Source organism: Panthera pardus, unplaced genomic scaffold, assembly GCF_024362965.1.
Source record: "Panthera pardus isolate Hobbes unplaced genomic scaffold, ASM2436296v1 HiC_scaffold_16, whole genome shotgun sequence".
In the NCBI taxonomy this organism is placed as follows: Eukaryota; Metazoa; Chordata; class Mammalia; order Carnivora; family Felidae; genus Panthera; species Panthera pardus.
Genome location: NW_026526721.1, coordinates 10,837,833 through 10,980,499, shown reverse-complemented (window position 1 = coordinate 10,980,499; position 142,667 = coordinate 10,837,833). Strand labels below are relative to the sequence as shown.

The 142,667-nt window shown below is 47.1% G+C and overlaps 4 protein-coding genes, 1 long non-coding RNA gene and 1 other non-coding gene across 10 annotated transcripts; 2 read left to right on the top strand and 4 right to left on the bottom strand.

The window, feature by feature from the left end:
• Window positions 1–50,432: 50,432 nt before the first annotated feature.
• Window positions 50,433–50,537, bottom strand: LOC128777480 (U6 spliceosomal RNA). The gene has a single exon (XR_008422735.1). It is a non-coding gene; the product is annotated as a U6 spliceosomal RNA (small nuclear RNA).
• On the top strand, window positions 50,505–82,578 carry KCNE2 (potassium voltage-gated channel subfamily E regulatory subunit 2). Its single transcript, XM_019420262.2, has 2 exons — window positions 50,505–50,629; window positions 81,882–82,578. Exons 1-2 carry the CDS (start codon window positions 50,519–50,521, stop codon window positions 82,263–82,265), a joined length of 495 nt encoding a protein of 164 aa, XP_019275807.2. The 5' UTR covers window positions 50,505–50,518; the 3' UTR covers window positions 82,266–82,578.
• Window positions 82,579–86,689: 4,111 nt separating this feature from the next.
• SMIM11 (small integral membrane protein 11) lies at window positions 86,690–98,926 on the top strand. 5 transcript variants are annotated; one of them, XM_019420265.2, is made up of 6 exons: window positions 86,690–86,820; window positions 89,809–89,891; window positions 90,065–90,158; window positions 90,514–90,616; window positions 95,874–96,044; window positions 98,744–98,926. In XM_019420265.2, exons 4-5 carry the CDS (start codon window positions 90,605–90,607, stop codon window positions 96,027–96,029), a joined length of 168 nt encoding a protein of 55 aa, XP_019275810.1. In that variant the 5' UTR covers window positions 86,690–86,820; window positions 89,809–89,891; window positions 90,065–90,158; window positions 90,514–90,604; the 3' UTR covers window positions 96,030–96,044; window positions 98,744–98,926. The 5 variants fall into 5 exon arrangements, with proteins under 5 accessions (XP_019275810.1, XP_019275812.1, XP_019275809.1 ...); XM_019420267.2 differs by lacking the exon at window positions 90,065–90,158 and having other exon boundaries at window positions 90,519–90,616; XM_019420264.2 differs by lacking the exon at window positions 90,065–90,158.
• A 7,625-nt stretch (window positions 98,927–106,551) lies between these two features.
• Window positions 106,552–109,093, bottom strand: CUNH21orf140 (chromosome unknown C21orf140 homolog). The gene has a single exon (XM_019420263.2). The coding sequence runs from the start codon at window positions 107,502–107,504 to the stop codon at window positions 106,749–106,751; it is 756 nt and encodes a 251-aa protein (XP_019275808.1). The 5' UTR covers window positions 107,505–109,093; the 3' UTR covers window positions 106,552–106,748.
• A 4,592-nt stretch (window positions 109,094–113,685) lies between these two features.
• LOC109249744 (uncharacterized) lies at window positions 113,686–115,893 on the bottom strand. Its single transcript, XR_002072740.2, has 2 exons — window positions 115,657–115,893; window positions 113,686–114,105 (listed from the first exon to the last, which is right to left on the bottom strand). It is a non-coding gene; the product is annotated as an uncharacterized LOC109249744 (long non-coding RNA).
• Window positions 115,894–130,013: 14,120 nt separating this feature from the next.
• SMIM34 (small integral membrane protein 34) lies at window positions 130,014–131,878 on the bottom strand. The gene is made up of 2 exons (XM_053904148.1): window positions 131,860–131,878; window positions 130,014–131,327 (listed from the first exon to the last, which is right to left on the bottom strand). Exons 1-2 carry the CDS (start codon window positions 131,876–131,878, stop codon window positions 130,915–130,917), a joined length of 432 nt encoding a protein of 143 aa, XP_053760123.1. The 3' UTR covers window positions 130,014–130,914.
• Window positions 131,879–142,667: the final 10,789 nt, after the last annotated feature.

Below are 142,667 nucleotides of genomic sequence, written 5' to 3'. Positions count from 1 at the left end.
CCGGGGCCTGCCAGAAAGTGGAGCGGAGCTTTGGTTTAGATGCCGAAGAGGTGCTGAGTCTGAGAACAGGCTGGCCTCTCCTGCTGTCTGCGGGCCTGTTTCGGCCACAGGCACTGCTGTCAGCTCCCCGTTTTTCTGGAAATTGTACGGTCCACGCAGCATCCTCATATCTGCATTTGGAAAAACTTGCCTCTGCGTCAGTCAGAACGGGGCTCGCCCTGGGCACGGCTGGTTGGCATCTAAATCTGGTCCCCGCGTCAGGCTGTGCCCTCCACCTCCGGGGCCTCCCTCCTGCCTGCGATCAACCTGGTCTTTTCCCCTCCGGGCTCAGCTCAGGTGCCACGTTCTCCCCAGGTCTTCCTCATCCGGGCCCCCGGCCTTCCCCTCCTCCTAACACAGGGCTCCACCTCTCAGTACTTGTTCACAAACAGCAGTGTTTCTCTAGATGTCGGTGTCTTTTTTTCCTTTTGGAGTCGATTTCCTGAAATGTTTCGGCTCATCGGTCGTGAGGATCAAAACAGTTCTCTTCAAACAGCTGTATGAAGCCTCCAGGAGGCTCTGGCTGGTGCCTCGGCCCCTCTCCATGTGGGTCCCCCCCATCGGCCTCCTCTATCCTGTGAGATTACAGGCCCTCAGGGCCGGCCTGTATCTGCTGCTCGGATCCCCAGCAGACACAGGAGCAGCGCTGACACTAACACGATGTCTGTTGCCTGAGGTGTGTGAATTCTTGGGGAAAAGAATCTTCTCTGAAGGCTGGGGGGCCACCATTATAAGCCGGAGTAGCTGATCTGCATTCCCAGTGAAAGGCACCTGGTGACCTCCCATGACCAAGGCGGATGGGTGACCACATAGGTGAGGATAGGGATCTATCAGTTCCTAATTTCAGACACTTCCTTTGAAGGAACTTTCTACCAGAACTGTGACCCAGAAGCAGCTGACTTCTCTTGTCTCCAGCCCTGCAGTTTGCAAGGAATGTAATAGGGGATGGCCTGGCCAATCGGCAAGGAACGGCGGGTGGGGAGGGGGTGCCTCCTGAGCTGTGTGACTGTCACAGACTGAACTGTGTCCCCCCCAAAAGTCCTAACTATCCATACCTCAGAGTGTACTGGAGATGAGCCCTTTAAAGAGGTGATTAAGGTAAGGAGGTCATATGGGTGGGCCCTGATCCCATCTGCCGGGGGTCCTTAAATGAGATTAGGATACAGATGCACAAAGGAAAGGCCATGTGAAGAAACCAGATGACAGCTGCCTACAAGTCATGGAGAGAGGCCTCGGAAGAACCAAACCCTGTCAACACCTTGATCTTGGGCTTCCAGCCTCCGGAACTGTGAGAGAGTATATTTCTGTTGCTGTCTGTAGTACTTTGTCGCCGCAGTCCTAGTGGGCTAAGACAGGGACATACGCATGTGTCAACATGAACAGTCCTGACCTGTCTTCAACAATCACATCCTGAAAGGTCTGTAAACAACACAGGGGCAGTTCGCCTCAAACTTGCGCTCTTCCTGGCCTCTCAGGGGCTGTGATGCTAGGGGGAGAATTCCAGAACGAAAACCTACAACCTGAGTGTTTATGATCTGGTGTGGGGACCAGGGTAAATGCACCCTTGTTCTATGTGCCAGACTCTGCCTGGGGACAAAGATCAGAGACCAGAGGAGGCTTGGACCAGGTGCTGGGGATGTGGAGCCACTTTGTCCTTAAGATGAGCTGGTTGGGGCACCTCGGGGGCTCGGTCGGTTAAGCGTTTGCCTTTGGCTGTCATGATCTCATGGTTTGTGAGTTTGAGCCCCGCATCGTGCTCTGTGCTGACAGCTCAGAGCCTGGAGCCTGCTTCGGATTCTGTATCTCCCTCTGTCTCTGTCCCTCCCCCATTCTCTCTCTCTGTCTCTATCTCTCTCAAATAAGCATTAAAAAGAAGAAGAAGAAGAAGAAGAAGAAGAAGAAGAAGAAGAAGAAGAAAGGATGAGCTGGACTTGGTCGATGGTAAAGAAAGGGTGTCTGGGAGGCCACAAAACCCTGTGGGGCTCCAGGAGTCCCCGGACACAGACAGGAAAACCTTGGGCAGCCCCAAAGTGAAGCAGGCCTGGGGACTGATCGCCGGGGTAGATTTCCCAAGGCTTCTGCTGAGAGCTTCCTGAGGCTAAGAACTGGACATTGTGACTCCATTCATGAGGTCCGGGGGGAGGCACTGAGTCTCACTGATGTTTCTTTCCTCGCCTGTGGCCTCTGTAGGAGCTCAGCCTGGAGCTCACCCCAGAGTGAACAGTTTGTGGCCCTAAGCACATCACTGACAGTTTCAAAGATCGCTGATGCAAAGATTGAGGCAATTTATTTTAATTGGAAACCTCTAGATGCATTTCCGGCGCTGATATTCCCCAGATGACCCCGTTGGTGGACTGGAAGCTAAACAAGAAAATGTGTGTGTTTCAGAAAACCTGATGATTTGAGTTTCAGACAAGCCCCCTCCCCGAGTTCTGCATGTGTTAATGTGCAGATGAAAGGCCCCGGGTGACTTGGATCTACAGAAACTGTCAATTCTAAAAGGCCTTCTTTTGGTCTTAAAAGGTGTCCTTGAAATTACTCCCAGGTTTTGGCCCCAACTGACTTTGCAGTCAAATATAATTGGCGGAGTTTAGAGCACAGCTGTGTGGATTTTGAAGCTGCCTTTGAGAGTTCCCTGCTGGCGAGTGATCTCAATGGCGACACGTATGGAGATACCAGCCAGAGTACAAGAGGAAGGGAAATGGGGTGCCTTTTGGAAGACGGTGTCACAAGGGAGCCCAGGCAGCACAGGAACCTGGAGCTGGTTCCACGCAGCCAGGCCAGATCTGCAGGGCTCAGATAGTTCTCCTCTCCCCCGGCCCCACACCTTCCAGCACCTTCGATGAGCACCTGTCTCTGCAGATGGCTGGAGGGCTAGAGGTGTCTGTGGCCACGAGTGGAGAAAGCTAAGTGCCAGGCGGCCATAGATTTTCAATGCCACGCAGAGACCTGCTGGTGGCACGTTATTCCGCACGCTGGCTTTGATGCCCTGTCAGCACCTCAGCGTCAAAGTCATCAAACTTGGACACATATTCTCTTCCCCCAGGTGGCTTTTTCTCCTGCATTCCTTGTTCCCGTCAATAACGCCACCAGCTTCCTGGCCACGTGCTCAGAAAGGCTGGGCTCCTCTTGCATGTGTCCCGAGTCATTGAACCGCTGTCCTGTTCCAGATCCCACCCACCCACTCCGTCTCCTCCCTTCTAGCTCACTCCCTACTGCCTCTCTGTTGGAGACTCTCCAGGCTTCTAACTGGTTTCCTCACCTCTCATTTCTCCTCCGAGTCTACCAGTTCTCGATTTCCATATGCGTTCAAATCTTGGAGGTTTTTAAGGTACTGATTCCTGGGCCCCTTCCTTAGAGACTCTGATTGTGGTTGTGGGACACGGCCTGAGGATCTGACATGTATTCTGACCTGTTCCTGAGGGATTCTGATCTAGTTGGCAGGGGACCACATTTTGAGAAGTTCTGCTTTTACCTTTTGGGCCCTGGTGGTCAGGGAAGTCTTCCTGTGGCCTGTCATGAGGCCACTCCTCAGCTCAAAACTACCTAAGGCCCCCAGTGGCTCAAGCACAACCTTCTGGGGCAGGCTTTCAGAGCCTCCTGCGTATCCACCCCCAAAAGATGTCTGGCTTCATTTCCCACTCTCCCCATGAACGATGTCATCTAACTCAGTGGATTTCAAACTTTTATTTAAGAGAATCAATTAGGGGCACCTGGGTGGCTCAGTTGGTTGAGGGACCAACTCTTGATTTCAGCTCAGGTGGTGATCCCAGAGTTGTGGGATCAAGCCCCACGTTAAGCCCCATGTCAAGCTCCGTGCTGAAAGCGGAGCCTGCTTGGGATGCTCTCCTTCTCTCCATCTGCCCCTCTTCCCCACTCACGCTCACTCTCTTACTTTCTCTCTCCAAAAAAAAAAAAAAAGAGAGAGAGAGAGAGAATCAATTAAAATAACTATGTAATTAGTGCAGAGTCAGTGTTCAATATGAAATTCTAACTCTAACCTACAAGTGGAAAAAGGACCAAAGATTTTTTTTTTTTAATTATAGAGGGCACATATGTAAAATTAGGAAAATTCAATTTTTTACTGTGTTTGGGGAAGAGAATAGTACTGGAATTCTTCAAATTTATGTGAGTAGTACTTGGGCCTCATTCTTAGGGTAGTGCAAATCTGGGGTGTAGAGTTTGGGGCCTAACTAACCCAGGCTATTTGTTTTTGTGTCTCGTGTCAACCAAGAATGTGGCGGTGAGCCAGGTGGCAGTGCAGGGCTTTGGAAAGACACTTCAAACTATTCCTTCTGCCCCCAACACTCAGGTTATGATGGGCCTCAGGCCTACGGTGGACCATTTAGTAGATGACAGTGGTTAACACAGAAGCAGTTCATGGCTCCAAATTATCCTCTCAGCTTCCATTCTCTCTCAGATTCAATCTGTTCTTCATAAAATCTAGAATTAACTTCTGAATCAAGAATCTTATTGAAACACTTCCCTGCAATAGTCTTCCTTTGACTCTCCACTACCCACTGGTTTTGGGGTAGGGTCCACCCCCTAGGTGAGGCCCTTTATGGCTTCCTCACTGACCATTTCCCTCAAAAATATCCTAAATGCTACAGCCACGCAGAACTGTTTGTTCTCAACTTTGGATGCCTTCATGCCTCAGAACATCCTTTTTTCCTTCTGCGTGGAGGGTTCTTTCTTTTTCTTCTTTGCAACCATCTTCTTTTTCTTTAGTACTCAACTGAAATATAACCACCTATGAGAAGCCTTTTCAATTTCCTTCAGAGAAATTAAAATGCTTTTTCCCCTTGGCTTCTATGGTACTCCCTGTGTACCCCCACCACAGAGTTCTGTAAATAAATATTTGTGTTAATATTGCTTTCTCCCGTAAGTTAATACCTCCTCGGTATTCAGGACTTGGCCCAAATGTCATTTCTTCAAATACCTAGGTCTAAGTAAGGCTCCATTTTTTGCTAAGCTCTTTCATAGACCTGAATATTTCCTTAAGGGTCCATATCTCTGTAACTTTATGTTCATGAGTGAGATTACCTGTTTAGTACCTCTCACCCCTCTAGACTATAAGCATCAAGAGGGCAGATACTGGATTTGTCACTGAATCCTCAGTAGGTATCACAGTATGGTTGGCACATAGTAGGAGCTCAATAAATAGTCTTTAATGAAAGAATGAATGGTTGAAGAGCTCCTCCTCTGGGTACCAAGGGAATTAGCAAATCCCTTCTTCTGGAGCTACCTTCCTCATTAGATGGAGTCCTTTTGGTTATAGTTTTTTAAAATAAGTTTCATCATAAAGGGTTTATTGGAAGGTTCCTTGGCATGTCGTGTGATTCAGGGAGGAGTTGAAAAGTCAACCCAAAGAAGATGGGAACTAGGCTGCCCTACTGATGTCAACCTCAGGAGTTACTAGGCCTTTCCTGCAGAACATTGCTATTAATGTGGTTAGTTCCCATCTCCTGGTGTCTGTTACCCTCATTCAAATTCCAAATTCCCAGAATAAAGAAGTTGATTGGCCCATTTAAGTGAGGGATGGGTCCTCTTCCCCAGTCAGCTCTGCAAGTTCATGCGGTATAAACAGGGCGACCAGTACACCATTTCTGGAGTTCCCAGAGAAAAGAGGGATCCCCATGAGCAAAGAACAGAGTTACTGAAGCAGGTGTTCACTTTGGTCTTCTGATTCATCTCTAATATTGTTTCTTCTCTCCTTCTCCTCACTCCCTTACGTGATGTATATTGGCGGTAGCAGAGTCCCTAGGGTACAGAACTGGAAGAAATGACCATGACGGAATGAAGGGGAGGAATGAACATCAGTTGGAGTTTGGGAACCCTCTGAACAGTGCACCTTGAGCATTACTTTCTGTGTCAGTTAAGATAATGGTAGCTCCTATAAAACCGATACCAAGAATGTACTAGGGCTTAAACACCATAGAAACTTCTTTCTTGCTCTCCTACAATCTCACATACATTCCTGATCTGTTGGTACCTCTTTTCCAAGAAGTGACTCAGGGACCCAAGCTCCTTCCATGTTGTGGTTTGTCCATATTCAGTTTACAGAAGCTTGCCAAGGCCACTGCATATGTCGTGTCAGTGGAGTGAGAAGCGTGAGGAGGATTGGACCTGGAAATGATACCCAACACTCCCGCTCACAGTCAGTCCATGGACTAGAACTTCGTCACGTGCCACATCCAATTCCAAGGGAGGCTGGGGATTGGAGTGAGTCTGTGAGCTCCTGAAGAAAAAGAATTCAGTTTGAGAAGCTCCTAGTCCATCTGCTAACTGTTATCTGGACATGACTTGGTTGTTTCTCCTGGAGAGTGGATGAGTGTGCCTTTGTGCCTCTGTGTTCTGCAGCGTGCTACCCAGGGTCATATCAGGATGCACAGGAAGACTGGTATGTGTTGGTGTTTGGCAGTTAAGGTGTGGAACTTCTGGGGACTTGTCCAGCTACATGGTGATTTCCCTCTTTCTAGAAATTGTCCCCTTAATCTATAAGATTGGCCCCCATTTGTCTTGCTGATACTACATGACCATAATTGGTTGGCATAGGATTAGACACCCGACTGGCCAATCAAAGCCTCTCATTTGGGAATTTGAAATTAGATCAGAGACTCAATCTTGGAGGTTGGCTGTGGAGTCATCTTCATAGCAACCTCTTGGGTGAAGACCCTCAACCCCCTGTAGGGAAGGCCCTGAACGGGCTGGACCCTGGCTTTCCCATGGCAAGCTGCTCATGGCTCCCTTGCCTGGAGGGATCTCTACCATCAAAACTTTTTTTTTTTTGTCTGAGTAATTCAAATTGGTGGCTACTTCTCGCAACCAAAATAATTTTAATCAGTAAAGAAATTTAATTTTTATCTTGGACAAATCACTTTAACAGCCATGGATTTCTCTGGGTGCCTAGGTGGCTCAGTCAGTTGAGTGTCCAACTCTTGGTTTTGGCTCAGGTCATGAGCTCATGGTTCGTAGGTTCAAACCCTATGTGGGGCCCAGTACTGGCAGCATGGAGCCTGCTTGGGATTCTCTCTCTCCCTCTCTTTCTGCCCCTCCCCTGCTCACTCTCTCTGTCTCTCTCTCAAAATAAATTATCTTTAAAAGAAAACAGCCACAGATTTCTCATTTGTAAGTTGAAGATAATTTTTATCTGCCCTGCTTATCCAGACTTTTTTTTTAATTAATTAATTAATTTTGAGAGAGCGAGGGACCACAAGCAGGGGAGGGGCAGAGAGAAGGAGAATCAGAATCCCAAGCAGCTTCTGCATCATCAGCACAGAGCCTGATACGCCACTTGAACTCATGAACCATGAGATTATGACCTGAGCCAAGACCAAGAGTTGGATGCTCAACTGACTGAGCCACCCAGGAGCCCCTCTCAGGACTTTTAAATGGAATAAACTGAAAACCCATACAAATATAAGTGGGGCTATTTGTCTATAGCAGGCAGAGTTTTAAGAGCTTTTTTCCATGTACGAAAGAGAAGGTTTTCTTTCTTTTTTAACCTTACTTTAATTGCTTTATGGTCAATTTCTCTCACATGCAGGAAATCACCATAGTTAGAGGTTTACTTTTCTTTTCTTTTGCTAGATACTTAATACTTTGATTATTTCTGACACTGAAATTACCCATGCTTTGCCTTTGCCAAACCAAAACCAATTTTTGCATTATTATTGCTGTTTGGAGCTGTATTAAAAAATTCTGTTTGAGAGTCTGAATTGGACAGTTATTCTCAACCCATCACACCCAATGTCCTCTTTTTATGCTACCTCTCATACCCCTGTACTTTTCCAGAATGAAATTATATTAGTTTGTATAACAAATGAACTGGGGGGCTGCCATAACAAAGTATCATAGACTTCACAGCTTAAATATCAGAAAGCTTTTTCTCATAGTCCTGCAGACAGGAAGTCAAAGACCAAGATGTCAACAGGGTTGATTCCTTCTAAGGGCCTTGAGGGAAGGGTCTGTTCCAGGCCCTCTTCCTTCACGTATAGCTGGCCATCTTCTCCCTGTGTCTCTTTATATTGTCTTCCTTCTATGCATGCCTGTGTCCAAATTTCCCCTTTCAATAAGGGCACCAGTCATATTGGATTAGAACCCACCCTGATGACCTAATTATAATTTGATTCTTTCCATAAAGACCTTATTTCCAAATAAATTTGTATTCTGAGGTTCTGGAGGTTAGAACTTCAACATAGGAATTTGGATGCTTGTAGGGGGAGGTGACACAATTCAGCCCATAACAGAAATGAATCTAATCTCTGTACATGCATTGTATTATATTTTTTTAAATGTTTATTTTTGAGAGAGAGAGAGAGAGAGAGAGAGAGCACAAGAGAGGGAGGGGCAGAGAGAGAGGGAGACAGAGGATCCAAAGTAGGCTCCATGCTGTCAGCACAGAGCCTGATGCAGGGCTCAAACCCACAAACTATGAGATCATGACCCAACCCAAAGCCAGATGCTTCACCAACGGAGCCACCCAGACACCCTGCATACATGCATTATATTTTCAATGGTCAACATAGGGGTGCCTGGGTGGCTCAGTTGGTAAGCATCCAACTCTTGGTTTTGGCTCAGGTCATGATCTCACGGTCATGGAATTGAGCCCTGTGTCAGGCTCCACACTGAGGATGGAGCCTGCTTGGGATTCTCTCTCTCCTCTCACTCTGCCCCTCCCCTGCTCACACACTCTCTTTCTAAATAAATAAATAAACATGAAAAAAATTAAATGATCAATATAATGCTCTGACTTAAAAAGATATGGGAAGTAATTTATAGCAAGATAGTATGTTTCCACAGATAAATGCTCAGGCAGGAGTAAGGTAGAAAATGTAATGCTCAAGTCAGATTCTTGGGTGTCTGCACAGCCTTTCTATGAAAGCAGCAGATAAGAATGCAGCCTGCCGCAGGTGAGCTGTGCTGGTAACTCAAATACCATGGGGCACTGTCATTGGTGACATGGTGTCCCAAATAGTGACTGACTCTTTACAAAGTACAGTCTTCCCTCAATTTATATGGGAGTCTCATTCCAGGGAATTCAGCATATTTAGAACCTTGCAAGAAATACTTTGTGTTTTTTTTATCTATGGGAAGCTCTGGTGGAACATTTGGAAGTTGGCAGGATGTGGGATAACTCTTTACTGCAGGGGACTGTCCCAGGCATTGCAGAATGTTGAGTATTCTTGGCTTCCACCAAATAAATATCAGTGGGACACCCCTGGCCATTGAGACAAAAGTACCATACAAAGTTTTACAATAGTTGACACACTGAGAACTGTGAGAGGAGAGAGAACTTCAAATAGCCCAAGGAGAGTTATTGCCAAGGTGAGGGATGAGAGGCAATGGGGTGCACCATGTGCCATGCTGAAGGGACCATGTCTGTTTCCAACCAGACACTGGCATCCCTGATCAAGAGGGGTAGGACAGAAAACATCAACCAGTGCCCTCCTATCTGTGATCTTGTATGCCTGATTGCAACTTGGAAGTCCCAACTCTTCTTTATTACAGTAGTATGTTCAGGGCCCAGCCTAGTGCTTGGCACATAGCAGGCACCCAATGTTTGCTGGGTATTGTTGAATGGCATTCTTTTTTTTTTTTTAAGTTTATTTATTTATTTATTTAGTGTGTGTGTGTGTGTGTGTGTGTGTGTGTAAGAGAGAGAGAGAAAGAGGGAGTGAGGGAGGAGCAGAGAGAGAGGGAGAGAGGGAATCCCAAGCAGGCCCCGAGCTGTCAGCACAGAACCTGACATGGGGTTCAATCTCAGGAACTGTGAGATCATGATCTGAGCCGAGATCAAGAGTCGGACGCTTAACCAACTGAGCCACCTGGATGCCCTTGAATGCAATTCTTAAAGTAGAGTTGGATGAGTCGATGTGAGAAAATTCACATATGTATTTTATGTTTGTTCATTTACATATGCATTCGAACAGTTGTTGAACTATGAGTTGACATGGTGTTAATTCCTGGAAAAACCCACCAGCAAGAGACAGTCCCTGATTTTAGTGTGTGCAGTCTAATGAGGGAGAGAGACCCATATGCAGGTCCATTCCAATATGGTGCCAGTCAAGTGTTACATATGGTGGGAACCTGAAAAGAGGGGTGCTCCACCCAGGATGGGGTGAAGGGTGGGATAAGGGAATTCTGGTAATTATCAGGGGTGACTGAGGGTGCCCCAGGGAGTGATGTGCTGCTGGGCTACTACTTTCTTTCTCAGTAGGGACAGAAGATAGTGGGGAAATAGAAAGGGAACCCCAGTTTTGCAGATAGAAGATAGGTCATGGGATAAGGAGCTAGAGATGCCACTTGTGCCCCATTACAGGTCCTGGTCCCCCCCAAACTTCACCCCACACCTGGAATTCTCAGAGCCTCTTCACTCCAGTTACACCCTCTTTCCTCTTCTTTTGTCACTCTTCCTAACTCTGTTTTCTGGTGTAAGCTCTGCCTTGAGCAGAAGATGACAAATATATTCAAGGGTGGTGGATTCTGGGGGCTCAGTCTGGCCTAGACTTTGAAGAAACCAATCCTTTTGGAAGTAGCAACAGGCTCCTGGCCCCCCAGAACAATCCCCCAGGCCCATCTCTCTGGAGCTCCTACCCATAAAGGTGCTGTTACAATGTCCTCTACCTCTGCTGCCCATCCCCCTCCCATCTGTCCTTTCCTAACTTGTCCATGCTCCCAGCTGGGTTCACCATCATGGTGTTTTCATCCATGTCCAACCTTCTGAGAAGCAGCTCTGGATTCCGGCTAAAATATGGGGATGGAGACATGCTTAAATGAACTCCTAATGGCAACAAGAAGAATTGAATTAAACAAAAAAGCTTCTGAGTGGGGTCCAGAGCCTCAATAAAACATCTTTGTGCTGGAATTCGGAAGAAGACTTTGATGAAGGAATGATGAAGGGAACAAATGGGAAAAACGTGGTCCCTGCTCACCCTCTGTGAGTCTGAAGGCAGCGGAAACACTTCCAGGCATCATTTCTAGCCAAGGAAAGAGGCTAAGCAGTTTTCTGGAGCCAAAGACTGCCAGGAGTAATAAGAAAACCCTTTAAGTGAGCTTTCTCCATCTGTTTAGTTTCTCATGCTGAAAAAAGAAGAAAAAATATAAATAAATGATTCAGAGAAATGTCATATGCAATTACCTCCACCAGGGAAAAATAAACAAGACTTCACTTCATTAGGAAGATTCTCACATGGAAGATTCTGGTGGTCTTCCACATGATGAGCTTCCAAAGTTTGGTTGCTCAGACTCAACTTCCGCCCAAACTTGACTCCAGCAGCCAGGGTGATCCAGTGCACTGGACATCTCCCTGTCTGCTCAATCAAATTGTCCAGAGATGAAATCCAGTTGAAGGGAGTATCTGGGTAGACTGGAAGATGAGGGGTCAATAAGGCCCTGGCCTGTCAAATATGGTGGTAGGATGGTGGGAGCTTACTCTGTGAGCACCCACACCAGCCTTCCTTGTTTTTACCACCAGTTGTGCTAACCAACTGCCAATGGTGCTAACCAATGGCTTCCTTGGGATCATTGAGAGCAAATTACAGCATGGCCCTACTTGGCAAACACAGTAATGTGCCATGCCCTTGGGGCTGACTCTGCCCAACAACATCAGAACAGGAGAAAGTCAATTTGGACCTTTAACTTTAAAATTGATTTAACTTTAAAATAGCAAGAGTGTTTGCTCTTAGCCTGCAGCTAGCCTTGTAAGTCTCCAGCAGGGCCAGGAAAGCTGGTCACTCAACAATGCTCATAAAAGCAATGTCCTTCTAAAATTCTCTCTGCAGAGCACTGAGCCCAGGGTCTTATGTGCTCGGATCTTCAGTGAACAAGATCCGTAGAAGGTGAGTGGTAAGTAAGGACTGTTCTGTACAGAGATCTCTGTCCCTACTGACATCTGAGCAGATGACCACACCCCCAGGTTTTCAGAAAAAACCAAGGCCATGTACACCAGCAACCTCAACTTTTCTGTTCCATGCATCTTGGTTTCTTGAAAGCTTTCTTTCCTTCTCCCCCCACCCCAACCCATTCTCTTTTATCTCAGAGAAAGCAAGAAGGGTGTATATCTTCATCTCTCGGCACATGAGACCCTAACCTCCGTCTTGGTCACATCTACTCCTTTCCCATTTGGAATCTTTCTCCAATAACTTATTTTACTTCTTAAATTTCTCCTTCTCTGCTGCCTTCTTCATCTTTGTCTACAAACGTCTTTGGCTTTCCTTCACACCTTAAATTTGGCTTGTCTAAAAATGAGGTTATTCCGTACTTCACAAAACCCACCCATCCTCCCAGTGGGAGACCATTCTCCCAAGCAGCTGAGACCAAACTTTGGAGTGATTTTTGATTCATCTGCCTTCCTTGTGTAACTCTTGCATTCAGTCCTTCTTTTCCATTATCACTGCAACAAACCCAGTTCAGACCCTTACTGTGTCTCATTGGGCATAGAAATAAAGATGGCTGTTTCTTAAGGGTTTGTTATCTGCCGTGCACCAGGCTCCCTGCTTTATATGCATGAGCTCCCTCTTCACACCAATGTTATGAAGCACCTGCTATTATCCACTTTTTTCAAGTGGGCAAACTGAGGCTTAAGTAACTTACCCAGGGTCAGTATAGCTGACAAATGGAAGAGTCGGAATTCACAGGCAGGTCTGGTGGCCCCACAGCTTGAGTTCTGAACTGTGATGCTAGGCTCACAATTGTGGTTGACTCTTCGAAGGTCTCACAAACACACAGGGCTTCCTGTGCTTCCTCTAGTCTACCTTCTTCCTTGTTACCAGAGTGATCTCCCTAATGTGCCACTGGGAATGCGTCTTCCCCTGCTCACAATTTCTCACTGGCTCTTCACTGCCTGCAGGATACAGTCCAAACCCCTTAGCTTGATAGTCAAAGTCCCAGCCCCACCTGGAGGCTTACACCTGCCCTTATTCTCTCCTTGTAGCTCTTTTTACTGCCATCTTCTCTTGGCTCCAAAGTCCAGTGCAAATGTGACCTCCTCCATGGAACGTTTTCTGGCCACACTAACTGGAGCGGTTATTGTCTTTGCTTAAACTCACCTTGTGCTTTATTTGGGCCCCTTTCATGGTGCTCGTGATCTAGACTAATTCACAGTACCATGATTTGCATACTGCTTCATTATATTCTTGAGGTCAGGGATATGTCTGGGTTTTCAAAAAAAAATTTTTTTAAATATATTTATTTATTTTGAGAGGGAGAGAGACAATGCATGCATGTCGGGGAGGAGCAGAGACAGGGAGAGACAGAATTCCAAGCAGGCTCCGGGCTGTCAGTGCAGAGCCAGATGGAGGGCTCAAACCCACGAACCGTGCGTGAGATCATGACCTGAGCCGAGATCAAGAGTCAGAGGCTTAACTGACTGAGCCACTCAGGCACCCCATATGTCTGTTTATTTTGGCAACCCTTACAACATCTGTCAAAATGTCACACAAAGGGAAGGTATTACTTAAAGTAACACTGGCTGCTGTGATAGCTACCCCGCAAATATTGGTGGCTTGACACAATGAACATTTATTTCTGAATCTTGTAAAGTTCAGTTGACGATGAGGGGTGGGAATGGCGCTGTGCTCCACATGGTCATTCTGGGGGAAAGAGACCCCTCCATCTTCAACATGTGGCTTCCAACTTTGCTCTGGGCACTGACAGCCAGATGACAGATGTAGTAACAGAGAATAAAGGGAGAAAGATGGCAAGTGTCGGGGGTGGGGGGCGGGTTGCATGGCCTGGGCCTGGAAGTGACACATTCCATTGGCTGAAACTCAGTCTCGTGGCCATAGAAGCCATAAAGAAGATAGGAGATTAGGCATTGTGTGCTAGGAAGGAGAAGAAACGGGGTGGGACGGTAGCTATCCAGGTTATATTTGTGAAATGAATAATTAATACGTTGCTATGTATTTATCAGGGAAGTGGGTTAAGAATGATGGTCTCTAAAGTACGACACACACACTCCAGCTTGCACAAGGTGATCTGTGGGGACAAGGAGAAGGATATTAGAGCATCTTTTTAAAAATCTAAAATAATAAGAAGGAACTTCAGCATCGCTGACATTCAGCCTGTGAAGTGACGCTGGTACCTCCATTTGGTCCTGGTGTCGGATCTTCCCGTGTCCCATCCAACGTGCGAGAGTCATCTTGAGGGAAGAGTAGACTTCCCCTGTATGCGCAGGCTGACAGCAGGCCCTGCATTCATTCATTCATTTTAGCCCAGGGAGGTCTGACAAATGCAAATCATGTGAGCTAAGTCGAGTGGCTTTATGGCTTATATTATCTTGTTTTTAACGAAACCGGTCCTCACAAAGTGAACAAGTGGCTTTCAATATACTTCCAGATTAATCGCCGGGTGCAGATAATACTGGTGATAAAAGCAGTGGTGAACCATTAGAAAAATGTCAAGGTTGACCCTCCGATGCAAGCCCTTTGGCGGCCACAGTATGAGGCAAAACATTGATAATCTAATCAGTTCTGGCAATGAGTGACCCCCTCCTCCGCAAATTTGAAAGGCCCACAAAAACTGCTTGAAATAGGAATTACGTCACCTACCATTAACAATGAAATCCAAGCTAAATGGATATTGTAACCGGGGTATCAACTGAAGCTCGTACGAAGCCAAAACTATGTGCGAAACATTTAAAAAACTTATTATCTGGAATATCAAGTAAATGTCTACAATTTGTTTTGAATGTTCAGAGCGATTTACTTAATCCATTGCTTTGCAAACATCACAATAAATTTAATGATAAACATTTGGAAGCCCCTAAAGCCTTATTTAAGTTTCTTATCGAATGGTCACTTTCTTATTCAATAGTAAATGGGGAAAAAAAGCTACATACTATGGAGGAAACACTTGTGACTCCCGTTGTGGGGACAACTGCGGAACAATAATGCCCGGAACACAAACCGGCAAGCAAATGAAAATGTGTTCCTTTGTCGGCACACACGCTTGGAAGGTGCCTTGAAAACATCACTGAAGATTTAACGGAATAAGTACCGGGAGAAATTATACAGTGTGGGAGGCTTACTCTGCAGTTGGGTTGAAGTACAGATGCTTCTAACATGTCTCAGCCTCCAGAATTCCCCAATTCTACTCAGTAATGAAATACATCCAGGACGACTTTCTCCGTGAACGTCTAGAGAAAGGTGGCCTGGAGAAGATATTGTTAATGCGAAGTGACTTCTGTAACCAGAACAATGTTGTAGGAGACGACAGCATCAGTGTCACGCTTGATGAGGCAGCTCATTTGACCCGCATATAAAAGGAATCCCAGGGGAGCCCTATGGGGACAGATCCAAAGGTGATTTTCATTTACTACTTCCTTCACAGGCAGGCGAGCCCTAGGAAGGGGTTGTTGCTGCCTTGAAGGAAGAGTTTTAGAGGATGGCACTGATGAAGCTAATTTTCAAAACAAAATATAGCAGTTAAACACACACACACACACACACACACACACACACACACAGGAGTGCCTGGGTGGCTCAGTCAGTTAAGATCATGGTCATGATCTCATGGGTTGTGAGTTCAAGCCCCGCCTCGGGCTCTGCACTGACAGTGTGGAGCCTGTTTGGGATTCTCTCTCTGCCCCTCTGCCACTCACTCTCATTCTCTCTCTGTCAAAACAAATAGATAAAAACTTTAAAAAGCACGCAAAAAGGCTTTAAAATATGAGAGACAAGGGGCGCCTGTGGGTGGCTCAGTGGGTTGAGCATCCGACTTCCACTCAGGTCATGATCTTGAGGTTCGTGAGTTTGAGCCCTGGGTGGGGCTCTGTGCTGACAGCTCAGAGCCTGGATCTTGCTTTGGGTTCTGCGTCTCCCTCTCTCTCTGCCCCTCATCCACTCATGCTGACTCTCGCGTGCTCTCTCTCTCTCTCAAAAAAAAAAACATTAAAAAATTAAAAAATAAAGAAATAAAATATGTGAGGTTCTTTGGACCATTCTGTAATGGAAGGGGGAGTATTATGAACATGTTTTGTATTGCACAGAGGTTACTGGTTATCTTTCATAAAATAACTTAGAAGTATTTGTACAACTTAGAGAGGAGGCATCCGGTTGCTTTGACCATAAGATTAGTGTTGCAAATTCAGGCGGTTTTCTGCAGCCTGTGGCTCTCAGTGGTTTGTTATCTGGCAGAGATTTCTGAAGCAATAAATCAACATAATCTCTAAAGGTAAAGATGATACTTTACCTTCGAGTAAGAAAGTTACCGATTCTCCAGAGTAAATCATGCTATGGAGAAAGCAGTTTGAAAACAGATGTTTGGAAATATTCCAGGACTGTGTAGTATTGTTGTTGAAAATGATGTGTTCACTATAAAAACTCCTATCTGCACATTTTTTAATAATGGAAACTTTTATTTAACCTGTTCCAAAATCTTCCAGAGGTAGTATTTCAGTGAGCTTTTAACCTGTTGGTTTAAAATATTAAAAAGCCAATGCCTTCTGTTTAGATTGCAGGAAAATTCTATTACGTCAGTTAAAAGAAAACTAGTGCCATTTCAAGAAAGACGTCATGGTTGGGGGGAAGGAGGGAACAGTGAGCATCCTGACACAGTAAAGTACGAACAGACACACACACCTTCCATTTGGTTCTCTCAGATTGGAGCAGTAACTTTTTTTAGCCATGCCAGCCAGTAAAACCGTGCCTCTAAAGACGGGCTTTGTTGGCGTGCCTGGGCAGCTCAGCCAGCTGAGCACCAACTCTGGCTCAGGTCATGATCTCATGGTTCGTGAGTTCGAGCCCCACATCGGGCTCTGTGCTGACAGTACAGAGCCTACTTTGGATCCTGTATCCCCCTCTCTTTCAGCCCCTCTCCTGCTTCCTCTATTTCTCTCTCTCAAAAATAAATAAAACTTTTTTAAAAAACAGGCTTTGTTGTTTCACAAAGTATAAAGCTAAGTCTTTCAAAACTAATGAAGTATATTACTCACCTCTCTCTCATTAAAGATATATTTTTAAGTGTCCTTCACTGTTGGTCCATATTCTATGAGAGATGAAGGGCAATGCTTCATTCAGTTTCTAAAAGTCTTCTAAACATGTGACCATGACTCTTCCTGGCATCGCTCATCAGGTGACACAGGGTCACGAGCAATAGCAGTTTCTGAGTGATTGGAGGAATTCGAATGATGATTGGGGTTCAAATCGAGATAAGAAGGTGTCATTTAAAAAAAGCCACCCATTGGGGAAAAAAAACTCACTAAAGGGTAAAAAAAAAAGAAATTGCACATCCATTGGACCTTGAAAATGGTCAATTACATGCTTTGTTGAATGAATGAATTTGTATCTTGGCAAAAATAAAGACCTGGGCCCAGACTAAGGTATACCAATGGAGCAAGGGAATTTCTTTACATGTTTTCCATTTTTTACTTCTTTGTCTCATGCTTAGTCATGGTGTGTGTGTTTTAGTTCTGTATGTCAAGTCTCTCTTGTCCAATGTAGTCATGAAGGGTACTAGAAGGAGGGTAATATGATATTAGGATAACTCAATGAATTGTAGAATTTTAGATCTCAGGCAAAATTAGAAATGACCTAGCCCTGATGAGTGCTTTCCAAGATTAAATCCTTACAAGTTTTCAAAAAAAATGAAAACTAAAGATGATGTTCATGTGTGAGCAAAAAAATAAAATAAAATATAGAATAAAAAAATAAAGCCATCCATTGGAACTAGAGTGTATTGTGCTAAGCGAAATAAGTCCCTCAGAGAAAGACAGATATCATATGATTACATTCATATGTGGAATTTGAGAAACCCAACAGATGAACATAGGCAAAGGGAAGGAAAAATAAGATAAAAACAGAGGCAGGCAAACCATAAGAGACTCTTAAATACAGAGAAGAAACTGAGAGTTGCTAGAGGGGTGGTGGATGGGGGGATGGGCTAGATGAACGATGGGCATTAAAGAGGGTACTTTTTAGGATGTGCACTGGGTGTTACATGTAAGTGATGAATCACTGGGTTCTACTCCTGAAGCCAAGACCACACTGTATGTTATCTAACTTGAGTTAAAAAAAAAAAAAAAAAAAAAGCCATCCACTGTTTTACCTGTGCTGAATTAGCATTTGAATAATGCCTGGATTGGTAGATGAGGTGGTTAAGGGGAAAAACTCAGCAATGCCTCCTTCACCCATTCAACATTGTTTTTAATGCTTATTTATTTTTGAGAGAGAAAGAGAGAGAGAGGAAGGGACAAAGAGAGAGAGACTGAGACAGAATCCAAAGCAGGCTCCAGGCTCTGAGTTGTCAGCGCAGAGCTCCACACGGGGCTCAAACTCACGAACCCTGAGATCAGGACCTGAGCCAAAGTCTGTTGCTTAACTAACTGAGCCACTCAGGGGTCCCCACCCATTCAACATTTATTGGTTCTCCGCCACCTAAGCAGACACCGCAGGTACAAAGACACCTAAGTCAAGGGCCTGCCCTCAAAGAACACAGAGCCCAGGTTCCACGGGTGACTGAACTTGACAGTTATGCCACCATGCTGGCGACTAAGTGTCTTGTCTCCTCCCCATTCCCCGCCCCGGCCCCGCCTGCCTTTTCTCAGTGAAGATTCTTTGAGAAAATGATATAACTCCATCTCTCTTCCAGTTCCTGCTGTTGTATTCTTGGTTTCCTGAGAAGAGCTAGAGAAAGTTCTGTCGTTCTAGATCTGGAAACTTTGCCCTAACTCATTGAGGATCTTCTAATACTTCAGTTAGTCCCATATGCTTTCAACCTGCATCTTTTTATAATCTGGGGATTTGTATTTCCTGGCTCTTTTGTCATTTTGCTCACAGTTCCTTATTAAAATCCCAGCCTGAAGCTGTTGACGGCTCCCTCTTATCTTTCTCTGGTAGGAAAATAGGGTGACACATTCAATTGACATTAAGGGGCATGATAATACACAACTGTGATTTATGAGCAATGACTGTGTTCTTGGTAGCGAGCTGAGCCCTTTTACACACATTATTTAGCTTTTTTTAAGGTTTATTCATTTTCCAGAGACAGAGAGACAGAGTGTGAGCGGGGGAAGGGCAGAGAGAGAGGGAGACACAGAATCCGAAACAGGCTCCAGGCTCGGAGCTGTCAGCACAGAGCCCGACACGGGGCCCGAACTCACGGACGGTGAGATCATGACCTGAGCTCAATCGGAAGCTCAACCGACTGAGCCACCCGGGTGCCCCTATATACATTATTAAATTTAATCTTCACTTTGACCTTTGGACCTCACTGGGAAAACTTCAGCTCAGAGAGTTATCTTCTGGCCCAAAATTACGCAGCTGGAAAGTCATAGCCTATGTCTGTGGGACTCCAAAACCCACAGTCTAACCACAATACTACCCCATCTTTCCTCTTCAATGACACACCAGTCTTAACATGTAGCACTTACATTAGCTAAATCAGCCAACAAATAACTGTCATTGAGAGGTGCTTCCAGAATTCCCTCCCATCCAACTGATGAGTCTCAGTTTTTCAATTCAAATGTTCAGGAAAATAGGCTTCAGTTTTACAAACTCTGCCCTTGACATTACTGTTAGACCCCAAGGGGCTGTGGCCCCCTCTCCATCTACTTGTTCCCATTTCCCTGTATACCCTTTGCTCTGGCCACACCAATCTATTTTCATTGCTGAGTTGGGCCATGCCACTCCTTGATGTCCAGGCTCTACAGTGGCAGAACTTGCTGTCTCTAGCACACTCCATTTTCTTCCTTGCCTGTTTCTTGAACCCTTTTCATCCTCAAGACCTAGCTCAAGGGCCCTGTCCTCTCTGAGAATGTCCCAGAGACTGATTCCATCCAGTTGTCAGTACAGTGGCCCATCCTTCTCTGTGACCCCACATCTCTGTTAGAATACACTGCCCATGGTGCAGCCGCTCTGGAAAGCAGTGTGGAGGTTCCTCAGAAAATTAAAAATAGACCTACCCTATGACCCAGCAATAGCACTGCTAGGAATTTACCCAAGGAATACAGGAGTACTGATGCATAGGGGCACTTGTACCCCAATGTTTATAGCAGCACTCTCAACAATAGCCAAATTATGGAAAGAGACTAAATGTCCATCAACTGATGAATGGATAAAGAAATTGTGGTTTATATACACAATGGAATACTACGTGGCAATGAGAAAGAATGAAATATGGCCTTTTGTAGCAACGTGGATTGAACTGGAGAGTGTGATGCTAAGTGAAATAAGCCATACAGAGAAAGACAGATACCATATGGTTTCACTCTTATGTGGATCCTGAGAAACTTAACAGAAACCCATGGGGGAAGGGAAGGAAAAAAAAAAAAAAAAGGGGTTAGAGTGGGAGAGAGCCAAAGCATAAGAGACTGTTAAAAAGTGAGAACAAACTGAGGGTTGATGGGGGGTGGGAGGGAGGGGAGGGTGGGTGATGGGTATTGAGGAGGGCACCTTTTGGGATGAGCACTGGGTGTTGTATGGAAACCAATTTGACAATAAACTTCATATATTGAAAAAAAAAAAAAAAAAAGAATACACTGCCCATCACCCTGCTATACAGAGACTGGCTGTGCCTGTTCAGCATTTCATTCCCAGTGCCTACCTAGCACGGTATCTGGGCCTGACAGGTAATCAGTGTCATTTGAATGAATGAATGGAAAGTATGAAATGGGGGCAGGGATGGAAGAATCTGGGAAGTCTCCTGGCCACCTCTGTGGCTGGAATGGCTATGTTTCCAGAACTTTGCACAAACACTCAAGTATAATTCAGCCAGCCAGGGTGAGTGGCGTGGCTTGGAAGAAGGAGAAGAAGAGGACAGAGATCTTCCCCAAGCATCCGCCCAGTGTTGAGACCCCCCACAACTTGGCCTGGTCCCCTAAGCTCAACCCAAAGCCAGGAATTCCAGAAAACATCCTAGTCCTCTCTATGTGGCTTCAGCCCAAAACAACAAGACGGTTGGTTGTTTTTAGGATCTGGGACAGTGGGAAAAAATACAGGAGAAAAGTGAGCTGATCACACACCTAAAAGTAACGGTTGCCTGGGGCAGAATGGCAAGCTCATTGCTCGTAAAGCAAAATACTGTGGGCAAGAACCACAACGGTGGGGCGCCTGGGTGGCTCAGCTGGTTAAACGTCCGACTTCGGCTCAGGTCATGATCTCACAGTTCGTGGGTTCGACACCTGTGTTCAGCTCTGTGCTGACAGCTCAGAGCTTGGAGCCTGCTTGGGATTCTGTCTACCTCTCTCTCTGCCCCTCCCCCTCTCACATGCATTCTCTCTCTCTCTCTCTCAAAAATAAACATAAAAAAAAAAAAAAACAAGAAGTGCAGAAAGCAGGGAGTATTAGGTTCCTACTGCTGCTGTAACAAATGATCACAAACTCAGTGGCTTAACACAACATCAATGTATTGCCTTACAGTTCTGGAGTTCAAAACTCCAGAATCAGTTTCACTAGGCTAAATGTAAGATATTGGTAGGGCTGCATTTCTTCTGGAGGCACCAGGGGAGAATCTGTTTCCTTCCCTTTTCCAGCTTGCAAGGGCTGCCCACATTCCTAGGTTCATGGCCTCTTCTCCATCTTCAAATTGTATCAGTCCTTTTCTGCTTCTACCCTTATATATTCTCTCTCTCATTCTGATCCTTCTGCCTTTCTCTTATTAGGACCCCTTTGATTATATTGGGCCCACTGGTATTATCTTGGAGAATCTCCCCATCTTAGGATCATTAATGTAATCCCATCTGCAAATTCTCTTTACCATGTAGGTAACATTTTTGTTCCCATAGTTGCCTGGGATTAGGATGTGGACATCATCAAGGGACCATTATTTAGCTAATCACGGGGGTAGGTTCAGGAGTTTGTGTTCTAGTTCCCCAAATAACTTTTTTAACTTTTTTATTTTTATTTTTATTTTTTTATTTTTAGTAAAAGTAAGAACAGACTAACAAAATGAATACAGCCCTCCATATAAAAGAAAACAAATCAGGAGCGCCTGGGTGGCTCAGTTGGTTAAACCTCTGACTCTTGGTTTCAGCTCAGGTCATGATCTCACAGCTTCACGTGTTCGAGCCCCACTCTGTGCTGACAGTGCGTAGCCTGCTTGGGATTCTCTCTCTCTCTCCCTCTTTCTCTGCCTGTCCCCTACTTGCGCTGTCTCTGTCTCTCTCACGGTAAATAAACTTTTAAAAAAATTTAAAAAACAAAAGGAAATATATCAGTTAAATATTTATTTTGGCTTACTTCTGAACAAAGCAGAGAAAAATTCACTTAATGTATAAATAATAAAACTAACATTGGTTGAACTGCAACTTTTCCATTGACTAGCTGTGACCTTGGGTGAGTTATTTAATTTTTCTAATCCTAGATTTTCTACTGAAACAGAAATACCGATACCTACTTTCCCCGTTAAAAAATGAGAGGTTTTATGACCATACAAAACATAAAGAATAATCCCATTCCTTCAACCCTACTATGTCTTAATTCCACTAATAAAAAAATATAAAAATGCATATCCATTTGACCCAAAAGTCAGAGATGCATACAAAAACGTAGAGGGCCTAGCCAACTTCATGACTTGGCCAGAACTACAGCAGATATACTCAGTGAGATTGAACACAAAATAGGAGCATTCTCAAGAACATTTCCTGATATTTTGGGGCACCTGGGTGGCTCAGTCAGTTAAATGTATGACTTTGGCTCAGGTCATGATCTCACAGTTTGTGAATTCAGGCTGTGCACTGTCATTGCAGAGCCTGAAGCCTGCTTTGGATTCTGTGACCCCCTCTCTCTCTGCCCCTACTCACGCTTATGCTCTCTCGCTCTCTCTCTGTCTCTGTCTCTCTGTCTGTCTCTCAAAAATAAACATTAAAAAAAAAATTTTGATAAAAAATAAAAAATTTATTTCCAGCTTTATTGAGATATAGTAGCATATAGCATCATGTAAATTTGAGGTGCACAGTGAGTCGACTTGATATACTGCAAATAATTACCACCACAGCATTAACACTTCCATCATGGCACATAATCAGCATTGCATTTTTGTGGTGAGGACATTTAAGACCTCCTCTTTTCGCAACTTTCAAGTATGTAATTATTATCTATAATCACCATGCTCTACATTCAAGTTCCAGAACTCAGACATAGTCTAACGATATAGGTTTGTGCACTCTGGCCAACATCTCCCCATTTCCCCCACCTCCAGCCCCAGGTACCAACCATTCCACTCTGTTTCTGCAGGTTTGGCTCTTTTAGATTCTACATATAAGTGAGATCATACAGTATTTGTCTTTCTCTGTCTAACTTATCTCACTTAACATGATTTAGGAGTCGGTGGCTATCCACAGAGAAGACTCACGCGAACCTAGGGAGCTGGGAATGGTGAGCGTAGGTTTGCCGGCTGGAGAGGTCATGGTGGGCACGACCATATTCTGACCAAGGTTGTGAAGCACCTGGTGGAGCACGGAACTCACAGATATTTCCACTGGGGTTTGGTGGTCTCAGAAAAAGCAAATACGTCGAGGGAGGATGCCTGGGAAAGCCCATTGGCTGGCAGCCTACTGAGGTCCTGACATGGTATCTCACGGAGATGCTTAAGCCCAGGACATTCCTTGCATTGTTGTTCCGATTCTTCTCTGGATCCACATTTCACATGGAGCCTATCTTCTGTGGCCTGTTACCGAGCATCCTGGTCCCCAGGGGAGACATCCGCCAACGGCAGAGGGGTGGCATTGTGGAGGAGGGTGGGCCCAGCCGTGGGCAGGCGAGAACACACATCCCCGCGTGGGCTCTGAACATTTGTCCTCCCCCTCCTGTCATCTCCTGTCACTTCGTGCCTCTCCCTTGGAGAACAGTGCTTTGTACATAGTGATTAGTCATTGTTAAATAACTGAAAGGCTTCTGGAAAAATTAGGATTTTAAAGTAATTTAGTGGAAAAATAATAAATAAACCCAATGGTTGTTATTCTTTAAAGAGATAGTATGAATAAAACTCAGACTGTCAAACACTAAACATTCAGAGGAGGCCTTTCCATAGAAAGAGGGGGGTGACAAGGGCAGAGACAGTCGCTTATCTCCCCTGTTCACGTTCCTCTAACTCAGCCTTGACTGAGCCTTATTATCACCCAGAGAATGTTTAAAAAATACCAATGCCAGGGACGCTTCCCAGACCAATTCAGTTGGAATCTCTGGGCATGAGCCAGGGCATTGAGATTTTATTTGAAAGCTCCCTGGAATCATCTAATGCCTGGTCAGTGGTGAGAACACAGATGCTTGTATTCCAGCCTCCCAGGGAATGAGCTTCCAGAATTGGATTCCCAGTCCCCAGGGGGCCACATCTCCATGATGTTTACTGCTTGGTCTAGCCCACCAGGCAGATACCCGGTCTGCCCCTGTTTCTTACCCATCAGGTCTTGTGTATCAATCAGTGCTTGAGGAACAGCCTAGAAGACTCCATATCCATGCCCAGGATGGTCAGGAGAGAGAACGGACTCCTGGTGGAGTTGTCAAAGGAGGTACCTCATTTCCCAGGGACAGGTCACCTGGCAGCTGGCCTTTCCTGGCATCAGTGATCCTTGGGAACCAGTCCCCGCGTCTGCCTGATCAGAAGGAGTTTGTACCAGGAGGCTTCTTACTCACCTAATGCTTTTCTCTTCGTCCTGTTTCCCACACTGACCATTTCCCAACCCTGTCCCAGTGAGCTCTCACCCTGCATGACCCCTATACCTCTTGCAGCTGTCCTGAGCTCTGCCTTAGACAAAAAGACTCAAATTCAGATCAGCTTTCTGGATTCAGGGTTCTTCACTTCCTGGACCCGAGTTTAACTCCTTGTGTGGAGTCCTCTGACCCTGGGGGTCTGCCTGTCTTCCAGTTCTAGCTCTCTACAACCCTCTCATTCTCCCTGCTGCCCAAACCTTGCTCATGACAATTATTTTTCTCAATTGCCTCATGCAAGGTTTCTGCGGGGAACCAAATCTGGTGCCCATAAATGTGCGGTGAGCTTTAAACAAATATTCACAGTGGCATTACAATAACAGCCACCAGATACAGCTCCAAGGGAATGGGTGGAAACTCAGAATGGATGAGAATGTGGTTTCTAGCATCAGTCTTTTAAGTGCATAAGTATCTTGGTGAGTGGTAAAAGAACCCCAGTTATTTATTTTACTTCTCCCTCAGCTCAAGTTGAAGACTTTTTGCCTATAAACCATGAAGATGTAAATTACTGTGGCCATTTTGTGGGCTTCCCTATTATAAAAACCACTTGTTTTCATGGTGGTTCCACATTATGTTATTTTGAAATTTTAGGTGAGAAACTCGATAAACTCCCAGGATTCTTTTTTAGGCAAGTGGTATTTTGCCAAGCTTGGGAACATCAGTCAGTCCCTACATTTGAGCAAACTATAGAGGGCCAATCTTGAGTGCATCTCAACGTCCACCCCTACATGTTCTTGTTGCCAGAAGCTAGAAGCTGCAGGGGGTCTGGACACCGTGTGGGGAAGGGTTTTCAAGGGAACCGGCCCTGGGAGCAAACCTTAGATTCTTGCCACTCAAAATGCGGTCCGAGGACCAGTCGCATGAGATTCACCTGCGAAACTGTTAGAAACGCAGAATCTCAGGCTCCACCCAGATCCATTCAGATCCAATCCGCAGCTTAACAAGATCCCCGGGTGGCTTGTGTGCACATGTAGGGCTTGAGAAGCAGTGTTCTCAGCCTTTTCCTGGCCCCTTCTTCCTCTCCCCCTGAATTTTACTATCCTCTGCCAAAGAAGCATTTGGTCCCAATTGCCCCTTTCACCTAAAAGCTAAGAAGACGGTAGTGATTTGATGTCACCTGGGTTTCAGGTTGTAGCCTTGTCTGCTGGGGGAGGTATCTGTGCTGAGACACCGGAAAGCGGGTGGGTGCAGGTTGGGCAGGCTTTCAGTAGGTATGCCTGGGAAGTATGTCCTTCAGCAGAGGTCATTGTCATCACGGGTGAATAAAGAAGATGTCAGCCTTCCCCTTCTAGCACCCTACATTTGTGATAACTTTGGCATGAATCCTCTGTCCCCTGCTTGCTCCCATCCCATGCACCCGCAATGCAGAGGAACCGGGTCAAAGTTTCTTAACTCATCAAGGCTCAGTTCCTTCTTCCCCTGTTGGTGTAGCGGGCATTACCCAAACCCTTCTTATCCCAGAATTGTTTACAACAAAACTGACTGTTCACAAAATTTGTTTCTCCACCCACTTGAATGGCTTGATATTTCCTTACTTCACTCCTTGGTAGTTCCTCTTCCAGGAGAAAGATGGTGGTGGACAGGGTGGGGAAGGGATAAAGGAAAGGTAAGTAAGACTTAGTTTGGGCTTATTTGAGAGGTTCAGATAAGTCAGCAAAAACAGTCCCCTGCACCCCAAGTGGCCCTTGTTCTTATATAGTTTGCACAATCAAGAATACCATACATGACATGGACAAAGCTTTGGGAGTTCTTCAGATTTTCTCCATGCCCACTTTACCAGTGATCAAATGAGGCAGGCACAATGGCTCTCACCTGAATGAGGGAGGGGATTTTTTTTTTTAATGCCAATGCCCAGGCTCCTTACAGACCTGTTAGGTGGGATCTTTGGGGGTAAGGGCAGGCAATGATATTTCTTTTACAAGCTCCACAGATAATTCTAAGAGATGGCCAGGGCTGAGAACCTCTGGGCTAATACAATAGTCAAGAGCAATGGTTCTCAAACTTCAGTGTGCATCAGAATTGTTCAGAAGACTGTGGGCTCAAGATGTTTGCACTTTTTCTATATGGTTTTGACAACCTCTGCACCCATAACATAGGGTGTAATGTAATCACATTTTATGAGCCCCAAATCAGGACATGTGGTCATACAAGTATGGATGACTGTGGGCAGGTTGTTTGACTTCAGTTTCATCATTAAGATTATCGCCTTTCCATCACCGTAACCACAATACCAGATAACAAAGACTTCTTATTCCTCATTAATCACTTAGGAATGTTCTGTTAACCTTAATCCTTGGAATCATTATTTTTAAGGAACTTCCAATTTTTTATTAAAAAGTAAAATATATTAAGTGTGGAAAATATAGATGTGAAAGAGAAGTAAGCAAAATAAAATCATCCATCCATTAAAAAAAAAAAAAGATGTTTACGCTTTTAACAAATTCCCAGGTGATGCTCAGGCTGCTGGCCCTTGTTCTGAGACCAAGTTTGAGAACTATTGCTCAAGAGATCTAAGAGGAAATCTTAGTCATACTGCCAATTCACCATAAATATGAATAATCATTATGTCTTCTCTTTGCCTTGATGTTCTGCAACAGGGGTAGGCAAACATCTTCAAGTAAGGGCCATTTAATAAATATTTCTAGACTTGTGGGCCATACAGTCTCTGTTGTAACTACTCAACTCTGCTACTATAGCACAAAAGTAGCCATAAATGATATGTAAACAAATGGCGTGGCTGTGTTCCCTTAAAATTGTATGTAGGTGGCAGGCAGGATTTGGTCCATGGGCCAAACTGCTGACCCTTGGTCCACAGTTTTACTGCCAAGATATCGAAGTGAGGATTTTTTTTTAAGTAGTCTTTACACCCAGCACAGAGTCCAGTGTGGGGCTTGAACTCAAGACCCTGAGATCAAGACCTCAGCTGAGATCGAGTGGGGCACTTAACCAACTGAGCCACCCAGTTGCCCCTAAGTGAGGATTTTTTTTTAATTATCTGATTTGGTGTTCTTTAGGCCTTCTGAATCTGAAGGTTGATGTCTTTCATTGGTTCTGTGAAATTCATGGTTATTACCTTTAAAATCCTGCTTTTTCCACATCATTCCTGTTACCTATTCATGCAACTCTCACCTGGTAAAGTTAGATCTTCCTCCTTCATCCTCGTCCTCTTAACCACTTTTATATTTTTTACCTGTTTCTCTGTGCTGTATCCACACTGACTTTCCATTTCTGACAGTACTTTTTGGCTCCTTATGAAACCTGCCTGATGTATTTTGATGCCTATTAATCCTCACCTTACATTCAATCCCCTTATTTATTTCTTTAAGTATTTTTACATAAACTGATGTCACATTCTCTGCTGGTATTTCCAGTAGCTGCAATCTTTGCAGGTCTGATTCTATGGTTTATGATTTCTCTTGATTTTCATTAATGGTGGCTTACTTTTTCATGAGTTTGGTGAATTTTGATCCTGAGCTCATATTTCTTAAAATCTTTCCTGTGATGATTCTTTGAGGTGTTACATTTGCTTCTTTCAGGGGCACGGGGGTAGTCCCAACATGTTATCACGTGAAATAAATTGCTGGCTTTAGAGCTAGCCAAGCAGTATGAATTTTGGCTCGCTATTAGAAATTCTTGGGAGACATTTTTCTTTCCTCCTGCAACCAAAGGGTCCCTCAGAGGGGCAGGTTCTTTTGCCCTGGTTCAGTTCTTCAGCATATTGTTCTTTAGCGGTCCTGGCTTTATGTGAGGGGTCTCCCAGTCCCCTCCTCACCCTGCCTGTCCCTGGTACCTGCATGACGCATTAAAGCCTGGACTAGGTCACCAAGAAATGGCCATGCCCCCACAGGTAATCACTGCCTCCAGCATCAGTTCTCCTCTCTGGATTCATGCTTTCTCAAGATTTCTGATCTCTTAGGAATGCCTTGTTCTGATGCTGGTTCAGCTGTGCTTTAAATATATATATATATTTTAATTAATATCATCTCCAGCATTTTAAGCAGGCTGTTTAGTGGTGGTGTCACTGTATTACCAGAGACATCAGAGACAACTTCCTCATCTCTAAATGGAGAAACGAACAGAACCAGGACTCGATACACTTTTTTATTTTTTTATTTATTTTTTATTTTTTTTACAATTTTTTTTTAATGTTTATTTATTTTTGAGACAGAGAGAGACAGAGCATGAATGGGGGAAGGACAGAGAGAGAGAGAGGGAGACACAGAATCGGAAGCAGGCTCCAGGCTCTGAGCCATCAGCCCAGAGCCCGACTCGGGGCTCGAACTCACGGACCGCGAGATTGTGACCTGAGCTGAAGTCGGAGCTTAACCGACTGAGCCACCCAGGCGCCCCTCGATACAATTTTTTAAATGAATGAATCAGTCATTTTTATATTGTTCTCTGCATTCTTAGAGTTATACTGTCATCAGGCTACTGTGCAAGCTGAGAACAGACTAATGAAATGTTTCTCAGATTAGACCAAGTTAATAATATGAATCTATTTCATAAAAATTTTTTGAAAGGTACCGTATGGAATTTGTGGACTCATCATTTGTGGCTTTGAGTTTCCCTGTGTGATTCAGAAGGCCCACATCAGATTGCAACGTGTCCTTTTGCTGAGGCATCAATATGAACCGACTACGCCATGGGGTTTGTACTGGGGACAAATCTTTCGGCTTCATGAATGTGCCTAGATTACCCTCCCACCCACTGACAGCCTCGTCCTAGGGCAGCGTATTGACCTCCTCTCCTTGACTAACGCTACAGAGTAAGTCTTTTGAATTATAAAGCAACAAGAAGTTATTTTTGTGTATGTGAAAAATGGCCACCAAGTAAAAGCTCGACGTTTTGTAAAAGTTGGGAGGCAGTTAGACTGTGGTGCGCAAGGATGTGCAGGAAGCACTTAACTCCCGATGGAAATGTGATTCGGGAAGACGCCAGGAGCCTGTACAAATTTTCCACATTCTTGAGTTGGGGAATTCTGGAAGAAGCAAGAGTGCCATCCCATGAGGATTTCAAGTGCCTACTGCATATTAATAAATAGTTTTGTGGAAAATAAAGTCAAGCAGAAATGCTAAGTTTAAAAAGAGCCCGTACACTTTGGCATTTTCTTACCCACGATCCAGCAACCAAGCTTCCTGGTGTTTACCCGAATGAGTTGAAAACTTCTGTCCACACACAAACCTGCACACGAGTGTTTATAGCAACTTTATTCAGAAGTGCCAAAACTTGGAAATAACTAAGATGTCCTTCAGTCGGGGATTGGAGAAACTATGGTCCATGGGACAATGGAATATTATTCAGCAATAAAAAGAAATGAGCTATCAAGCCATGAAAAGACAGGGAGGAGAGTTAAATTCAGCAAATTATTATGTGAAAGAAGCCCATCTGAAAAGGCTATGGACTGTACAATTCCAACCATATGACATTCTGGAGAAGCATAACTATGGAGACTGGAAAAAAAGCAGGGGATGCCAGGGCTTGGATCAGGGAGAGAGATGAATGGGTAGAGCACAGAAGATTCTTGGGGCAGCGAAACTACTCTGTGTGATATTCTAATGGTGGATACCTGTGATGTACATTTGTCAAAACTCATAGAATGCGTAACACCAAGAGTGAACCCTAACGTACACTATGGGCCTTGAGTGGTAATGATGTGTCCCTGTTGGTTCATTGATTCTAACAAATGTGCCACTCTGGTGCCAGATTTGATAACGGGAGAGGCTGTGCATATGTAGGGACAAGGGCTACATGAAAATTCTCTGAACTTTCTGCTCAGTTTTGCTGCGAATGTAAAACTTCTCTTAAAAATAAAGCTTATCAATTAAAAAAAAAAAAGAAAAAAAACGAGACCACAAGCCTGGGACATCGCTTCTGTGAAGGATGAGGGGGAACAAGAAGAGAACTCAGGCCATATGGCATTTCCTGCCTCCCCAAGAATGGCCAGGGTGCCTTTCTGGGAAAGCTGATGCGTTGGACAGAGATCTGCACCCCTGGGAGCGTCAGAGTGAGCAGGGAGAGGCTGGCCGGGAAGCTGGAAGATCCCACCTCTGGCCTCTCTTGAGTCTTAGTGAAAAGCAGGACCCACACACAGGCACGCACTGGCACGTGCAACAACAAATGCACAGAAGGAGACAGATCGGCAGGCATACATTGACGCACACGTGCCCGGCGTACACTTGCACGATTATGTGCGTGTGCACAGTCGGAACTCACATCTACTAAGGTGCACACAGACAGACGACCGAGGCAGCTTGCCATTCTGGAATGCAAGCAGTAGCCGCTGATAAACATGTTCTCTTGAGAGCCTGGGGAGTGAATTGTTCTAACACATGTCCCCTGGGAATGGAACAGCCTTCCAGAACAATCAGCCCTCCCTCCTCCATCAGTCAGCTGCAAGCGGTCGCGATCTGTCTGTATCTGAAACTCCCGGGGTGGCTTCTGGCAAGTGCCCACGTGTGTTCGTCTCAGGCTGCCTGCAGGCAGCTTTCCCACCCACGCATCCGCCATGCCCAACGTAGGTCGTAATTCAGCGCTGTCAGCCCATGACACTCACTTCCCCCATGTGACCCTGGGGGGCTTTAGGGGCAAGAACGTGCTGCCTGCAGCTGCCCGGGAGGGTCAGTGACAGGCGCGGTGAAGGAACGGAGTCATGTTGGGCCAGAGGAGTGTTGGTTCCCTTCCGGCCCCAACAGCTTCACCCTTCTAACTTGGAGCCTGACTCCGCGTGTTGCATAAGCTGCCTGAAGAGATCAGTGGTAGTTTGGGACACTTCTGCCTCGAGGCTGCACATGGGAGAAAATCTCCTAAGTGGAAACAGCCCCGTTTGCACATTGGCAGATGGAATCCAACTGAATGTGGAAAAAAGCTCAACACGGGGCTCAAACCAAACAAACAAACAAAAAAAATTAACCAAAACAACACCTTTTAAGTTTAACAAGGACTTAAAAACTATTTTGAAAAACTTCTGGTACTGAGAGACAATTTTCAAAACTTAATTTAACGCCTCTTCCCTTGAGTTAAGAAGCAGGAAGCCTTTCAGGACTTCCATTCTTTTAAAAATTCTCTACTTTTGAACACAACAGAATTAGTTGCTTATAAAATTACTCTCCCGAACTGTTTTGCAACTGTGGTAGACGGGATAATGGCCCCCCGAGGATGCTCCCTCGAACCTGTGAATGAGTTACCATACGCGGCAAAAAAGGGACTGTGCAGATGGGATTACGTTAAGGTTTTTGAGATCGCCCTGGATTATGCAGGCAGGCCCAGTGAGTTAGACAGGTCCTCCCAAGAGGGACGCTGGAGGGTCAGAATCTGAAAAGGAGATGTGAAGGCAGAATCAAAGGCTAGAGTGGTGACTGTAATGACAGAGGAAGAAGCATTAAGCCAAGGGACCCGGGTGGCCTCTAGGCACTTGAAAAGGGCACGAGAGTGAGTTCTCTTCTGTGGCCTCCAGAAGCGTGGAGCACGGCCTCGCCAACACCCCTATTTCTGGATTTCTTACTTCCCACGCGGGAAGACGCTAAATTTGTTTTAAGCTCCCAAGTTTGTTTTAATTTGTTTTTGCAGCAGTAAGAAACTAATACAACGTATTGTGAGCGATCAGATCACGCCTGCTAGCCTGAGAGAGGAATGACTTGGCAAATTGATGGCTCCCCGTGAATCTTCATACGGTTTCCCCGACCGCCATCCCCCCTGTTCGGGTGAGCTCATAGTAGAATTGTTTGCGGATTTTTCACGTACTTATGCTAAGTGAAAAATACATGGTGAGAGGCTTAAATCTATCTAATTACTGACGTCTTCATACATCTTTGTTGGGGATTATCCTACAGTATTAGTGTTCTAGGGTTGCTGATACAAAGTGCCACAGACTGGGAGCTTAAACAACAGAAATCTATTTTCTCACAGGTCTAGAGGCTGGAAGCCCAAGAGAAAGGTATCTTCTGAGACCTTTCTGCTTGTCTTGCAGGTGGCCTCCTGCTTGCCGTGTCCTCGCGTGGCCTTTCCTCTGTACCTGCACATGTCTGTGTCCAAATTTCCTCTTCTTATAAGGACACCAGTAATATTGGATGAGGACCTGTCCTAAAATTACCAAAAAACAATTTGAACTTAATTACCTTTTAAGTTTATTTATTTTGAGAGAGAGAGAGAGAGAGAGAGAGCAGCATGAGCAGGGGAGGAGCAGAGAGAGAGGAGCGCGAGAATCCCAAGCAGGCTCTGCACTGTGAGCGCAAAGCCCGTCACGGGGCTCCATCTCGAGAACTGGGAGATCATGACCTGAGCTGAAATCAAGAGTCTGACACTTAACTCGCTGAGCCACCCAGCAGCCCCTAACTTAATTACCTTTTCACAGGCCCGATTTCTGGTCATTTCCCTAGGTACCGGGGGTTCGGGCTCCAACATATGAATCGTGGGGGAGACACATTCCAACCGGTAACCTCTATACTAGCTACAGGTGGGAGAGAGTCTGTGCCAGCAAAACAGATCAGACTGTGTAGACCACTGAAGTGACATGTCAAGACTATTCACCATAATTCCACGTTCTTTCTGCTTCGGTACACTCAAGTGTACTATGATACGAGTCCATTGGAACTGTCTTGCTTTGTCACCTTCTGGCCCACAAGAATATGTTACAGAGACCATTAAACTAAGATGAGGACAGGCCAGCTCTGGAATGGCAGAAACAATCCTAGGAAAATCTTATGGGATCGGGCAGTTGTGGGGTGGAGGGGAGGGAGGGCTGTATAAATGCAATTAAATCCCTACTTCATATCATACACTTTACACATACATCACCAGATGGATTATAGACCTAAATGTGAAAAAACACACTTCAAAAACTAATAAAGAAAATAAAGGACAACGCCTACATGATCTTAGGGTAGAGGAAACCTAAAAAAAAAAAAAAAATTTACAAAGTCCCAACAATAAAGAAAAAGATAGATTTAACTATGTCAAGTTTTAAAATTCTGTACAGAAAAAGCCTGTAGCCTTCTATTGGCCAAAGATTAAAAACAGACTAGGAGACACATTTAATAGACTAGGAATGAACATACAAAAACACAAAATAAAAAAAGTAGAAAAAATGAACCAGTTCTCTGAAAAGGAGATGTGAATGGCCAACAAATAAGGAAACAAACAAAAAAGATGTTCAAGCCCAGAGAAGGCAAAGAAACAACACAAAAGGAGACCACTTTCCATTCATTGTATTCGTAAAATTTAAGGGGGGGAGCTATCTCAACTGTTGGCGAGGTTGTAGGAGAAATAATAAATTGTTGCTGGAAATGTGAATTGGTAAAAGCCCCGAGGAGAAAAGTTTGGTGGCAGCTAGGAAAACGTGTTTACCCTGTGTGCTAGAAATCGTGTTTTGGGATACACACGAGACAGCCTCCTGCATAGTGTCATAAGCATCTTGCACACAACAGTGTCCAGTGCAGCATGTTTTTGTAACGGCAGGGACAAAAAGCAAGTGACTGAAACATCTCCCAATACAGGAATACAGAAAATGTGGTATTCTCTATGATGAAATACCAGACAGCAATTAAAAATAATAAATAGGGGCGCCTGGGTGGCGCAGTCGGTTAAGCGTCCGACTTCAGCCAGGTCACGATCTCGCGGTCCGTGAGTTCGAGCCCCGCGTCAGGCTCTGGGCTGATGGCTCGGAGCCTGGAGCCTGTTTCCGATTCTGTGTCTCCCTCTCTCTCTGCCCCTCCCCCGTTCATGCTCTGTCTCTCTCTGTCCCAAAAATAAAAAAAAAAAAAAAAAAAAAAGTTGAAAAAAAAAAATAATAATAAATAAAATTGGTCTATATCGTCCCTAGTGGATGTTACAAACAGAAGGTAGAGTGTAACAGCAAGATGTAGATTGATGGGATTTATACTTGTATGCGCTAAAAACCAAACTATACAGTGTGTGTGCACGCGTGTGTGTTTTAACAGAGGCACATCTATCTAACAATAAAAGTTTTTAAAGTGATACAAGAACATTTTTGTCTTTAGAGGGATGTCAAGAAGAATAGGTGGGGAGTTACTGGTTTGGGGACGTTGGTTAATATCGCTCCTGGGCTCGCTCCTCCCCTTTCCTCCCTCCCTCCCTCCCTCCTTCCCTTCCTTCCTTTCTTCCTTCTTTTTCTCTTCCAAAAAATTGATAAGAAGCAAATGAGACAAAAGAGCTAACATCTGTTCATTCTGAATTGTGGAAATATGGAAGTCTAAGTTACTCCTTTATTTTACTGTAACTTTTAAATCTCAGAAAGCGGAAGCCAAACCAAACAAAAAAGCCCTGGTATTTATATAAATACAATCATAAGCTATAAAACTCTACTAAAAGAAGTAAAGGAAGACTTGAACAAAAGAAGACAAGTATTCTCGTGAGTATGCTGTGTTCTACAGAGTGGGCTAACTTCCACTCTCCAACCGACTCCTCAAAGTTGGGAGGTCCCAGGGGTCTTTGAATTGGAAAGACCCGTAGTGATCATTTGGTGCCAAAGCCCCTTTTCACTTCCCTCATGAATGGTGTCCAGTCTCTTGAAATAATGTGTTAAGGGTGTCTTCTTCCAGTGCCAGTGACTAGCCCCTACTGTTCTGAAGCAAGTGGTTCCATTCATTTGTCAGCAGCTCAAACCATTAAGGAAAATGCTTTCTAACTTTGAGAAGAAATCTGTTCCTGTAGACTCCACCCCTTGGTTCCATTTCTTCCTTCTGGAGCAACAGAGCTGAAATCCAGTGCTCCTTTGACAGGAGTGTCCTTCAAAATGTGAAGACAGCTATCCTGCATTTACAAGTTTTTATATGTAAAAATATAAAGAGCTTTTGATGCAAACGCAAACGTGAGCATCACCCGGAGACGTCACCATAAAACTCCAACAGGCTGTGAAACTGAGCTTTGAAAATTCTCTTTCATAATATGGAAGAAACTAACGTGACAACACGGAGAGCTTGGCCTATCTCAGGTAGTGAATTTTTCTCTGGGCTTGGAGGCAGAGGACTCCCCACCTCCACCCCAACCCCGGGAGGGAGAAGTACATAATTGATGAGCAATCCTTATCAGACTTGAAAGGACAAAGATACAAAGGGGAACCGGATGCCTGGCTACAAACTGATACCTCAACAGACATAAGAGGAAGCTACATAATCTCCTTGTTAAGGACATTGTATATTTTATAAGAGAATAGCAATGCCTTGCCAATTTCAGTGCCAACGTGGGCTGACAAAGGGATCCGAATACTGACTTAGGAAAGTTTATCTTAAAGGTAAAGGCCTCTGGAGACACAGACCCTACTGTATTGGTGTTTATTGGTTGGCTTCTTTTTCACCAGCTTGAAAAGCGACCAATGGACAAGAAAGGCTGTTGGCATTCCAGTTTGAGAGGTTATTGGTTGATGCTGTTTGAGTTACCTGAGATGTTATGTATCACTGTGGGTAAGAGGAAAGGGGAAGGAGGGAAAGGAAGGTCAAGTTCCCACTGTTAGTAATGGAACAGGGATTCCAACTCAACCTCCTGGAACTCAAATGTTCTTCATTTTGTTGTGGTCTAAACCTCACCCCTCTCAGATTGTGAAAGCATCCATATCACTAATAAAAATATTTAATGGCTTGTATCAACCAGTCAAAACGGACTATGGGTGCTATGCCTTATGGGTACATCCTGGCTGGATATCCGCAGGCCTACAGCTCTAACCACTCAGGAGCAGAGAAGCCCTTTCCAAGGTGCTACAGCAGATAAAGCAGTATTGCTTTAAGAAAGGTAATTGGGTTGTGCTCGTCTTGTAAAAATAGTTTTATTTCACATTAGATCTCTCTGAAATTATATTTTAGATATTATACCACTTCTTTTTACAACTTCTCTTTAGAAATCACTTCAATTTGTCTTCGAATGCAGAAGAAAATAAAGGAGGAAGGGTAAGGGAAGGGATGGCTTAATTTTTCTAAATTGCAAAGTGACTGACAAAACTTGATCCTTCTCAAAGGTCTGTGCGTGGCCCGAATGGAGAGAGGGGGGGGTCTAAGCCTCCTTTAACGCTCTCTCCATAGCTCTGCCCCCTGCCCCCATAGTTCCCTCTTTGGAGAATGTTGTCTTCTTAAAACCCCACTCCCCAGCCCCACCTGTTGCCATCTTATGTCAGAGCCATTTCCTGCTCACAGTCTTGCTTTCCCCCTTACCAGACTCTGTCTGCCCCTCCTTTCAGTTGTAAGTCTGTTTTCTAATCCTGACATCGAACAAGCAGGTAAATAAATCTTCAGATAGTATTTCCCAGGCAGCGTCCCTAACTTTGGGGGTGTTGTGACCACCTACGATGGAAAACGATTATTTCACAACCTTTCCCTTACCACCCCTCCCCCCGCCCCAAATTGTGGTATGTTTATTTGTTTTTGACTACAGTGAATTAAAATCAGTTTTGTGTGGAAGATTTCACAACACTCGTTGACATTTTTGGAGATACAATGGAGAAAGATTGAAGACCAATGAAAACCTAACGGCCATGCAGCATCTCATGAGTTTGTGGGGCTTTTCCCCTTAGTTGTGCAAATTCAGTCCAGTGGGATATAGAAATGAGTGCTGCAGGAAAGCATTTTTCTGTTTGCCAAAAAGCAGTGGTGTTGAATGGCTTGAGAGACCACAAAATCACATTTCTCTACTCAGCACTGGGAAAAATTGTAATATGAAAGCATATTACCAATTCACATCACCTGGGTCCACTATAGCCAGAGGAAAAGAGATTCCAACCCAGTCGCTAATATGCAATGGATTATCTTGCTGTGAGTGTTTTTCTGGGTCTTTCTGTTGTCTTTTGATTCAACCACATAATTGCCTAAATTAAGCAGTGGAGAGTGCCTGGCTCCTTAGTTCTGGGTTGCTGCCCCTTGACTCGCATCGTTTAGATTAAGGAAGAGATGAAGGCAAGCAGGAAGGTTCTGGGTTGTGATTGCTGTGGACATGAACTTTAGCTTCAGTCCCCACTCTGCCCCCAGCATTTCAGGTGCAGGAGGTCTGGCTGGTTTCTCAAGAATTTCCCTGGTCTGATGCCCACTTGAGAAGCTTGCTCTCCAAAACTCAACCTCAATAATTATAAAAACTTATTGGAAATGTTTTCAATATTTTCAAGCTGAAAATATGCCTATATATTTTAAACAACCCCAAAGGGATCGAGAATGGGAGAATGTCAGGGCTGGGTGAGAGGCAGCCTCACGCCGAAGGCCCAGGTGGGAATGTGCCAATGTTAAGTTACTGGATGAGATTTCTGAACAAGAATCAAATATTTTAGTCCTCCAGCATTTGTGGAAATTATTTTAGCAGGGAACAGCGGTGGCACCAAGACAATGATTTGTTTTCTCAAAGTCCAATTTGAGAAACCGTATGGCTCCATGTTTGACTTCTAATTAAAATTTTAATCCCTAAGATATTCTACCTGAGCTCTCAGGAGCCAAGGGATAGAGCTCCGAATTTTTTGAATGGCAGGGGGTCTTGAAGACCCAGAGAATTGCCTAGTGATAGATCAGTGATCTCCAGCCTCAAATGACTTCCACATATATAAATTGCAAGCCAGAAGGAGACACTAAGGAGAAGAACAGAAGGGTTTGTTTGGAGTGTACCACAAATAATTATAAGTTATGGGAACAGAGAAGAAAATAAGGCATGTTGATTAGAAACACCAGGATGAATTGGCATTGATTTTGCCGTACAATAGAAAATTTGTTTCAAATTTTCTTCCAACAGATGCATAGCATGGTGAGTGGGGAATTAAATTTTATTCCAGGTTCAAATTTAAGTTTGGAAATGAAATTTGGGAAGGTATGCCTTATTTCACAGAGACAAAGCAACTTTCTGAATACTCTTACATAAGGTAGCCAATAGAGAGCTGATGTGCTTTTCTAGATCTATAGGCTCAGAAAAATTGTTCTCTTGCTTTTGAGTATATGTTTAGCCTTTTTTGTTCACCGACCGACGCATTCTAATATTCTTCTCTGTGAATCTTTGCATGTTCTGTTATAGCCTGGTTCTGACAGCAGTCTCCTAAAGAAAAAAAACAACCCAAGAGTTTCAATAAAGCCCTTGCTGGTTATATGGCTATAGAATGTTAAATCATACATTCTGCTCAGTTAAGTTGCAGCTGTTAATTTTCCTTCAGGTCCTTAATAACTGGAATAAATACAGTAGTCACATACTTTATTTCTCTTTTTAAACCAAGAGTTGGTTAGCATCATCAATTCTGTACCGGTTCCTTAAAGTGGGAGTTGACAGTTTGTGGCACTTTTTCCCCCAGAGGTACAGGCGCACGTTGTCTCTTGACCAGGGAGCCCTGTCGCTCAGCTGGCTATGGGTGCTGGCCCGTGGCAGAACTGGCAGGTGGGCATGGCCTCGGGGCTCAATCATAGGTGTTCCCCCAGCTTCTTAAGAGGAGACTGTGCCCTGAGCATGTCCTCACCCCGGGCTCCACTGGCCCTCTCCTGGAGCCACTATTTAGAAGCCACTCATATCTCACTCCATTGGCCTTCCTCTGCCCTAATCTTCAGCCCAGAATCATGTTCAGTGTCCCTGCGTCCCTGCCCCCAAGCCTCAAAAGGTCCCTGTTCGTGGGTGCCTGTTCGCAGGGTTGTGCTCGGAAATTCCTACGTGGCTGATGAGCAACACCAGAGAGCCCCCAGAACACTGCCCACAGTGGCTCCTCCTATCCCTGGGACTCCCCTGGGCCACATTCTCAGCACATGCCTGGGCCCCACCGAGAAGACAGGGGGACCCGCTTAGAAGGTAAGCACCAAAGAGGATCATAGTCGGGCTTCCCGATGGCCATAATCCACACTCAACAAAGGGCTGGGACACCTTGGGAGAACCCCTCTCCTCTTTTCCTCCTTCCTTCCCTTCAGAGAAGAAGACCTCTTCTCCTGATCAAGGATGACCTCAGCCTGCCTTGCCGTTCTCTGCTCTAGAAGCCTGGTCCTCCCTGGTGTCCTGCCCAGGGTCGTCGTCATCATCTTCCCCCTGCCCTCAGCACCATCCGTTTTCTAAGCAGCATCCTCTCTTACTTTCCCCCCCACTCCACGGCAAAGCTGAAAACTTGTGGTTATGGGGTAGATAGAAGCGCCACCACTTAAAGAAGGGGCAAGGGCTCTCGCGAGGAGATAAGGGGAAACATGGAAGAAGTGACATCGGCCAGCCAGCGGCTCTGAAGTGTCCTTAACGTGTTTGGAATTTGCCGCCAAGATGAAAAAAGAAACGATTTCAGATAAAACGCAAGACTTTTGCGGGCTGCTCCCGAAAACTAGAAGGCCTGGAAATGCCAGACCGATAGATCCACACGTCGACAGGCACCAGCTGTTCCTTTCCAGAAGGCCTTGCGCCAGGCAGACGCAACAGACGTCCCCCCCTGCGCTCTTCCGTAACGTGGCCCTGCCACTCTGCCACCAAGAGACAGCGTCTAACTGCTCTCCCCCTGAATCTCACTGGCCTTGGTGATTTGCTCGAAACCAGTCGAATATAGTGGATCCGCTGAAGAGACGGCACAAGGTTTCTGAAGCTGGGGAAGCTGGCGATCCGCACCAGAGGGGAGCCGCTTCCATGCTCGGCAAGTAGACATAATGCTTTGCAATCTCGTCTCCAAAAATATCACCGGCTGCCCAATCCTGATGGACAGACACCCACCCTGGCCCCTGTTTGTAGAGCTGGAGGTTCTTACGCTCAACTTAGCAGTGGTGGAGAGAAGACAGCGCCTGCTGAACTCTTTTCACTCTGTCCTCCGATCTGAGGGAGCCACCCCCAGCCCCTCTCACCTTTCGCTCCGAAAACATCCCAACCATGTGACCATGTGACCAAAACCCACCTGAAGTTCCTCAACATCCGGGAAAGCCACATTCCAGAAGACCGAGAGCCGGGCAGAGACAAAGACCCTTTGTCGATGAAGCACTTACTGACATATTTCTGAGAGATTAATTGGCATCAGAATACAAAGAGGAGCTGGGAGAAAAATGCCCTCTATAAAAGACGTATTTGAAAACGTGATTGCAAACATAGTTCACATTCATTGCAGAAAACTCAGGAAACACAGAGAAGCACAAAGAAGCAAATGAAAACCACCTCTACCCTCACACCATCCTTCTCCTTTATTTTTTATTCTTATAAATGGAACAAATAATGTTGCAAAGATCAGGTCTCATTGTAACCCCCTGTCCTGCGTAATATTATACACATTTCCTCGTGGCAATAAATGTGCACCTACAGTATAATTTTATGGATAATTTTACACATGATATTCTATTGTGTGAATGTATCATAATTTAGATAATCATCTCCTATTGTTTGGCATTTGTTTCCAATTTTCTCCTAGTTATGAACATCCATCGTTGCCTACGTATCTTTTCACATGCCTGGGATTATTTCCCGGCTAAACGTCTAGAAATGGGATCGCTGTGTCACAGCTACAACAATTTTCTCAAGGCTTTTGTTACTTACTGTCACATTGTCCTCTAGAATCATATCCTCACCAACAGGGTATAGGCGTGCTCGTTTCACCAAACCCACACTAACCGGACAACACATCCTCATGGTTTGGTCAATCGACAGCTGTAGCACTTTGCATTGAACAATAATATGCCAGTAGCCAAGGACAAAACACTGACAACGGTGGAGAGAACAGAAGAAATCTCTGAGGATGCAGGGTGGCTCTTTTACAGAGGAGGAAAGTGAGACCCAGAGAAGTAGGTGATTTGCCCAAAGTTATATGGGGAATCAGCGCGTGGGTCATCGACACCGGACTGGAGCGTCGTCACTGGCCTGCAGCACCATGCGTGACCAATTCTGGTCACAGTGTCAGATCGACGAGCTGACAGTTGTCCCAAGCTTACCTGATTCCCTTCGTCCCCTTCCATTTTGAAGCGTTATATTCAGTCAGCTGCTCTATGACCTTCAAACTGGACCAAGTCCGCCTCATGTTTGCTTTTCAATATGTATGCTGAGTCCGGTCAAACTTCCTGACAAGGAGGCTGGTATTGGGATCAAAAAAGGGCTAAATGGTCTGTCCCCCGAAGAACGGGGCAGGCGACGGTGTCTCCAGTTCAAGGTACATGACTAGGTGCACCCAGAGGCGGCTGGTAAGGCCGAGGGAAGCGTTGTGCGGGTGGCCTCTGTGCCCTGAGAGCCCACTGCCTCACTTCTCACAGCCAACTTGGGGGGACCGTGGCTCATGCCTGGCTCTTCAGGCATCAGCTCCTTGGATGCTCCCCTGCTGCGACCCAGTTCATGGATCTCTTCCTTCCCCTGACTTCTGTGACATCACCTATCTCTTTGGGGTTTTGTCCTACTTTTCTGTGTCTATTTCAGTGTCTCTGCTTTTCCTTCTAGTCTTAAACGTGTGGCACAAATCTCAGATCACAAACTCGGAGACGTTCATTATTTTAATTTTCAAAATAACCACCTTTACATTCTATTTCAGGCTCTTAGTTTGCCACGTAGTGGAAACCGAAATGTCTGTGAACTCAGGGTCATCTCAGATCCTTCTGCTGCCCTGTTCTCCCCTTTCCCCCCGGGATTCTTATGCCGGGAGGTGGTGGGGGTGAGGGTCTGGCATCCGGTTACCACTCATCATCCTCCACACACAGTGGCACACCCCGAGGCTTCTGTCATTCCTGTCAGGTCCCTGTCCTCGGCAATGTATGTCACCACAGTGTCCTCCTTGGGCCCCCGAGCTCTGGCTCTCTCTCTCTCTCTCTCTCTCTCTCTCTCTCTCTCTCTCTCTATTACTTCTTACTCTGGGGCACACGGGGATCATCCAGCTACTCTCAACACTGATGTGGATTCAGGGAAACTGACAGGGGACTGGGCCATTTGCCCCATTGACACGCCGCCCAGCTTTTGCTTCTCCAGCCCTCAGGCTTGGCATGGAGGCACCTCCTCCCTCCAGGCTTGCCCCCTTTCTGGAATGCTCACGGGGAGTGATTCTTCCTAAAGTAGAGTAGCCCCTCCCTCACTGACTCCCCATGCCTCTTATCCCATTCCACAGCCCACCTCCACCTTGGCTGGGTCAGGTTTTTAAAATCCTACCTTTGGAATGTTCCAACTGATAGACTAGAAGAAGGACCTAGTGAGCAGGAAGGAATGTCTGATACTAAAAACACCACCTCCGACACATCGTGTTGTCATCGCGCTACCTGTGGATCTACTCTCAACCCCTGACGGGGACTTGACACCCTGTCATCCCTTCCTAGATGGCCCTCAGCGGGCTCTGGTCGGCTCGTATCACTTCCGCAGAGCTCCATTCTCAGCAGTTACCCTGGGGCAATGGGGCCACCGTGCTGCAGTGTGGCCAGAACAGAATCCGCTTCTACCTCCGTTACTACCTTGTTCACCCGCCTCGAATAAGAAGACATCTCCCACCTCCACCCTCCGCCCTTGATTCCCTAAGGTCTGCCTCACCACCCTGCCACCTCTTTCCCGGAACTTTCCCAACGACTCAGTCACACCATGGTGGCTTCCTTCTCAAGTCTAATAAGAACATTTATTGTCACTCACATCTCACGGAACACACGGCGTATGGTTTTGTGCGAGGCTGACTAGATCATGACCTTGTAAGGGGGCAGAGACTCTGCGTCTTTCTCTGTATTCCCAGGACCTAGCGCATGCTGGACACACAGTAGATATTCATAGGACATCTTCTTAATAGATGAATTCTGTTAACAAGGTTTGAGCCTCCTCAGAAGAAGTTGTACCTTATACCTTTAGAGAACCCCAGAGCCTAAAAAGTCCGTGGTGCTGAATGAGTCTCTGCACGATAGTGAGGGTGAAATAGAGAAAAGGCACAAAGGTCATCCCAGAATTGAGGAAGTATTTTTACGGAAGTCCCGTAAGTACCAATAAAACGTTCTCATCACTAAATACTCAAGCTGGCCGCATCTGAATCCTCTATATTAACTCCTTCCTTGACAGAAAATGTTATTTTGTTTATTGGGGTACCAGTAGTGTAATAACAACCATTGCACACATGTCTAAAAACAAACAACCGAATAGCAAACATGTAGTGACTACCTACTATGTGTCTAGCACTGGGCTTGGAGAAATGGAAAATGGAAAAGAAATGAAGATTGTTTCTGGAGAAGTTCTGGTCTCCCTGAGGTTACAGTCTAGTTGGGGAGTCAAGGCATACATACCCCCAAATAATAGTAGGGCAAGAACGAGGCCTCACATCAGAGACCAAAAAGAGGGTCTAGCAGTAAAGAATTAGGATGAGAAATCCCCGTAGGAATCAATTGATGCATCACAGCCATGAAGGGACTTGGTTTGGACCTTACGTGACAACGTCTGTAGTAACATGAGAGTGGCCCTGTGAACGTCCAATGGATTTGACCATAAAAAGCCACACTCAATACTACGTGTGCTTAATCTAATGCATGATTTATTAATCCCATAAGCCTATTAAATATTGTTCCTGTAAAAATCCAAACACCATTTACCCAACCAATAACATAAAACTTAGGAATTTCCAAATTAAAAAAGTCCCTGACATTTAAACATTGATTACGAACTTCTTTAATCAAATTTGCCTTATCATCCAATTAAAATCACAATTCTACCATATCGGGTTCTTTATACACTTCAAAAAACGTATATGTTGTTATCATGGTGATAATGACACTTTGTTACAATTACTCTTAAAACAGTGATAAAAGTGCTAGTATCATGGAGCTGTTTCTTTATTATTTTCCTACTCGTTTTCATTTTTACCCATTCCCGAGATTTCATTGACTATACAAGATAGCAATTTCTATAGCTTCCTAAGGCGATGATAACTTATCGGAACCAAAGTCAAAATATCCTCTCAGACCTGTGAAGCCAGCAGGTTCTAGGTTCTATACCAGCTGACTCTTGTTGGGATCTAGAGTATGGTTACAAGACCCAAGGAAACTCCATTCTGAATTTGCAAGCTGGGTTCCTTTGTACAATTGAGTTTTGACTTCTCTGTTTGCAGGATCTCTCTCTTCGCCATGTTGCTTCCACCCTCCACCCTCTTCCACCCCTGTTTTCTGCCCTGAGGGCCTGACCTGTATGGGCTCATGGATGGGATGGAGGAGATTTCCCCTTCTGGTTGAGTTCAGCTAGGAGGGTGCTCAACTAAGATCAGAGGCTACCAGTGGGATGGCACCTAGTCTGAACTCCCTGGCCCCTTGCTCTAAGGTGGTCTTGGCAGGCTACGTCCCTCGCAGCTCTTCCCAAGGTGGCCTGCTCCATGTTCTGTGTTCTGGGGACCACTGCCTCCCTTGTGTGGTCAGACGGATGGAAAAGCCAAGACAGTGTCAACGCTGCACTCTTGCACCAGCCCTCAGGGTCCCGTTCGGCCAGCCCACCTCTTCGTAATGATCTCCTCCTTGAATGATCATATCTTGCCAAGCCACTTATTTCCTGTTGGGGTCCTGGCTGTGGCCTTGGTGGGGGTGGTGCTTGGATACTCTATCCAATACCCCCCTCAGGGGGGTAACTGCCTAGCTAGCCACAGGCAGGGACAGGAAGCGCGTCTCAGAGGAAATACACTGACTCTGCAAGGTGGCAGCCAGGTTGGTTAATACAGTGCAGACGGCTGATTCGGGAACCGGCCCACCATGGACACCCCCAGCAGTAGGGAAACGGGATCTCCCAGCAGGGAAAGACATCCGAGATGACAAGCTTGTTCAGGGACCAAGATGATCCTCAAGGCGGGAGCTACACCTTCCAGGATTATTGTGGACAACTAGCAATAAAAACATTCGTCAAACTTCTGCCAAAGGAAGTCCTTAAACACAAATTCTTAAACACCAGGCTGTTGCTACAGCTGGATTCTCAGCAGAGCCTAGTCCTTCCTTTATTAAATTGGCATCATTACCCTTGTTGCCTGACTTCGAATGCTCGCTCAGATGAGCCGGAGATTTGCGAGGTCGTATCTGCATGATCACACGGGAGAACTGGGGCAATTATGTGGATAATTCAAGCAAGAGCCTGGCTTTGCTTAAGTTCCATAATCACCTGAAAAGCCTGTTTTTCAGAGTATCTCCAACGGCACATTCAGACAAAAACAATTTTGTTTTCTGGATGACTGCCTCAGTCTTTTGGCCCTGTGACTTTAGCCCCAGTGGAAAAGTGATATTCATCATGCTCTGGTCCTGAGCCTGTGGAATCAATAAACAAGGCGTCGCGATCGGGACCAGTAACTGGTCCAACTGTGCACAGCAGAAAAAAAAAGGGGGGGGGGGACCTCCAGAGCTGTCCACTCTCCCTTAGCACAGCCCCTCTGCCCTGCTCCCCGCTCTGTGGACAGAATTCAGGCAAGGCCTAGCAAGCCAGCCTGGGGCCGGGCCCTGCCCCTCCCTCATTGCTTTTCTGGAGTAATGGTCATCACTGCAGAGATTAAGTCTTCCTTGGGCCTCATTTAAATAGCACAGGAACCTCCTCCGCGCACATCAAACTAATGAAAAGCTTGAGTCAGTGTTGGCGCGAGGCGATCGGCTACTTTGTGCACACCAGCTTGGTGGCTATTATTTGAGCTGTTAGCATGGTCAGGACAGGTGGGTGATTTGATTTGGAGGATACAAGGAAGTACCCATGCACCAGGGTGCCTGGAAATCTACAGTTAGAGATGTATTTCTTTAGCTCTTCCGGTGTTTTCTACGGTTAAGAGCTTCCTCCTAGGGGTGCTTGGCTGGCTCAGCTGGTTAAGCATCTGACTTCAGCTCAGGTCATGATCTCACGGTTCTTGAGTCCAAGCCCCGCATCAGGCTCACCACTCTCAGCGAAAAGACTGCCTCAGGTCCTCTGCCCCCCCTTCTCCCTGCCCCTCCCCCACACATGCACACATGTGCTCGCCGTCTCTCTGTCTCAAAAATAAACATGAAAACAACTTTTTAGGGCCACCTGGCTGGCTCAGTCCAACTTGGGCTCAGGTCATGATCTCACGATTTGTGTGGTTTGAGCCCCGCCTCGGGCTCTGTGCTGACAGCTCCGAGCCTGGAGCCTGCTTCGGATTCTGTGTCTCCCTCTCTCTCTCTGCTCCTCCCCTGCTTACATTTTCTCTCTCTCTCTCTCTCTCTCTCTCTCTCGCTCAAAAATAAAAATTAACAGTAAAAAAAATTTTTTTTAATTTTTAACAAGAGCTTCCTTCTAAAACATTATCTCTAAGAGCAGGGAGGTTTCCTTAGGACCGCAAATAACGGTGCAAATAACGACAGCAAATGATTATTCAGTGTTCAGACTATACTGCTTCAGCTTCACGGTCTCCCTGCGAGGGAGGTGCTGTTGTCATCCCGCATTTTACAGATGTGGAGTCCAAGGCACAGAGAGGTCCAGTAATTTGTCCCAAACCACACAGCGAGTAAGTGGAGGAGCCAGGATTCAAACTGGACAGCCCACTAGAAGTCTATGGCATAACTGCTCCTCTTTTCTGCATCTTGGGGACAAAATTGGGTTCCCCTTCCGTGGTGGCAACTCAGCAGGCAAAGTGGATGCAGCTGAGCTGGTCTGGAGAGGGTGGAGAAAGTACCGACGGAACAGAATCCAGGACGGAGAGTAAGGGGCCAGGGGCCTCAGCCGCCAATGTCAGGGTCCTCCCCAGACGGCTTGGGCTCCCTGGAGGAAGACAGCCCTTCCGGTCCAGGGTTGCCTGGGGTTGAGGAGTCTTGCTTTGCCCAAGGGCCACGCAGTTGAGTGGACACACAATAGCAAGAGGGAGACAGATACAGATGTGAGGCAGGACATGCTCAGCGGAGTCAAACTCCTTGTGACTGAGTTCTGGCTCCACTGCTTTTTAAAAGAGTGATCCCTGGGCGTGCAGCTTTCCTAAGTCCAAGTGGAAGGAAGAGACGTCAGATACGGAGAGAAGTCATTGCCAAAGACGGACAGCCATGGCTGGCATAAATGGAGACAACTCTCTTTTCACGAGCACAGCTTTCTCTACAATCCTGAGGCTGAAGTTATCCATCAGTAGTGAGGAGAGCGTACCGTGAAAGCTGAAAAACATTAATTAGACAGGATACAGTACATTTACCTCTGCTGTTACAGCTTACCAGTTGTTTGTCCTGCCCATCCCATTGAGACAAAGAGATCTAAACTAGCTCCGTGGTGAGCTAACTTTTCAAGGCCAAAGCATTTATAGAAAGATTGGTCCAAAAGCCACGCAGAGAATCTGTGGCTCTCGGACACTGAGGGCTAAGAGGGTCTTTTCAGTTAGAGAAATTAAGGGGGAGAAGTGGTATGTGGCCGGCATCCGAGCCAATGTTGGTTGGGAGAACTTCGGGGGAGATTCTAATTTATCAGGTTGGAAGTTTCATTTCAGAGGTGGTCAAAGTCCAGTATTTTCAAAGACAAGCAAGCTAAATGTAGATCAATGGCCAGGACTGTTGGTGAAGGATGCAACCCATCATTACATGTGGTCACAGTGTCCCCAGAAACCCTCCTACCTAACAGAAGTCTCAGTGTATAAGCCTTGCCTCTCCAGCATATCACACAGCACAGGTATGAGAGAAGACAGACATTCCCAATAGTTAAAAAATAGTATTTCTTTGGGGAAAGGAAACAGATTGTATCAGGACAAAATCACACGTGGCTAATTTCCTAGAGTTTGACCTAAAAGTGAATAGATTTGTGGATACAATTTGTATAGACCTTCAACACAACTTTGTCTTCCAATGGTTACTATGGAATACTGACTTCCTGTGAAATTGGTGAGGATGTAAATTACAGTCATGAAGAAGGGATTGGTTTCGGGGTGACACACACCAGGCCCCCTGGAAATGGACAACATGGTGGCCCAGAGGAGGAGGTCCCCAGGCTTGCCAACGACACTAAATCCTTTTGTGCCTAAATCATCAAAGCGATAGAGAGAGATTTCAGGAATGACGGAGAGTAAGGGGCCAGGGGCCCATAAGTAACATACAAGCACCGATTAGTCCCTCAATAACAATTTGAACATTCATAATTATTTAGCGAGCGCCTGTCTCCGACCCCTGCTCCCCATGCCTTGTCACCTGCAATCTGAACCCTTGCAAGGGTCCTACAAGACAGATATTTCTATTTATAGAATGAGAAAGGAAAGCTTGGAGACAGCTCCAGGGTCTTTGTCTTCTGACAGGATAGTAAATTGCTAGGGCTCCATACAAAATGCTATAGACCGGCTGGCTTAAAACTTCAGAAATTTGTTGCACACAGCTCTGGAGGCTAGAAGTCCAAGATCAAGGTGCCCGCAGGGCTGCTTTCCTCGGAGACCTCTCTCCTTGGCTTGGAGACAGACGGCCATCTTCTCGCTGTGTCCCCACGTGGTCTCCCTTGGTGCACGTGCACCCTTGGTGTCTCTTGGGTGCGTCCAAATGTCCTCTTCTTACAAGGAAACCAGTCAGATAGGATCAGGGCCCACCCGAAAGGCCCCATTTTAGCTTTATCACCTCTTTAAAGGCCCCATCTCCAAATACATCCTGAGATACTGGGGGTTGGGGTTCTAATACACGAATACGGGAGGGACACAATGTAGCAGCAACTAGGGTGAACTATGGGGAACCATGGGATTGGAGAGTGGAAGATATATTTTCATTAATGGCAGACCGTGGAGGGCGGGGTGTGGGGGCGGGGGGGGGGGGTCAGAGGGTGAGGGATAGCTCCCCAAAATAAGCTGTGAGGAGAGAGAGCACCTCTCCTCCCCTCCTTCCTACACGCCCTCCCTTCCATCTCACGTGGAGGCTGGAGTCTCTTCCACAGGTCAAAAACACCACGTTGCTGTATTCATTGTCTTCACCCTAGGGTCTAAAAGACAGAGTTGTAATAAGAGACCCGGCCACCCCCACCCCACCCCAGGGCCGAATCAGAGCGCTGGACAGCTGCTCCAAACACAACATCATTCCATAGCACATAGTTGAGGTGGGGTGTGTGGAACGGGGCTAAAGTTACTTGAATTCTTTTCGAGGCTGACATCTTTGCAACCCGAGGCACAAAAAGCCCTCTCTCTGCATTCAATTTGTAGCAAAGTAAACAATTTGTAGCAAGTAAACAGGGTGCTCATTGTGTTGGTGTTCTGCGGCCTGAGCTCCAAAGAGGCCTTTTGTTTTAAAGGATTATTTTAAAATTCTTCCTTAGCTGTAAAAAGTTATTTTAAAAACCTTTTCCCAGACACCCCCATACCTCTCCTAAAAAAAAAAAAAAAAAAAAAAAAATCAAAAAACAAAAAACAAAAAACAACCCACCTACATTTATGAATAACAAGGAATGGTCCTCTGTGGCCCTGACTTCTAGTCCGGTCAAGTCCACGGGGTTTGTGGGGCGCTTTGAGGTGCAGGCGGGCTGTGAGGGAAGAGGAGGAAGCGTGATGACAGGGACAGCGTCCGCGGGAACAGACGAGCTCCTGCCGTGTCCGATATTGCTTGGGAATGATTTGGAGGAGGACGCAGGGTGGTGGTGGCTTTGCACAAACCCAGGGGGCGTCATTCGCCCTGGCAAAGCTGAGTCATTTGTCTCACCTGCAGGGTGACTGGAACCCCTGCAGGGGAGTAAAATCGAGGTACACGGGGGCCCAGCCCGAGTACTATCACACCGTCAGTATGATCCCAAGTGCCCCCATGGGCACCGTGAGAGTGACCCCTTGTGGCCAGTCCCCCAGGCCCGGTGGACCCCGTGGTCAGCCTTTCCGGAGGCGGCGCCAGGCTGCTCCACAGGGGCGCTGCAGCACCTCCTATCGGGTCCCCCCATCTCCATAAACAGGCCTCGCTACCTCACAAGAAGCTTCCGCCGGCCCACGGCCCGTGGGCCGGTCCAGATCGAAGGAAGATCCAAGTCACCTAAGTCATGTCCCTCCTTGCACAGGGGCCATGCTAATCTTCCCTGTGCTTTTCCAATTTCAGTATATGTGTCGCCAAAGGGAGCAGTCGTGTCCCTCCTTATGGAGAGAAGGGAACCGAGACCGAGAGAGAGAGGCCAGTGTCCAAGGCCCCGCAGGAAGTGAAGGGAAGAGCTCGGTGAGTGTCCCTCCCTCCTCCCTCCGCCAAAGCCTCCTCACTGTGACCCCTGCCTTCTCTGCTGTCAGCTAATTCCTCAGTTTCCACGGTGAGAACAGGGACCCTCTGTCCGAAGGCATTCGCTCCCATTACAATAGAAATACGTTAATACCCTGTTTCAGACCCATTCTTAGGAGCAGATTTGGCAGGTGAGAAGGTGAGACCCTAAGCTGTTCTGGGTGGTGTGCCCCTCCCCCCCGCCAGGAAGACAGGCAAGAAGCAGGGGGAGGGCAGAGAGGGGCCCAAGACAAGTTTGCACACTACACAATATTGCCTCCATCTGGCCTCGCTTGGATGGTCTGAATGATTTTGATATTATCCAGAAGACTGAGGATGCTGACCAAAGACTTCTCCAGATGCTCAGAAGTTGTGCTTCCAAGCATAATTCTTGGCTCTCCGAGAACCACAAGTAATTGATGACACCCCCCGCCTTTTCCACATCCTATTCTTTCCAGCTCCCGAACAGATAGATTTTCTTGTTTGTAGACTCATTCATTCCAGGCTTTGCGGTAATCTCAGAGTTGACAAACGCAAAGGCAGTGTGGTCGCATTCATCTGCGGTCACCTGGTCCTCATTAGGGCCATCGGAGGAGGCCAGGGACTGGTTTTGTGATTAGCGATTCCTCCTCCACGCCGGCCTGAGAGCTCTCAGCAGCCTTTTGTTGTTTGCATGGAGGCCTTGGAGAGCTCTGCCAGGCTCGGCTCAACATTTTCCACATGACTGATGGCATTCAAAGCTTTGCAATCCCAACAGGCAAATTTCTCGACTGGCTTTGTTTCTCGTTGGTTCAGGTTGGAATAAGAAGGCTCTTTCTGCCAGGAATGTCAGTGTGTGGTTGAGAAGTTGGCATTTTTCTATAAGGAGGCAGGGAAGCCAATTGGTAAGTGCCTGGGTGCCCGGGTGCCCGGGTGCCTCGTGCCAACAGTCAGAAAGGTTATTTCAGTATTTCTCGTTCTTAGTGGGGCAGAGACGGCGTGTCCTAGGGACACGGTGGGCCCACAGAGGAGGGTCTTCCTGGGGGGGCTCATGCCGTCGTGAGCCAAGCTGTCGCAAAGCTCTGCTTCGTGTGTTTTCCTAAGGCCACGAGGGGGCTGGGTTTGGGGCGGGGTGGAGGGCGCTCTGGATTTGTCTTCCATTTCTGCAGCTGTGAGAATGGCTTGGCCTCTGCCAAAGCCTTTTGTTCCATTTTTCTCTTGCTTCATTGGGACATTTCCGGAACCAAATATATCCAACTAGTCCTCAGCTTCAGGAGGTAATTGAATATCCAAATGCTGATCCTTCCATTGTCCAATGACCAGAACCAGCTGAAACACCCAATTTTGCAAAGCATTAAGCTCCAGTCTTTTCCCTCATTATCTCTTCCAATTATCACGTCTTCACATCTTTTTCTTATTGAGGTGTGTGAGGCCCACGTGAATTCTGAGAATTCTTATATTAAATTCCATTCTTCGGGCATACAGATCTCTTCCTCTTAGGGTGTTTTGTCCCACTGTACTTTGACATGGATTCCAAAGTCTGCATCCTACCGAAGACAGACTATTGTAATTATTATTTTGAAACGGACACATTTCTCAGCTCTTGGATCTGGGCCTGAAGATAAACACGGGTACTCAGGGGCCTTGAAACCCACACTGTCAGCGTGCTGATCCTTGCAGGCCTGTTAGATCAGTGCCAGACTAAACATAAAGCTGGCGCTCCCTCCCCAGGCCAACACTTTGGGGCTTTTGTCAACTGGGCAGGAGTGCAAATCCTTGAAGATTCTCTCCATGGAAAGCTTATTTCTTTATGTCCTTTGGCTCGGACCTTGGCTGGGGTTGGCCACGTGGCCTTGAGCTGCCCTGGGATGCCTTGACATTTCCTCATTTGGGCCTCTGGGGTCTTTGCCCTAACTAAGATGCATATCTCGGGGGGCGGGAAGGAGGGGTGACCGTGCTCTTGTTTCTTGGCCTCTGGAATTGAGAAGAAGCTTTGGGGTAAGGAAGGGTCCCAAGCTCCAGGCCATGCCCAGTTCCTGACCAGACAGGTGGAAGGGGAATCAGAGAGGCAGGTTGTGGAGGGGTGATGGCAAACAAGCGGGGAGTGTGAGTTTATTGCCTTGTGCTAAAGGTGCATCTGATGTTACTTGGGAGTCACTGAGCACCTGGGAAGCTGCACCCCTTTACCTAGTCTGGGACCTCCAGATAGGCAAACTCATCAGCTCCGCAGACACATTGGTGATTGGAAACCCGACTGTGTCCGATATGGTGATATTCCTGCCTCACTGAGTATCATTTACAACCCTCCTGAGCTGCCCCTGGCAGATCCTGGCGGTGCAGGTCAGTGCCCTGGGTGGTGGTCCTCCACGGTTCTTCTGATAGAGACTACCTCTCTAGTCCTCCCTGATGCTCCTCCTGCTGACTTCCCTTAAAGTTCCTATATCCCCATCTCACTCTCCTGACCAGAGAAGACGTGGGGAGAACCTTCCTCTTCAGGGAGGTTCTCCCCTCTTGAGTTCTTAATCTCCTCTCTTGCCCCCCCCCGGGTGACAACTGCTTCCCGGTGGCCGGTCTCTGGGGACTGTTTTCCATTGCCTTTCGAATATAGAATGTGTTCCTGAAATAAGGGAATCCCAACACACATTGTGACTGGGATGATGTGGAAGGCAGGTGCAAGGAGAAAGGAAGGGAGCTGGGATGGGTGGGGGAAGGCCAAGTCACCCATCTTGTCTCAGAAGAACCTCGGCTAGGTTCCATGCCATCCTGAGGTTGTCATGGAAACCACAGGGCTATAGAGTCAGACCATCTTCCTTTGGTGGCGGGGGGTGGCGGTCCCAGTCAGGCTGATGGGGGAAATGTGCATGATGTTTTGTGATGTCACCATTCACCCAGACAACAGCCAAGAGCAAAGGCCCAGAGGCCTCACCTTACGCTCCAAGCATAGGAACCATGCTCATTTACCTTTGCATGTCAATGTCAAGCACAGTTTCAGGCTCAAAGTAAAGACCCAAGAAGTGCTTGATGGTCTGAAGGAGCTCGGGCTGCCCAGGACCCAGATGTGAGAGGCAGAACCAGAGAAACAAGACAATAAGGCACTGGGTCCAGGGTCATGCCTGTCTTTAGACATTGGGTCAAGAGGGCCCCTAGAAAAATGAGAATTATTAGAATCCCATTCATATATTTTTCTTTGTCAATTTTGAAATAGGGAGTACTCATATTTACTAGTGAAACACCATGAAGATGTAGAAAGAAACAGCTCTACCTCCCTTCGTAACCCTTCCTCCTCTCTCATCTTGGTAAGCAGTTTTCTTTGCTCTTGGAATTCTAAGATTTCACCAAGTTACGTCTAGGTGTGTGTCTTTACAAAAAAAAAATAACCCTGTCTGGGACTTGGCCCTTTCCATCTGCAGCCTTAAATCTTGTATCAGACCATGGAGATTTTCTTCTGTTATTTGCTTAAATATTACTTCTCCTCCATCTGTTCTTCTCTTTCCCCCTCCATCTCTCCTTCTGACACTCCTCTTATCTGAACGTCCTATCTCCTGTTTTGTCCCTCTAAATCCCTTGCTATTTCCTCCTGTTTTCCAAATCTTTGTGTTTTCATATTATGAGCTCCTTCTTCCACTCGGTCCCATGGACCTTGAGCTCACTGATAAGCAGTGATTGTCCTCCTTTCAGTTATTTCCCACGTTTTAAAAATAAAACATAGGGGCTCCTGGGTGGCTCAGTCAGTTGTGTGTCTGACTTTGGCTCGGGTCATGATCTCGCAGTTCGTGAGTTCGAGCTCCGTGTCGGGCTCTGTGCTGACAGCTCAGAGCCTGGAGCCTGCTTCAGATTCTCTGTCTCCCCCTCTCTCTGCCCTTCCTCTGCTTTCTCTCTCTTTCTCTCTCTCTCTCTCTCAAAAACAAACTTAAAACTTTTTTAATGAAAATAATTTTCTTTTAGTTCCAGGAAGTCCTTTTCTTAGACTCTGTGTCCTCTTGAGAATTCTCACTACCTATTCATTCAAACCCCTTTGGTCTGTCCTGCTCCAACAGGGACCTCTTGGGCTGAAGGCTGCATCTTTCTCCCCCTTATCCCAGATGCTTAAGTGTTCCTGATTTTATAGTCTACCAGCAGGCAGATCAAGGTGAACACATTCGTCAAGCAGTGGCAAAACCAGCAGGCAATGGAAGGTTCAGCAGTTTCTGCTCTCAGGAGTCAACAGTAAACCAACTGGTCAACCATTTCTCTGTAGATCTGAGCAGGGTGTCCTCTCTTTGAGCTCCTGGGATCAAGTTCCCATCTTTTTTTTTTTTTTTTTAATTTTTTTTTTTTAACGTTTATTTATTTTTGAGACAGGGAGAGACAGAACATGAACGGGGGAGGGTCAGAGAGAGAGGGAGACACAGAATCCGAAACAGGCTCCAGGCTCTGAGCGGTCAGCACAGAGCCTGACGCGGGGCTCGAACTCACGGACCGTGAGATCATGACCTGAGCCGAAGTCGGACGCTCAACCGACTGAGCCACCCAGGCGCCCCTCAAGTTCCCATCTTAAAGAAGATGGAGGGTTGGGAATTATGAACACAGGTGGGAGAATTAGCTTCAAAGAGGAGGAAAATATTCCTTCTTCTGACCTACAAGACTGGCAGAGAAAGAATATGAGTATAGACCCTATACCTTTGTCATTTTGTGGGCACTAAGTTATGGGAGTTCATGGTCAATGATGGAGATGGGCTTGGGTAGCCATTTGAATGCTTCCTCTAATTCAAAAAGAAATAGCCACTGAGCTATTGCCTTCAACCTCCCAAGGCTTCTATTTGTCATGGTCAAGTCAGGCAGTTTGTGGCTTGAGTATCCCTTCCATGTCTTACACTGTTAGGCGCTCTGAGGAGTGAAAGAGAGTCAGAAGGTAGAGTTCCCACCCCAACATGCTTCCCTGTCCTTCAAGGACCTATTTGGTTGCCACGTTCTGATGGGCCACCAGGTCTTTGGGTCTTCAGGAGGAGATTCCCAAGGGGGCAGCTCTTCTACACAAACTTGGTGGTGCAGGGTGGCTCGGCAGGAAGGCACGAGGCTATAGCTTTCCTGAGAAGTCCTTGGTTTTCCTGTCTGTGGTGAAGGTAAGACTCAGGAGGAGCCCAGTTCTGGTTGGGGTTAGGTGGGATCCCTGAGAGGAAGGCCCAGGGGAAGTCACAGCCAGACCTCAAAGGGGAGTCCGTGTCACCAGGAGCGGGTACCTCTGATGGAGCCAAGAAGACTGACCACATGACCACAGTCTTTGGCCGCCATTTCCAGTCTGCCGAGGCTCAGCCAGCAGACAAGGGATATGGCCCAGGCGTCCCGAGGAGGCAGAAGTCACCACACCAAGAATGCTGAGATGTCCCCTCTGCCTTGAGGTTATAAAACCGCCACCACATCATACTCTCAGAGACCATGACCACCTTGGGGCCAGGGAAGAGAAATCACGGAGACTTAGAACTTGGGTTTTACTTATTTATTTTCTAAAAAGACTGAGCATAAGTGGGAGGACTTTTTAGATTTAGGATCTAGATAATAAAGCAGATCAGATTAGAGATTAATCTTTTCCCTTAACTGGCAGTGAAGATGAAAAGGAAGACAAATAAGTTTTAGACAACATAATGGAACTAGTTTTATTCCCCACACATCCAGGTTATATAGGGAATTTGGAAACACACACACACACACACACACACACACACACACACTCACATACTTTCATGTCTTTTGATTCTTTTTTTCTGACCCCATTGGTTAGATGACCTAAAATTTGTAGGAGAAACCACAAAAAGACAAACAACCCCACTAAAAAAATGAGTAAAGGACTTGGATAGACATTTCTCCAAAGAAGATATACAAATGGCCACAAAGCTCATGAAAAGATGCTCAATATCATTAGTTACCAGAGAAATGAAAATCAAACCCACAATGAGAAACCATTTCACACCCACTAGGATGGCCAGATCTTTAAGAAAGGGAAAATAGCAAGTGTTGTTGAGACTATGGTCAAACTAGAACCCACATACACTGCTGATGGGAGAGCCACTGTGGAAAACAGTGTGTAATTTCCCAATACATTAAACATAGAATTACCATCTGACCCAACCCATTCTGCTTCTGGGTGCATGCCCCAGGGTTTCAAACGAACACTTGATCAAGTGTAAACAGGGTTTCAAACGAACACTTGATCACAAGTACTCATAGCATTTTTCACAATATTTTTCACAACATTTTTCACAATAGCCAAAATTTGAAAGAACCCAAATGCTCATCAAGAGATGACTAGATCAACAAAATATGGTCTATCCATACCATGGAATGTTCTTTAGCCATAAAAAGAATGAAGTACTGATACATGTTACAACATGGATGAACCTAGAAAACATAATGCTAAATGGAAGAAACCAGACAGACAACCACATATTGTATGATTCTGTTTATTTGAAGTGTCCAGAATTGGCAAATCCATAGACCCAGCAAGCAGATTAGTGGTTGTTAGAGGCTGTTAGGGAGGGAGAAAAGCAGAGGGGCTGCTCAGTGGGTACAGGGCTTCCATTTGGGGTTATGGAAAGTTCTGGAACTGGATCATGGTGATGATTGCACATTATAAAGACACTTAATGCCACTGAATTGACAACACTTCAAAATAGTAAAATTTGTGTTATGTGTATTTTACCACAACTTTTAAAGATCCTTAGGAGAGGGGCATCTGGATGGCTTCATCAGTTAAGCCTCCAACTTTGGCTCAAGTCATGATCTCACGGTTTGTACGTTTGAGCCCCGCATCGGGCTCTGTGCTGACAATGTGGAGCCTGCCTGGGATTCTCTCTCTCTCTCCCTCTCTCTCTCCGCCCCTCCCCCACTTGTTTTCTCTCTCTCTCTCTCTCTCTCTCTCTCTCAAAAATAAATAAACTTAAAATAAAATCCATAAGATGAAATGTCTTGGCTGGAATATTTACCCCATATTGATAAAGCTTGTATCCTTTGGATGCTTGCTGCATGTTAGGGTTTTGTGTGGACCCTCTCGTTGGGTCCTCATAGCAATCCTAGGAGCTGGTGTCATTATTCCCATTTGCAGGGGAAGGACACAAGCTTACAGAGCTAAAGTGACTGACCAAATCCCAAGGAACGTGACTCAGGATCCCAGCGGTGAGGTGAGAAAGAGCGAGGGGCTGTGAAGTTCTCCGATCTCCTGAGGGCATCGGGTAAGAGTTCGGGACGCACACTAACTTTCAATAGTAGAGGAAGATGCTCCCCATATCATCGGGGTGAGGCGCGGGAGGCACTGTTGTAATCACTTAAAGCTTTGGTCTCTGACGAATGGCAAAACAGGGATGGGAAAGGGCATCTAGGAGGAGACACCTTCCCAAAGCCTGTTGGAAGGAAGCCCAAAGTCACAAGGACAATCGTCCATGGAGGAGGAACTGGTGTTCCCTGGATTGTGACTTAGGGGCCTCCTCCATGGAGAATGTGGGCCCGACTCGAGAGATGCCACTTTTTCAGGGTTTCCCCAGCCCTGGAGGCTGGAGTCCTCTCTCACCAGTGCTACACATCAGTTCCTACAAAAAAGGGCCCAAGAAGGCCTGCTGAAAAAGAGCAGTGGGGTGACACATGGCGGGGGGGGGGGGGGCACCGTGCATGAGCAGCTGTCTCCTAAAGGACTTTAGGATGACGGCCAGCTCTGTCCCTGCTACAAACTGGTGGCAAAAAGTCCAGTCGAAGGACAAGCTTCAAGTGTGGGTGTGATGAGCAGAAAGGGTGTGCTCTTGGCATTGGCTACCCCACCGCTGGGCCGCCGTGCCTGGGTCCCCAGTGAAATCCCATACAGTGTTCCCCTCCCCGAGGATCGCTGGTCAGAGCCAGCTCTTTGGAGAGCGGTGATAAGGATTCTCTGTTTGGGCAGTAATTGGCATCAAAGCCACAGTCTGTCATAGGACATCGCTTGACTCCTGTCCTTGCGAAAAAAACTTTCTGATGAGATTATCGCTCGGGCTTCTTCTGAGTTACTAAAATAGAAGTGGCAAATACTTTCAATCTCTCATGCCAACCCCTATTAATTGTAATGGCTTCCCGGGGTGAAGTGTGGAGAAGGATTCTGAGCTCACGTCTAAGACTCAGGAGAAAAGATAACCACTCTTGATTAGTGATGTCTGCAATGGGCAGATAACAGGTACAGGAGTGGAGGTGGCTGGTTCCTATACTGTGGGCATCGCTGCTCTTGAATGATGACGGCTCGGCCGTGGGCTGGGATGAACACCCTCGCTGTCATCGGGATTCACGGAAAGAAGTCCAAGGGCATTCATGCCCTAGAAAATCTCCGGAGGTGATGATCACTCTCTTCCATCCTGGGGGTGGAAAATAAACCTCCCGGAAAGACTCCTTTCTTCTCCATTATTTTGCGCTCCCGAGAAGGGCAGCGGGTCAAGGGCTATTTCCTCCGCTTCCCCCAAGGAGCGAACTGATTGTTGGCCAGAGGGGCCTCTTTCTCCAAGGCTGTTCTGGAACTCTTATTTGCCCAGGGCAGCTGCAGCCACACAGTTTGTTTCTCGTCATGGAAAGCTGAAGCTTCTCAGAGCCCAAGCTAAATACTGGCTGCGGCAGAACATCCAGTTTTTTTCATGAGCCCCCGGTGAATTGAAACCCAGAAGCCAGAGGCACACCTGCCAATTATTACAGTTAATTCTGTGCAGGCTTGACTCAGGAACCAAGACAGAGAGTTCTGTTTGCTGCTGGGGGTGCGCGGGGCGGGCGGGAGCGGCCGTGGCCATGGGCTGTGAATACCCCCTGTGTGTGCCCAAGCTGGTCCTGGCAGCCACGGTGGCCTCCCTCGCACCGGGAGTCTGGCATCCAAGTGGGACTTCAGTGGGGCCTCCTCCCCTTGACTCTGCATCTGCAATCAGAGATGGTAACTGTCAAGAACTTTTCTTCCTCCTGCTGTATGCCCCAGCCACCCACCTTCCCCTTAAGAACTCGGCGAAGAACACTTCTGTTTATTTTTTTCCGACGAGAAGGAGAAAGAGACACTCAGCTTGAAACCGTGGGGTTTTTCTGTTGCCTTTTCTCCCCTGACGCGTTGCCTCCTAAGATCCTGTCGATCTGGCCAGAGAACAGTCACCCTTTGTGCCCTAGAAGCTCCTTGGGTGGTGGGCCACCGGTCAAGTTCTAGCTTGGTCTTGCCTGCCTCGGGGGGGGGGGGGGGGGCTTGATTCTGACTGCTCAAGGCTCTCCTAAATTTCCCCAGGCCTCCTTTGTCTGATCAACTGATTCGTCCGCTCATTGGTTCATTGGTTTCTAGTGAGGCAGGTAACTGGGCTGGGCGTTGGGAAGACCGTGGAGAAGAAGCCAGATTTACTGTTCTCCAGGGTCGAGCGAGAAAGTAGACGGTAAGTTATAATTACACGGTAATTGAGTACTGTCATAGTAATGCTAGGAGGGGATACACAGGGAGCTGTGGCCAGAGTCCTAGGGATAGAATCCAGCGCTGTTCCTCAAGAGGGGGGTGAGTGCACGTAAGACATTATAGCAGCACCTGGTGTGTGGTGCAAACATATCAGAAAGGGACTTAATCTAGACTGGGGGAAGGTGCCATCAAGGACATTGTCCCCAACTTCCTTGGCATCTGAGGGGAGACCAGAAGGGCGAGTGGGAGGAGTCAGAGGGTAGATCTAGGCAAGCGGGACCGCAGGTCTCAGGAGAAGAAAGAGCGTGTAAAGGGCGCCGGGCTCCTTCCAAAGCTGAGAAGACTAGAGAGGCTAGAGCAGGAAGAGCCGCGGGGAGCCCGGCTCGGGTGACCACATGCAGCCCGGAAGCCACGTGGACGGGAGCCTCCTTCTTTGGGGCTCAGGGAGTCCGTGGGGGTGATTAGCAGCAGGCGTGGCACCCCCATTCCTGCTCTCGTCCCATGGCCCTGGATGTTGTCTTCCTGTTCCTCAGAAAGACCAGTCATGGGCCAACTTGATGGCCCACGTTGGACACTATGCTGGGGCCAAGATGGTGATAAGCGGCGGGTGGACCCAGCGGTGGGTGACCTCAGTGTCCAGAGGAGGGAGCCGTCACCTCTTCCAGCTAGGCAGGGGCCCCGGTGGCACGTCTGGAGGGGACACTTGCATTGCTTCTAGAACAACAAGCCTGCCAGTCGTAAAAAGTGGGGGGCAGAGCGGCGAAGGGCGTGGTCAGCGGAGGGAATGTTTCACCGAGCTGCACGTCCACTGACCCTACAACATTCAGGCCTCTTTAGTGATCCGGGCACTGGAACCGCATGTCGGTATGAAACCTCTCCTGGTGGTGCAGGAGCGGGGGCTTCATTCCAAACACTGTGCTGGAAAAGGACGTAGCCGGGAGGGGGCAGGGTTGGGCTGGTCCCTCTCGGATGAAAACCTCCATCCTCTGTGACTGGCAGCGACAAAGGATGCTGGGTCATGACTTCTCTGGCTCTCCCATGCAACTTAGATGTGCCCTCCCGGGGAGATTTCTCCACCAGAAAACTGATCTACTAAACCTCATACCTGCCGGGGTCCAAGGGGCCCCTGTGCCCCGTGCTCCCCTCTGGCCTTGGCTGCAGCAAATGTCGCCTCACCGTGGCCCAGCTCCCCGAGCCACCTTAATCACACGGTATAAGCATCTATTTTAGTTACATAAACAGAGTTGTCTACATTTGGATCCCGGGGCTGGCTGCAGGAATTTGTAAACAGCATGGTGTATGCGTCTCGAAGCAACTTGCCAGGACGCACTCTTTCCCACTGCCTGTTGTCCAGTTTTCCCTTTTATAGAGAGTCTGGCTGGGAAAGAGAGACAGAACTTATTTGGGAATAGAGGACAATCTCTCCGGCAAATTCCTTTCTCCCACTCTTTCAACCACTACCTCCTTTTCTGAAATTTTGAGGTCTGGTGCAAAATTAAGACTGCCTTTGAGTTCTGGGTTCCTCCTCAATGCTAGCTTCTCAAAAATATAAATCTAAACTCCACGGAAAACAAACTTGGGGAGAGTTTACTCCCAGAAGGGTAGCCAGGAATTTTGAATTCGAGGCAGGTTCTAAAAACGACTGGACACTGCTGTCCCTATCATAGCCAAGACCCCGTATGACATCGTGACGTCCCTCTTCAGCTCCAAGCAGGGGCTCGTAAGGTTCCAAACTAATGACATTCTTGGAACCGCAAAGAAGCGGTAGCCTCGAGGGGGAGAGGGGCATTCCTTTTTTTTTTTTTTTTTCCAATTTTCATTTAATAACGATTAATGAAGCATCTGTTTGGATTAGATGCTACATCCGGCACGGGGAGCCTTAGAAGGTACACGACACAAACCCTTGGCATCAAAACCCAGCAAAGGTGGGATGTCAGGACTCGTTTTGATAGACCTGGGATGGCGGAGGGAGTTGAGGTTGACTTAGTACGCATCTGCTGAATGAATGAATGAGTGAATGAATGAATGATAGGTCTGTGCTGGAGAAGGAAGCCCTCTACAGTGACTGAAGTCAAATCTTCATCTGAAACTCAACGCAAGGTAACTTTCGCTCAAACTTAAAGCTAGGGTCACAAACTGTCCTGCCTTGCCTGGGATCGAGGCGATTCCCAGGATGCAGAATGCAAAAGAATTCCCAGACAAACTCGGTACAAGTTGGGCCGCTGGTTGTAACTTCAGAGAAAAGAGAACTAGGTGGTAACCACAACCACAGATCTGTTTTAACTTCATCTCCGCAGAGAACTGCAAAGCAAATTCATGGCTTCTTATCATCCAAAATGCAGGAAGGGTCTGGAACAGTTATCTGCTTCTCAAGAACATCCATATATGGAAAAGTTGAAGTTAGAGTACCCCGCAATTTTAAACAGTTGATGTTCAGTGAAAAGGTTCTATACTCTACCTAGATGTCGCATTTCTTTGCTTTTTGCTGTCAAGGGCAACCCTTTTAGAAACGCGAGCAGATGTTAATATTTAATGATTTGATTTCTAAGAAAGCAAGGGATGTCTGCTATTTAAAAAGAAAAAAAGAGTTTAATGTGCCAGCAATGCTATAGTTGAGCCGGAGGCATGCACGGTGATAGGATAGTATGAGAATCAGCGGAGAAAGCTTCTGTGAAAAGTCTGGCTGGTCGGCGCCGCGGGAAAAGCTCAGCGTTGGCGCCACCTGGTGTCCGCTTTGCGAGTTTTAGGTATAAAACCCCGGGAGAGGCACACTGCTCGTTTTAATGCTCAGAAAATGACAGGAAGGGCCGCTGTGGTCACCCCCAACAGTCTTGTATGTATGTTGTACCAGGCGCAGCTGTGTAAAACAACGACCTATACCTTGGTCCTTTATTCTAAAGCCTTTGAGTCCGAGATCATGACTTTCCCAGCCATTTTTCCTTATCTGTCAGATGGGGCTCACTGTCAGCAGCCTTGCAGATTGGGGTAAAGACCAGAGGCATGGGACACAGAGTGCCTCGCACACGGCCTGGCACACAGTACGTTCTCAATAAATGCATAGCTCAGCCAGCAGCAATGGGTGTCGACATGATTGCTGGGCAGGAGGCCGGGTGAGCCTGGGAAAGTTGGCCAGGGGCTGTGACTTCAGATTGTATTTGAACTTTGGTGCTGGTAGCAATTTCCTGAGAGAGGACAGTGCATTAAGTGCAGTGTGAGAATCAGACAATGCAGCTGGAGCGTGGTTTCTTCAATGGCAGCAAAGCACGAGGTCAAATTTCCCGGGCAAGACGTGCCCCCGAGGCTTGCATAAGGCTCTTAGGTCCTGCCCCACCTTTGACAAGTTTCCAGAGATGTCACAGAGCAGAGACAGCTCTGCCTGCCACTGGGAAACAGGGCAGGTAGTGACAATAACGGAAGGATTGGACTAAGGGGGAAGGGATGGTCAGGTCCCTCCTCAGCATCTGGTTCCTTCCTGTGTAGAATCAATGGGCTGGACTGCATCATCTTTAAAGCCTCGTATAGCACGAATCTTCTAGAGTCCTAGGGGTTCCCACCCGTGAATCCAAAACACGGAGGTTTGCTGGCTGGCGAGGAGACGGAGCACCTAGAATTTCCGCGCGTTGCAGGTCGGCACGTAAAACGGCACAGCCTCCCCGGAAACTAATTTGGCAGTTTCTTATCAAACTAAACACACATCTGTGACCTGACCCAGCAAGTGCACTCTTGAATGCCTACCCCAGAGAAATGAACATGTAACATTCACACCCAAATCTGTATGTCGATGTTCATAACAGCTCTGTTCACAATTGCAAGAAACTGAGAACAACTCAGATACCCTTCAGCAGATGAGTGGTTGAACATCTGTTTACTGGAGTATTATTCAGCAGCTAACACTGACATACACATGCACGGATCTCACGGCATCATGCTCAGTGGGCAAAGAGCCAGTCTCAAAAGGTTATAAACTGTATAGTCCCAGTGTAGAGCATTCTAGAAGTGACAGATTCATAAAGAAGGCAACCAGGGAATAAGGATAGGAGTAGGGGTGTGAGTAGGTGAGGAGTAGGGGTGTAGGGGGGTGAACGTAAAGGGAGGCATGTAAAAGTTAGTTCCTCGATGGTGATGGGGCAGTTCTCCCCCTCATTGTGGTGCTGCTTCCATGAATCTAGAGGCCAGATGAAGTTGCACCAAATTATACACACGCACAGATGAGTCCAGGTAAAAACAGTGAAAATCTGAATTCAGTCTGTGGGCTAGATAACAGCACCATATCAGTGTCAGTTTCCTGTTTTGTTTTGTTTTGTTTTAATATTTATTTTTGAGAGAGAGAGAGAGCCTGGGCAGGGAAGGGGCAGAGAGAGAGAGGGAGAGAGAGAATCCCAGGCAGGCTCCGGGCTGTCAGCACAGAGACCAACGCGAGACCCCAGTTCACAAACCGTGAGATCGTCACCCGAGCCGAAGTCAGACGCTCAATCGACTGAGGCACCCAGGCGCCCCAGGTTTCCTGGTTTTGATAATATATTATAGTCATGCACGATGTCACCACTGGAGGAAGCTGGGTGAAGGGTACGTGGGACTCAACATTTTTGCAACTTCCTCTGAGTCTATCCTGATTTCGAAATAAAAATTAAAAAGAAATACATAGACTGGTTGCATGTAAGCGAGGAATTGCTAAATTCCACTGCCGACACCATCATTACACTATGTGTTAACGAACTTGAATTTAAATCAAATCAAATAAAAAAGAATGGTTGTATCCACCACCCTCTAAAATAAAAATCAAGGGGCCCCTGGGTGGCTCAGTCGGTTAAGCGTCCGACTTCAGCCCGGGTCACGATCTCGCGGTCCGTGAGTTCGAGCCCCGCGTCGGGCTCTGGGCTGATGGCTCAGAGCCTGGAGCCTGCTTCCGATTCTGTCTCCCTCTCTCTCTGCCCCTCCCCCGTTCATGCTCTGTCTCTCTCTGTCTCAAAAATAATAAATAAACGTTAAAAAATTAAAAATAAAATAAAATAAAATAAAATAAAATTAAATTAAATTAAATTAAATTAAATTAAATTAAATTAAAATCAAAAAAGAAATAAACCCAGAGCCTTGCCAAGGGCTCTTGGCAGTTAGGGCCGGCAGGGAAGAGGGCTCCTCCCACCCAGGCTGTTTTTATCAGCTGCACACAACTGAACACCTTTGGACTTAGTGGCTTTATGAGTCACGTACGCTTGAATAGTGCTGTGGGGACACAGTGTGGCTGTTTTGAACACCGCAGCCTCTGGTTTACATTTTGTTTCTCTAGCCCTAGCAGAGGGGAACCGATTATAAACACCCTGTCTATCAAGCTTGAAAGACCGTAAAATAGAAAGCGGTCATCAGGGGGGCGCCTGGGTGGCTCAGTCGGTTAAGTGTCCGACTTCGGCTCAGGTCATGATCTCACGGTCCAGGGGTTCGAGCCCCGCGCTGGGCTCTGTGCTGACAGCTCAGAGCCTGGAGCCTGTTTCGGATTCTGTGCCTCCTCTCTGTGCCTTGTTCATGCTCTGTCTCTCTCTGTCTCAAAAATAAATAAAAACGTTAAAAAAAAAAAAGTTAGAAAGTCATCAGGAATTCTCCAGAGCTGGACAGCAGGTGCCCCTGAGCCCTCCCTTTCCTGGATGAGTGGTAAAGCTGTGCTTTCTGCTTGAGGTTGCTAACCAGAAGCAGAAACTTCCATTTTTAATTTTATTCTGTTGTGGTAGGAACATTTTGCATGAGATCTACCCTATCACTGATCTTTAAGTGCACAATACAGCATTGTTGACTCCAGGTACAATGTGAGACAGCAGATCCCTGGACATTTTTCATCTTGCTCGGCTGAAACTTCATGCCTGTCGGGTAGTAACTCCCCATTTCTACCTCCCTCCGGTGCCCGGCAACCACCTTTCCGCTCTCTGATTTTCTGAATTGACTCTTTTAGGCATTTCATAGAAGTGGAAACAGGCAGTGTTTGGTTTTTCTGTGACTGGCTTATTTCACTCAGCGTAACGTCCTCAAGGTTGATTCGTGTTGTCACGTAACAGAGAATTTTCCTCTTCTTTTTTTTTTTTTTAAATTTTTTTTTTTAATGTTTTATTTATTTTTGAGACAGGGAGAGACAGAGCATGAACAGGGGAGGGTCAGAGAGAGGGAGACATAGAATCTGAAACAGGCTCCAGGCTCTGAGCTGTCAGCACAGAGCCCGACGCGGGGCTCGAACTCACGGACCGCGAGATCATGACCTGAGCCGAAGTCGGCCGCCCAACCGACTGAGCCACCCAGGCGCCCCAAGAATTTTCCTCTTCTTAAAGGCTGGCTAATATTCCATTGTGTGTGTGTCGAGCACATTTTCTTCATCCGTCTATCTGTTGATGGACTCCTAGGCTGTTTCTGCATCTTGGCTATTGTAAATAGTGCTGCGATGAACGTGGGGAAGCAGGTATCTCTCTGAGACCCTGATTTCAATCCTTTGGGGTAAGTCTCCAGAACTGGGATTGCTGGATCATATGGCAAGTCTAGTTTTAAATTTTTAGAAGACCGTTAGGTGTAACAACTGTACCAGGCTGCCTTTCCACCATCAGTGTGCAAGGGTTCCAATCCTTCCACATCTTGGCCAACATGTGTCTTTGGATGTTTTGATAGTGGCCATCCTGACAGGTCTGAGGCGAAGCAAGTTCTTGAAGCTACCACCCTTTGGAACCCACCAAAGCCCTGGGGATGGTTTTCCCCGACAGGCAAGGAATCGTGGGTTTGTTCTAAATGTGCAAGGAGACATTTCTTGGAAGAGACTTATTAAGGGAACAGCGCTTGGGTTTAACACATGTCCCCCCACTGAGGCCGACCCTGAGTGTGTCAGGAGGGCAGGAGAGCTGGGAGTCTGTGGGGTGGTTGTTCCCAAGGGAGTGTCGGGTGGGGGGTGGGGACCGTGGGAGGGGAGGGTCTCTTCTTGTTCTGCGGACTCTCCAGCCCCGGGCTTCTGTCTTGGAATTAGACACAGAAGCTCCAGGGAAAACGCACTCAACTCAGTGCCCACGTGAAGGGCTTGGGAATGAGGAGAGACGTCGCCAATGACCCATCTGGAAAGAATTTTGTTGGGCCCACAAACAGGACCTGGGTTCTCAGCAAACATAGGCCTGATTCTTGGCAAAACCAAAAAGAAGACCCCTTCCTCTGTCTCTTTCTCCACATCGGTCTGTTTTCCCCTACAAGGGCCCACGGGCCTTCCACAGCTCCTGGGAGCGAAGCCCCCATGGCTGTCCCTCGAACTCCAGGCCTCCCCTCTCACCTTTCCATCTAGTTTTAACTCCCACAAACCCTCATGCTGAGGCTTCTTCTTTGTTTGCTTGGATTCTCTTCCTCACTGAAAATCATCTTTGTGTAGTAACTGTAGTATAATGGTATAAAGTGTCGTTTCACTCCAGATTAATGCCCTAGGTAAAAATGCCACGGGTGATTCTGGGGTGACATATAACTCTCAAACGTTCCATGCTGCCTTCATTTCCCCGAAGAGAAATTGCAGACAATGCCCTGCCATTGGGCCCCTGACATCTGCCTCTGTGTCTTTGGCTCCGCGTGCTTTGCTGAAGTTCAATCCTGTCAAGGAAAATAGAGCACGAAGAAGCTGAGGGGTCCTCTGGCTTTCCATTGCGAAGTAGCCCCCCTGTTTCTTGGTGGCCAGATTCTCACCCCCAGACGCACAAAGCCAGCAAAGTTGGGGGAGCACCTTGGGTGAAGGCGCCATCTGAAAAGGATACACTTTAACAAAGCCCAGTTTGCTCTTTCCAAAGAAGCATCTCACAAGCATCCTGTCTCCTTCGTTGCTAAACAAAAGAAGCCCCAACACGGTTGGGAAGTGAAGTTCTTGGTGAAGCCATAAATGTTGGAAATGGTCAAGCTTGTGTTCGACTTCAAGAAGGGGGAACATTTGAGAAAGTCCTCAGTCAGACTGAGTCACTGCTCCAGAACCATTGTCACCTCTTTGAGAATCTGAAGCTGGGCACAGAGAAATCAGTTGCTCTGTAAGCAGCTGCACAAAAGCACCAGTGGTGTCTCAGCACAGCCAGGTCCAACTTTTAACAAAACCCCTTATGTTCGTGCTAAAACCATCAAAGGAAGTTTCCTGTTTTATGTCCCATTTGGAAACTTCAAGGATCGTGAGTGCTTTTGAAATGATGCAAAGTTTCCCTTCCAGGTATCTTTCTGATTGGAAGCATGATCTTGGTACCTTGTAAATCGATGGGGTTGTTTGTTTCATCAGCGCCGGAATCTAGAATTGCCGTCTTTTCCGGGAGTTTGGGAAACGTTGAGAGCTTCTGTTCAGCCAGACTCAGAAAAAAGCAATACAGACCAAGTGCGTGCTGTCATGGAGCTCAAGGTCTAGGAGAGACAAGAAAAGTAAACAGCCAGCAATAAAATAGGGTGGCTTCAGAATTCAAAGATGCCATGAACAAAGGATGCAGGCTGTGCACAGACTCCATGCCCGCTCTGAGTGGTGTCCTCCTTTTCTGTACTGCCCGACCTATGCTACAGTATGCGGGAGCCTTGCACAACTCAGACAATAAATAATGCTACGTGGAAAATAAAACAGGGGGAGTGGTGACTAGGGTGGGTGTCAGTATTACAGATTGGGACGGCAGGAGAAAACCTGTCTGAGAAGATGTCATTTGAAGCGAAGAAGTGAGCTGTGTTAAGATCTGCAGGAAGAACATTCCAGGCAGAGAGAACAGCCGATGCAAAGGTGCTATGGCAGGCTGAGTAATGCCCCCTCAAAGGCATCTACACCCTAATCCCCGGAACCTGTGAATATGTTACCTTACGTGGTAAAAAGGACTCTGCCGTTGTCATTGACTTGGTGGTCCTGAGATGAGAAAATTATCCTGGATTGCCTGGGTAGGCCAGATACGATAACGAAGTCCTTAGAAGAGGAAGGCAGGAGGGTCAATCAGAGGGAAGAAGATGTGATGGTGGAAGCAGAGGTTGGCATGATATGAGGAAGGGCCACCACCCCTGCCACGGAATTAGGGCAGCCTCTAGAGGAAACGAGTTCTCCCTTCAGAGTCTCCAGAAGGAAGCACTCTACCTTCACTTTGGACTTCTGACTTCCAGAACTTTAAGATAATAAATTTGTGTTGTTTTAAGTCACTAAGTTTGTGGTAATTTACTATACCCATAGTGTGAAACTAATACAGATGCTACAGCAGAAATAAGAAGAAGAGGGAAGCCAGGATCAAACTACAAAAGGAAGAAGAGGTCAGAGAGGGGACCAGGCATTCTGGACTTTATTCTGAAGATGATGGGAAAGCAGTAGGGAGGTTTATACAGAGAATAGCATGTTCTGATTTATGTTTCTAAAAGATCACCCTGCTCACTCCTGGGGAAGTGGATGAATGGGGACAATGAGTGGAAAGCTGAAGACAGTGGCCAAGACATGACACTGTTCAGCCCTGAGCCAAGGCTGACTTGGGATGTGTTTTGAGGTGTCAAATTAAAACACAAAACCACTAGAGAAGAAACAAACAAAGCTGAGTTTTTGCTTTCCCGGCGTAGGAAACAAGTTTAAAGAACTTGTCTGTGCAGAAATGGGAAGAAGTAGGCTCAGGGCAACAGGGAGAAAGTACAACAAAAAAGGGCAAGATGCTGAGAACAGGTGTCTGGATGGCTTAGGAAATGGATGGTGATTCTTCTTTGCATTTGGCCCTTATGCCAGTTAACAGCACAAAAGTCCCAGCATGTTTTTTCAAAGAGGTTGGGATGGGTTGCTAAGGTTCTGGTGGGTTCAGTGTCACTGAGTAGGCAAATTCATACATCCAGGCTCAAGAGTGTTCTTTGATGGGAGGCAGCCAACAGTATTTGCTAATGGATTGGATGTGGGAGTGTTGGTTTACAATTCTCCTTGGAGCTTCTCTGGTATAACCTGAAACCAATCCCTCTACTCAGAGGGCAAGGAGGGAACAAAGAAAGAGGCGGCTCCAGGTTGGTAGGTGGCAGTTTTAAAGTTCCAGAGGGAACATACATATGAGCCTTCCCTTAGGTGGCATCAAGGTGAGTAGATCCCTGCACCTACTTGCCAGATCTTAAAAGTTTATAAAGAGGCCTTAATTGGGTCTAGACACATGTACTGTGCAGGTGTTCTCAACACCCCATCACTATCTCAAGGCCATGTCTTTGGAGCAGCCCCTGGGAACAGGAAAGGAGAGCAGAACCCACATTCCAAGGACAGGGTGGGGAACAAGGAGCCCCCCAGTGCCCCAGTCCAGCTCACAGGTCAGTTGGTGGTCATACCTTTTCGATGACCTTTCCCAACAGGGAGGTGAGGAGAAGAGAGGAATCAACACCAATTCTTATCATTTGGGCTTAAGAAACTGATGGAGCATTGGGAGGAGCAGATTTGGTGGAAGAATTAAAAGTTCTGCTTGGACCTTGAGGTTGAGATTCCCATTAGACATCCACGTGGAAATGTCAAGCAAGCATTTGGATATTCGAGCCTGAAGTTCAGAGGAGTGGACTGGTCAGGGGATATAAATTTACGAGTGAACTACATAACCATGGATGTTTAAGAAATCAACTTTATTGTGGTATAGCTTACACAAAATTATATGTACATTTTAAAAAATGTTTCTGTGTTTATCTTGAGAGCAAGAGAGAGTGTGAGTGGGGGAGGGGCAGAGAGAGGCAAAAAGAGGGCTCAGCACGGAGCCCAACACGGGACTTGAACTTGCGAGCCTTGAGATCATGACCTGAGTCATGGTCAAGAGTCAGATGTTTAACTCACTGAACCACCCAGGGGCTTCTACATGTACCCATCTTAAGGGTACAGTTCAATGAATTTTGACAAATGTGTATACCCTGTAACTACCACCAAAATCAACGTATTGAACAATTCAGTTACCCCATAAAGCTCTCTCTGTATCTTTTGCAGTCAGTCTTCCTCTTACCTGGCCCCAGGAAACAACTGATCTGCTTTCTATGACTATAGATTACTTTTTCCCTTTCTAGAATTTCTAGAAATGGAATCATACAGTACAGCTTTTTTGTGTGTCTGACTTCCTTTGTTCAGGTAATGTTTTCGAGATTTATCCATGTTGTTGCACGCATCACTGGTTTGTTCCTTTTTATTGTTGAACAATTTTCGGTTGTATAGATATACCACAATTTGTTTACCTATTTATCTATTGAGGGATATTTGCGTTATTCCCAGTTTTTAGCTATTATGAGTAAAGCTGCTATGAACATTCACTTGTCTTTGTGTGGACATACTTTTTTTCATTTATCTTGGATAAATACATAGAAATGGGATTGTTAAACCCATGTGGTAACTTCCTAAGAAAGTGGCAAACTATTTCCAAGTGGTTGGACCATTTTATGTACCCACCAGCAATGTATGAAAGTTCCAGTTACTCCACATTCTCATCAACACTTGGTGTTGTCGGTTCTTTAAAAAGGACTCTAGCCGTTCTAAATTAACAACACAGGAAACAACAGATGTTGGTGAACATGCAGAGAAAGGGGAATACTTTTACACCGTTGGTGGGAATGCAAACTGGTTCAGCCACTCTGGAAAGCAGTATGCAGTTTCCTCAAAAAGTTAAAAATAGAACTACCCTACAACCCAGCAATTGCACTATCCAAAGGATACAAAAATACAGATCCAAGGGGGAACATGCACCCCAGTGTTTATAGCAATGTTATCAACAATAACCAAACTATGGAAAGAGCCCAAATGTCTGTCAACTGATGAGTGGATAAAGCTGTGTTTTATATATGGAATGGAATATTACTCAGTCTTCAAAAAGAATGAAATCTTGCCATTTGCAATCACATGGATGGAGCTTAGTATCATGTTAAGGGAAATAGGTCAGTCAGAGAAAGACAAACACCATATGATTTCACTCACACGTGGAATTTAAGAAAAAAAAAACAGATGAACATATAGGAAGAAAAAAAAGAAAAAGAGAGAGGGAAGCAAACCATTAAAGACTCTTAACTCCAGAGAACAAACTGAGGGTTGCTGGGGGGGAAGGGGGTGGAGGATGGGTTAAATGAGTGATGGGTCTTAAGGAAGGCACTTGGTATGATGATCACTGGGTGTTTGTATGCAAGTGATGAATCACTAAATTCTACTTCTGAAACCAATATTTCACTACATGTTAACTAACTAGAATCTAAATAAAAAATCGAAACAAAAAACAAACAAAAAAAGGGACGCTAGCCGTTCTAGTAGGTGTGTAGAGCCATCTCACTGTGGTTGTAAATTAATTTCCCTAATGAGTAATGATGTTGAGCCATCGAGGGGTATAGAAAGAGATTCAAAGATAGCAAAAATGAAAACAATGAAATCATAATTTATTCCTTGAAAACCAAAACTTGTATAGGAGAGAGTTAATTATAGCTCATTACTTGGGTCCTCAGAGAACAATATTTCTGTTACCACAGAAGCTCAGAATCTGAAGTTGGATTTATCCCTAAATTATGGTGTACTGGGAGGGTGTGGAAAAGGGGAAAGGATATAGACTTAGACTTACCTACCATAACAGGAGGTCAGTAGATAAAGCCTGTACAGGATATCTCCTAGCAGGATTGCCTTGAGGCAGACGGGCACTAACTGATTTGAAATTCTCCAAAGACAATTACCCAACTTTCTGCATTCCCCATTACTTGTCTTTAGCAGTTGTGTTCCACTTAAGGAAGCCTTTTGGTTTGTATCATAGTGGTGCCCTAAAAACAGTACTAGTAGCTTGGAAAGCAGGCTCAAGTCTGAACCAAGTCTTCCATTGTTCTTACCTTTTGAAGGAGTTTGGGGTTTGTTAGTGCTGGATGTGCAACTGAATGACATCCAATTTTAAATCCAAAAGCAACCTCAACTCCCTGGGCTTTAAAAAACATATGCCATATGTAGGCAGAGGAGCCCTGTAAAGGTGTGGGTTGCAATTTGACTCTCAAAGAGAACATTTGCTTTTATGTCCCTTGCTTTCTGGCAGATACCGTTTTACTCTCCTGTTGGGGACAATACAGAGCGAATTTATTAAGAGTCTTTTGCAGAAGCCAAGGTGGCTGAAGCCTGTCAGGGGGAGGCATGAAACATCTCTTCCTATTTTCATCTTCAGCCTACAGCTGATACTTGGGTCATATTTACACTCCGCTTCTGCATCCATTTTGTCAGGACCACATCTCATTCCAGTTGTGTGAATTGTGTACCAGGCCCTGAGTAAGAGCTATCTAAAAATAAACCACTAAGGAGCTACTCTTCACATCGTGCTAGAATGTTCTTTTCCTTGGTGAGGCGCAGTTAAGCTCTGCTTCTCACTGCCATGTCCTCTTGCTTATTTCTCTTAAAAATAACAGTAAAAGCTAATACATTAAAGATTTCCTATCTTACTATGTATCAGGTTCTGTCCTTGGCGCTTTACGCTCATGATCTCATTTAATTTCTAGGACAACCCAGTGAGGCAGGAACTTTTATTCTCTCCATTTGACAGATGAAGAATCCAGAGATCAGGAACGCTAAGTAATTTTCTCACTTCGTTTCTCAGCCTCCAAAGCCAAGCTCTCAGCCTCTATGGTGTCTTGCCTTCCAGTTCTGCCTCAAACTATGGAAGTGTAGACTTGCACAGTTTTGATTCCCCTCGCCTTTGCACTAGGAGAATTCAAGACACAAGTTAAGTGGCCAAAGCTGGCTTAGGAGTGAGCGAGAGATTGGTCTCTGTTCCTTGTTGCCACCAGCAGGTGGCACAGTTGCTCTGATGGAATTTCCCTGGGAGCCATTTTGAAAGGCGTCCGTTTCTATGGAGACACTTTCAGCCCCAAAGAACCATCAAACCATTTTTTCCTAGTTGAGGTTGCCTAATCATGTTCATTGAAGACAGTCTAGGTGGATAAACGGTGTTGTGAGAAGCTGGTGAACAGTAACAGAGATCTTTATATTTCTTTAGATCACACCTACTATGTTAACTACTACAATTTGTGGATAATTCTATATCCTAGCCATCTTCCTCTTGCCACCCAGTGCCTTTCAAGCCACATTGCTCAGAGCACCATTTGATGAGAAGATGCAGTTGTAAAACAAAGTTAATCTTACTTTGCACAGCTATGTGACAGAGGAATGGGCAACCTCATGACCTTCAAGTGATTTAGTGATCACTTGAAGTGATCACTACCACATCCAAGTGATTCACTACCACATACAAGTGATTCACTACCACATCCACCATTCAGGGTTAGATTCTAATCCTGGCTCTGCTTCTGTGTCATCCTGAGATGACCTTGACCTCTCTGTGCCTGGATTCCTTAGCTGTAAATCTCAGCGTACCATTACATTGGGTTGTGACAATGATTGCATGAGACTCCTACAATTAAAGCATTTGAGAAGGGCCTAGCACATGGTAACTCTCAGAAGGTGTTAGCTCTTGCCAAGCCCCACTCTGTCCAATTTCAAGGATAGAGAAGGATCTTTTGATAAGTAGAGAGTGTTTAGTTCTTTTGAAGTCTTTACATACTTTACTGGACTTGCTTCTGTGTCCTTGGTATTATACCTTTATTGTGGCCAGCTTCCAATCTACAAGATAACGATGTTGCTCTAAAGTCACTTGAAAACTGTCTCCAAGAGGGGTATTTAAACAAAATTAGGTTCATGAGGAGGTGGTCAGGATAGGGGTGCTTGTCTGGAAGCATACTGGCCTTCCGCTCCAACCATACCCACCCAAAGCTCGCCATGTTCGTGTCACCTCTCTGGGATGCTCTCCCTGGGCACAAGTCCTGTGGGGAACAGCGCGGTCCACGAAGCCTTTTCCTGAGGACGGTGGCTCACTGTGCCCAGGCAGTGTCCTGGGTGGAGCTGTCATCCAGCGGCCCGAGGGAGAGACATGTACTGCCCCTACCCAATGGCAGATTCCAAGCAGGCACACCCCATCAGGCACCAAGGTCACTTCCCAACTGCCGGTCGGTATTTAACTTTCCACATGAGATTAGATTAAACATTTGGGTTCATAAACGCCTAGATTGCAGATTGCAGCTAACAAAGGCTTGGTCAGCCGGGAGCTGAAAGTGCCCGGCAGGCTGAGATTTATGCATGGTCCCCGAGAACTTGCCAACACCAGCCAGGAAGTTCGGAGCCGCCTGGCTTTGTAGTAGGGGGTTTCCTACCGCTCAAGCACTGCCTAGGTAAGCTTCTATTGCAAATTCTTTATTGTTTCAGAAATTAAGTAACAAAGCAATCTATTTCCTTTTTCAAGAAATTTATAAAAGGAGCTATTTTCCTGTTATAAGATGGCCTTTCCTTCCTTCTTTGTTCTCTGTCTCTCTGTTCTTCTCTTCCTTCTTCCTCTCCTCCTCCTTCTTCTTCTTTTTCTCACCCTCCTCCTCACTCTTCTTCTCCTTGGTATTGTTTTCCTCCCTCATTTCTTCATAATTGGAGGAGAATTTTGAAAGCGTTTTTATGGAATGTTCATGGTAAATGCAAGTAATCATATCTTTTTCTATTCTTGGTATAAAAATGAAAGACTTCCCTGCCTTTCCAGGCCCCCGTGATGCTAATGAGCCACGATCTTTTAAGAAAAGATGAACTTTTAAGAGATGAGAACTTCAGGTTTGGGGATCAAAGGGGTGTTACTTTCCTCACAGTGTCCAGACTGTCCTTGTTGTGAATTACACACCCCTCTGACAAGCGCAGCTGGAGTTAGGGGGTCCTTATGTGTCCTGAAGATAGGGCACAACTAATTGGGTGTGTGTGAGCAGAAACCATGGTCTTAGTCTCATTTCTTTTACCCAGCTGAGCTGCCCAGTCAGAGCTGATTGAAATGGGGCATTGTTGGAATGTGCGACCTCTGCTAGGGCACAGTGGGTCCTGGGCGCTAGCTAGCCTGCGTGATTTGGGTTTCGAGTGCCAGCACAGTGGTCGACATGCAAGCCCTGTGACCCTGGACAGATGATCTAAGCTCTGTGGGCTATAGTTACTGCACCTGCCAAATGAGCAGGCCAGCCTAAATAATCTCTAGGGCCCCATCCTGGCTTTTGAGCAAGGACTACTTATTGAAAATGGCTGAAAATATAGGTCCGCATATGTTAGGTTGAACCACATGAAATTGCCAATATTGACCGGATTTCACCTATAGAAATGGCTCTTTCATATGATCGAACAGAACATAAATAACAGTCCTCTCATTGCTAAATACCTATTATCGTATTCTACTTAGAGGAGGGATAATATGTATACCAAATACGCTCAATGTCTATCAGTTAGGTAGTTGTTCTGGGTATCATAAATTCAAACCTATTTGAACGTTCTAGCTCCATGTCCATCAAGAAAATTGCTTTCACATACTGATTGGCTTTCCCCTCGGTTAGGGAAGAGACAATGGATTGTTCAGCCATGTCTCCAACAGTGTTCAAAATGCGAATCCCCCTTGGACCCAATTTTGTCAGCCTGGCTGGGGACCAGGCACTTTATCTATCTGGGCCCTTTTCACTCTAAGATTAAGTCTTATCAAGAAGCACCTCCTGATGTGTTCTCTGCCACAAGCCTTTGTCCATGTCAGCAGACTGAACAAATAATCAGTAGTGTTGGCTCCAGCAGGCTGGAGAACGCTGCCGTGCTCACGCCTCAAACCCAAACAGCTCCAGTGGAATCCAGCACTGACATCCCTCAACTCAAAGATATTTTGCTGCAGAGGTACTCGGTTGGGCTTTAGGGAGTTCCTGGAGATTGAATGTAGAGTATGTGCACATGTATACTTTTGGAGAGAAGAATAAAGTCAAATCCCTTCCTTTCCTGCAAGTAAGTTGAGAATCACCCTTTCTAGCAGTTTCTAGTGGGAATCCACAGTACACTAGAGAGGAGCATTCATTCATTCACCAAACATTTAGTAAAGATCTATGATGCACCAACCACCATGTAGGGCCCTGGGATTCAAAGATGAACAGAATGGGGGCACCTGGGTGGCTCAGTCAGTTGGGCGTCCAACTCCTGGTTTCAGCTCAGGTCATGATCTCATGGGTTCGTGGGATCGAGCCCCACGTCCACGTGAAGCCTGCTTGGGATTCTCTCTCTCCCTCTCTCTTTGCACCCTTTGCTCAAAATAAATAAACTTTAAAAAAAAAAAAAAAAGCAAAGGTGACTAAAATGACTGATCCTTGCCCTTCAGCAGCTCAAGCTGTCATGTAATTATGATCCAAATCACCTAAGCATCCCTGCAAAATGGAGGCAATTATCTCAGTGTCATAGACAGTGCTCACATGCACGAGCACACAATAAATGGGTAATGGCAAACAAGCAGACAGACACGTGACAGTTTGCAGAAGAAGCACAGAAAGGGATCTCCAACACAGAGATCTGGGGAAGAGCTTGTGGGTGAGGCGGCCACTGATGGGGTTTTCTCAACTACAAGAGCATACTGCCATTTTTTTTTACATTTATTCATTTTTGAGAGACAGAGACAGAGCACAAGTGGGGGAGGGGCAGAGAGAGGGAGACACTGAATCCGAAGCAGGCTCCAGGCTCCGAGCTGTCAGCACAGAGCCTGACGCGGGGCTCGAACTCACAAACTGTGAGATCATGACCTGAGCCGAAGTCGGACGCTTAACTGACTGAGCCACCCAGGTGCCCCGGCATACCGCCATTTTTACAGGTGAGCCTGGAGATACTCAGCTCCTCTGTCTTACAGAAATTGTATTTCTTTCTTCCTCTGCAGGGCAATTCAGGGATGATCATTCAGAAGACCAAGGTTACTTCAGTGACCTCTCCCCTGTCCTTTGGGCTCCATTTCCCCTTCCCCTCAATACTTACTTAAGGTGCCCCATTCCCATTTTACCTGTGGAATCTTGAGGCTTCCCTTGAGGCACCCTGTCCTGGATGGCTTTGCTAAGAAAGCACCAAAACATAGGTCTCCTGTGTCCCCATTCTCTCAGAGCCCTGAAAACACAGGGGACTAACTATTGAGCCCTCTTATGAGTCAGGGGCTGGTCTAGATTTTTCATAGGTGGTGTGCCATAGCTTTGATGAAAACATTCGCAAAATGATATTGACAGTGAGCATGCCCTACCCTACTGCATTTCCCATTTAAGACCTCGGGGCGCCTGGGCGGCTCAGTCGGTTAAGCATCAGACTTCAGCTCAGGTCACGATCTCACAGTTTGTGGGTTCAAGCCCTGCGTGAGGCTGTGTGCCGACAGCTCAGAGCCCGGACCCTGCTTCAGATCCTCTGTCCCTCTCTCTCCTCCCCCCTCCCCCCCCACTCATGCTCTGTTTTGCTCTCTCTCTCAAAAATAGGTAAACATTAACAAAAATTGTTTTTGAATATTTATTAAAAGAAAAAGACTAGGACCTTTATGTCCTCCACTCAGAGGCGTTCACTGGTGGAATTTCCAGGCACAGCAGCAGAGTCCACAAAGGAGATAAACGGGAGGCAGGGTGGACAGAGGAGCTCAGAGCACTTGGGAACTTGCAATGCTACCACCTCTCTGGGGGAAACTCAGATACGAGGCAAGGCCTTGGGTGCTCAGAGCATACTAGAGTTCCTCCAAAAAAAGTGCTGTCCAAAAAGCAAAAATAACTGGAATAATTCCAATCTTAATTTTTTTTCTTAATGTTTATTTATTTTTGAGAGAGAGAGAGAGAGAGAGAGAGAGAGAGCATAAGTGGGGGAGAGACAGAGAGAGAGAGGGAGGGAGGCACAGAACCTGAAGCAGGCTCCAGGTTCTGAGCCATCAGCACAGAGCCCAACGCGGGGCTCGAACCCATGAAGTGTGAGATCGTGACCTCAGCCGAAGGGAGGCACTCAACTGACTGAGCCACCCAGGCACCTCAGTAATAATTCCAATCTTGATAGCACCTTAGAAAGAACCCTGCAGGGGACTGACTTCTCTGCCTGGAAGAGGGTTCCCCTTCCCCTTGCTGGTTGTCTGCTGCCCTGGGTTTGCTCAGCACCCTCCCCGATACCCAATTGCCCCCATCATTCATCTCGGTGACTTCCACACCCCTCCACCAGCCCTTCACTTGGTACACGTAGCTCTTCTGGTTCTTCTTGTCTCTATCTTCTCTCCATTCTCCAATTTGGCTTTGCAAAAGAAAACTGAATTCTCTCTAGAAGGTGCAGTAGGGGGACTATATAAGCTGGAAAAATCACAGTTTTCTTTATTGGATGAAGATGCCGAGAAAAGTTGGCAGAGGGGCGCCTGGGGGCCTCAGTCGGTCCGACTTCGGCTCAGGTCATGAGCTCACGGCTCCGTGAGTTCGAACCCCGCATCGGGCTCTGTGCTGACAGCTCCGATTCCGGAGCCTGCTTCGGATTCTGTGTCTCCCTCTCTCTCTGCTGCTCCCCCCACCTCTCTCTCTCTCTCTCTCTAAATGAATACACATAAACCTCCCACCAGAGGAGCAGATCTTGTCTCTGTAAGGGTCAGGGGGCCTGTGGCGACATCTTGGGTAAGATTAAAACCAGCCTCGCTGCACTCTCTCACAGTGAGTTGTCAGTAACTCTCACTGAGCGAAATGTTGGGAAAGCATCAGAGAAAGACCTGGAGCTCCACTCGGGCCCCTCCCTCAGGTAGGGAGGTCTGCAACATCTCACCTTATAAGAGGAAAGGAAAGATATGTTGAAGACAGTGGGCGTTGTTTCCGGAAGGGCCTTTGGCAAACCCACTGCTCGGGCTCTTACTGCCTGGGTGAACCTGTAGGTAGGTCCTGGCTAGTCACCAATTCACCTCCTGTCTACATTCCGCCCACTTCTGCTCCCCTCCCCCCACCCCCGCATTCTCCATCCCCGAACCACGTTCAGCTCTCCGAGTCCCTTCTCACCTTGTCCATACCGCTCGCCAGCCTTTGGGCTTCTCGTGGCTGTTTGTCTGCAGTGCTCCTGCCACACCGAGCTGCCACAGGCAGAAACCTCCCCCTCACCATCTCGGCCCTTCCGACGCCCCGCCTGTGCCTGGCACATTAACTTATTCACTGAGCATCCACTGGGTGCCTTCGATGTGTCAGGCTCTGTGGTGACATTCGCTACCCCAAGGTAGGCAAAGGCGATACGAGCCCTGTGTCACAGAGATGGCAGTTGAGCAGGAAAGGCGACACCGTGAACCAATCATCACACACAAACACCAGCGGCACACAGTCAGCACAGATGGTGAAGAAAGCTCTGGAAAAAAAATAAAAATAAAAAGATGCCGTTGGAGAAAAGTGGTGGTGGTAGGGGGTGATTTAGAGCGGGGCCAGGGGGTTTTCTCAGAAGTGACAGTTAAGCTGGGGCCAAAAAGGTAAGGAGGTAGCAGAGGGAAGAGAAAGGAAAAGTTATTCCAGGTCGAGGGGAAGAGAATGTGCAAATGCCCCGACGCGGGAGAACGTTTATTGACTTGGAGGTACGAACGACCAGTCATCACGAGGGTGGAGTGACTGGGGAGGTGCTTGGGGGCCAGCTCAGGCCAAGCCAGGTAAACCCCACTAGGGAACTGGGGTTTTATGTTAAGTGGGACAGGAAGGTATTGAGCCATATTAAAAGCAAGGGGATATGCTCTCGTTTTTTCTTTTTTTTTTAAACGTTTGTTTCTTCATTATTCATTTATTTAGAGAAGGAGAGGCAGAGAGGGAGGTACAGAGAGAATCCCAAGCAGGCCCCACGCTGTCAGCGCAAGAGCCCGACAGGGGCTTGAACCCATGAACCATGAGATCACGACCTAAGCAGAAATCAAGAGCTGGACGCTTAACCGACTGAGCCCCCTCCACCACCCAGGTGCTCCTGATCTCACTTCCTTCTTAAAAAGAGCACCGTGGCTGCGGTGCAGGGCAGGGAGGGACAGATATGCCCCAGGAGACTGTTCGGGGCGGGGGGGGGGCGGTTTGCACCGCATGGTGTCATCCAGGTGAGAGGTGTTGGTGGCTGGACAGCGCCAGTGAGGATGGAGAGGGGAGCCGGACTTGGGGAATACGAATGATCTCTCAGGTCGTCGCGTTGTGCCACTTACCTAAGATGTTTCTTTCCAATGTGGACGGACACACTCCGCCCTGGGGCCTACTTGGAAAAAGCCCACAGCGGAGACAAAGGGGATGGAGGAGACTGCAAGGTCAATGCCCCTTGCAATCCTCTGCCCCATAATTCTCTGCACACACGGGTCAGACGTGAGTCATTGCTTCATTCAGCTGATGTCTGTTGGACGCCTGTTACGAACGACGCATTATGCTAGGCATCGTGAGGCGACTGGTCTTTTTAAAAACAAAGTAGGGTGAGGTGCTTGACGAGAATTTGGAACGTGAACAAAGTATAAAGCGTGGGGGGGGGATGTTAAGTATACTACCCACTGTTAACATTTTGAACTTGTCATTTCCAGTCTTTTTTCCATTTTCATTTGTATGTTTACACTTATTTACATATGTAAGTTGGGGTACTATATACGGTTTTATGTCCTCCAGCCAGCTTTTTAAAAAGTATTTATTTTGAGAGAGAGAGAGAGAGAGAGAGAGAGATACAAAACGAACAGGGGAGAGGCAGACAGAATCTCAAGCAGGTTCTGCACTGCCAGCGCGGACCCCGACGCGGGGCTTGAACTCCTGAACCGTGAGATCATGACCCGAGCGGAAATTAAGAGTTAGACACTTAACCGACTGAGCCACCCAGGCGCCCTCCCATCAGACTCTGTCGGAAGGTGTCACGCACGCAAAAAACACATAAACTGCGTATGCAAGGCTTAAAGAATAATTTTCAAAAAATATGCACTCGATCAATCACCAGCCAGGTAAAGAAGAAATTATATTACCCCCCCCCTTTGTATTCACCCCTCTTTATCCCTTAAAGTAGGCAAATGTAGAAAGAATCAGTGTTCTTAACCTTGGTCATCCGTTTCATTATTTAAATTGCAGCAGGAGGGAGACATGCCGGCTCTGTCCAATCTGACACAGATGCTGGAAGATGCCTTCAGAAGGATTTTTATCACTTATATGGACAACTGGCGCAGGAACACGACAGCTGAGCAAGAGGCCCTGCAAGCCAAGCTTGATGCTGAGAACTTCTACTATGTCATCTTGTACCTCATGGTGATGATCGGCATGTTCTCCTTCATCATTGTCGCCATCCTGGTGAGCACGGTGAAATCCAAGCGACGAGAGCACTCCAACGACCCCTACCACCAGTACATCGTGGAAGATTGGCAAGAGAAGTACAAGAGTCAAATTTTGAATCTAGAAGAATCAAAGACCACCATCCACGAGAACCTCGGGGCAGCAGGGTTCCACCTGGCTCCTTGATGAGGAGGAAAGTCGTCAAGCCCACAGAGGATGCCTGGGTGTGAAGAGACGCCTGTGCCGTGGAGCAAATCCAAGTTGTCACTTAGACGACACTAAGCTCCTTGCTTTCCGTTGAGAATTTTCACGGAGACCCTGTGGCGACTCAACTAAGACGACAATGGTAATCTCAGTGTGATTTAGACTTGCTCACCAGAGCCGTGTTTTATGCTGAAGATCCCTTTTACTTTCTGTGCAACATAAATGTCACTTTAGTCAATGTCAAATTTGACACATTTTGTCGAGTGAGTGGAAATAAAGTCAAATTTGAAGGACAGCGCCTGTGTGCTAGCGGCGAGGGCGCGGGGGAGGCAGGTACCAACAAGTCACTGAACTGTCTTCCTCATGAAACAGTATTTTGTATGTGATGAATTCGCTCTATAAATAACCCAGATGTATTGCGCAGAGGCTGTGGTTCAAAAATGTGTCACCTGCTCACTGGCTTGACATCAGAGCGTTTATTTATTCATTCATGAATGTCAAGTCTGAAGTGATGAATGAACAGAATCACCAGGTGACTTTATGTATATTGTTTTCCCGGCATCTGGCTTACTGGGAAGTCTGTCGACAGAACAAACATTTCACGAGGGCAAATCGCCCACAACAGAGACGCAGCATCTTTAAGAAGTGCCCAGTGCAACAGAAACATATTTTTAAATTAACATTTAAAGTTTTATGGAAAACTAACCCTTTAAAGTTCTTGTTATTATAGAAAAGGATAATGAAAAGTTGTAACATCACTTTGTAAATAGCATATTCTTTCCAGTCACTTGATTTTCTTCCATTTACAATGATTTTCATTTGTGTTTCAAGAGACTAACGGTACAGAAGGTGTCTGAATTACTGATGTCTGTTGAAAAAGCTAGACACTTCACTCCATCTAGACATTGCATTAGAGATGCAATCCACACATTAGGTGACTTCATCTACTAATTAAGCCAAGCGATATTTAACACCTATCTATCTACTCAGGCCACTGGTGTAGACCCCAGGAGTGTAGAGATGATTGAGACTCCCTGAGCTGGAGTGACCCACTCATTAGAGCGAGTCAGGTACGTAAACCTCATGATGACAACTTGACAGGTTATAAAGGAGATCAACACAGAGTGGGCAGAGCTAGAGCAGGGACAGGATGGGGACCTAACTCGGGTTAAGGTGTATTCTCTCAGAGTAGCTGAGAGGAGGAAGTCAAAGCCAAGACGGGTGTATGGGGTTATTGCTTCGTACCTCCCAGCTTCCCTCTCTTCTTCCCTATCTCCCCATCTTCTCAGCTAAGGCACAGCAATTGTCAGTAGGGCCTCAAGTCTCAGGACTCTAGGGGCGCCTGGGTGGCTCAGTCGGTTAAGTGTCCAGCTCTTGATTTTGGCTCAGGTCATGATCTCAAGGTTCGTGAGTTCGAGCCCCACGTTGGGCTTCCCACTGACAGTATGGAGCCTGCTTGGGATTCTCTGTCTCCCTCTCTCTGCCCCTCCCCGGCTCATGCACACTCACTCTCTCTCGTTCTCTTTCAAGGTAAAATAAATGAACATTAAAAAATAACAAATAGGGGCGCCTGGGTGGCTCAGTTGGTTAAAGCGTCCCACGTCAGCTCAGGTCACGATCTCGTGGTCCATGAGTTCGAGCCCCGCATTGGGCTCAGTGCTGACAGCTCAGAGCCTGGAACCTGCTTCAGATTCTGCGTCTCCCCGTCTCTCTGCCCCTCCTCTGCTCTCTCTCTCTTTCTCTCAAAAATAAACATTTAAAATAATAAATAAATAAATAAATAAATAAAATAGAGAGATAAGTAAATCAAATCTTAAAAAGCAAAAAGTCTCAGGGTTCCAAGACAAAATTCAAAAAAAGAATCCCTTCTTCAAGGCTTGTAGGATGTCTTCTGTTGCCTACAAGGATTATATCTCCAGAGGGAGGTGTCTACGAGGTATTTGTTCCTTAGAAACAAATGTGCAATTATGCTAACATAAGCATTACAACAGTATCATGAAAATCCACTGATACTCACGTGTGACCAGAGTGGCCTCCTGCCTCAAATCATTAATCCAGAAACGCTATCGCACACAGAACGTTCATCCCGGTGTGCCCAGAGAAGCGGCCCCGGCTACCAAACCCTGGCCTTGGGCCGGGATCCAGACAGAGACCCAAGGTTTACTACCAGGTGACAAAGACCATCTCCTTCACTAACCTCTGGTCAGTCTCTTCCGAGCCAGCAAGCAGGTCTCGGCCTTGGCCTGTAAATACTGTAGAGACTTGGTACAAGTGACTTCGTCCCCCTCTTCACACTAAGAGACTTGAACAAACACTACCACAGCTACTAACAGCTCAAGGCCTCATCCCTAAGAGGACCCCAGCTCCATTTAGAGTGTGTGCCTGAGAAAACTCAACAGGCTGCTGGGAAAATTCACTGTTGGTTCCAGCCCAAACCTGGAGATTGGCAGATCAGCTCCCTGAATCCCCTCTGAGAGCAGTTAGAAAATGTGGAATTAGAAATCTTTTCTCTCCTGGGGCGCTTGGGTGGCTCAGTCGGTTAAGCGGCCGACTTCAGCTCAGGTCACGATCTTGCAGTCCGTGAGTTCGAGCCCCGCATCGGGCTCTGGGCTGATGGCTCAGAGCCTGGAGCCTGCTTCAGATTCTGTGTCTCCCTCTCTCTCTGCCCCTCCCCTATTCATGCTCTGTCTCTGTCTCAAAAATAAAAAAAAAATAAAAAAAAATGTTAAAAAAAATTAAAAAAAAAAAAAAAAGAAATCTTTTCTCTCCTGCTTTGAGATACAAATCTTTTACCAGCCAGCACGGCCTTGTCTCTTTGAAACGCCAACACTCAAGGCGGGAACCCTTCCCACCCGGTGGGTACCTTGCTTGAACGTGCACCACTCTCTCTGGTCATAAAGACAGAAGCTTCTCTTCCGGGTAAGTCAAATCAGACCCACTAATGCCCTGGTTTTTGTAAATTTCCACTTCCCTGATTCTGCTCAACTGACCCCACTCCCCCACTCTCCCCCCCCCCCCCCCCCCCAGTTCCCGCTCCATAAATCCAAGTTGACTTTGGTTCATACTGGACCCTCTTCTCTGTTGCAACAGTTCCTGAAGGAAGTCTATCCTTCATGCTTTAACTAGTGTCTGGCTTCATCTTGGACACAGGAAACCAAATTGAGGGAAAGAAATTTAGATTTCTGGAAGAAAGTGCATTTTATTATCATCACTGAAAGGACAGCTGGTGACACAGATGGCTATCAGCCAGCTTTCCTTTTGGGGGATGGGCGAAATGCCCAATCTTCAGAAGCATGTTGGGTAGAGAGCTGTTGGAACCCACTTCGACATTAATCCCCCAAATCCTAGGCTTTCCACTTTCAACTCGGCAACGAAAGATGCCCCTTCAAACAACTTGTTTTTCTTTTCTACCCCGTTCGCTGTTAGAGCTCCAGCTGCTTGGATTCCTGGCTCCATATGACCTGAGCGCCTCTTAACTTCTTACAAGAGTTCAGAAGTGGTTCGAAAACGAGCCCATGGGAGTTGCTGCCCCTACAGTCTACATCCAGACTACTGAGAGTCAGGGTCGCAGCTCCGGCACTTGCGGGCTTTAAGACCCTGGACAAATTAATCTCTCTGTGCCTCCCTTTCCTCATGTGCGAATTAGTTGTATGATGTCCGGGTATAGGCTCGTTACGAGACTTCAGCGAGACAAGAAGCCTAGTTTTGTTACTTTCTATAGGAAAACTTCGCTGGTCAGCAGAACCAAACCCTCCACCCCTCACTTTGTCCTTGTCCTCTGCAGGCCTAACAACACCTTGTGCGTCATCACCACAAAACGTCATAATGGCATTTGGAGTCAGACCTCCTCCTGGGTTCGAATCTAAATTCTGTCCCTGCAATTCGCGGGTGTTGTTCTTGCGCCAGCCGCTTACTCTCCCCTTGCTCGGCTCCTTAATCCACAGAAGGGTGAGCCGAGCACGGAGAAAGAGCTCCGTGCACCTTCCCTGGGGTCACCCTTGCATTTATTTGGGGTCCGGCTTGCGCGCTCCCGCGGGGCCGGGGCTGAGCGTGCCCGAGCGCGTACTTCGCGTCTGGTGAACGAAGGAAGCTGGGACCCCGGTACCCGGGCTACCGCTCTCCCAAAGGAAAACGCACGCATTTTGTCAGAGATGAACGCTATATTTGGAAACCTCTGGGGACCCAAGGGTCCTCAGTCGCAGACAGCAGCGGGTAGTAGCCAGAGGAAGCGGGACGCCCAGTCCTGCGGCCGTCGACCTCCCCCAGCTCCGGTAAGGTCACAACGGGAACGCGCCGGGTTCCGGAGCACAGTCTCCAGCCGTGCCAATCGTGACCCCTGACCCCTGCGCATCCCCCAGCAGTCCGGTGCGGAGCGTCCCACTGCGCCTGCGTACCGGGCGTACGCCCGCGAATGCGGCCCGCGAATTGCGCCGGCGCGCGGAGCGGTGCATGTCGGGACGTGTAGTCTCCCCGCCGCCTTGAGCGAGTGACCGTTCCTGTGCAGGCCCCGGCGCAGGAGCCTCCGCGGCCTGGAGCTGTAAGTGGGTGACATCCGGTCAGCGGGATCCTGACCCGAAGCCCGACAGCTTTTGGGGGGCGCTGGGGAGTCCGGTGGTCGGCCCCGCGTTTGCTGTTCTGTCAGGGATGCCCGCCAGCCGGCCCCCCTGCCGCGCGGCGCCGGCTTCCCGGGTGGGGACCAGGAGGGTGACGGCCGCCGCGGCCCCACCCGCGGAGCGCCCCGGCCTGGCTCGGTCGTCCCGGCGCCGCGGAATCCGCGGATCCGGCGCCGGGGGCGCTGTGTTTAGGCCGGCACGAGGTCCGGACGGGGCCCAGAGTTGTTCCGGACGGAGGGTTTGGAGAGATGAGCGAATATTCCGGACACCCTGTTATGTGGATGGGTGGGGGAAACGACGGCCGCCGTTGGCCCTCATCCCCGGGTCTCAGCGGGTTAGGTGTTACTCCCCAAGGGTCGGTTATGGAGGAGCCGAGATCCAGCCTCTCTGGCCCTGGGAACCGCAGGTGACCTGGTAGTGGGGCTCAGAGGTCGACGGAGTGATGCCCAGGGTTCACCTGCAACTCCCTCCCCCTCGCACCACCCAACTTCTAATGATTGGGTGAAGAGCTGGGGTGAAAAGGGCAGAGACCGGGAATGCGAACATGTTCCGAAACGTTCTGACACGGCCTAATTAGCGGCTGGAATGAGCGTAGATAGCAGGAGACTGACCACCCTGGAGTTTGCTGGGTGTGCCAAGAAGAAAACGTAGATTCTGGACAGTATTTTGTCCAGATGGCTTTCATTGTCCTAACCTGAATAAACGGAGAGCTTTTCCGGTTTTTAGGATAAATCTGGCAAAGGAAAAAAAAAAAATGATAGAAGCAAAGGCTTCTATCTGAGCCACTGTTATTTTTCAGATTTAAGTTAGCTTGAATGGTGCATAGTTCCGGGGGAAGTCTAAAACCTCCTGCACTTCACAGTTTTTATGCCTCAACAGTGTCCACGCCTTGTTGGCTTCTGCAGTTCGGCCCTCAGATACCAGCTGCCTTCTGTGGCTAATATTGCATCAGACATACATATGGCAGTGGAGCTAATAGCCTGCTGATATTTTTAGCTGTCTCAGTTCTCATTTGCTGAAGTCCTGCCAGGTGCTACAAAAGTTAGAGTTAGAGCATGCAATTGAAGCGAGAAGAGGAAAGTTATCATTTGGAGGCAGCAGGTAGGAATGAGCTGGACCGATCAGCCCTCTTGTCTCCCACCCGCTCACTGCATCACTCCCACTACTTTTTTTTTTGCAGGTTGACTTTAAATATGTTTCCTTCTAAAGAGCTTGAATTTCATCACCCTAGGTATGAAGCTGAGGCAACTGCCAGTAAATTTTCATAGTCAGATTGTGTGATATCAGAGAAAATGGGGACTTAACGAATTCCAGAGTTGCAGAGTTGTTCCTTGGATTCCGATTTTTAAAATGAGAACATTTTGGTTCAGAGAGGTTAATGGCTTGCCCCGGGTCACATGCCTGCCATTGGTGCCACCAAGAATAGAGTCCAGCTCTCCAGTTCTCTTGGTCCCTGCTATCTTGCATTGATTGCATTTTGCTCTGGTTGCCTCTTGTTTATGGTTCTTAAGCTTGGCATGCCCATTAGCAGAAGGAGAGATATTTATCATAACACTAATGGTTGATATTTATTGAAATGTTTTCCATGTACTGAGCATTGTGCTTAGTGTTTATAATCCAGTCTCTGAAGAATTTACAAATGAGAGATGCGGGGCTCAGAGAGGCCAAGTGAGTTGTCCAAGGTCACACCAGTAGTAAATGTAATATTTGGTTGCCAGAGGGCCAGACCGTTGGGTGTTCTTTTTTTAAGTCAACACTCTTTTTTTTTTTTTTTTAAATTAATTTCCTAAAATAATCCCTACACCCAGTGTGAGGCTGTAACTCACAATTCCGAGATCAAGAGTCACATGCTTTACCAACTGAGCCAACCAGGCACCCCATGGGGTGTTCTTTTTAATTTCCTCTCATAAGCTTTTTGGACCTATTTGTTGCCCTTGACCTTGGGAATCAATATCTTACGTTAATCCATTAATGTATCTTATATTAATCCATTAATTCTTACATCAAGTCTTGTAATTAATTACATTAATACATTAATATGACCGCAGAAAATAAAGAACAGCCAAACTTACCTACTGTATTTGTACACAGCTCCGTTAGAGCAAGAGTTGTAAAAATGAAATTTACATAACCTTAAACATTGTTCAATTACAACACGGCTAAACCCTGAGATTATCAGAGATTACTGAAAGTGAAAATTCTAGCAACAGGTCATAGGAACGTGTTTCTCCAGTGCAAGTCAGAATCTCCTGCTACTTGAGGACAAACAGGCCATTTATCCATGAAGAAAACGAGCACCTTCAATCACGTCATCCCATTTAAAGAGATTTATGGTGTACGTTCCTATCATGAACTTATCTGGCTTTGAAAGAAGTCGTGGGGAAAACTCGGTTATCTTGTGCCAACCACCAGCCTGTTTTCCAGATACTATGACCTTGAATCGATGAGGTATGAATTTTCTATACTTACATGCTTTTGTAAGTAAAAGTTTTAATAAAACACTTTCCCCGAAGTTCATTTTAGTATCCCCATTCTAAAGGCCTGACCTTTTCTTGTGCCTTTTCTCCATTCTAAGTACATTTAAAGGCAAGCATCCCCATGATTTTTGAATTTGCAAAGCTTTCTGCCCATATCAGGGTAAGACTCTGGAGCCACACTGGATGGGTTCAAATCCCAGTCCCTGTGCGACCCTGGACGCGTTACATAAACTTTGTTGCCTCACCTCTGACACAGAACAATAAATCTCTCTCCGGAGCTCGTGTGAAAACTAAATGAGTTTGCACAGCTAATGTGCCGTAGTGCAGCCAGGCACCGTGACGTGAAGCTCCGAGTCTACCGTAAGTTGCCAAATTTCAGAAAAAAGTCAGGGCCCTAGAGCCCATCTGGCTCACACCCCCTTTCTTCATTTACAGATGGGACCAAGGCCCCGGGAGGGAAGTCACTTACCAGAGTGCGTGGGTTCTTCATCCAGAACTCAAGTCTTCTGACTCTTGGGGTACGTGCCGTAGCATAAGAATAATGACATACAAGGCCTTGGAGCAGATGCTGTGCTCCAGCTGTGTCCCCTGACCTGTCATTTCCTGCTGCTGCCTCACATTTTAGATGAGATTCTAGATAGGAATTACTTCCTGAGGACAGTTTTTTTGCGTATCATTTATTCCCCTCCAGATATTTTTTAAACACCAAGATGAGCTTAACACTCAGAGGACTTGAAAAAAGAGAGGCACTCATCCGCCGGCCAGCTCTTTGCTCAGGACAGGAGGTGGGTGGAGAAGACTTGGGAGCTCTTCTGTCCACAGATGCGTGGCGGGGGGGGAGCACCTGTCCCCTCAGGCACAACACTGCCACCGCTGCTCGGGGCTGTGCCCCCAGCCCAGGCAAAAAATAGCCACGGAGACCTTTCTGCTCACCAAGAGCCAAGCCCGTCTTCCTCCCTGAGCCGGGCCATCTGCTTTCCACCAGGCTCTGGGTCCCCTGCTGGGGGCCCCCCCGAACCCTCCTCTCTGTGGGGCTTGCTGTCTTTGCTCATGTGCCCTTTCTCTCCATCAAAGGGAAGGCTTCCTAAGGTGGACTGATCTGGAAAACCCAAAGTGACCTGTTTCTTCTCTCCCCCCCAGAACAGCAAGACCTGACCTCCCAGTTCCTCTCTCCATGTGCTTGTCTGAGCAGGCCCACGTCGACCAGGAGTGACTTCACAATTGGCCCAGCATGAACTGGAAGGTGAGTATGCTTTTAATTTATACGTTGTGGCTTGGTTTTTTCTTTCTCCTCATTGTAAAAAGTGAGAGTAGGGGGCACCAGGGTGGCTCAGTTGGTTAAGCATCCGATTTCAGCTCAGGTCATGATCTCGCAGCTCGTGAGTTTGAACCCCATGTCGGGCTCTGTGCTGACAGCTCGGAGCCTGGAGCCTGCTTCGGATTCTGTGTCTCCCTCTCTCTGCCCCTCCACCGCTCATGCTCTGTCTCTCTCTCTCTCTCTCTCTCTCTCTCCCCCCCCAAAAATAAACATTAAAAAAAAACCTTTTTTTTTTAAATTGAGAGTAACAGTGCTGTAGAGGTGGGTTGATTAAAAAGAAAAAAATGAATTAAAGCAGGAATCATAATACTATTTAATATTTAATTTTAAGTTAAAACATATAAAAGTTCATTTAGTCACCAGACTTTTGGAGGGGGGTTAGGCCCTTTCTTTGAATGGGGGTACACTGACTTCAGATCTGCCTCACTTTTCTTGCAAAAACCATGCCTGTAAAGTTTTACCTACAGTTTCACATTTTGGTTTCTTTCAAGTGGGTTACTATGTTATGAAACAACCTACATACAAAATCTTTCCAGATTTTTATCTCGTCTTCCCTAATCTTTTACATTTGTGTTGCCAACAGCACTGTTTTTTTTTTTTTCAACTCAAACTCGAAAATGCATTGAAAGCGTTTGATTTACTTCTCATGGAAACAAGTTTTTTCTTTATAAAATATAGCCATATTTCACTAAGTGTTGTGTTTACAAAAACTACCTATGATAACATCAAGTTCAACTTAAACTAGTTGGGGAATAAACATAGCTGTCCTCTGCAGAACAGATTCAGCAGATGAGAGCACAGGGCCAAGGGCAGAATTCTTCGGGGCATTCAGCGGGCTGCGGGCAGCAGCCAGCAGGTTTTACAGAGGGAAGGAGAATCATCGCATCAAATCCCCAAAGTGGGTGGGGTGTGGTAGCTGTTGGTTTAGAGAGCAGCCACTAAAATAGATCATATTGTAGAGTCTTTGAAAGTATGATATCCAGCAAAAATCGTGTTGTCTTCACCGTCTAGAGATGGCTACTATTAACAATTTTGGTGTGTTTTCTTCTAGTGTTTTGTCCATATTTGTAAGTGTAGCGTGTGTGTTTTCAAACTTAGGATCTCACTGTGTATTTTTGCAACTATGAGCATTTGCTTGTTCAAAACATCCACCAGCTTTCCATTGCAAGGCTCCCTGGGAAGGTGTGGAAGCAGGACCGGGGGGGGGCTAGGAGATAGAGAACCCCTCTGCTTCCCCAGCTCTTTGGGGCAAAGGTTTGGGGGGGACCATGCAGAAGGACGGACCATGGGGACTTTTCTCCAGGACAAGCCTGGTTGAATTTAAGAGGCAGAGTGAGGACTTCTTGAAGGGGTTGAAAATGTTGGAGCGTTTGTTTAGCAAATATTGGGATTCCAGAACTCACCGTGGAAAGGCTGGGAAGGAAAGACGAGGCAGCAAGGAGATACAAGGGGAAGAAGCAGAAAACGGCGTGGGGTGGGATTTAGGGAAGGGCCTGTCCTCTCTGTGGTGGCCACAGGCAGTGGGGACAAGAGGCAGTAACTGGTACTGAAGGCTTGCTGAGGACTTGTTAAAACACAGACGGTGTTAAAACACACACCCCCCAAAGTTCCTGATCACTTAGTCTGGGGCTACCACTGGTCTAAGGCAGGCCGCAGAGAACGTTTTTAATCGTAGAATGATGGACAACCCACTTGACCACCCAGGCCAATCCTGCCGGTGACAGAAGGCGTTCTTTCTTATGTCAGGGACAGAATCTGCCCAAACCTTTCGGACTTCGAGCAGACACATAGCTCTGTGGCTGCCTGGGAACCACCTCATGTTTAAGAGGGGGCCCTTCCCTGTACTGTCGGGAAGAAGTGGCCTCTCTTCGCACCCTGACTGCATGAGGCTCTGGAAGGCAGCAGGATTATGTAGCCCGCGGTACATCCTGTCGGCTTCCCTTTCTGGCTCAGGGGGCCTGTGGCATCAGTGACAGTCAGTACTGCGCATTAGCGACAGTATTTGCTAATTATTCAAAAAATGAGCCACTCTCATTACACGAGATTTGGGGATTTATTTTAAAAAATTGGTATGGGGCGCCTGGGTGGCTCAGTCGGTTAAGCATCCGACTTTGGCTCAGGTCGTGATCTCTGAGTACGTGAGCTCGAGCCTCGCGTTGGGCCCGCTGGTCTCCGTGCAGAACTTGCTTAGGATTCTCACTGTCTCCTCTCTTGCTGCCCCTCTCCCACTCCTACTTTCTCTCTCTCTCTCAAAATAAATAAATAGATCTAAAAAACTTTTAAAAATTGGCATAGATCTCGCCCACTCCCACAATATTTTATTCACTTACCCCCTTGAAGGTTGGTTGGTTTTGAGACCGAGACAGGGAGAGCCTGGGCGGCTCAGTTGGTTAAAGAGGCTGACTCTTGATTTTGACTCAGGTTACGATCTCATGGTTCATGAGATTGAGCCCTGCATTGGGCTCTTCACTGAGTGTGGAGTCTGCTTGGGGTTCTCTCTCCCTCTCTCTCTCTGACCATCCCCCTCCCTCAAAATAAATAAACTCTAAAAAAGTTAAATAAAATGAGGGGTTTGTTAGAAAGAAATCAAAGGCAGACATTTAGCACAACTGAAGCTCAGTCCCCCAGAGGGGCAGGAGTGCAGCCCTGAAACCCTTTGCTTTAAGCCTGGGGAAGGGGGGCCCCTGACCTCTGCTGCCGCCTCTCTGCCCCCCTTCCCGGTCCTGAAACCCCTGCCTCGCGCTGCCTCCTCTCCACTACCTTTAGAAAGAAAGTAAGTACCCACACCACTTGCCTCTGTCCACTTGTTGATGTATTCCCAATTCAGTGTATTTTCTAACTTCCCGTTGAGCTCTACATTTCCCGTCACTGAGCCGTTTGATGTTTAGATCACAGGGAACCGTGAGCTGTGATGTGGGCTGCGTCATAGTAGGACTCCACGGCCTCAGCCGTGGAGATGGGGAGAACTGGAGGGGTGACTTTCCCATGTGGATTAGTGCTCTGTTGGCCTAGATCAACCCCATGAACATCAAAGGGGGTTTCCGCCTCTGAACTGCTTGATTTTTGCTGCCAAGGAGGTAAAATAAAAGCACATTTAACGCTTTTTTTCTTTCATAGCTGGTTTGTAAACGTGGCGTCCAGCCTCATCTCGACTGAGAACCTTCAAGAAAATACAGGAATTAGAGGGCTACTGGGGGGAGGTAGCGGAGGTTAGCTCTAAGTCTGAGTGAGGCAGACCCGCGTTCCAAGCTGCTTATATTTGTCACGATGGAAAGTTTCACTTTTGCAAGGTGTTCAGTTTCTTCTACTGTTGCTCGAGTGGTCTTTCTCAGTGCGTATGTTGTATTTATTCTTTGCTGTGAAAATGACTTTGTGCTTGGACACTGTTACCCAGCTGCTCAGTATTCTTGGGTTCTGACTGTTCTGGTTAAATTAAAACAATTGAAATATTTGGATTCCTCCTTTGGATGTCCGTTCTCTTCCTGCTGTACCACCTTGCCGTCGTCCTCAAATATCCGTAAGTAGCCTGTTAAATCATTTCAGAGGTAGTGATTGCAGTCGGCTTTAGTAAATTCAGTAGCCCAGACGTCGTTTGTTTGTATAATTTAATAGCAAAATTGGTGAGCGTGGGGAGTGGATGATGTGTCTTACAGTGTAGTGATAAAGAGAGCTCAGGTTTTGGAGCGGTCTGAGCTCGGTCGGACCCTCACCGTTCCAGACTTTACACTTTCTCAGCCATAAAATTAGGACAGTCTGTCTGCCTCCCGGGGACAGGAGCCGGGAGCCCGCCTGCTATGGGAGGAACCTGTAGGGGAGGCCCGTAGCGCCCAGTGAGCTCCCTGTAGGCCTCACTGACGCCATGACATCTAAGCATGAAATCTGTATCTAGGTCTAAGCCTAAAGAATTGTAATAAAATTGTGCGAACACGTATGTACATAATTTATGATTTCATTAAGTCCGTTTCCTTGAAACTCGGGAAGCAGGGGAAAGAAGACCGGCATCGAGGTTAGAATATTTCATTCTGACTCTGGCCTCATCGTGAATCGGCTGTGTGACGCAGGCCTCTCCCCGACCATGAGCTTCACTCTCCTTGTTTGTAAGGCAAACAAGTGGTAGATTTAAGTCGTGCTTAAAATCCCTCCCGGCCCTCCCGCTCTGTGAGCATATTGTTCCCGGCTAGCTGAAGTTTTCACGGACTCATTCTGTTAGAAGGAGAGACAAATGTGCTTCCTGTAGTAGAATCTAGTAGGACCTCCTTATATGGGAATTGCGTATAATAAGTTATGTTTGGCAGTTTACTGATTTCACTGGAATAAATCCTCCCTAATTAATCCTCTAGAATAAGTGACCACTCAACTAAAGCACACCTTTATTCGGGAAGGAATTTTTACTCACGCGAAAAGCTCACAGTTATCATTCAGGTCACGCTAACCGTGTTTATGAAACAAGTATAGTGTTTCCCTTGAGATACTGTTGCTCTATGTGCACTAACATCGTAACGTACCTACTAGTACAGACAGTAATTCAAATCCATCGTTATTCCCCGGACGCCATTGTGGCCCATGGGTCAGAACTTACCCTCTAACCGGAAACTATGGGAACAGTTAATGAGTAGCTCAGTTTTCATGTTTTGAATTTTACTGTATTTTTATATTTATTGAAGCGCCGATGCTGATGAGTGGCTACAACCAAGAGGAAATCGTAGCCTCCTAGGATCGGAGAATCTAGAGACGGGGTCTGGCCCACCTCCCTTGAGGAGGCAGAAGCTTAGAAGTCAAGTGCCTGACCCAGGTCTCGTGGTCAGTCGGTGGCAGAGCAGAGCTATAGCCCGGTCCCCCCTGCGCCCCCCCCACCCCAGCTCCGGCTGCTTTCACTGGACCGCAGTGCCTCCTGGGCAGCAGGGGCCGGGGTGACCGGCCCAGGGCCTGGTCCAGTCGTGGGAGACCACAGTTACGTCTGCGGCCCGTGGGTGGTTCACGCACGAAGCTAGCAGCAAGGGGGCGGTGGAGGGTGGAGGGAAAACTAGACCGCGTCTGTCCTGGTCGCCAGCGTAGCCCCAGCAGCTGGCCTAGTGCCTGTTACGTGACAGGTGTGCGGTAAGGGTTTGCTAAACGAGGGAATGTAACAGAAACGTTCCTTCTCAATCATAGTACATCTAGAATGCTTGCTTTCTTCTTTAAGGTCCTTGAACACATGCCCTTGCTGCTGTATATCTTGGCAGCAAAAACCTTAATTCTCTGCCTGGCGTTTGCTGGAGTCAAAATCTACCAACGGAAAAGATTAGAAGCAAAACTGGAAGCTGAAAAAAAGAAGCAGTCAGAGAAGAAAGATAACTAGAGGGAAAAATCAAAGGTATGGGGACTTTGCTCGTGCAAAATTTACAGCGGGCCGGGGTGGGCCGAGGCACAGACGTGGGGGTCAGAGAACCCCTCCTGCCTCCAGTCTGAAGGCCGCGTGAGACCCACCTGCTGTCTGATGGGGGGCATCTGCGGGAGGGGAGGCGTGCAGATCCCGGCCCCCTGCACCCTGGGTGCAGATGAGCTAGGTTGTGCCCGCCTCTGCTCGAAGCCTGGGCGCTGCTCCCTTATCCAGGCAGCGGGGCTGAGCAGGTGTTGGGTCGCAGAACTCTTGAGAATTTCCTGAGAGCCGTGGACCTTCTCCCGGCAGAAGCACGCATAGTAGAAACACCTACAGTTGCACATCAAATTGCAGACGGGGGCGGGGAGGAGGTGGGGTCACAGGTCTGTGGAGACCCATGCCCGTACCTAAGATGAACAAACCCTGCTCGATCTTCAGGAGAAAGTCTGACTCCCAGGAATGGCATAGAAATCCCCTCCCGATGTGTTCTTGCCCCTCCAGTGCTCACTCCCCACACTTCTGCAGGCCACTCCTTGACCGTGGGAGACTTTCCGGCCCCTTGGCCTTGGCTTGTTAGTACCAGAGCGTCCTTCCCAACAACCTCTTCATGTAAGCGTGAAGTCTTACTCGTCGCGGTAGCCCTGGGCCTGTCACAGCACCCAAGAGGTGCCCAGAGCACATCTGTTGAGTTAAGGCACCAGGAAGTAGTTCTGAAACGCCCACCACAGAGTGAACAGACGATGATCAGCACCTCCCTTAGTTCTGGTGTGTGATCTGATTTCTTCCATTTATCGGGTTGAATTCTGTGCTGCTCTGAAAATTTGAGGATTCAACTACGGTGACAGGTTTCTAGATCAGCGGTCCCCAAACTTGGCTCCTGATCAGAATTGTTGAAAGTGCAGATTTCCAGGCCCCAACCCCCGAGAGATTCCATTACGTGGGTGTAGACATCTGTTCTTTTGAAAAACCATTAAGGGATTCTTCTTTCTTTTTTTTCTTTCTTAACATACGTAGGTGTATTTTTTATTTAAATTTTAGTTAGTTAACATGCATTTAAATTTTAGTTAGTTAACACAGCCCTTTCAGCAATGTGTCACTCTAGGAGCCACTGGGCCAGCGATCTCCTAACCCCTCTCCACCCGGAGATACCATGCTTCTGTAAATAGGAATTCCCATAGAGGATTTTTAAAAACCTTTTTTAATGTTGATTTATTTATTTTGAGTGAGAGAGAGAGAGCAGGAGAGGGGCAGAGAAAAAGAGGGAGAGAGAGACTCCCAAGCAGGCTCCGAGCTGTCAGCACAGAGCCTAACACGGGGCTCGATCCCACAAACTGTGAAATCATGACCTGAGCAAAAATCAGCCTCGGATGCTTAACCAGTTGTGCCACCCAGGTGCCTCCCGTAGAGGATCTTTAGGCCTGTGGAGGTGTAGGGGCGCCTGGGTGGCTCTGTCGGTTGAGCGTCAGCCTTCAGCTCGGGTCACAATCTCGCACTCCGTGAGTTCAAGCCCCGCGTCGGGCTCTGTGCTGACAGCGGAGCCTGGAGCCTGCTTCGGATTCTGGGTCTCCCTCTCTCTCTGCCCCACCCCCGCCCACGCTCTCTCTCTCTCTCTCTTATTATAAATAAATAAATGTTAAAAGAAAAAAGTTTGGACCTGTGGAGGTTAATGGCACACGACTAGTAATCGTAGCAACACTTACTGAATGACTGTTGTGTGGCTAGCATTTTGCTCAGCATTTCTCAGCTGGCCGGCTTATCGCTTCTGCTCATAGCTCTGCGGGGCCCGTTCAGACTGAGAAAGGGCTGGCCCTCTGCCTCGTGAAGAGCAGAGTCAGGATCGAACCCAGGTCAGACACGGGCCCACCGGGCCTCACCCCGGCTGCATCCCCTTCCCGAGTGCAGGGACGTGCACTGAGAGACTGTGAAGCACAGTGGCTCTCTGGTCCTCACCCCGGGCCCAGAATCCCGTCCTCTGTCATTGCCCCCCACACCGTCCCTGGCCAGAACCTTGGTTTTTTTGGAAACGGTGTTTTACTGGCTGAAACCCAGGAGTGGGCAACTGGGGTGAGGAAAGAGGGAGCATTGCAAAACTAAAACCATCAAGGGAGGGCAGTTCTCTTTGAAATGTGTGGTAGGTTGAATTTCTGTCTCAGGCAGAGTCTAATTTTTTTTAATGTTTTATTTATTTTTGAGAGCAAGAGAGACAGAGCACGAGCAGGGGGAGGGGCAGAGAGAGAGGGAGACCCAGAATCCGAAGCAGGCTCCAGGCTCCGAGCTGTCAGCACGGAGCCCGATGCAGGACTCGAACTCACAGACCGTGAGATCATGACCTGAGCCGACTGAGCCACCCCGGCGCCCCCAGAACCCTCATTTTGCGTTAGACCAAGAAGAGGAAGGAAAGATGGGATGTGGGGCCACGAGCGCTTCCCTCCCACCGGCACCCGCAGAGGCCTCGGGGCGCGGGGGCTGCCGCGAGACTGACGCTTCATTTTCCTGCCAGCCTCGAACCTGCTTTTAAACCAGGGCAGAAAACCGGGATGTTGAAAATAACATTCTTTTAATAGATAAACTTGCGGTGGTTTCTGTTTGTTACGTTGAACCGGCTGAGCGCCAGGGTCAGCGCTGAGCAGGTCAAACCTCCGTCGGTGTTCAATCAGACATTTCATACCCACCCTTTTTGTCTTCCTTTCTAGAGTTTGCGATTTAAATGTCAGCCTGAGTGGACCCCAGCTGAGAAGGAAGCGGAGACCCTTACTGAATGGGGTGTCGGAGGATAGACTCCCAACCTATAAGTTTAACTTAAAATTGTATGCATTTTTTTATGCCCTTGAAAGAACCAGTATTTTGTTTACTGAAATAAAATACCTTTGTAAAAACGTTGTCTCTGTCTCTGGAATAAGCCAGAGCATTTGTGTCTCACGCAGACACACACCGCCCCCCACCCCCACCCCCCACCCCCCGCCCGGTGTTGTGAGGGGAGGGAGTTTTGCCAACCTGCACCCCTCCCGGCCTTTCTTGGGATCGCAGGTGCTCTTGACCCAGGACCGGGCGGAGGGAGAAGTGGCGTCTGCTCCGGGGGTGGGAGCCTCGGCCACCCGCCCTCCCCGGCTCTCCGGCCCTCTGCTGTGCTGCCCTCCTGCACGCTGCCCTGCTCCGGCCCGCCTCCGGCCATGTTTCCATTGTTGGGGTAGAGGGAGGCCGCACCCCACTTGCCCAAGCCACGTTAGCGCCTCTGCTGACCCAGGAGGGTCCTCGTGGGGAGGGCTGCAGGGTGAGACCCATCGGCCACACTGGGCGGGAGTCTAGGAAGAACTCGCGTCCCCGAGTCCTGCTGTGACAGAGTTAGAAGAGCGGGGTGTACACGGTCCTCTCCCCCCCCCACCCCCACCCCGTGTGCTTGTTGGGATTTGCGGTAAGAGACGAAGGGGAGGGATGAACCAGGGAGCCTTTCAGGTTTGAGAGAAGCGATCCTAAGATTTTTTGACTCAGCACCTCACAGACGGAGATCTCTGCCAAAAGATTCACGATGTCTCACTTCCCTCGATTAGAGAGCGGATCAGGGATGAGAAAGCAGTAACCAAAGCCATACATCTGGGGGAAGGTTTGGTGCCGTTGCTGGTGGCCACGTGGAACATTTGCATGGGTGTGTAATCGACCCTTGAGCCACGGAGGTTTGAATCACAGGGCTCCACTTGTACGTGGGTTTTCTCCATAAATACAATGCTGTCAATGTATTTTGCTTATGGTTTTAACGGGTTTTTTCCCTAGCTTGCTTGAAGAACACATTATATTTTCCCTTCCCTTCCCCTATGGTCTTCTGTTAAGTTTCTCGGATTGCACATGTGAGTGAAATCATACGATATTTGTCTTTCTCTGACTGACTTATTTCACGTAGCAGAATACCCTCCAGTGAAAATTAAGCCACAAACAGAGAGGGAGGCAAACCATAAGAGACTCTTACACACAGAGAACACACTGAGGGTTGATGGGGGTGGGGGGGGGGGGTGGGGGGACGGGGAAAATGGGAGACGGGCATTAAGGAGGGCACTTGTTGGGATGAGCACTGGGTGTCGTATGTAAGAAATGAATCCTAGGAATCTACTCCCGAAGCCAAGACTGCACTGTATACACTGTATATCAGCTAACTTGACAATAAATTATTCAAAAGTAAAATTGGAAGAAACCATTTTTAAAATTCATGGTCAGAAATGACATGTAACCATTTGCAGAATAAGAGCTGATATGAAAGATGAAGAGAAAAGAATCCATTGTGTAATACATACACAACAGACGTGTTAATCAACTGTTTATGTCCATCAGTAAGACTTTTTGGTCAACGATAGGCTATTAAGTTTTACGAAGAATACAGGTGAATTTTTGACTACGCAGGGGACTGGCATCCTTAACCCCTGCATTCAGGGAGCAGCTGTGTATTAATGGGTGTCCAGCCCACTCCGGCCCCGGTTGACAGAACTTCGAATTTTAAACCAGAGAGGTAAAAGGAATTCTATCGTTCTTAAATTTTACTGTGGTTACTGGATGCTCTTAGCCACAATTTAGGAAGCAGCATTGACATAGGATCAAATTCTAGGTACAGAATTGGTTCTGACCCAACAAGCTACAAATCCCCAGAGCCCATGTGGCCTGGGTCTCGTGGAGCACAAACAGACCCAGAACAGAAGTGGAATGCCCTAGGATTTCTGCGCCCTGGTCCCCACGTTCCCCGAGTTCCTCAGGTGGGGTCCAGAACTGACCCTGGGCCACGGCCAACCCTCCCGCCTTTGTCGGGGTGCCCTCTCCAGCCTGGCAGGCGACCCACCCACCCTGGCCTGGGACCTCTGTCTCTGCTTCCTTCCCTCTCTGCAGGTCTAGGGCATCCCTGGCTTCCAGCACACGGGGTACCTCTGGGTACCTTTCCTCCCACGTGCACCCCCTGCTGGCTGCCTCGTCAATCCTAGGAGGGGGGCTGTATCCTTTTCCCGGAGAGTCAATCTGCCCAACCAGATGATCCACGTTTATTTTAAACAGGTGCTTTCCTAGGGGACTGACAACTGGGGAATTTGTGGAACATGGGGTTATCTTGGAAAATCTGGTAGAGGGTGACCTAAGGATTGAACTGCTTAAACCATTAACCACACACAAAGTCGGTAGATGTATTGTTTGAGTTTAAATAATTGGCGGGATGCAGGCTGTGCGTGGATGAATGTAGGTGGACAGGACAGAGAGATCGGTGCAGCCCACAGCCAGGACCCCAGCCGGTCTGCGGCGATCCAGCAGCTCTCCGACCTTAACTGTGAGTGGATCCACAAGAAGACCGCCCCCGGGCAGCCGGAAGAGGTTTCTGAGAGCGAAAACTGAAACCTATTCTCTCCCCCCAGGGGAGCTCCGGGACCCCTTACACAGATCCCATTTAATCTTATTAGACTTGTCCTAACCCCTCTCTATTGGTTTCAAGCTGATAACATATCGGAAGCAGAAATGAAAAGGCTGTTCGCAGGAGAAATGCCTCGGCACGAAAGAGGTGGTCTTTGTGAAGCGGACCGAGCCTGAGAAGTCACTGTACCATCACCTAGTGCCAGACGACACAGTGGCCGACGGCCCCACACCGGGACCACCGCACGTTATGACTTTACGTTCACAAGGATGACCTTAGTCACTAAGAAAAGGTTCAACTACTTTGCTTATCGAGGCAGAGAGGCAGAGACATATATGATGTATTTCAGGAACTGAATAGTTCAAACGAAAATATCTTGAGTGTGTTAAAAAGCATTACCTCTCCCCCGAAGAGTATCCAAATTCTCATCTCTGCGGAAACATAGCTGCCTAAATGATTCAGTCTCGACGATCTCTCTCTCTCTCTCTCTCTCTTTAATATTTATTTTTGAGATAGCACAAGCGTGGGGAGGGCAGAGGGGGACAGAGGATGCAAAGCGGGCTCTGCACTGACAGCAACGAGCCGGATGCGGGGCTCGAACTCAGGAACCGGGAAATCACGACCTGAGACGAAGTGGGACGCTCCGCTGACTTCATCGGACCCCCGGGTGCCCTAGTCCCGATGGTTTCTAGATGCCTGGGCCTTGATAGCAGGACGTCTCGCCTGACTTGATCACGTGGATGTTCCTCGACATCGCCTCTTGGGCGCCGGTCCCCGGTCGCCCCTGTGTGGGAGCGAAGCCGGGAGATAATGGAGAGAGTCTGGAGGGAAACAAGAATGCAGGATGGGTTCTCCAACGTGAGCACACACGAGAGGCAGTTTCAAATGCAGATTCCTGGGGTGCCTGGGGGACTCAGTTAAGCGTCCGACTTCGGCTCAGGTCATGATCTCAGGTTCGTGGGTTCGAGCCCTGCATTGGGCTCTGTGCTGACAGCTCAGAACCTGGAGGCTGCTTCCAATTCTGCGTCTCCCTCTCTCTCTGCCCCTCCCCAACTCACACTCCATCTTTCTCTCTCTCTCTCTCTCAAAAATAAATAAGCATTTAAAAAAATAAGAATAATTAAATTAAATTAAAAATAAAACCTTTAAAAAATATATTAGAGGGGCGCCTGGGTGGCTCAGTCGGTTAAGCTTCCAACTCTTGGTTTTGGCTCAGGTCATGATCTCACGGTTTCATGAGTTCGAGCCCCGCATCGGGCTCCTGTAGAATTGTCCTGTGATCCCCAACTTTGCAGCAGGCTGAGTACCTCCCGGGAGGGGAGAGGAACCTCGGTAGCCTTGGGGGAAGGCAGGATGGACGGAAAAGTTTTTCTGAAAGGGGGAAGCTTGAGCTCCATCAGGGCTGAAGGAGACAGAGGAAGGGGGACCGGCTGTGCGAGGAAGCAGGGAGGGCCCGAGGAGGGGGGTCATCTGGGGACCAGGCACTGAAGGCCTTGGAAGCCAGGGCGGTGGCCTCAGTTTCCCCTCCGGCTTGGCACAAGGCCTTCTGCTCCCAACGTGGGAGGGGTGCTGCGTGCAGCGGGGAGAGCCCCCTGTGTCTTGCCCTTGAGGGGCCAGACTCCACAATCCCTTCTCCCTCTGCCTTCTCCCCTCGGACGGAGGCACCCTCCTCCCTGTTCCCCCGTAGCCTCTGTGGTGTCTCCCTGCTTCCGGGGCCCCAGCGGCTCAGCTGAGCTGAGAGAGGGGGCTGAGCTGCCAGCCGTCCGAGGAGCTGATCGAGGCAACAGGCTCCAAATGGAAGAGTTAAGCCTTTAACCACTTACTCTGAGGGTACCAGATGGCACCAGCAAGAGTCTAAAGTGAGGAGGAAGGGCCGGCCTGCCCCGTTCCGTTCCCAACCCCCCCGTGCACCTGCCAGGGGTCAGGTGGATCCGCCCAGACAGAGAGCTGCTCCCTAAACAAAGGCTCTGGTGGTTTCAGGGCCCCCCGGGGTGTGGGTGGGAGGCCAGAGGGAAGGTCCTGGAGTGGAGAAGTCAGAGTGGGGCGAAGTGTCCCCAAGCCTTCCCCTTCCCCGCAAGGAGCCTGGAGACCCCACCGGGGGAGCCCAGAATGAAGGCGCCAGGCTGGGGGTGCAGATGTGTGACCTGTCAGTGCTCCCCCCACCGCCCCCCGCCTCCCGCCTCTGAAATGCTGATGCAGTGGCTTGTTCAGCAGCCGTTTGGGACAATGAGGATGGAACCATGTTAGGACAGTGGAAGGACTCTGGGTTCTTGATGACCGTGGATCCATCATATTAGCCCTGAGCTGCCACCTTGGCACTTCTTGATTTTTCTGTGGTGGAGGTGGGGTACCTTCTTTTAAAAAATTTTGTTTTGTGTTTATTTTTTGAGAGAGAGAGAGAGAATGCCTGAGCAAGGGAGGAGCAGAGAGAGAGAGAGACAGGGAGAGAGAGAATCCCAAGCAGGCTCCGTGCTGCCAGCACAGAGCCCAGTGCAGAGCTCGATCCCATGAACCGGGAGATCATGACCTGAGCCAAAATCAAGAGCCAGACGCTTAACTGACTGAGCCACCCAGGAGCTCCCCGGGGTGCCTTCTCTGTTAAATCTCTGTGGGTTAGGTCTCCACTACTCACAGCATGACCTAATCCTAACCAACCCACGAAGCCTGCTAGAGACGGGCGCGAAGGTTACTTGAGAAGACGTGCATTCTGCCTGACCTTCCTGTCACTACAGGTGTCCCTAAGGGAGTCAGTTACCGCCTAGACTTGTCTTCATGGGCAGATGAGCTTAAGGATCACTGCCCTGCCTATATATAGGGTGACCGTCTAAACTGAGTGAGGTCAAGTACGTGAAAATGGTTTGTATGTCTAAAACGATCACACATGGAAGGAGTCTGCACCTCCTGGGTAGGCCTTGGACCTTCCTCGGGTGGACAAGGCAGGATCCACTGGGCTCCAGCTCCATTTGCCTATTTGCTTTTGGGCTCATTTTAGGACAGACCGTTCCAACACACCACCTCCTTGGGAGTCACCATGGTCCATGGAGACAGAGCGGGGATGTGGTTGTGGGTGACGGTGAGGGCCGAAGAGGAAGGGATACCTCACCAGCCGACCTCTTAGCGAGACAGCAGCTCCTCTGACCTCATGAAGTCTCTTCCAGAGGACTCGTCCACACACGCAGGGTTGCTGTGCCTCGTTACCTTACTGTTTGTTTCATTCAGGCGTAGCACGCGATTGGTCTCGAAGAGTCCTGGCTATGCTCACCATCCTCCTGTCCTCCCCATCAGAAGAAACCTCTTATTACCATCAGCTGCCTAACCCATCACAGATGGTCTTAAAAGAAATGCCAGAGAACAAAGTTCCTTTGATCAAAGTATCTTCAGATGCGTCTACTCTCGTTATGCCCTGGTGATGAAAAGCAGCAGGAATGTTCCCCAAAGAGTGAAAAGGAAATGAGGTCAGCAACATCAGGTCTAACCGTGGGCATCCTTGCCGGCCCTCAGCTTGGACTATAATAACAGGAGCTTCAGTTGATGGGGCACTCAGGAGGTGCCAGGCATGGCTTGCGCTAAGAGTTTTAAAGCCCTCAACCCTAGTTGACTAATGAGTTAACTGAGCCTCAGGGAAGTGAAGTAACTTGTCCAAAGTCCCCTGGTTCATAAGCTGGAAACTTGAGATTCCACCTAGGTCTATCCGACTCCCAAAGCCCAGCGTACTTTCCATGACTTTTCTGCTGGAAGTTTCCACGCTTGGTATTATGCAGCATTTCTTAATTTTGCATCCAGTATTATGTAACTAAGTTGCACATTAAAGGGGGTCCTTTTGATCTCTCTGGTTATACTGACGTCTCTTTCCCCTAAGTGCCTTCCTAATGATGAAACCAGGTCTCAAGGGAAGAGGACCCCAAACTCATCTTATTAGATCATTGTGGTATTCAAACAAAAATAGCGTCCGTTGGTTTATCTTGTTTGAGAACCTTAAAAGTCTTCCATGGTTCCCCTCTCACTGCAAAATAATGTGTTTTTGCAAGGCATCCTGCCTCTTGCTCAATTTTGTGTTGAAATATCTTTTTGTTGTGGGTGTCCACTTGGAGGCGGCTGCTTTGTCAGCTGGTGTCGCCTGGTGTCGCCATGTTGTGGGAGGGAAAAAAACGCCAAATACTCCGGGAACAAAGCCAAATATGGTGGTTAGGCCTGTGGGCTTTAGACTCTGACTTCAAAACATCTCCGTCTCCTCACCTGTAAAGTGGGGAAATGGTAGAACCTACCTGATGGGGTCATTATGGGATTAAATGAATGCCCAGTAGTAGAGAGGCAGCGTGAATAATGGCTGTGCACGTGATCTTTGGATTTGAATTTTTAAAATTTTTTTATGTTTATTTATTTTTGAGAGAAAGAGAGAGAGAGCACGAGCAGGGCACTTGGCAGAGAGAGAGGGAGACGCAGAATCCGAAGCAGGTTCCAGGCTCCGAGCTGTCAGCACGGACCCCGACGCGGGGCTCGAACACAGGAACCATGAGATCATGACCTGAGCTGAGGTCGGATGCTTAACCGACTGAGCCACCCAGGTGCCCGTGAACTCTTCATTTAAATCTTCACTCCTCCACCCCAGAGCAAGTTACATGATCTCTTGATTCTTGGAGGATTCTTGGATTAACGGGTTCCACAGACTCCTGTTCACTTCACCTGTTCACCCACCAACTCCCAGCTGAATCAATCCCTGTTACAGCTTTCTAGGTGCTTTATGGGACAACCAACTTACCTTGGAGCATCTGGATGGGTTTTCACCTCCTTGGAACCTCCTTGTCTCTCACTCACCCTCCGACGCCTTTTTTTCGAGCAACGGGAAGCAAAAAGCCTGTTTAGCCACTGTCTGGACCACATCTCCTACTGATGGCAAACTGGTTCCCTGTAGATTATATTGGTGGCTCAAGCTGGTTGGCACACTATTTCAACCTTTTTGTGACCGCACACTTGGTTCTTTGTCTTTCTGACCTAAAAGTTTCGACCACACAACCTTTAGCTCTGACCACCCCTGCTCCCCATCAAGCTCCTTTGGGCTTAGTTGTAATCCTCCCACTGACCAGCCCTCAAGATGGCCTTAACAAGATGGGAGTCGAGATTCCCTAATTCACCAACAAGCTTTAATGGAACCTCCAGTAAACCTACAGCACTTTGCCAACACTCTTAGAAACCTCAGTCCTCACAGCATCCCTGTGAGGTCGTTGTTGAAGTATCTTTGGCTGCAGTGGTCCAGAGTCGAGCCCAGCAGAGTTGGTAACGACTGCCCGTAGCATGGTCCCAACCGCTTGTTAGAGGAATCACCCTTAAGAAAATTTACCAAGATAGTAGTTTTCCCATCTCCGCACTTTGTTGGTTAGGGTTTTCCATTTGCTTGGGTTTATCCTTTCAATCCCTTTGCTAATTAAATCTCTGACAAGTATGTACTGGTAAGAATAGACACTGTCAATGTACTGAAAGCAAAACTCCTTTCTGTTATTGATGATAAACCATTTCAAAGAAGACCAGGCTGAGTCTAAAGGGTTTAGGTAATTGTAAAGGGAAGGCAGAGAGAGTAGTTCGTGGCCACAGGACTTGGCTACCTCCGGGCAACACACAAGGCTCGTTAGGTTAATGACCGATGGGGCATGGATCTGGGCCTCTGGCTCTTTGTCTTCCTCTGGCTTCTTCTTGTCTTGCTGCCTTCTCTCTTTGACCACAATGGCGCACTTCCCGTAGGCCTTCCTCGCCACATCACAGAACTCAGAGAAGAGGCTGTCTTCCTGTTTGATGCATACCTCATCTCTAAGGAACGTCTGGTACTTCCAAGGCACCCATCCTTGACTACCACCAGCATGCACGATACACCAAGTTGGAGTTTGCATGAAACACCCGTCACTGAAATCTTCTCCGGTGACAAGACTCTCGGCAATATTGGTTTCTCCAAAATATATGGTCTTAAATCCATCATTTTGCAGTGTTTTCAGCGTTTTCAAATATTGGAGGCATCGCTTCCTCTTGATGTTATCGAATGGATTTCTGGTAATGATGTTTCTTAAAAGAGGGTTTGCAAAGTGAGGCATGGTGTCTTCTCAAGGGTTTTTAAAAGCCTGCATGTGTCCATCTGTGCAGCTTTGGCAAGAGTGACGTGATGACCTCACAAAGGGCTTTCTTACAGCGAGGCCAGTCACATAGATACACTGTGGATTTCAAAGCACCGCGAAACACATACTGAGAACAATTTTCTTCTGGCTTATATGATATGGGAACGGGAAATGCGAACCACGAAAAAATGTTTCTTTGACATCGCTTCTGCCATGGTCTGGGGCAGAGATTGGCAATCGTAAGAGTTCGCTAGAGCTGTTGTAACAACATACCAAAGACTGGCCAGCTTAACCAACAAAGTTATTTTCTCATGTTCCCGGAGGCTGGAAGTCCAAGATCAAAGTGTCAGCAGGTTTGCTTTCCTCTGAGGTCTCTCTCCGGGGCTGGTAGATGGCCACTGTCTCACTGTGTCCTCACATGGCCTTTCTTCTGTGTGCGTGCATGTCTCTGGTCTAATTTCTTTATGATCTTTATGATTTCTTTATGTTGGATTAGGACCCACCCATATGACCTCATTTTACTTTAATCACCTCTTTAAAGACCCTCTTTCCAAACACAGTCACATTCTGAGGTACTGGGGATGGTTAGGGCTTTGACACATAATTTGCGGGACGGAGGGACACAATCCTAACCACAACAGTCCTTTAACGGTGATGAGCCAAATTTATGACGCCTTTCCGATGGGTTCATGAGGACAAAGAGGAATATTTACATTCATTCATCCATTCCAAATGTATTTATTGAGCACCTACTAAGCGCTGGGCATTGTGTCAGGAGCCAGTGGTACAGCCATGACATGTCCAGTGAGACCTGCCCATGGGTGTGGGTTAAGTCTGCGTATGCATGGAGTTCACAGGTGGAAGAGGAAGGTATGGCAAATAGTACAAAAGAGTCAGTCTGCAAGCCTATCTTTCATTGGCTGCCAGTTCTTGAGTGAATTCAGGAACCCATCTGGAAAGCGCTTTTGATTTATACACTCAAGGCAAAAGGACACTTTGCTTTAAATGCTAGCGGCCTCTTCAACTGCCTTTGTATTTTCTTGTTCCCTTCCTTAGAGCTAAAGATGTTTCCTAAATGTGCAAAATAGATTCCCTCAAATGACAATGTGGACGAGATGATTTGTCAAGTCCTTCACTCAGTTGCTGAACAGATGAGTGTTTCTCTTCCACCAGGGTTTTCTTGGGACTCAAGCTTAGGCAACCCTAGACAGTAAGATTATGCCAGCCTAGTAAAGTTAACACGAAGCGTGTGCTCTCTGGACAGCCTCTCAGAGACCAGGATCAGGGAGTTTGGGTTGGTAATTAGCCTGTGACCATTTTCTCTTTGGATTTTTCCAAAAAAAAAGTGGGGACTGTTTTTCAGACCAAATTTGATAGGAATTCCAAATATGTGGAACAGGAATGTGGCTGCTCTGGCTGAAATAATGGTGGTCCCAGAGTCACCCTGTTCAGCCACCCTCTCTCTCCCCTGTCCCAAGGTACCTTGTGCCCTGAAACAGCAGTGTGAGAGCACTATATAAAGCAATGAGGTCGATTCCAAGACAATTCTTTGCTTTTTTCATCCAATGTTTAGTTATGGATATGAGAAACACGTTCAGAAGTATAGAAGAGAATGTATCATATGTTATCTTCTGTGTAAATATATATGTATGAGTAAATGATAAATAGATATGCACATTTACTTGTATTTTCAAGTAGGATAAACAGAGGATGAACCAAATATAAATTAAAATTGCTTACCTATAAGTGGAGGGATAGAACAGGAGGGACAAAAAAGCAGGAGACATTGGCTTTTTCGAATGTATCTTGTTTCATAGTTTTAACCAGAAAATGTAGACATTTTACATTTTTTACAAACGAAAGGAAAAAAAGAAAAAGAAAACAAAGGATCTCAAAAATATGCAAATAAAGCCGAAACTAACGAACCTAACTGCTTCTCCTGTCAGTAACAGCAGCAACAACAAAATCACTAATCCCAGCAGCAATGTATACTTCTCTCTAAATATGAGACTATAATCTGACATGGGTTCATCGCTGTGTTTCCTAAATTTCACATCTGAGTGAAATCATATTTGTCTTTCTCTGACTGACTTATTTCACTTAGCATAATACATTCCAGTTCCATCCACGTTGTTGCAACGATTAGAGGAATTGGAGGTCCTCTCGTTCTAGGGGAAGGAAATGTACAAGATGAGTTTGGGACATCTTGTCCAGCCTAAAAGCAAAGAAACCATCAGAGACTACTAGGTTCTGTGGGAAGAACCCAAGAGTCAATTTGAAAGGTTCCCATGGGCTAAAATGGAAGAGTTTGAACATCAACCATTGAAGAAATAAATGAGGACTCCAAGAAATTGAAGCAGAACGAAGGTATGAAAATCTCTGAGTTCAAAACAGCAACAACAAATCAGACACACCAATTAAAAAAATACTCAAAAAACCTGCTAGTTGCCCGGAGGTGGTATTGGAGGGCCCCACAGCACTATTTCGCCTATTAATAAATAGAAGAATCAAGCGCTTATCTTGACTTTTCTTGTGTTGATTCCATTCCAGAGTGGGAAAGGCCAGGATGGCGTGTCCAAGCAGATGTCACTTCAAGGTGGCGGGTGTGAATGTGGCCCCGCTGGGCAGGCAATGGGAGTAAAGTAAATCTGAGCACTGGGGTTGTGTGCAGGGGCTCTGGTACTGGATAAACCTAGGATTAAATCTTAGCTCCACCCCCAGTAGCCTCAGCTTCTCTCTGTAAAATGGGGAGAACACCTATCTCAGAGTACTGAATCAAGGACGTAGGAGGTAGTAAACTACTGGCATGGAGCTTTATAAATGGCTGCTTGTTATTGTTGAGACAGACTGGCTGAGAAGACAGACCATAAGAGAGCTTGGCAGTGACTGATGAGAAAAGAAAAAAGTCATGGAGGGAAGTCAAGGAGAAGAAAAGGAAGGAAAAGTTAAAAAAAAAAAAATCAAGGCTGAGGACCAATATTGAAATGAACTAGATTGTCTACCCTGTTGCAAAAAAGGAAAATATCCCCTCTTCTCTTCCTTCCCTCCCTCCACCTTCCTTCCTTCCTTCCTCCCTCCCTTCCTTCCTTCCTTCCTTCCTCCCTTCCTTCCTTCCTGTTTCTCTTTTTTTCTCTCAACTTCATCAATAAATCTTGAATGCTTCCAAGTTCCAGGCAGTATAATCTTGGAAAGACTGGAGTCTCCTGAGGTCCCCTCAAGGAAGGCGCCATCTTGTGGGAGAAAAGAGTCAACAAAGAGTCTCAGTAAAAGGAGATGGGCCTTGGTTGGGGAGGAAAATTCTAGAAACGGGGTCTCATGGGAAGGAGACCTTTCAAGGAGGAGATGGAACAAGCCAGTTGTGGAAACCTGGGGACGGCAGTGGTGAAGAGCTTGTATTTCAGCTGAGATAAATCCTTTAAGGAGTTCCTAACCTCTTTCCTCAAGGCTTGACATGGGGACTGTCACAGAGTTGCTGAGGAAGGGGTAAGTTACAAAGGAGCCCAGAGAATGTGTGGCCAATGGCGGTTCTAGAGGGGACTGCAGCCAGCGAATTCGAAGGTTTCTCTATCGAGGGGGACGATTGGATTAAAGAAAGACACAAAGATGTCTTTGCAAAACAGAGGACGGGTGGAGGGACCAATGGCTATTTAGGAGGCACACCCTTTGTTTATACCTCCTCTGGACACTTCCTGCTTGCTAAGCAGTCTCTTAATTAAATCTCTATCCCTACTTGGGAGATGAGAGTACTTCCTGGTATTTCAGGATATGGGAAGCTCTAGAGGGTTGGGAAGGGGGTTGGCTGTGGAAGAAGGGGAGGATCTGTTAACCTGTCAGAATCAAAATTAAAAAAATGTTTTTCTCATTACCTTCTCTAAAAATGTTTATTTAAATCCAAGTTAGTGTAATAATGGTTTCAGGAATAGAATTTAGCGATTCATCACTTACATATAACACCCAGTGCTCATCCCAACAAGTGCCCTCCTTAATGCCCATCAACTATTTAACCCATTCCCCCACCCAACACCTCTCCAGCAACCCTCGGTTTCTATCCTGTAGTTAAGAGTTTCTTATTGCCTCCTTTTCTGTTTTTATCTTATTTTTCCTTCCCTTCCCCTGTGTTCATCTGTTGTGTTTCTTAAATTTCACATATGAGTGAAATTATATATTTGTCTTTCTCTGACTGACTTATTCCACTTAGCATGATACGTTCTAGTTCCATCCATGTTGTTGCAAATGGCAAGATTTCATTCTTTTTGATTGCCAAGTAATATATTCTAATACACACACACTCACACACACACACACACACACACACACACACACACCATATCTTCATCCATTCATCAGTCAATGGACATTTGAGCTCTTCCATACTTTGGCTATTGTCCATAGTGCTGCTATAAACATTGGGGATCATGTGCCCCTTCAAAACAGCACTCCTGTAAATACCTAGTAATGCAATTGCTGGGTTATAAAGTAGCTTTATTTTTAATTTTTGAAGGAAACTCCATACTGTTTTTCAGAGTGGCTGCACCAGTTTGCATTCCCACCACTAATGTAAAACTGTTCCCCTTTCTCCACATCCTCACCAACATCTGTTGTTTCTTGAGTTGTTAATTTTAGCCATTCGAACAGGTGTGAGCTGGTATCTCATTGTAATTTGGATTTGTATTTCCCTGATGATGAGTGATGTTGAGCATCTTTTCATGTGTCTGTTAGCCATCTGGGTATCTTCTTTGGAAAAGTGTTCCATTGATCTATGTGTCTGTTTTTGTGCCAGTACCATACGGTCTTGATGGTTACAGCTTTGTAATACGGCTTGAAATCTGGAATTGTGATGCCTCCAGCTTTCTTTTTTAACATTATTTTGGCTATTCAGGGTCTTTTCTGGTTCCATACAAAGTTTGGAATTATTTGTTCTCGCTCCGTGAAGAATGCTGGTGTTATTTTGATAGGGATTGTGTGGAATGTATAGATTGCTTGGGGGTAGTGTTGACATTTTAACAATATTTGTCCTTCTGATCCATCAGCATGGAATGTTTTTCCATTTCTTTGTGTCTTCTTCAATTTCTTTCATAAGCTTTCTATAGTGTTCAGCATACAGATCTTTTATTTCTTTGGTTGGGTTTATTCCTAGGTATTTTATGGTTTTCAGTGCAATTGTAAATGGGATCAATCCTTGATTTCTCTTTCTGCTCCTTCATTGTTGGTGTATAAGAATGCAACTGATTTCTGTCCATTGATTTTATGTCCTGTGATTGCTGAATTCATGTATCGGTTCTTGAAGGTTTTTGTTTTTTGGTTTTTTTTTTAACGTTTAATTATTTTTGAGACAGAGAGAGACAGAGCATGAACAGGGGAGGGGCAGAGAGAGAGGGAGACACAGAATCTGAAACAGGCTCCAGGCTCTGAGCACAGAGCCCGATGCGGGGCTCGAACCTACGGACTGCGAGATCATGACCTGAGCCAAAGTCGGACGCTCAACCGGCCAAGCCACCCAGGCGCCCCGGTTCTTGAAGTTTTTTGGTAGAAACTTTTGGGTTTTCCACGTAATCGTAGAAAGAGTACCATGTCATCTGAGAAGAATGAAAGTTTGACTTCTTCCTTGCCAATTTGGATGCCTTTTTCTTCTTTTTGTTGTCCGATTGCTGAGGCTAGGACTTCCAACCCCATATTGTACAACAGTGGTGAGAGTGGACATCCCTGTCGTGTTCCTAGCCTCAGGGGGAAAGCTCTCAGATCTTCCCCATTGAGGATGATATTAGTTGTGGGTCTTTCTTATATGGCCTTTATGATCTTGAGGTATGTTCCTACTATACCTCCTTTCTTGAGGGTCTTTAGCAAGAAATGATGCTGTACTTTGTCAAATGCTTTTTCTGCCTCTATTGAGAGGATCATGTGGTTCTTTTCTTTTATTAATGTGATGTATCACATTGATTGATTTGCAGATATTGGACCTAACTCCACAGCCCAGGAATAAATACCACTTGATTGTGATGAATAATTCTTTTAACATTTTGTTGGATTCGGTTTGCAGTATCTTGAAAATCGTTGCATCCATGTTCATCAAGAAGACTGGTCTGTAGTTCTCCTCTTTAGTGGGGTCTTTGTCTGGTTTTGAAATCCCATTACGCTTTAAGTTAGAAACACAAAGCTTAGGTGTTGTAGATAATGATTTTTATTAAACCATAACACTTCACTCACCGGAGGGAATGCTGTTGGAATTGTTTTGTGTCATCCAGGCCCAGATTTCACCTGGATTTAGGAGTGTAGATACAGATCCTTAAAAAGGTGTCTGATTTTTTTTTTTTAATGTGTTACATACTATAGTCTTTAACTTGCTTTTGTAAACCTAACAATAAATCACAGATGTTTTCCCATGTTAATACTGGAAAACCTCATTCTTTTTAATGGTTGCATTGTATTCCATTGTTTGGATGTGCCACACACTATTTGATGAATGCCCAACTTTGCGGTTACTTAGGTTGTTTCCAATAATTGTTTCACCGTTTGCTGTTTCAAATAATGTTATGATGAACATCTCCTCGTAGTTATGAAGGTATAATGTAGATACACACATCTGTAGAGGGGTGGGAAGAGGAGGGGTCAAAAGCTATGCATGGTTTCAATATTGGTAGATGTTGCCAAATCATCCACTAAAAAGTTTGTGCCAGTTTGTACTTCACAGAGTGTTACCACCACTTGATGGTAACACTTGATTAGTAATCAAGGTAATCAAGGTAATCACTTGATCAGTGATCTGTAATCTCTGACGATCTGATAGGAAAACATGACACTTCACTGTTTTAGCATCATTAATTATAAGTAAATCTGGCAAAATATAATTAGAAAACAATGACAAGAGGAATTTGCTAGACAATGCACAAATTTAGATGCCCTTGGGGGTTAATTTCAGAGAGGGCATGATGGCGGGGGGGGGGGGGGGGGGGGGGGGCTGTGTTTGGAGGAAGCCAGCCAAAGGACGAGTCATGGCATCCTGAGAGGCCAGACCCAGGTGGCTCCCAGTGGGCTGACCGCCAGGCCTTGGAGATGACTGGGGACGGGGTTCTGGAGTCTGAGAGTGATCGATCAACAGAGGGACGAAGTGACAACCCACAGCAGCCCTTGCAGAGACACCCTCGGCACCCCACCCTTACCCGCTTAGGGGGAGGCCTAGCCAGCCTCTGGGCAGGGCCAGGAAGTAGCCTGCCCTGGCAGCCAGGAGTGGCCTGGACTCAAGCAAATCATTGCCCCACACGCAGCCAGAGAAACTCCAAGAACCTTTCATTTTTCCTCCTTCCCTTAATTCTGGACCTTCTCTGCTTCCCCTCCTTGGCTGAGACCTGGGAGAGAGAACATGGCCTCTCTTGGGTCACCTCCCACTTTGGAGATTTTGGAGGGTGATGGAAGGATCACCAGGGTCCACCAGGATGGGTCTGTGCCCATGATGACTTCTAAGCAACAATATAATACCCGCCCAGGAGAGGAGGTAGAACCCTGTCAGCCCCAGAAGCACCCCCACACTTCTTCCCAATCACAGACTTCTCCCTCAGTCCTAAGAATAACTACCCTCTGCTTTTCTAGAAAACATTTCTGTAGTTCTTTCTTCTCTACTGCTTGGGTAACCAGGTGCCTTTTAAAGGCACGTTTATGTATTTAAATCAATGACACTGGACTCAGGCATTGTTGGGGCTCCTTTCCCTTCCATGCTGCTCACTACGGGCACCCCAAGAGGTGCCCAGGTCCAGTTCTTGTGGGCGCCTCACCTGGGCCCTGGGGGGTCTTGCTGGGGCTAAGAGCCTCTAGGTGTGCCCCAAAGCCACCCTCCGGGAGGCCCAGTCACTTTCAGAGGGACCCAGAACAAGTAAGTCGAGGACCCCCCAGAACCCCAACCGAAGAGCTTCTGCCCAAAGCTGTGCTTAGGGATGGCTCTGCCCCATTCTCTCCCCACGGTGGCCCTGCCCTCCCCACCTCTGCGGGACATGTAGCGCAGTCACCCCATGCACAGGGGGAGGACCTGCCCTCAGGCTTTTGGCCTGGCACCTTGAACCTCCCGGGAGACGCAGAGCCTGGCACCCCTCCCCCCACAATAGGAAAAAGAGCTGAGCACGAACCCAGCTTCACAAGTCACAACTGAACTTGCCACCGTACGTGTGTGAGCCCGTGTGTGTCCAACCTCCGCATCCTCCCCAAACTTGCCAGTGGGAAAATACTCTCAGCGAAACACGTCTGTCACGTGAGGTCACAAAGCCCCTGCTAGGTCAGCGATCGGTCGTAATGATGACATTTGTGAGCACTTAGTGCTGGCAATGGCCCAGCTCCTCTACACACAGCACCCTGCTCAAGCCTCACTGCACCCATGGAGTTGGAAGGATTCTTGTTCCATTTTCAGGACAAGTTGTTCAGGAAGAGAGGGCAAAGGGGCCCCTTCTCCTTGCCTTGCCAACCAAGAGAAGAATCCGGGGTTGCCTCTTTTTCTACAGAATGGATTCTTAAAAAACAAACCAGGGGTGCCTGGGTGGCTCAGTGGGTTAAGTGTCTGCCTTCAGCTCGGATCATGATCTCACAGTTTATGAGTTCAAGCCCCGCATTGGGCTCTGTGCTGATGGCTCAAAGCCTGGCGCCTGTTTGGATTCTGTGTCTCCATCTCTCTCTGCCCCTTCCCTGCTCGCTCGTGTGTGTGTGTGTGTGTGTGTGTGTGTGTGTGTGTGTTCTCTTTCTTTCTCTCTCTCAAAAGTAAATAAACTTTAAAAAATTTTTTTCGAAAACACAAAAAACAAAAACACCTTCTAATGTACTTTATAGAGCTAAGGAGAGTTGACCGGGACCAAGGGGGCTTCTCCTATTCCTTGACCTTCTCCAAAGCTTCTTTTTCCTCTCATGTAACATGAAAAGATTGGGCAAGGCAAAGGCTGCATTTCATTTGCCCTAAAATTTGCCCTTGTGGAACAAGAAAGATGTGTGTGAGTGTGGATGTGTGTGTGTGTGTGTGTGTGTGTGTGTGAGTGTATGTGGGTTTTAAACACCTGGGACCCAACGGAGGACACCTGTCTCCAGGTGTGCTTCCTGGTTCTCTGCTCAGAGTGACAGTGCTCATGGAGCATGCCTTCCTCAGGCCTGGCCCAGAGTGGCCCTCCTCCCTAGGCACTCCTCCCATGGCCCTCTTCCCGCATTATTCCCAGCTCCCACTGCTGGGAAAGAGCCGGAACCATTAGTCAGGGTAACTACTGAGGCAAACTCCCATCTCTGGCTTCTCCGAGGGCCCTCACCTGGCAGATGAGAACGAGCCCACAGAGTTTCAAACTCCTTCTGGGGTCTGCCTGGTGCTCAATGGGGTGCATGGAGGAATAATCTGGGGGAGCTTACAGAGTTGTCTATGTCTGGCCCCCAAGCTCAGAGGTTCTGATGGAATTGGTCTAGGGTGAGGCCTGGGCATCATCAAGATTTTTCAAGTATCTGCATGATTTTCAAGCAAAACCAAGGTGAGAATCCCTATCTTAGAACAAGTTTTAATGAGGCCCTGGGGTGGGGGTCGGGGGTGCAGAACAGTAGAGCTGGCCGGGCTAGTTTTGAAAGGAACATGGACATATGTTTATATAGCATATAAACCGAAAACCATTTTTATGACTTTTTAATATAGAAATGTTTGTTTTCTATAAATGCAGAAGAGAAAAAGTAGGAGATGGGTTTGGGCTTCTCCTTTCTCCCTCTAGTGGCCTGAGGAATCCCATGGAACATGATGTCTTCGTCCATTCCAGCTGCTGTGACAAGTTACCAGAGACTGGAGGCCTTAAACAGAAAACATTTATTTCTCGTGGCTCTGGAGGCTGGCAAGTTAAAGATCAAGGTGCCAGTAGATCCCGCGTCTGTTGATAGGCCCACCCTTGGTTTGCAGATGACCGTGTTCTCGTTATATCCCCACGTGGGGGAGAGTGGAGAGAGGCAAGCTTCCCTTGTCTTCTTATGAGGGCACTAATCCCATCACACGGTCTCCGTCCTCATGGCCCCGTTATCCTTCCCAAGGCTCCACCTCCTAACACGATCACAATGGGGTTTAGGATTTCAACGTGAACTTTGGAGGGCACCTTCAGTCCAGAGCACATGGCTTGAGAACTCCACGTCTGCATCAACTCCGTGGTATCTGTTAGTACTGTTCCCTGGACTTTGGCTCTTGGCCTTCCAGACACATGGTAGGTAAGAGGCCGCTTCCCCACCACCTTGTGGTTGGAAGCAGCCATTGGTTGATTCTCGCCAATGAGTGGTGGATGGAAGTAATGACTATCCCTTCAGGCTGGAGCATTTAATCGTCTAGGTGAGACCCTCAGAGCTCATTCCTTCGACACGAGACCGGCAATGTTTCAGAGAGGGACGGTGCCGGAAACCCGGGGTCTCAGAGTAAGGGACGTAATAACCCGGAATAGAGCGAGACAGAAATAAACCTCAACCAAACTAGTAGCCTTCCCAGTCCTTACCTTGAATGAAAATGAAAGTGGATTGTGGACAAAGACTTAGTAGAAACATCACATGCACTTCTGAATCCGATAAACCTCGCTTTGGACCTCTTGCCAGGTGAGGGACATAGACGGGTTTTTTCCACGTCTCTGAGCCTCAGTTCCCTAAGAGTTACCCCCCTTATGGAGTTTATGAGGAGACCGTCTGGGCTGGTGTACGTCAGAGCACCTAGCATTTGGTAGTGTTCATGTAATGTTAGTTTTCTTCTCTTGCTATTGTGCCTTTAACGGGTACATGGTTGTGCACCCTGCTTGTATTTTCCCTACCCCCCTTTTTAAAAAAACTTTTTCTTATTTTTATAATTTTTTAATGTTTATTTATTCTTGAGAGAGAGAGAGAGAGAGGGCAGGGGAGGGGCAGAGAGAGAGGGAGACACAGAAGCAGGCTCCAGACTCTGAGCTGTCAGCACAGACTTGACTTGAACAGACTCGAACGGGGCTCAGACTCATGAACTGCGAGATCATGACCTGAGCCGAAGTCAGATGCCTAACCTACCGAGCCACCCAGGTGCCCCTTCCTACCTGCCTTTTTGACAGTACCGTGAGTTTGGTTCATGTGTTCGGCCATCTCCCAAGAAGCTCCGGACATTTCTGGAGGAAGCCACGCCAACTCCTGCTCCAGACTCAAGGCAATCTGTACATTCTGCTCCCTACCGATCGCGTGGTTTGGGATGTGCTGTGACTTAAGCAGCCCCCCCCCCCAAAAAAAATCTCAGGATTCTTGCTCGGACTTTTGCACCCTCAGACTTCAAGAGAGCGCTAACTTTGCTTCCTTGCGTCTCTCTTTCCCGAGGAACAGATCTGTCCTCTGTCCTTTGTGCAAAAAGCCTCACCAACACCTGTTCAAACACATCCAGCCCCAGCGGGGGACGCAGCCTGGGCTCCTGCCGGGACCCCCACTTGTTTTCTGCTAATTAAACTTCCTGATATAACTGTACTAAATGGGTTTACAAGGCAGGGGGTGTGGGATAAAGGGCCCTGCCTGGTTTAGACAGGCGGCCGCTCCCCCCCTCCCCAACCTTTGGACTAATAAAGGGACACGCGTGAATGTGCTTGTCTGGGCTTTGGTGACAGCTTGGGGCAGAAGGCTCGAGATAATCAGGGTTAGTAACAACAGCAGGAAGAACCTGACTTGGGGGCAGATAGCTCAGCATCTGCCTGCCAAATACTAATTACAATAATAATACTCTCTGAAGAACTTCAGGCTTTGTGTGCATGGGAGAGCAACCAGAAATCTACGACATCAAAACGACATGGCCTAATTTAACATTTACGACTTTTATTGAAGACTCATCAACATAATCCTGCTTGTTGGTTTCACTTCATTAAATTTTCCAGTGTGTCAAACTATATGGCTATATAGCCAGTGCTGACGGTGGATGACATAAATCTCTTTTTCTGCCCTGACTTGAGGTTTATTGATCAATTTTTCCGTTGTGTTGCAACATAATCGTCCCAAATTACCAACACTTTGCCCATGCTTTTCTTACAAAGAGTGTGCGGACTGTCGAAGACTTGTCTTCTGTCATGCACCAATGTGGTCATCTCACCAGGTCTTGGAGGAGGAGTCTAATTTGGGGGGGAAGGGGGGGGTCCATATGCCACGAAGAAACCTAAGAGAGACCATGATGCCTTCTGAAAGTGATCCGCACAGAATCTGTCCCTCTGGAGGGGCATTTCTTACATGCCAGGTCTGCGATGGGTGACCCTTCTCCTGGAGCCTTCCTTTGCATCATCCTCCCCTGCCCCCCACTTTCTCTGGCCGGGGTTACCTGCCCCTTCTCTGCTCCCAAAGATCCCAGTTTACCTCCAGCTTTGCTCATATTGGTTTGCCCTGTGTGGTCCCTTGACACTCTGCCTTCTCCAGGAGACTGTGTTTCTCTGTCTTGCTGGTCCCAGCACAGTGCCCGGGCCTTTGCATGCCTGCCAGATAAGCAACATGTATTTGGTCTGTGCCTCGTACCTAGCACAGAGCTTCAAAAACCAGTGGAAGGTCCTGAGTGGGAACATTTTATTATTCATAACAAGCCCCTTTCGACTGTACCTGAGTCTATGCTAATAAGGTGACCTTGGTGGGCCCTGAGACAGCAGGATGGGTGCTGGCTGCCATAGGAACCACCGGTGTGATTAGGAGGTTGGAACTTTCCGTCCCACGCCCAACCTCCAAGGAGGGGAGGAGGGCTGGCGATTGGATTAAATCACCAGTGGCCACTGATTTAATCAATGCTGCCGACCTAATGAAGCCTGCATAACATCCCCTAAAAATGGGATTCAGAAAGCTTTTGAGTTGCTGAACACATGGAGGTGCCTGGGAAGGTGGTGCCGCCCAGAGAGCTTGAAAGCTTCACGCCCTTTCCCCCCATCCCCTGACCCGTGGAGATCTTCCATCTGGAACTCCCCGAGTTGTATCCTTGAGAGTAAACTGGTAATCTAGTCAGTAAAATCTTTTCCTGAGTTCTGTTCAAGCCGAGGGAGAAGTAAGGGAGATGATTCGTTTTCAGAAATACTAGATAAAAGCTGTGCTAATTAACAGGGGGTTCCCCCATAATGGAGTCCCAAACCCTTAGACACTTCACTTCCTGGTTCTTCTTCCCCTCTCCGTTTCACGGGCTTATTGTCATGGGCTTTGCAATGAGCATGTGCCAAAGAACCAAGGGAGGAGGGACCGAAAGTCTCTGTGTCCCTCAGGGAACGTACATTTGTTCCAATCAGACTACTTTTTGCCTTATAGGGGCACAGGCAACTTCCGGGTAAGGAAGTGCTCAGCCAATGAGGAACCAGGGGAGGGACTTACCTCTGTAGTGCTCAGCCAATGAAGAACCAGGGGAGGGACTTGCATGCTAGGAGATAAATTGTCTGCTGTAACTGCCCTGAGTGTGTCTGTTCGTCAGACACCTGCTCTTGCAAGAACGTTGGTTAAAGCCTGGCTTCACTGTGCTCCAAGTCTCCGTGTCCCTCCTTTGATTGGGTCTGTGGGCTTATTTCTCACACTGTTCGAGAAAATTACTGAACCTAAGGAGGTTGTTAAGGGAACCCCTGATTTGGAGCCAGTTGGTCACACGGGTAACAATTAGGAACTTGAGACTGGCATCTGGAGTGGGGGCCATCCTGTGGGACTGAGCTTTCAGCCTGTGGGGTCTGTACTAACTCTGGGCAGTTAGTGTCAGAATGGAATTGAATTGTAGGACACACAACCTAGGGGCTGGAGAACTGGAGAACTGGTTGTTGGTGTGGAGATCCCACACATTTGGTGTCACAAGAGAGCAACACATAGCTCGGGGCCCCTAAAGTGTGTCTGGAGAATCACATGACCTCAGGACAAGAATTACGTGCACTGGGCTGATGTAAAGTGCTACTTTGATAAGGCTGCTTCGGAAAGATGAGGTGGGGGGGGGGGGCACCTGGGTGGCTCGGTGGGTTAAGCGTCCGACTTCAGCTCAGGTCGTGATCTCACAGTTTGTGGGTTCAAGCCCCACATTGGGCTCTGTGCTGACAGCTCAGAGCCCGGAGCCTGCTTCGGATTCTGTGTCTCCCTCTCTCTCTGCCCCTCCCCTGCTTGCACTCTGTCTCTCTCTGACTCTCAAAAATATATAAACATTAAAAAAAAGAAAAGAAAAGAAAAATGAGGTTGAGAGCAGAAAAGAGAGGGAGGGAAAGAAAAAGTGGGTTATAGGCTGTTATCCGGGAAGCATCCTCAATACAAGTAAATATGTGGTTTGTTTTCCTTCCTGACCTCTGAGCGCTTGCCATCACCCTCTTTATAGTTAATTATGTGCTGTCCGATGGCACCTCTTGCTTAACGTATGTATTGGGCTAAAGTAAACCTTGTGTCTTTTACATCCTCCGGGCTGTGAGCCACCAAAACCAAAGCAGTCTTAGGCTTTGTGTAGCAAAGTGTGTGCACCACGCAGGTATTGGGTACATAGGAATTTATTGGTTGATTTAACTCGAGTTATAGTAAACGCAGAACAAGTGAAAGGCTCACAATCCTGCGGGCTCTGTCTCTTGCTCTCTGTGACTGATATTTCGTTGTAATGGATCACACCCCACACTGAGCATTAGTCTCTCACCAGGCTCAGTGAAAGAAGTGGCCCATTATCTACGCTGCAGATTATATTAAAAGCTTCCCGTAACCTCAGGGTCCAGAAGCCTGTTAGACTTCGTTTCGTCCGCCACTGCTCAAGCTTGCTTGGCCGCGAACGTTCATTCTTTAACCTAGACCTTGTGTCATTCTGGAAGCAATCAGGAGACAGAAGCCACACAATGAGGTATGGATGTTTCAGGTACAGAATTCCTAACTAAAACAGAGGAGATGCTAAAAAGATGTAAAGACAACTCTAAAACTCTAAAGAGAACTCTAAAGTTGCACCGGGGGTAAAGAAGAGTGCCCAGGGAAGGACAAACCTGGAGGAGGGTCCCCTTCTCGAGGCTGGGGTTCGGACCTTGATGGAGGAATGAGGCCACTGGATAGAGAAGTTCCCAGGGCCGCCTGGGCCTGGGCTGGGCTACGATCTCCGAGCAACAGGAAGTGATACCCCAGGCTTCGGAGAGCCGAGGCTGCTGGGCAGGCACAGGGGAGCCCGGCACCGCCATCTGTGTGAGGCCCAGAGGGTTGTTTCCCGCGGCCTTTCTGATGCAGGCACCATGGTGCTCCATAGCCCAGGCCAGACTCTACCTGCCAGTGAGCGGGCTCCTGTGAACTCTGAGCTCCCTCTAGCACAAAGGACTCACCGGTACCCTGTGCTAAGAGACTTGACCAAACTGGCTTTCACCCACACTAGGCTGTGTCCGGAAAGGTGACCCCAGCCCCATGCTGAGTCTTTGCTCAAGAAAACACAGTGCCGCAAGACGACAAAATACGCATTGTCCCGACAGTGTGCACCTTGTGCACAACCCAGCTTGCCAAACCGTTTTCAGTAATCCTCCACCTACCCTCTTCTGGAATCTTCCACGTCTACATAGCTCCAGTCCCTTTTTGTTCCTTATCTGCTCTCACCTTTGTCTCAGTTGGAGTGGAGCTCAGTCTATACTGGCGTCTCCCTCCCCTAGGGCAGTCATCTGAATACAATCCGTCCTGCCACCCTAAGCGTCCAGTTCTTCTCTTCCTTTGACGCTATGTCTTAGCTCGGACTATCGTAACGAAATCCGATAGAATGGGGGCTTAGACAACCGATGTTTATTTCTCATGGTTCTGAAGACTGGGAATCCAAGATCAAGATGCCGGCAGATTCCGTGTCCGGTGAAGGCTCTTCCCGGTTTGCCACCTTATTGCTTCACCCAGCAGAAAGGGAGAGCTCTTCAGATAAGGCCCCTAATCCCATCATGGGGGCCCCAGCCTCATGACCTCATCTAAAACTAGTACCTTTCAAAGATCTCACCTCTAAATACCATTACGATGGAGATGAGGGACTTAGCCTATAAATTGGGGGGACACAAATGTTCAGTCCCTAGAACACTATCAACGCCCTTACATGCCGTCCCCTATCCTTGGCTGGCTATTATCATAGCTTCCATCACAGGTGACTCTGCACCCGCCTGCCAGTGAGCGGGTCCCTACACCCCAATCCTTTCCGTGAGCCTGTCCACCAGTGTTGGCCCTCCTGTGCCCTGGGAAATGGCTTCCTACTGCCCAGAGACTGTGGCCCAGCTCAGGCCCAGGCAACCCAACAAACGTTTCCACTTTCCAGTGGTTACAACCATGGCTTTGCCAACCATGGCTTTGCCAAGCTGAACCCCAGCTTTGGGGAGGGGACCTCCTTCCAAGTCTGTCCTTTCCTGGACACTCTCCCTCAGCCCTAGGGTATGTTTTAGAGTTCTTTCTATATTTTAATACTTTCTTACCATAATTGGATCATTCTTTTTGTGAAATTAAGTGTTGGGGTGCTTGTGCGGCTCAGTTGGTTGGGTGTCTGATTTCGGCCCAGGTCATGATCTCGAGGTCCATGAGTTCGGGCCCCGCGTCGGGCCCTGTGCTGACAGCTCAGAGCCTGGAGCCTGCTAAGGATTCTGTGTCTCCCTCTCTCTCTGCCCCTCCCCCACTCACACTCTGCCTCTGTCTCTCTCAAAAATAAGTAAACATAAAAAAAAAGTTTTTAAGTATTTATTTATTTATTCGGAGAAAGAGAGAGACAGAACAAGCAGGGGAGGGGCAGAGAGAGAGGAGACAGAATCCCAAACAGGCTATGCACTGTCAGCGTAGAGCCTGATACAAGGGCTCAAACTCACAAACAATGAGATCATGACCTGAGCCAAAATCAAGAGCCAGACACTTAACGGACTGAGCCACCCAGGCACACAGGCACCAAGGTGCCCCTAGTATTGATATTCTTTAAAAGCACATCTTTAGGAGGCTGGGCCAGGGGAGAAGGTTTTCTGGAAGAAATATAGGAGCTGGTTTGAAGGCAGACAAATGAATGGGACATATTGGCAGAAAGGAAGCCACCAGGGCCAAAGCTGGACACTTGCCCAGCCCCCGCAGTTGCTATAAAGACCCAAGTGAGATCGAAAGATAAATGTACTTTCTAAACACACAGAGAGATTGTAAACAGTAATAATCCAAATTCCTCTGCTTGCTGGAACTACAGTAAAATCTGGGTTGGCGAGCACAATTCATTCTGGAAACAGGCTTGTCATCCAAAGCACTTGTATATCCAAGGGAATTCCAAGAACCATTGGCTCGGTTGTGATCATGTGATCACTCGGCATCACAGACTACTCATATTGTAAGATATCACTTGTTTATCAAGTTAAAATCTATCAGAAATGCTTGCTCGTCTTGCGGAACACTCACAGAACAAGTTGCTTGCAGTCCAAGGTTTTACTGGTACTTCGTTCCTTGAGAACAACGAATGGGCTTCTTCAAATTCCATGCTCACTCTCTTTTGTCTGGAGACTGGACATGCCCACCAGAAGAAAGTGGCGGGTGAAAATTGTTAGGACCTGTTGTTCCCAATGAAATAGCTCTCGTTATAAGGAACTGAACTGACCCCCTAGTGTATGCATCTTTCATTCATTCAGCAAATATTTATTGTGTGTTTTGCAAGGACCCGGAAATGTCACAGTTATTCTTGTCTTTATTCTTAAGTTCTTATTATCCTTCTGTTAAAATAATATTCTCCTGGGTCAGCGGAGGAAGCAGACTGCAGACCAAAAGTTGCAGTATTACGTGAGAAGTGCTCTAACAGAGGGACCTAGCTTTCAGGAGCCTCCTTCAAGCACCCACCTCCACCCTTCCCTCTCTCTTGCACCCACCCTACAGCGATTTGGTTGAATCGGATACCAGCCTCCCCAAGACTTCGGTTAGTTCTTGAGGTTCAGCTGAAACTAACCCAAAACTAAAATTAGAACACAGCACTTTTGGGGCGCCTGGGTGGCTCGGTGGGTTAAGCATCCAACTAGGTTTCAGCTCAGATCCTGATCTTGCAGTTTGTGAGTTCGAGCCCCGCATCAGGCTCTGTGCTGACAGCGTGGAGCCTGCTTGGGATTCTCTAGCTCCCCTCCCTCTCTGGCCCTCCCCTGCTCACCGCTCAGTCTCTCTCATGTTTAAATAAATGTTAAAAACGAAAACACAGGGGCGCCTGGGTGGCTCAGTCGGTTGAGCGTCCGACTTCAGCTCGGGTCATGATCTCACAGCTCCTGGGTCATGATCTCACAGCTCCTGAGTTCGAGCCCCGTGTAGGGCTCTGTGCTGACGGCTCGGAGCCTGCAGCCTGCTTCGGATTCTGTGCCTCCCTCTCTCTCTGCCCCAACCCACTCGCATTCTGTCTCTGTCTCTCTCAAAAATAAATAAACATCAAAAAAAAAAAATTAAAACATAAATAAATAAATAAATAAATAAATAAAATAAAAAACGAAAACACACAGCACTTTTGCCCCAACATCCCATATCTGCTAGCTGCTTCAGTTCACCTGCACCAGACCAGACACACCGCTGCGCCCCTTCCCTGTTTCCCAGATCACTCACTTCAAGCATTTATTTATTTGTTTGTAAAGATTTTATTTTATTTTTTTTAAGTAATCTCTACACCCAGCGTGGGGCTTCGGCCCCAAGATAAACCCCCAGATCAAGGTTTCACACACTGCGGCCACCAAGTGAGCATCCAGGCGCCCCCTCGCTTCAAGCCTTTATTTCATGAGTTTCCTGACACTGTAGATAAGGGCGGGGGCGGGGGGCCGGGTGCTGGCGGGTAAGTCACCCCAGGGACATTTCTCAAGGTATCCTGCCATCCTGCTGGGTCCCTAACCTACTCCCGCCTCTTTTTCTTTTCCCTTTCTCCTGAGAAGCGACTTCTTCTCCTTATCTCCTGTAGAATAGTTCCACCCACGTTCCTGAGCCCCTGGGGTCTCCCTTCCTGCACCAAACACTTGGCAAACAAAGGCGGTTCCCAACCTTGGAGAGATTCTGTTAAATACAAATTTCTCGTTGACTCAGTCCAAGTGTTTGCCAAGTGCTGCAGCCCCTGGGGGAGCCACCAAATCTGCCTTGGGTCAAGAAGGTTTCACAGGAGGGGATACCTGAGCAACGCTCTTTTTATTGGCATTTTCTCCATAGATTTTATGGCCCTCAGGCCACATGAGGGAGCACATGACTCAGCCTCAGCCAATCAGAACTCTATTCCTTGAGCCCACCCTCAGTGATTGGTCTAAGGAGTAGGCACCTGCCGCACCTGACCCAATGCAATAGTCCCCTCTGCCGTTTGAAATGCGAGCGGGGTCCAGAGAGGCAGCACAGAAGGTGAGTCATCTTCTGGGAGGACCCTGGAAAAAAGGTTCTCCGACTGGGGCATGTGAGTGAGGGCTTCAGACAGACTAATGTCTCTCCCTCCTGAGGCCTGGATAAACTGCTATCCTTTTGATTCTGGGAGCTACCTCAGTTGCCTTCCCACAGATCCCTCTTTGGGGGGGGGGGGGGAGGGCATGAGTTAGCTAGAGTGGGTTTCTATTGTTGCCAAGAGAAGAACTCTAACTGAAGAATGAATTGACGTTCTTCTGCCCTAGTAGAAATCTAGACAATCAGATTCAGCTATGAGAATCAGAGCCACCAGCCACTCTAGGAAGAGCTAACACATGTTTAGTCTTTAATCTGTTTTTAAATCCTCTTTAAAAATGTCGTGGTAATCCTATCACGCCAGACAAATGAAAACGAAGCTGAGCCTATAAGAATTTTAGTTAGGATAGATGTGTTCCAAACACCCGTGAAAGCTCTGATAACCTACCTGGATTTGATTTCGTGCAAATCGTGGTACCGTCAGCCACAAGTCCCCAGAAGAGCCATTCCTGGAAACTATTAACCCAGATACATTCTGCATTGATTTTAAGTAGTTTCCATTTCAGAGGAAGACCTTTATCTGACCCGATCTCCTAATCTGGAGTAACTTACTATAGGGACAAAGAAAGAAAAAGTGTCTGGAATGTTGGGAATCAGCTTGCTCTATTTCTGTCTCCACCAGAATTGGCGGAATGTAGAAAATCTCTTCCCCACTTGCTGGACTGAACACTCACACCGCGGTGCTGGCACCTTTCCCACTGGTCCACCTACGTGTGGTTGGCCAAGATAGTGGTTGATTACTCCGACCCTGAGCATTTTAGATTTAAGGGATTTTGCATAAAACATTCATAATAATTGGGGCGCCTGGGTGGCTCAGTCGGTTAAGCGTCCGACTTCGGCCCAGGTCATGATCTCACGGTTCGTGAGTTCGAGCCCTGCATCAGGCTCTGTGCTGACAGCTCAGAGCCTGGAGCCTGCTTCGGACTCTGTGTCTCCCTCTCTCTCTCTCTGCACCTCCCCAGCTCATGCTCGCATTCTGTCTCTGTCAAAAATAAATAAAAACTTAAAAAAAAAATCTCAAAAATATTCATAATAATTGTTTCCCACCAATCTTGCTTAAAATAGAGACTATATAGATGTAGTTTTCATCCAAGAACACATCTCCCATGCAAATTCCCAGACCAGCTCCCCAGAAAGCAGGTGAATTTGGATCAAGCAACAGTCAGGTGGCCTGAGAAAATGTTCTTGGACCTCATGTAACTATGTTTGGATGTGACTTTTGCTTCTTAGGAAATACGTTAGGAACTGGTCCCTGACCACACGTCTAACATGATAAGCCCTCCTTGGGGTTTCCATGGAGGTTTATTGACCAAGTCAAGGGTTGGGAACTAAATGGAACAGAATCTCATCGAATGCTCCTTGAGAGGTCAGCCAGTGCGAAATCCTACAAGTGACCATTGCACTGTCCTAAGAGGCATGTTAAATCTATGTTTTCCCTAAAATACCAAAATCCTAGAAATATAAAAACCTTGGTGAAAGGAGTGATCCCAACTTACCATATCACTTTGCTCCTTTTTTCAAATTCTCCTTCAAGGCCCACTTCCTTCAGGATATTATTTATCCAGTGGTATCATATAGGATATTTTTGGTTGAGGGGGTCACAAAGCTTAATAAAGGAGATTTCTTGGCTCACGAACTAAAACAGCCCTGTGGCGATGCGGGCTTTGAGTACAGTCTGGTTGGGACTCTAGTCTCTGTGATTTTCTTAGTTCTCTATGTTCGTTTTTGCCCTCAAATTGGCTTTTCCGATATTGGAAAAATGGCTTCAGTGATTGCAGGCTCAGATCTGCATTTAATGCCATCCTGAGCAAGACAGAACTTTTGGGTCCCAGAATCCCCCTTTAAAATCTATCCAGTCATTCTGACTGGGTAAGCTTACTTAGGCCATGAGTTCACCTAATCAGTGAAGCCAGGACGTGGAAAGCACTGACTGGATCAACCTAGGTCTCTTATTTCAGGCCTTGAACTGGGAGTAGTTTCAGCTTCCTTAGTGCCCCATGAATCTCCAAATGCAAATTAGGAGCAGTTGGGTTAAGGAAGGGGGAAATGCATGCTGGGGAAGCAACCAACAGGAGAAGAGTGTATCTTCAAATCCACTGGAGTTCTGACCTTGACTCCCATTTTAAGGCATTCCATGCTCGTAGTCACTATGGATTATATATTTTTCTGTCTATATTTCTTAATCCTGTTTTATCGTGCCCTACAAGCATCTCAAACATATGGATGATGCCCGGCCCTAACAATATAAACGAGCCAACGCTTTTGTTGGATAACCTGTGAGGTGATGATGTGGAAAATATTCTAAAAAAAAAAAAAAAAAAAAAAAACACTTGGAAGTCTATATCCCCCTCTAAAAACAAAAGCTTGGGGTTTAATTCTGACCTTTATGAAATTGTGGGGCTGATTGCAGACCACTGTCTGCAGACAGGGAGAAAAGAATTCATTTGTAGTCCAGGGACTGTCTCCAAGAGCTGAATTGTATAAACTTCACAGACATTGGTACAAAATATAATTTATCACTCTGCCTGCTGAAAGTCACTTGCAGAAGTTTAGCTAATCACGGTCTCTCTAAATTAATCCGTCACCTAGGCAAGGTCTTATTTCTTTAAAAAAAAAAAAATTTTTTTAACGTTTATTTATCCTTGAGACAGAGAGAGACAGAGCAGGAACGGGGGTGGGGCAGAGAGAGAGGGAGACACAGAATCGGAAGCAGGCTCCAGGCTCTGAGCCATCAGTCCAGAGCCCGACGCGGGGCTCGAACTCACGGACCGTGAGATCGTGACCTGAGCCGAAGTCGGAGACTCAACCGACTGAGCCACCCAGGCGCCCCAAGGTCTTATTTCTTTTTAGGCAGAGACAAGTCTATAAGTAACAGGTATTTATAAAAACATTTGAGTACATCATGTGATGTCTAAAACGACAAAACCCAAAAGTAACTGTTTTGCATACATGGAAAATTTGAATCTGATGGACTTGACTCAGCGTTCAGGTCATCAACTGTTACGCAGATGGATCCTCTTAATAGAAGGTAATGTAGCCATTGTTTACGGACTAATTGCCAGCGGACTGGTTGTTTCCTTCTCCACAAGAGTATAACCACCACCATCCCCCGTAACATCAACCACCACCAACACCATCATCACCACCATCAACATCAACCACCACTGGCATCAACCATCACGACCGTCACCACCGACACCAATGCCACCATCAGCATCAACCACCATCGCCACTATGAACACAAGGCTTATATTTGACATATGTACTTTACTTGGAAAAATATGCTCATATGCGTGATGCCATTAGCTCTCACCCGCTTTGTAAGATTGGCAAAACAGATATCATCATTCTCATTTTATCTGTGTGGGAGCTAAGTTCCAGAGAGGCGAGGTGGTGTGTTTGAAAGACGCCAGAGTGGTCAAGAGTCAAACCCAGACTAGAGTTTGATGCCTCCACCTCCAAAACTAATGCTTTTTTTCAGTGGATCACACACCCTCAGTGAAAATGAAGGACTTCTGACTAACGTCTGCTATTAACAACCTTGGTTCTATATTCTAGTGAGAACCTCTAGAACGAATGGCTCTTTGAAACCATCTATCCCACTGCCAGGTGTTCCAGGTAAGAGCCACAAGTCGCTCAAAGTTCATGTGCTCCTCTGGAAGTTTAACTTTAATCCAGGGTGCCTGACTCCAAATTCAGCCTTCTTTCCGTGACAAGAGTGCACCTTCACGTACACCCTCGGGAATCTCCTAGATTCTCTGAGGACACTAGATAGATGCTCCATGTCCTTCTCTGGGACACAGGCTCTTCCAGTGATGGGTATGACCAGAGCCACTGCCTCTGCTGTCTCGTCTCAAAGTGCCACAAAGCCTGAGAAGGAAACAGGACGCTGGCTTTTGGCCATGCTCCCATTGGCTTAAGTGCCCCAGTAATGTTCCTCTAGCTCCACTCAAGGACTTGACCCCTCTATCAAGGTTCCAGGTAGACTCGAGGCTTCTCCCCCTTGCATGAAAGTTGGGCCTCTTCTGTGGAGGTCTGTTTGCCTTGACTTTCAAGGGATCCCTTGGATTTCAGTTTGGCACCCACTGTTTTTACATTTTGGTTCCAGGCTGGCCTGGTTGGACTGCAGGACAGCTCTGTTGCTAAAGGTCAGTGCAGAGCATTTGGCCACCTTGCTTTGGAGATTTTTCTTTTTGAGTTCGGAGGTCAAATTTGAGTAGTAGATATCTTCCAAGGATTTATCATTCTTTCTGAGGATGTTGCTGGCCAATCGGAAGAGGAAAATCACTCCGTAGATGCCAATGATGGTGAGAATGTACCAGGCAGCGCTGGTCCCATCTGGAAGTTTCAGGGCCCTGGTGGAGTTGGTGCCATTCTTCCCCTCCATGTGGTCCCTCAGCAGGTAGCCTAGGCCAATGCTCGCCTGGGTCGGGTTGGGGGCTCCCTGAGGAGTCCACTTGATTACTGAGAAACAGAGAGATCCAGATGAGACCCAGAATCCTGGGCTGAGGGCAGCCTGGCCAAGCCTATGAGAGTGTGATGCTCACATCAGTGGGAAACATGGGGCTGCCTAAAGGGGCTCTCTCTGTTGAATGGGCAGGAGCCTGACAACATATATATCAATATATTTTTAAAAATCAAAAGGGTTCGAAAACACCAAGTTCTTAAATGGGAGATGCAACGTTGTACAGATATCAATTGCCCCTAAAGTAATCTATGCAGCTAACATAATTGCAATAAAAATATCAGTAGAATTTCTTTGCGAAATAGGCAAACTATGAATATTGAAACATCAGCTCTCAAGACTAATTGGGAAATATCTGAGAGCGCCCAATCCTAGACCACCAGGGAGGGAAACATCTGAAAACAATGAGTGGTGAGTGGAAATTAGCCTAGCCAGAAATTTAAAAGGAGCCAGCCAGAAAAATAATTTACATTTTTTTTTTGCATTGAATGAGTGCTTTATTTGCCCACAGCCCAGCTGCCATGGCTTAACTGGGCTTTGCAAAGGGCATGGGGGCTCTTCAGAACCAGGTGCAAGTCTCCCTAAAAAGTCCCCCCATAAAACTACAATAGCTGCTGATACACAGACAAGCAGAATAATGGAACAGAGTGAAAATACAATCAACAGGCTAGGAATGCAAATTTGGTAGATAGTAAAAAAAATTTTTTTAACGTTTATTTATTTTTGAGAGAGACAGAGACAGAGCGTGAGCAGGAGGAGGGGCAGAGAGAGAGGGAGACACAGAATCCGAAGCAGGCTCCAGGTTCTGAGCTGTCAGCACAGAGCCCAATGCGGGGTTCGAACTCACAAACACGCTAGATCATGACCTGAGCTGAAGTCGGACGCCCAACCGACGAGGCCACCCAGGCACCGTGAATTTGGTAGATAGTAAAGAGGCATTTCTGATGAGGCGGGAAAAGTCGGATTATTCAATAAGGAGCATTAGAGCAATATACAGCACTGAATGTACCTCTCTCACCGTAGGTTCAAAAAACAGTCCAGATCAATCAAAGATTTTAACATAAAAAAAGAAACAATTTAAAGTACTAGAAATATCATGGTAGATTTTGTTCCTTTGGTATTGCGGTGTGGGATATCCCTTTCTAAGTACAACGTGAAAATTCAGAAGGAAAAAAAAGCAGGAAGAAAATTTTAAATTCAACTACATAGGAAACTTTAAAGTTATGGCATACTATAAAATCCAAAGACAAATGGAAAACTAGAGGAAAACTGCAATTTTATCATGAAATTTCTTAAATTAAAAAAAATGGGGGGGGCACCTGGGTGGCTCAGTCTGTTAAGGGGTCATCTTCAGCTCAGGTCATGATCTCCCGGTTTGTGAGTTCAAGCCCCGCATCAGGCTCTCTGCTGTCAGTACAGAGCCTAGTTCAGATCCTCTGTCTCCCTTCTCTCTGACCCTCCCCCCACTCACTCGCTCTTTCTCAAAAAAAAAAAAAAAACATTTAAAAAGTACTTTTTTTTATGGGGCCCCTGGGTGGCTCAGTCAGTTAAGCATCCGACTTGGGCTCAGGTCATGATCTCACAGCTTGTGAGTTCGAGCCCCGCGTCAGGCTCTGTGCTGACAGCTGGGAGCCTGGAGCCTGCTTTGGATTCTGTGTCTCCCCTTCTCTCTGCCCTTCCCCCACTTGCACTCCCTCTCTCTCTGTCTCTCAAAAATAAATATTTTTTAAAATTAAAAAAAAATACTTTTTTTGGGGGGGCGCCTGGGTGGCTCAGTCGGTTGGGCCTCCAACTTCGGCTCAGGTCACCATCTCGCAGTCCGTGAGTTCGAGCCCCGCGTCGGGCTCTGTGCTGACAGCTCAGAGCCTGGAGCCTGTTTCCGATTCTGTGTCTCCTCTCTCTCTGCCCCTCCCCCGTTCATGCTCTGTCTCTCTCTGTCTCAAAAATGAATAAACGTTAAAAAAATAAAATAAAAAAAAATACTTTTTAGAGAGAGAGAGAGCAGGGGAGTGGCAGAGGGAGAGAAAGAGAAAATCTTAAGCAGGTTCCATGCTCTGTGCAGAGCCTGATGCAGGGCTCGGTTCCACGACCCTAGGATTATGACTTGAGCCGAAATCAAGAGTCAGACGCTCCCAAATGAGCCCCCCCAACCCAAGGTGCCCCATCACTAAATTTCTTAATAGCCTTCAGTCTTACTAGAAAAGTCCAAAGCCGCAGTCGAAAAACATGCATAGGGGCGTGGGCAATTAGGTGATGGAAAATCAAGGGGATCTGGAACATAAAAAAAGTCTTCTCAGTCTTCCTCATAATAAGGTAAATGCAAATGAAAACCACATCAAGGTAACATTTTCTGATCTATAAAGTTTGAAAGCGAATGTTTCAGAATATACTTTCAGGCATTTGCTCAATGCTGGAAAGCGTGTAAGTTCATACAACCAATATGGAAGGAAGGCACAGTCAGGATATCTATCGACATTACAAATGCACTTACCTTTGACCAAGCGGCTGTCCCTGTAGGAATTTATCCTAAGATATGCTGGAAAACGTCCACAATAATGATGTTTAAACATCGCTTGTGATGATCAATGCTTAGGAACAGCCTGAATAACGTCAATTGGGGGATAGTTTAACACCTTTTGGAAAGTCCATGATGTGGAATACGATAGAGCCATAAAAAGTAATAGAGTTTTTTTTTTTTTTTTGGGGGGGGGTACTAAATATTAATATATGAAAAAGTAAGCTGGGGCATCTGGGTGGCTCAGTCGGTTGAGCGTCTGACTCCGGCTCAGGTCATGATCTCACAGAAGGGTGAGTTCGAGCCCCGCGTCGGGCTCTGTGCTGACAGCTCAGAGCCTGGAGCCTGCTTCGGATTCTGAGTCTCCTCTCTCTCTGCCCCTCCCCTGCTCATGCTCTGTCTCTCTCTGTCTCAAAAAATAAATATAAACATTAAAAAAAATTTAGAAAAAGTAAGCTAACCATGTTGCAGTATATTATCCTATGCATAAAAGAGGGGAGGATATTTTATTTGCTTGAAGCTCATATATGCATAAAATATCCCTGGGAGAATACACAAGAAATTGTACCTGTGGAGGCACTTGGGGAAGAGTATGGGGGATGAGATGTACTTCTCATGAGTGCCCTCTCGTACATTTTGTACCATGTGTATTTATCTTCAAAAAGGAGTTAATTTAAAAAGGAAAGGGTACAAGTGGGCACTTCTCCGGTTTCCGTGGTGAGGTGCCCCTGGGTAATGACACCGTGTGCCCTTCCAAGACCAGAAGATTAAAATCTTAATTGCTGTTTAATTCAAAACTGTTTTCTCTCCTAGGAGAGCCAGTGCAAATGGAATGAAAGCCACAGAAGTAGGACATAAAAAGGGGAGACATTTTCTCATTGAACTTGACCAGCTCAAATCCCCATTTCTTGCCCTGTGTGAACACAGACGTATTCAGATGGGTCATAGGATAAATCCCACAGACACATTATGAGCTCAGAACTCTACTGTGAGTTGTTAGAGAAGGATGTGATGTGTTCAAATACATAGAAAGTACACCCAACCAAGAACTACGGGACATTTAAATTATTTTAAAAGTAGTCCATTTCCACATGAAGGAAACTCACAACCTTAATTATTGCAGTCCACTGTTCTTCACTTTTCTTTAAAAAAATAAATAAATAAAGGGCGCCCGGGTGGCTCAGTCAGTTGAACCTCCGACTTCAGCTCGGGTCATGATCTCACAGTTCATGAGTTCAAGTCCCGCGTCGGGCTCCGTGCTGACAGCTCGGAGCCTGGAGCCTGCTTCCAATTCTGTGTCTCCCTCTCTCTCTCTCTCTCTCTCTCTCTCTCTCTCTCTGCCCCTCCCCCACTCACACTCTGTCTCTGTCTCTCAAAAATAAATACGTGTTAAAAAAATTAAAAAATAAATAAAAATAAATAAGAATGAGCTGGTTGTATCTTAATGGATAAGCACATCCTGTAAAAAGGCAAACCTTTCTGTCTGTGCCATTTTGCACTTCTCATTTCATGCTGTGAAACAGAGCAGTCATTCTAGAACAGCCCATCCGTGCACTGAAGCAGAATACTCACATTCCACGAGGTGGTCTGTTCCTTGACTCCTGGGGAGGCGGGTTTAAGCAGCGGCCGTGGAAAGAGAAGACAGAATGAGAACTCTTCCCTGCAAGATCCAACTGACGTCTGGCCGCACGGAGGTTCCTGAGCAGGGAGTAACATGATACCTGGAGAATTTTAGGGCAATACCAAGTAGAAACTTAGCAGAGAAGAGCTGGACTCATTTTCTCTCCTTTAGTTAATCAGGAGATCGAAATCTGTCTGTCTCCTGTTGGCTCAGAACACAAAGTACTTCCTGGCTTAAGCTTGTTGAGAAGGCCTAACGCAACGGAGTGTTTAAAAACAATGCTGGTACCAAGGAGTCTCCAGCTCTCCCTGAGGCTGGCTCACCAGCTTATAGCCTGGATGGTTCCTGAATTCCCCTGTTCTGCACCTGTCGCAGGTGTGGCAGACGGTCAGGTGTGGCAGTGGCCTGTTGTCGCAGGGTCAGGAAACTCCATGGTCAAGAGTCACCAGCTTCCTCTTGGACTGTCTCCCGGATGAGGAAACCCAGACAGGAAGACACAGGCATGGGGGTGGGGGGTGCGGGGACATAGCTGAGGGACCTGGGTTCCCCCTCAGGGATCGGTGGGCAGTGGGATGACAGGTCAAGCTGTGAAGAGTGGTGCTTCCTTTTCCCACACCCGTGAGTCACAGCCCACACTGGAATCGGAGTAAATTTAACCAGAAAGTGCTAGAACAGTAAGAGTCTTGGAGGAAAAAAAAAAAAAAGGGAGCTTTGGTAGGGTCTGTGCAGCCACTGTTCCCAGCCCTACTCCTGAATCCTCGCTAATAAGATCAGCACCTGCCAAACATGTAAGGGTTGTTGGCTTTTAAGATGTCATTTGGTCAAACTTCCATCGGGGGGGACGAGATAAGCAAATTATAAAACAGACCACAAGGTCCGGCAATTCCACTCTTGGGTCAGTATCTAGGAGAGACGGGAACAAACACCTGGACAAAAACTTGCGTTTGGATGTTCACAGCAGGATTACTCGTAATAGCTAAAAAGTGGCAGCAGTCCAAATGTCTATCCACTGATGACTGGGGAGTAAAATGCGGTCTATCCATACGATGGAATATTATTTGACAGTGAAAAGAAGCGAAGTACGGCCACGTGTTGCCACGTGGATGGACCTTGAAAACATTACAAGTGGAAGGCTCCAGTTACAAAGAACAATACATTGTATGGTTCCACGTGCATGAAATGTCCAGAACAGACTGATCTATAAAGGCAGAAAGTAGATTAGTGGTCGCCATGGGCTGCGGTGGGGGTTGTGGGGTGATAACTATGGGGTAAAGGGTTTCTTTTAGGGATGACAAAGGGTGCTAAATTAATTGTGGTGCCGGTTGCACAACTCTTCTGCGAATATACTAAAAGCTACTGGATTGTACGCTGTAAGTGGGTGACCTTTGTGGGATCTGAATTCTATTTCAATAACGTAACACGGGTATAATGCAATGGAATACTCTGCAGCTGTGACAAAGAAATGCGGAAGCTGTTTGTGTACTGATGTGTAAAGTTCCCCAACGTGTACTGTGGAATGAAAAGAGCAAAGAAGAGGGTATTGTCACCCTTTCTAAAAAAGTAGGGAAATCATATAGATCTAGTTGGCTTCTTTTGGCATCGGAAAGCTTTAAGGATGGCTGGAGACGGTAAGAACGGGAGTTATTTGGAAAAGAAGAGAATTGGGTAGATGGAGAACATGAGTGGGGGTAGGATTCTCACTGTATTTTTTTTTTTTATGTATATAAAGAAATTTAACCGTGTCTGTGTGCTCCCTATTCAGTAACACACACATCCATTACTTAGATGGAAATCTTCGTCACCATTCTATTTGGGCTCCTGTGGTCTCTCTGTAGGGGGACGGCTGGACCGTGGTTCTTCCGGTTGTGCCACGCAGACAGGGATTTCCCACACCGACCAGCTGAGGTAAGAAGGGGCCAGAAGGGGTCCCTGGATGACAAAAGGCAAGGGCGGATCAGGGTCAGAAGTCAGGACGCTGGTCCCAGCTGTGCGCTCGCCCTGTGATCCTGGGCAATTCCTTTCCCACCGTGATTAACAGTTGCCTCACCTGTAAGGTGGGGGAGCAGTGGGATCCGGTCCCGTCTGGTTCCATACGGGAAGGAAGCCTGGGGAGGCAGGGGAGGGGGAGGCGTGGGGAGGAGCCGCTTCTGTGGAGGTGTCTGAATGGGAGGGCTGTCAAGGCCAGCCGCCTCAGGGCAGGGAGGGCGGGCCTGGGCGGCTGGCGCCTCCGGAGTTGGAGGCTTCAAGGAGTATGTCATCTGTGAGGTCAGAAGGTTTCCGCATTCAGCTCAGCAGGATGATGGCACAAGATGCGGGGCTCACTAAGCTCCAGAAAAATGGGGGAGGCCAAAAAAGGGGGCCTTTGGTCTCAACCACACTCTACAAGGGGTACTAGCTAAGGTTAGGGCATAGCTCTGTACTGGGTGCTCTCGGCCTGGTTTCTGCCTCTCTAATCCTGTGAGGCAGGAGTGTTATTCCCCCTTAAGGAGGGGGTGATGCTCTTTCAGGCTCAGAGAAGTGACTTGCCCAGTGTCGCACAGCTCACAGGCGCCAGGGGTGCGATGTCTGAAACCAAAGGCGTTCTCGTTCCACGCCCTGAATGTCATTTTCGAGCTGGACCCAGAGCCCCACCAATCCTCCCAGTCGCTTGCCCTACAGGTTGAACTGCAGGTTGTCATTGCTGAGGCATATCCATGACCTTGAAACCCTTCCCGTTGGCCAAAGTGGAACCGTGACGTTAAAAGTCAGGACAGTGGGGGTGCCTGGGTGGCTCAGTCGGTTGAGCGTCCGACTTCAGCTCAGGTCACGATCTCACAGTCTGTGAGTTCGAACCCCACGTCGGGCTCTGGGCTGACGGCTCAGAGCCTGGAGCCTGCTTCCGATTCTGTGTCTCCCTCTCTCTCTCTGCCCCTCCCCCGTTCATGCTCTGTCTCTGTCTCAAAAATAAATAAACGTTAAAAAAATATATAAAAATAAATAAAAAATAAAAAAATAAAAGACAGGACAGTGGATCTCCTCCAGCTGAAGGTAAGTAACTCAAGGTGGAAGGAGGAGGACCCTAGGGTGCTGGTCATAATCTGTTCCATGGATTTGATCAGTTTGGGGCTCTTCATAGCATCATACACTTGGGCCACATTCAGTTTTCTGCATGCATGTTACATTTCGATGTAAACCTCACCCTGTGTCTTTAACACAGAAAGCCTTGAGAGACTATGGGAAAATAAAGTGGAAGGCTTATACAGAAAATTCAAACGCTATTTTAAAAATCTTTTTTCAATGTCTATTCATTTTTGAGAGACACAGCATGCGTGGGGAAGGGGCAGAGAAAGAGGGGGACACAGAATCCAAAACAGGCTCCAGGTTCCGAGCTGACAGCACAGAGCCCGATGCGGGGCTCGAACTCACGAACCATGAGATCACGACCCGAGCCAAAGTTGGACTCAACCGACTGAGCCACCCAGGTGCCCCTACAAATGCTATTTTAAAAAAAGAATTCTACACTCTGTCATGGCCGTGGCCACATGGCATCATCTAATGAAAGTGCTCTGTGCCTGGGGTTGAAGAGGTGGTCAAGATCATGGTCACAGGGGCTGGGCAGCTGCCTGCCTTAGTATGCCGTGTGGATGACGCCAACTCTGTCATTCCCAAATGCTTACATAACAGTGAAATGGAACAAGTTGTACCACCACGAGGGCCAAGAATTTTCTTCCTATTTGTGTATGTCTCTTTAGACCTTCTGGTTCAGTCTAGACAAAATGCAATCAAACAAAGCCATTCACCTGGTAAATATTGGTCTGAGCTAAAGTTCTGGGAGAAAGGACCCCAACACCTTCTGGTTCCTTTGACATTAGAGACCAAATTCTCCCAGATAGCCGTGGCTTATTTATTTCCTTCCTTCCTTCCTTCCTTCCTTCCTTCCTTCCTTCCTTCCTTCCTTCCTTCCCTCTTTCACTCCCTCCCTCTTTCTTTTCCTCCCTTTCTTTATCTCTTTATCTTTCTTTCTTTCTTTCTTTCTTTCTTCCTTTCCATCCATCCAGTAGTCATTTCTTTCTTTCTTTCTCTCCCTCCCTCCCTCTTCTTTTCTTTTCTCTACTGAAGAACCAGTCAGCTTAGAAGATGTCTAAGTTGGAAGCAAAGGTAGCAATAGTGTGGATTTGATTAGCCAGAAAAAGAAGAAGAAGAAGAAGAAAAAAAGGATAGAAACAAGTGCCTTTACATTTCAGGATGTCAGAACTGGCATTTTAAAAAAATGTCAATAAACAAATGCTCATAAGCACATTCGGCATTCTTTCTAAGGAGTATTTCTAGGGGAGGGAGACTTCACCAACCAATTCTGACTCCTTGCAGTGCAAGAGGACATTAAAAATGACAATTCAGGAGTCCTGTGGAGAACAACCCAACTTCCTCCCTGCCCTGCCCCAGACAAAGGGCACTTGCAAGCTCTTCTGGCCGGGAGCACAGATTCCAGATGTTTCCCGCTTTGCAGGGGGTACAAACTTCCAGAGGACACTTTAAAGATGTTTTGCATGTTTTAAAAATCTTTAACCTATATGTCATTTTTGCCTTTCCTTTTTTTTTTAAAGTTTTTTATTTTTGCTTATTTTTGAGAGAGAGAGAGAGAGAGAGAAGGGGCAAAGAAAGAGGGAAAGAGAATGCCAAGCAGGATCGGCACTGTCAGTGCAGAGCCTAACCCTGGACTTGATCTGATGAACCATCTGTGAGATCATATGACCTAAGCGGAAACCAAGAGCGGGACGCTTAACCAACTGAGCACCCTGACCCAAGCACCCTGCCTTTCCTTTGTAATGCCATTCATCGTCTTCTCCACCGTTGAAGGACATTTCAGGTCACCTCGCGTCTCCAGGGAGGTGCCGAGGAAGGCTCCCAGCCCTTGGAATCGGAGGTGCCAGGTTCTAGCTGGGACTTCCTCACGTGCCCACTGCGGGACTGTGGTCAAGTCACTTCACCACCCCCAAACCTCAACTTTCAAACAAAGGGTAATAAATTGTGGTGACGTTAACTATTTCATAAATCCCAGGGGCGAATACAGCCACACCTCGTGTCTTCTCCCACTGACCTCCCTGGGCCCTCGATGCCTGGTTAGCAGGAAGCCCTACATTTATCACCCTCTTAAGGCCTCCAGGTTGACCGCGACTCGCTGGGATTTCGCCCAGAGGGGGTGGGGAGGGCAGCCCAAGGCAGAGGGCCGCGTGAGTCATCCAACGCTGCTGTTGCCTCCAGGGGCCACACGGGGCCGCCGTTGAGCACTGCCTCGGGGAGAGGGCTTCAAAGTTGGCAAGAGACAGAGCAGGAGCCCTGCACGCTTGACCTGTTGCTCTCACGGCCACCGCAGAACAGACCAATGAGACTGCCCCCTCCCCGAGGGAGGTCGGACAGCACAGTCAACCAGGCTCAGGAGTGGAAGACGACGAACGGGGCAGAAACCAGCCCAGCTGCCATTTCCCGCCGCAGTTCTGCCCCCTGCAGGCCTGAGCTGGAAGAGCAGGGGAGCCTCAACCCTAAAGATTGAGTTCAGAATTTTGATTGTGACCCGAGACGGCACGCCTGAAATTATTGAATGAAGTCCCCTTTCCCCCACCTGACATGACGATGCGGGCCGGGAAAGATCGAACCCCACATGACAGAGCCCACAGAGCAAAACTAAAGAAATGGTGGGAACACAGATAAAGCGTTATTGTTACCTCAAATGAGTCTTCTCTGTCGTGACGATGCTACTACCACCGGGACGCTCTGGGGTGCAGAGCCAAAGCTAGACCAGAGTTAGAGAAAGGGAGACTTTCCAGGTTCAAGTAGGCAAGACAGAGGCAGGGTAGAGCTGGTCTAAGGGGCTGGATCCTAGGGGGCAGGTCCATTTCTGGCTTCCGCTTCTGCCTCCCTTTGCACCTTGGCCTCGTTTGCTCCTGCAGCCGAGGCGTTTTCTCCATGTCCTGTAAACACAGAAGGCAACTTTTTTCAAGGCCCACGGAATTTTCACATGCATAAAATACCTGCCTCGCAGAGTACCTGTAAAGGGCAACTTAGAACATTTCGAAAGGGCAACTTAGAACATTCTCTACTACCAATTATTAAAATAGAGATCGGTTTTTAAATTGAAAAAAAAAAAAAACAAAAACCAACAACACATAAGGCTTGTTATGTGGAAATCACAGCCTAAAGCATTCTTGGGTCAAAAAAAAATCAAAACTGCAAGTAAAATATTATCTAGAAAATGAATTCAAAACAGTACATAGTTAAACCTAAGTACTAAAACTAGTTTAATTAACAAGAAAAAAATAATAAAAATAGATTTACTAAGAAATGAGGAAAGGACAATCTTCTCAACAAAGGGCACTGGGACAACTGGATGTTCCTTTGCAAAACTAAACAAACACACACACAAACTGAGACCCTTACCTCACACCATGTAAAACATTGACTCAAAATGGATCATTTGGGACAATCTCAGTGTAAAACCTAAAACTATAAACCTTACAGACAAACACATAAAAGAAAATTATGACACTGGATTAAGAAAAGATTTCTTGGGGCACCTGGGTGGCTCAGTCGGTTAGGCATCCGACTTCAGCTCAGGTCATGATCTCACGGTCTGTGAGTTCAAGCCCCAAGTTGGGCTCTGTGCTGACAGCTCAGAGCCTGGAGCCTACTTTGGATTTTGTGTCTCCCTCTCTCTCTGACCCTCCCCCGTTCATGCTGTCTCTCTGTCTCAGAAATAAATGAACATCAAAAAAAAATTTTTTTTTTGAAAAGAAAGAAAAGATTTCTTAGATGTAACATCAATAGCACAATTCATAAAAGAAAAAAAAAAACCCTGATAAATTGGTCTTCATAAAAATGGGAAACTTGATCTTCAAAAGACCCTATGAAGAAAATGCAAAGAAAAGCCACACAGACTGGGAGCTAATATTTGCAAATCAGATATCTGATAAAGGACTTGCCTCTAGAATAGATGAAAAATCTTATGATTTAATAATAAGAGCACGAACAACTCAATTTGAAGTAGAAAAAGGATTTGAACAGACATTTCGCCAAAGAAGATACACAAACAGCTAATAAGCACATGAAAAGATCCTCAACATCATTAGTTACTAAGGGAATACAAATGAAAACCCAATGATCTATCACTACACATCCATTAAAATGGCTCTAATTTAAAAAGTGGCCATGATGTTGAATGTTGGCAAG

What these genes read in the sequence shown, in the direction of transcription:
- KCNE2 (XM_019420262.2), top strand. Translation starts at nt 50,519, where the DNA reads ATGTGTCGCCAAAGGGAGCAGTCGTGTCCCTCCTTATGGAGAGAAGGG. An exon ending in GAAGTGAAGGGAAGAGCTCG is followed by an intron (nt 50,630 to 81,881) that starts GTGAGTGTCCCT and finishes TTTAAATTGCAG; the next exon opens with CAGGAGGGAGACATGCCGGC.
- CUNH21orf140 (XM_019420263.2), bottom strand. Translation starts at nt 107,504, where the DNA reads ATGCCTCACTTTGCAAACCCTCTTTTAAGAAACATCATTACCAGAAAT.